Source organism: Miniopterus natalensis, chromosome 9 (genome assembly GCF_054644295.1).
Source record: "Miniopterus natalensis isolate mMinNat1 chromosome 9, mMinNat1.hap1, whole genome shotgun sequence".
In the NCBI taxonomy this organism is placed as follows: Eukaryota; Metazoa; Chordata; class Mammalia; order Chiroptera; family Miniopteridae; genus Miniopterus; species Miniopterus natalensis.
In genome coordinates, this window is record NC_142089.1 from 16722929 (window position 1) to 16867107 (window position 144179).

Genomic DNA, 144179 nt, shown 5'->3' on the forward strand with positions numbered 1-144179 from the left:
TGAATGTGGCTGTCGGTGCCACAGACACTGTAAACTGACGGGCATTTTTAGCACATTCACCTTATCTGCACGCTCTGATCTCCGGGATACATACCAGATGAGGGACCTTTGATGGTTTTCTGTGTATAGAGGATATAAATCTTCCGGGAAGGAATTTGGACACAGGGCGCTGTTTTCACCCTCACTGCGAGGCAGGCTGGTGATTGCACTGCCACAAGCCCTGACAGGGACCAGGGTCCCTTTTTTTGCCAAAGGGACTGAGAAAGGCCTTTTGTCTACAGAGGCATTGGGCTGCCGTGAGGGCCAGGCCAGAGAGCACTTCCCACCATGTCTGGGCAGCGCATTCTGAGAGGAAAGAACTAACTCTTGCTGTCGGTGTTACTACCCCATTTTAAAGAAGAGGAAACTGCCACCCGGATAGGTTTTGCAAGTTGCCTGAGCTCACAGGTACAGCTAGAAGACAGCAGTCCAGTAACTTTTAACCCCTCTCCAGGCTGGCAAGCTCACCTTGAGGGAGTGGATGGAGAAGCCATTCAGAAGCTGCAACTGAGAAACTGTCCACACCCCTCATTGACATCAATCACACCTTCCCAGGGACACTCCTCTTTACGACACCTGAGCGCGTCACTCCCATTCAGTCAGCCTCTGATATTAACTGGATGTGGGCTGATCATCAAGGGACGGATGTAGGCACCGTGTAATTAATTCCAGCAGCACAGGAGGTGAACACGGGATCTTATTAATACAATAACCTCGCAAGCATCACGGGTAGCTCTTCTTTTCACCCCCTGCACTGGGAGCCTTAAAAGCTATTTTCCAGTTCTTATTGATTAGCAAAACATTAAAAATTGATGGGGAAAAATTGATGGAAAATTTAACTTAATAGACCATAGTGAGAGGTGAGTTGGACCCAAGCCAAGGGTTTTGTGCTGTGACTTAGGTGAGCCTGGAACAGGGAAAACTGTAAGGGGGAAACCAGCCACATGGACACCGCTGGGGTCATTGTCCCTCAATGGCTCTCACAGGGCCACCACCCTTGCTTCCCTGCTCACCTGCACTGTGGCCCAGCCTCCCGTCTTTTCAGCTCCAGTCCTCCCTCCAGCCTGGCCACATGACTGGTCATATGGTCATTCTAAAAGGCCAGCCTCACTGAAAAGCTGTCATGGCTCCTTATTTCCTAAAAATGCCTTTGCCGGGCATCCAAGCCCCTCGTGATGTGGGCTGGCCTCTCTCCCTGTCTTATCTCCCTCCACGTCCCGCCCTTGCCTCTGGCCACACTGAGTTACTATCCCGGTTTCCCACACTGGGTTCTGTCAGGCCCACAGCCTTTTGCACATGTCTGCTCTTTCCTTCTCCCTTTGTCCTTCCTCTGACCAGTTCACACCATTAAACCCATCTCGCTTTACCTCCTCCAGGAAGCCTTCCCAGATAACCCCGGACTTCTCCTTCTTATCTATTGCCGCAGTGAGACTGTCTAACAGGAACCATAGGCCCTCATTGGCTAAATCAAAGCACACAGATTGCCTGCTTCTCTAGGCAGCTCTGCTGATCTTGGCTGGTCTCACTCACATCTCTGGGGGGCTCCGTGTTTGTTGGCTGATATAGGCTGACCTTGGTTGGGATGACAGGAGCAACTTGGCTCTTCTCCGTGTGGACACCCGCTGGGGTCATTGTCCCTCTTCCTCTAGAAGGCCAGTCAGGCTTGTTCTCACAGCAACGGCAGAGATGCAAGAGGCGGCCCAGCGCACAGCCTAATCTACATCGCAGTAGATTCACATCTGTTGACATCTCCCTGCCAAGAGCAAGTCATATGGGGGAGCCATATGCTTTCTGTCGAGGGGTGGGACGGCTTCCCGTCCACAGTGGGAGGTGCTGCAAAGTTCCACAGCAAAGGGTGCTGATGTGGAGAGCGGGTGGGAATGGGGGCCGACAGTGCGCTTCGCCACGAGACTGTGCATTCGTCTTTCAAAGCTCCGAGGGTGCTGCAATGTAGAAACCTTTTTAAACATTTTGAACAGCTTTGTTGCATTATAGTTGACATACAATAAACTGTGCATATTTTATGTGTCAATTTTGATAAGTTTGACATATGTATATACCCATGAAATCACCACCACAATCAAGATAATAAACATTCTTGTCTTAGTCTGTTCGGGTTCCTGTAACAAAAATACCATAGACTGAGTAGCTTGAACAACATTTACTTCTCACGGTTCTGGAGGCTGGAAAGTCTCAGATGAAGGGACTGGCAGATTGGGTGTCTGGTGAGAGCCCACTTCGTGGTTCATAGGCAGCCAACTTCTCACTGCTGAGCCCTTCCGTGGCAGAAGGAGGAAGGGATCTCTCCGAAACCTCTTTCATGAGGGCGCTAATCCCATCCATGATGTCTCCACCCTCATGACCTAATCACCTCCCAAAGAACCCACCTCCTAATACTATCATACGGGTAGTTAGGATTTTCACATATGAATTTGAGGGGATGCAAAGCCCATCAGTCTGTTGAACACCCATCACCCTCCCCTCCCCTCTGTGTCCCTCCCTCCCATTTCCCACTGTCACACCTCTCCCCTGTCCTAGGCAACAACCGATGTGTCTTCTGTTACTTTGGAATCATTTCATTTTCTAGAATTTCAGCTAATGGAATCATACAGTGTGTGCTCTCACTTATCCGGCTCCTTTCAGTCAGTAGAATTATACTGACATTCATTGATGCCGTATGCATCAATATTTCACCCCTTACACTGCAGAAGGGTACACCAATCTGTTTATCCATTCACCTGCTGACGGACATTGGGTTTATGGCTATCCCAATAAAGCCGCCGTGAACATTCATGTGCAAGTATTTGCATGGAGAGCACCTGTATGGACACATGCTTTCTTCTCTCGCACGGTGGTATGTGGTAAATAAACATTTTATGAAACTGCCAGACTTTTCCAAAGGATGGGGGAAAGGGAGAGAGAAACATCAGTCGGTTGCCTCCTGTAGGTGTCCTGGCTGGGAATCGAAACCACAGCCTTTTGGTGTCCGGGACGATGCTCTGCCCAATGGAGCCACCCGGCCAGGCCTTTCTTGGCTCTTTCACATCCCCACCAACAGAGCATGACCGCGCCAGGGGCTCCCGATCCTCTCCAGCACTTGGCACTGTCAGCTGCGCCTCCATCCCGGGGTGAGGGGAACTGCGCTGTGGTTTCCTTTGGCGTCTCTGCGATGACTGACGTCAGGCATCTTCGCATGTGCGCACCGCCTATCCTGATCCCTCTGGTGTAGTGTCTGCTCGGAGAAGATCTTTTTAATTGGGGGTTTTTGTTTTCTTATTCCTGAGTTTTGAGAGTCCTTCATATGTTCTGGATAGAGATCGTTAGCAGATATATGTTTAGCAAATATTTTCTCACTGTCTGTGACTTGTCCTGGGTGAGACTTTTAAACACATCGATCCCCCATTTCCCCAGCAATCAGGGGTTGGCCAGAGCTTGGCCAAGAAGTCCAGTGCTGATGGGATGTGTCAGGGTCTGACTCATTTCCTGCATAAAAATAAAGTAATTGCCGAAAGTTCACAAGGAAAGCAGCTGGTGAGGCCTCATCGAATCCATCTTCCTGTCCCAGATCACCCTGACTCTGTGGGGATGTCACCCAGCGAATCACGGCCGCTGTTGGGGAACAAGTGTGGCAGATGAGAGGGGGGATTAGGCCCCTTGTCCAGCATCATTTTGATGATCCAAGATTGCCCCCTAACGGGCCAGGCTCATGAGACGCTGGGCTGGGTCCTCTCAGGGCTCTGGGAGACACTAGGAGACAGATAAATTGAAGCATCTGCTTCGGCTCCCAAGTTTCTGATGAAAACAAGTGTTTTCATTCACTGGGCAAATATCTTAGTGGAGATGGATGGAAATAGAGGTGCAACTGGGGTGAGTCAATTTTTGCTCTTGCAGACAAGGCTGCTGAGGGGGGGAGGACCAGAGAGGGGTGGGGGTGGAGGAAGGGAGAAGCCTGTGCATACAAAAGGCATACACAGGCCTGGGGTTTCCTGAAGACACCCTTTCCTTGAACATGCAAGTAACACAATCCCAGCCAGAGCCCCTGAGCTAGGGGGATGTCCAGCCTTGTCCCCATAGCTCCATCCAAGGATCCCTGGCATTGGGAGTGTACCCGGCCCCACTTGCTCTGAGGTCCAGCTCAAGCCCTTGATCTCCCAAACACTCTCCTCCCTGTCTGGCCACCTGCAGCCACCAGCCTTTCTCTGCCCCAAGTTGCCCAAGCCTGGGAAACCTGTCAGCCTCCTCCGTTTCCTGCAACCACTGTGGGTCAGGTCACAGTGCAGGGGTCACAACGCAGGACAGACAGACTCCTTGCCCCAGGGTTCCAAAAACCTCCCTGCCCAGTCCCTCCCTTCTTGGGTCAATGCCCCTCTGGTTTTAACACCCCCCCCTTAGGATCCCTCTGCCACCTGTCTCCCAAATGCTATATTCCCTCCAATCACTTGCTCTCTATCAGGGTCCCTCCCTGATTCCCTGTCGCTAAGTACTAGATACTGAGTCCTGCCTCTGCACATTCCTGTTGGCCTAGGAACAGCTTTCTTCCCTGCCCTCCCAAAAAATTATCTGATAAAGTCTTAATTTTAAAGAGCAAAGTGACCAGCCCAAGGCTCTCTCAGGATAGTCTCATCCCTGCTGGTGCTGGAATGTCCCTCAGAGATTTAATATTGAGTTTGGATTGGGAGGGCGTGGATCCATCTCTGCACCTTTCCCAGGGTGATTTACGGCCCCATATGGCAGCGGAATCGAGCAGACATGTGCTCGCACCTCCTGGCTCTGAGCACAGACTTCCAGGAAAGCATAGCCAATTTTGTGCCAGTTCATTGACAAATCACACCAATTTTTAAATGCCAGCTTTCCCAGATTGGGTTCAGAAAAACACAGGTTCTGGACGGCGGTAATGGCTTTCAAGCACAGAGATGTATTATAAGCTTGAGGAGCGTTACATACGAAACACATTAGTGGTCTAATGGGCTCGCGGATGCTCAGTCCTGCAGTCGGGAAACTCTCTGACAGTTGCAAAGTAAGTTCCAAAGCAGCAACCACGATTGATTCTCACAGTCCTTTCATAAAAGAAAGAACGGTTTAAGCAAAAGTAAGAATGACACTGTTTCATGGCAAAAGACAGGCCTTTCCAGAAAGAATAGCTGACAACTTTATACCAACAGACTGCATTGACCTGATTTTTCTCGTTTCACTGTGAGCCTGAGACAAGCTCATCCCAGGCTGCCATGACACCAGGTTCAAGTCTGTCCATCAGCCCCAATCAGGACTGGGGACACCCTCATTCACTGTTCCCCCCGGAGCCTGAGGGGCCCCAGCATGAGCATTTACTCCATGGGCTTAATTTCATCACCCTCCACCCTGGTCCACGCCTCCTGCCCAAACTCACCCCTCCCTCATCTGTTCCAGGCTTGAGATTCTAGACCCCGACCCAGGCCTGAGATCCATGTGACCAAGGCAGAGCTGAGAGCATCAACCACAGGGCAGGAGTTCAAGTCCTGGTCTCCGTTCTGTCACCAACTCACCATGTTTCACCATGAAACAGCATCTCCTCACAGTTCTGATGACTCAGACCAGCTCTTGGTGAACTGCTAAGAGTGAGATTAAAAGAAAAAGTGGACAAGGCTGCCCGCATCCCCCAGAAAGGAGAGCCACTCATGAAGGCTCCTACTGCTGTGAGTGGGAGGCTGACCCTTCATGCCACTGAGGCCAAGCGGCATCTTAATGCCCTGAACACAGCTATAAAAGCAGGTGCGTCTGAAAGACCTGGAATAACTACTGGCATGTCCTGTTCTTCTCAGGCACCTCTCAGACCCCTGCAGTGGCAACTGGTCTGTCTCAATCAAGGTCCAGCTGTTTCATGGGGACTTTAAATAACTCTCTCTGCTGCCAAGAAATGTATGTCCTGCAGAGACATATGCGGCTGTGAACAGACGTCCCAGAGAGGGTCAAGACCTGAGGCTGTTGGAAGATGATACTAAGTGCTCTCCCTGTCCTTCCATCTTCTGGGATGTCAGTTTCCAGAGACTGAGCAGATGTCACCACAGAGCGCCTGGCCGTGGGCAGGACTCTGAGCACCAAGACAAAGATCGGACATGTCCTGCGATCCCCTCCCCTGTAAAACAGACAATAACAGCTTCTGACCCAGGCTTGTTTTGAGGATGGAGTAAAGCATAAAGCTGGGAGCATGTGACCAGCATGGTGGGGGCTGAACCTGCTGTTCCCTCCCCAGGAAGCTCCTCCCACCCTGCCGTCCCCTCTTCCCCCCTCCCAAGGCCCCATACAGCCTCCCGAATCTGATGTCTTATCCCCCTATTGCTTTTCCTTCAAATAATTTGTTACAGCATGTAATATTTTGTGGTTACCATTTACTCATTTCCCCCCCAGGGCCTGTGGGTCCCCGTTATGGCTATGTTAGTGCTCAGCACAGAGCCTGACATCGAGAGGAGCCTGCTGGATAAAGGGTTAGATGAGGAGAGGGACTAGGTTGTATCAGTCAGGATGGGTGAGATGCTGTAACAAAGAGCCCCAAATCCCAGTGGCTTCACCCACAAAGAACTGATCTCTCTCCCATGTGAAGCCCAGGGAGATGTTGCTGGTCAGGGGATCCCCTCCAGGGAGGCACCTCCTCTGAGCAGTGATACAAGGATCCAACTCCTTCCATCTATGATGAATTCACCCACACATGCGGCCTCCAGGGTGGTCAGGGAAGGGGAGCCAATGAGGGGAAGGTCACCAGGTAATCAACCAGATCAGCCCAGAGGGGTTCCTGTCATTTCCAACCACATTTCATTGGCCAGAAGGATGCCCAGGGTACTGGGCAATGTCAGCACAGACTGGGCAGCCGCCCCCACACCAGCCCTGCCCTGTGGAAAGGGATGGTGAGTTGTGGGCAGCAGGCCATCTCTGCCCCTCAGCAGTGATGATGGATGACTCCCGTCACTTTGGCCCTCTTTCCGAGCCCCCTGGGCCCTGAGTCCCCCCTCTGCCTCTGGCTGACACGATGCCTGGGTCAGGAGGGCAGGAGGGGAGGGGCCAGGACCTGGGAAAGGGCTCCCAGCTCCACTCCCCACACTTGTCTGGGGAGGGGGAGGTTCTGAGCTGTTTTGAGCTGATTGTGTTTGGAACCTTCTGTGTCGGCTGAGCTGCTAATTCTGGTGCCATCTGCCTGTGTTCCCAGCACCAAGGCCCCATGATAAACAGTTTTCTTCTGTGGTTCTTAAAGGGAGTTTTGGCAGGGGGTGGACAGAGAGATAGGACAGAGCCTCAGAATGTCTTATTCTCTAAAGAGAAGGTGCTGCCCTGGAGAGGGACACTGGAGGGACTGGGATATCATGTAAATCTGCATCCTGCTAAGGGTCCTGAGTGGAGTGCCCAGGGGGCAGAGGAGGGCTGAGTGGCCAGGAAGATGACACCACTGTGAATTTCTACCTCCCCTGCCAGACCAGGGCTGCTTGGGGCTAAGACATCTTGTTCCCAAGGCCCAGCCCCCGCTTCTGGCAGAGAGAAGACATCAGCCAGCACTTGCTGAGTAACTGAGTAAATGAACAGTGATGAAGGCAGGATGGGGGTCAGCCCAGAGGGGTCCAGTGGGATGTGGTGGGAGGCCAAGTGACTGCTGGGTTAAGGGCTTCAATGAACTATCCTGCGGAAGGGGCCCTCTTGGGATGGCCGCATGATCTCTGCCTCCTGGGATGGTCGGGTGGGCAGGACCTGTGACTTGTCACTAACCACAAGAATACAGCAAAGATGTAGGATGTTACTTAAGTGATTTGGTTACAAAAGATCGTGGCTTCCATCTTGCCAGCCGACTGCTTCTCTTGCCTTCTCGGGTCACACGCTTTGATGAAGCAAGCTGCTTTGTGGGAGACACCCCTTGGCAAGAAACACGACACTAACCCCTAGTGTCCCCTCCAGCCAGCCTAGACCTGAGGCCTCGGTTCATCAGTCCTCAAGGAACAGTCCTGCGACCACGGCATGAGCGGGGAGCAGGTCCTTCTCCAGTTAAGCCTTCAGACAACATCCCAACAACTTGACCACAACCTTGTGTGGGCACTAAAGCAAAGGACCAGCCAACACATAAATTTCATCCCCAAACCCACAAGGAACAGGAAAACCTAAAACTTGGAACAATTATTTAAATATGAACAACACATTTCTCTCCATTGCCTATATTTGACTTTGTTTTAAGCTCCACAGGCTCACAATGGGGAAGAAACCAGCTGATAACCTAAATGCAAATCACCTTTGGCAGTGGCACTCCTGTCATTCGGGTTGGGGAGTATCTCAGGCAAGTGTAGATAAATGTTGCTGTGACTGTGTCCAGTGGGAGCAGTTTAGGAAGTGGTGCTGGCATGTTCTTTTTTCCCACTCCCATTTTTAAAGTGAAAGGGACCTCCAAATGCCCACAAATCCAGTTCCAAAGAAGGACTTAGCAAACATGAGGCTCTGGGGTGGGTTGGTGGGGAGGGACTTGGTAGAAGAACCTAGAAAGTTAGAAAAACAGTGAGACTTCAAGGGGACAGCCATATGTGCCCCCTGGGGGACCCCTGCTTGGGCAGATGTCAGGGAAAGACACCTTTGGGTCACCCTGTGGAGAGATGGTGTGCAGCAGCCCTGGCCTGGGGGTCGGGCCTATAGTGCTGTGGCTAGCTCTCGGTGACCCCAGGGCCACCCTGACTCCTCTAACCCCTGGTGTCCCCACCTGCAAACTGCAAGGTGAGCTTTGAGGATTTGTCACTCAGGGAATCCAGGCAGGTGAAAACAGAAGCTCCCAGTTCCATTCCTTACCCATCCTCCCCTCTAGGCACCTTGCAGGGTGAGAGAACATCAGCAGTCACTCCAGGCCCTCCAGGCAGGAGACATGGCCTCACCTCACTGCCTGCCAGGCTCAGATCTGTCCCCACTCTGCAGGGATATTCCCACAGGCCACCACTGAGATGTTCTTGGTCAGCGGGGCCTCCTATGAGCCGGGTCCAGCCCACCTGCATTCATCCTGCATCCTGCACCCTGTATCCTGCCTGTGAGAGACGTCACTCCAGGTGTTGGCCTTGAGCTGGCTGCTGTGCTGTGGGCTGAAGGGCATGGAGGTGGGGACAGGTGCCCCATGCTCTCAGGAGTTTCAGGATCAAGACCTGTAGAGCCCTGCACGTCACCCAGCTGGGCTGATCCCGATCCCGATGCTGATATCGACACGAATTCTAACAGATGGCAGCTGACACGTATCAAGTGCCTGCCATGCTCGGGTACCACGCTCCCATTTTCCGGGCATTATCTCATATCATCGTCAAATTGTTATCCCTGACTGTGACAAGGAAGCTGAGGCCCTGGGTGGGGTGAAGTGCCCCCAAGATGGCACAGCAAGAAAGTGGCTGAGCCAGAGTTTGAACCAAGAGCCCGTGACCTTAACCGCTCTGTCTATATTGCATCCCTCCAATGAGGGCCCCACAACGAACCCAAGTTCTGCTCCTGCCAACGTCAGGGCAGAGCCAGCCTTCCAGGTCACACAGTGGGGCTCCGCGTTAGGTCTAGCTCCCCAGACCTCGGGACCCACCCCCACCTCAGCCCTCTGCTTGTGAGCTGCCGCGACCCCGGTGACCATGTGCCTGCGATGTTAGAAAGATGCTCAGGGTGAGGAAGAGGCGCCTCCAAGAAACCTGGTCAGCTGGGGGCTGAGGGCTGCCTCGGGCGCCACGGGCATAGTGAGAACTATTTTTATTCACCATTGTTTGAGCCGCCCTCCCCCTCCCTCTCTCACCCGAGAGAACAGCTCTGCGAATCAGTCACCCCTGGTTCACACGGAACCTGAAAGCCTCACAGGGTCGATGCGGCGGAGGCCCTGTTCCCAGGGGGGTGGCAGGGGCCGCCTTGTCTGCTGCGGGGCTCGGGCAGGTTTGGACCAGAGCCCTCTCCTGGTGGAGACACTTCAGGGAAGACAAGGGGAGCCCAGCCCTTCAGGCAGCTTCAGGGTGTAGACGGCTTTTAACGTGTCAGCCTCCAGACACTTGCTATTTATCTCAGAAAACTCAAGTGTTTTCCTCCCTTTTCTTTTTTCTTTCCCCTTTTCTCTGCTATAAAACACTCAGGGAGTAGCGCAGTGAGAAAGATGAAGGGTTGTCACGCAGGGAAAACTTGTTTTTAGAGGTTTCAATCAAGTTCCATCAGCCACGCTCCCTGCACGCCGAGCGGAGCCAAGCAGGGCAGTGGGCAGAGCAGCCGAGCCGGAGGCGGCGGGAGGGGGATGGGCAGCTGGCAAGGGGGCGCCCACCAGGTGGGCTTGCGTGGATCTTCAAGCTTGGGGCAGGGGTTGGAGTGGGAGGGGACAAACATTTAGGGCAGAAGCACACTCAAGCCAGATTACAAGAGGGCACTAGGCCAGCAGCTGTAATCTTCACCCTTTCTCCCCTATTAATGGTTTCAGCACCCAAATACCCCCTTAGTGAGGGGAGGGCACTGGGCAGTTCAGGGTGTGAGTGGAGTTGGGGCACACTTCTTGGTGTGAAAGCCAGTAAGTTTGGGTATCTTTTCCCAATCGGTCAGTTTTGTGTGGAAGGGGGGTTAGCTATGGGGCGCTGGGCAAGTCGCTTAACCTCTGTGAGCCTTACTTTCCTCATCTGGGAAATGGGCTAACAGCTGCCTCACAGGGCTGGTGTGAGACCTGAGTGAGATGACACATGTCATCTGTGTCATCTCACTCAGGGACAGTGAAGATTTGGGCAGATGCTCCACACAGGTGAGCCCCAACCCCACTGTGGGGAATTCAGCACAAAAGCTCTCCTAGAACCCAGTCTTTCAACACCCCCATATCTGCCTCTTTTCCCCCATCTGGACGATCAAGGCGTTGGGTGGATGGCGACCATGGCCAGTTTCAGCATGGACAGTGTGGGGCCCTTATTTCTTTACTGAGCAACAGCCTCAGAGCCCGAGCTCTAACCACTGCACCCCAGCCTCATGAGCCTGTGTGGTGCGTTCAGGAGACCCTGCACCCCCATGACCTCCTGAGCGCAGGCAGGAGAGCAGATCCCGCACACTCATACTGATTGAGGACCTGCTGGGTCCAGGCCCTGGGCTCACGGGGAACAGACGCGCCCTGCCCCCTCTGAGGTCGAGCGTCAGCAGGAGGGAGGCAGGAACCATGAGAACAGACACTGGACACGCCAGGCCTCCCCTGGGAGCAGGACACTTACCTGGGAGACCAAGAATAGAGCCCGCTGGGTACACATGAGCGCTGAGCGGGTGGCAGTTAACACGCTTCAGCCTGTCAGCTCTGGGAATAATTAGAATCCTAAAAAAGCCTCATTATTTCTCCCACGGCCACCGCGCCCTTTGGAAAAAGGGACATTTTCTGCCAGATCATTTCCTGGAGATGCATTCGTCACAGGCTATTGTGTAAATCCATGTTTGGCCCATTTTAAAAGATGTGATTTATCCACTTGACTGGCCTTAATGTTCATTCTCCAAACTTCTAAAATGTGGCTGCTGTCAGGGCCCAGGGTGGAGCCATAAACGGGTGAGGCCTGGGCACAGTCTGTGGGCTCTGAGCCCCTCCTGCTGCTGAAGAGAATGGGTGGGGTGGGGACTGGGGCAGGTCATGCTGCTCAGGAGCTGCAAGCACTCAGGACACTGGTCAGTCCTCAAGGACAGAGCCTGGGATGCCGGATAAAGCCAACTTCAAGTTCACTCATTCCACCAGGCTTCTGAGGCCCTACTACGTGCAGGCCTGTGTGGGGCCTGGGGGTACAGCTGTGAATAGATGAGGTCCTTGCCCCAGGATCTAACCTCTGCAGTAAGGAGATGGGGGAGGGGGGACAGGTAAACAATGCAGCAGCAAGACTGTCAGGTGGGAGAGGTGCTGGCTCTGGGGGACCTCAGACTATGGGACAAGGAGGGTCTTTCTGAGAAGGGGACCTTTGAGCTGAGAAGGAGGAACAGGCATTTGAATATCCAGAGGGATGACCTGCCAGCCGGGTGTCCTGGGCCAAGGCCCTGAGGGAAGAGCGAGCTTGCTAAGGGACTGCTGATGCTTGAGCGGGTAGCTCCACCTGGTGGGACCAGAGAAGACTTCTGCCAGGAGGTGACACTTTAGCTTTTCTCTGGTGAGGGCTGAGAATTCCCCCAGGTTGAGAGAGCAGGGGCTTTCCAGATGAGAGACACAAACAGAAAGGTGTGGTCCTGGGCAGGTACACAGCAGGTCAGAACAACCAGCTTCAGAGCCAGAGCAGTTTCCATGCGCAGCTGGGAGTGTCCCGGTGCTGATGTGAAGCAGAGCTGGGGGGACCAGACTCTCCCGAGGCAAGGAGACCCACTGTTTAAGCAGCAAGAAAGTCCCAGATTTCAAAGGCATCAAGCCCTGTAACTTCAAGGGCTCCTCCAGCTCTGAAACGCTCCAAGCCAGCAAAGCCAGCTCGGGGTTTCATGGAATACAATTTAATAGACTTGCTCCATTTGGCCGCATGAGCTTTCGGTTTCTTGTCTTAACCCTAGCTGTCCAGGAGAGGGAGGTGTGTTCGTGCCCAGAATGCTCTGCACACGTGCAAAGGTGTGTGCTGACTGGGCTCAGAGTCCTGGGGAGCGTGGGAGCAGGTCACAGAGACCAGGGCTGGTGGGGGCACCCGAGCCTCAGTGACCAAGGCTCTCTCATGTGGGGACCTCAACAGATGGGCACAGCTAACGGGGGGGATTTCCACCCTCCTCCAAACAGCTTCTGCACTGTGCTCTTCCCACCCACCCAAAGTGCCAGCAGCACCCGGACCTCCATCTGCTCCTTGCCCAGCACCCTTGGGAGCACCTGGGCAGGCCAGCCCCAAATAGCCAGGTAAACCTGCTTCCTTCTGTTTCAGGTCAGCCCAGCCAGGCTTCCCTTCGGGAGCTGCAGACTCGGCTTTCTCTCCAGGGCTCACTAAAATGGTAGGACCCTGCCACTCTCCCAGCAGGCGACAGAGGGAGTTTTTTTGGAATTTCAGGCTTTTTGATGGAGAAAGTCTGCCTAATAAATAATGGAGAAGCCGCTCAGCTTCTTGAGAACTATGTCGAGCATTAGTGTCCCAGTTTCCCCAATGAAGCGGAGCTTCAGAGTGCTTCAGCAGAGGTGTGGAAAAGATTTCACTTAGAGACAAGTCAGGAAAGGCAGGAGGCTGGGAGGAGAGAGGCTGGAGGTGTCCAGGAAGGCCAGGGTGCAGGGCGGGGGCCAGCTTTGGGTAAAGATGCAATGGATGCCACATCCAGAGCCACACTCAGGCGAAGCACCCCAGTGTGGTGGAACTTCTCACTGCAGCCCCATTTGACAGAGGAGAAAACTGAGGTATAGGTAAGCCAAGCCCTTACCTGAGATCTCCATTGGTGAGAGCCTGGACCTTGGCTCTTGGTTATGAAGTTGGTACAGATGCAGAGTTGGCCTCAGGGCCCCTTTGGGATCAGTTTCCTTATCTGTCAAATAAGGCTGCAGTAAGAGGATCCATCATGTGGGTGCATTTGAGGGTGAAGTGAGACCTTTGATGCTTTCATAAGTTGCTTTTCCCATTTCTCTCAGGGTCCTGTCCCTCTGCTGGGAATAGCTGATATAGTCAAGCCATAGTACTTTGGATGATGTTGGTTCCAGGGGTACCTCCTTCCCAGGGGTATTCAAGTATGACAGGAGGTCTGTGAGAGGGAAGATCATCACACAGGTCACTGATGTCAAATCCCTCCCATCAGACAGCTGAGGACAATGACACCTGGAGACAGGATACCTCATAAATACATATAACCCCAGCCCCAGAAATCCCATCTCTAGGATTTTAACCTTTAGAAACTATCAGAGATATACACGGAGAGTTTATCATATAGGATGCTTCATATAATAACTGGAACTGAATATAATTACAGAGTTTGGTAAAGTTACTTATGGTATATCCATTCACTGGAAAACTTGGCAACAATTCCACAATTAAAAATAATTGTGCAGAAGATGTAAAATGACACAGGAAGATTTTTATGACACAGTAAGTGTAAATAAAAATTTTAGAACAGAATGGATAGCATGCTCTCCTTTTTGTGGGAAAAACATAAACATATAAACACACATATATACGTAACTAATGTTTGACAGATTATTTTTGGTGGTGGTATTAAGAGTGGTTCTTCTCTTTTTCTTTTTGTCTATCTGCATTATCTATAATAAACATATACTTTTTCTAGGAGGAAAAAAATATTTTTAAAATGAGGGTTAACATTTTGTCGTCTGTAGGACTAGATGACATCTAAGGACAAGGGGATTCCAACCTTTTGTGACTCTAAGTCTCAGACACTAACAGAACCAGAAAATGAGCTGGGATCACCGGGGGAGGGCAGGACTTATTTTGCCTTAGAGGTCCTTAAGAATCAGTTGCTGATATGGAAATGTTTTAGATCTCAGCTTTCTTATCATTGCAATCCAGTTATCCTTTCCCGAGATAACAAAGACAACCTCTTGATTGATTTGAATACATGTGAAACATTTCCATCCCACTGCATCAGTCAGCTACTGCTGTGAAACAAACATCCACAAACTCTGAGTGACATACCATAAGCATGCATTTCTCACACATCTGCAGGTTGGCTGGGCAGTTCTAAGCTGCAGGTTTGGGATGCAAGCCTATGCCATGTGCCATGTGCCAGTGGCACCTCTGCCCACATTCCATTGGAAGTCATGGGCTGAGCCCAATGTCACGAGGCCCTGAGGTTCACTCTGCCTTCTGTAGGAGGACCTGGACAGTCATGTGGGCAAAGTGCTGGGAAGGTGCAGGGAAGGGTGAAGAATTGGAGTAATTTAATCCACCTCCTAACGTCCACCAATGATTACTGTGGTCAGGTCATAGTGTGAGGTGGCTGGACGAACTGTGTACACTTTTAAAATAACATTGTTCCTCCACTGCTTTTAAAGTAATACTTTTTAAATTATAGTTGCTAACGAAGAGAAAATTTAAATGACATAATCCCGTTATCTACAGACAGTGTTAAGACTTTGCAGCATAGCCTTCAGGATACACATTCATTTGCTCACAAACAAACGTGGGCATGTGTTTGTATAACAAAAGCAGCATCACGCTTCATTTGGTTTGTATCCTGCCTTTTTCACCTAATCGCATTTTGTGAGCTTTTACTTGCATTATTAAATATTCTTTAAAAAGAGGCTTTTCATAGATGTACAATAATTCATTCTAAAGATGTAGTGTAACTTATGTAAGCAATCCCTTTGGTCAGCTATTTAGGCTCTCAGATTTTATTCCATTACAAACAAAATTGTCTTGAACATCATGAAATGCAATAATAGTCAACACATATTGATATTTTTCATACGCCTGGCTGTGCTAAGCATTTTCATGCATGACCTTATGTGAGCCTCATGATTCCCTCTCCAGTAGGTACTATTACTATCCCCATTTACAGCTGAGGAAGCTGGGCTCAGAGACAGTAGAAACTTGCTCAAGGTCACACAGCACCTATTTAATTGGTGGAGCCAAGACAATAACTCGCCCCTGGTCTTAACCACTCTGCTAATCTCCTTTTCTTTGTACCTCCCTGATTATTCCTTTGGGATTAGTTTCTAGAGTGAAATGAACAGATTTGCCTACTTTAAGACTTCAAGGCACATTTTCAATGCACTTTCTAAACAGGAGATATCAATTTAAACTATAAACAAGAATCTATATTGTGTTAACTGTGTGCTGGGCACTGTTGATGGTGCTGAAGGCAGTGATGGACCAGACAGACATGACCCCTACCTTCCTGGGGCTCTTGGAGCCCTTAACCCCCAGATGGAAGAAGCAGATAGGCACTGAAGAAGAACACTATACTTCCAGATAAATATACTTCCAGATAAATAAACAAAGCCAAGGGGTACAGCTGGGACTGGAGTAGGAAGGGTGGGAAGGGGTCTCCATATTAAATGGGATTATCCTGGAGGCCTTCTCCAAGGAGGTGGCCTTGAGCTGGGGCCAATGCCCAAAAGAAAATTCAGGGAAGAGGTTCCAGGCAGGAAATAGATCAAATGCAAAGGTGGGACGGAGCTCAGCAATTCGAGAAGCAGAGAGAAGACCCACCAGTCTGCAGTGTGGTGAGTGAGGGTAGGAGAACTGAAGAGGGGCATCAGAGTGGCCAGGGAAGGGTCAGGGAGGCTTTGCAGATCATGGGGAGGTGATTAAGTTTTATTCCAAGTGCACTAGGAAGTCCCAGAAGGCAGTAGATCCAGGTGTCTTGGGTCTGAAAATTATACTATCTGGAGCATCCTCTTAAAGAAAAAGACATAGAATTAGGAGTATAACTTAGCTATGCAATTTAATATTTATTTAGAATGAGAAAAAAAATCACAATAAATTCCAGATCTCAAAAAGTGGACAGTCATCAAAAACATCACAAAATTAGGGCAATCCCACTATGCTTCAGACTTAATGCCCTGACACACTTTCATAGCTTCCTTTCTCCCCTGAGTTGTGCGGGATGCATTCTCTTTACTCACTTCCTCCTAAAATACTGATTTTGGAGTGTCATTTTCTGTGCAGAGGACAGAAAGTTAAACCAGGGTTGTCTCCAGCAGAGTCTGATTATAAGGGTTTTCTGCATTGATAGAGTTGAAGGGTTTTTTTCACCTGCACAATTCATTACGGATTATATCACGCAGATTTTCAGGATTGCTGTCGAATTTGGGAAAGCTCCTGTCCAAGTTCTTGTATATCTGAGCAGTGAGATTTCAGGGCAGAGCAAGTTTTCCTGGCAGTTACTAATCCTAATTAATCTTTGCATTGACAATGCTCATTAGCCGCATGCTTGAGGCCCAGCTAGAGCCTTGGAAGAGGCTCTAGAGAGTGAGGTTCCCTGAAGCTTAAGCTGCTTTAGCTTCTGGTAAAGACTCCTCTGTCTGGAGGCTTCTCACAGAGGGGGAGATGGACTAACTGCTAGGGCTGCTGGGCAGAGACTAGGGCGTGGGGGCTGCAAGGAAGCAGGGAGCCCATGGGGGGAAGGGTCAGCGCAGGCTACAGGCAAGCAACGGGGGAGGGAGCAGATTCTGGGGTGCTTTGTGATGTGCTGACCAGGGGAAGGAGAAGGGAAGTCTCAAGGATGACCTCATGTAGCTCTGTTGCTTGATTTCTCTTTTACTCCCATGTTCTCTGGGGACTGAGGCCTAGACAGGTTCCCTTCCCCTCACCAACAGTGCCACTCACCCAGAACCTGAGCCTCGCCCACTGCCCCAGCACAGAATAAATACTGCAAGAACATGGCACTAGAGCTGGGAGTGGACGCAGAAACATAATATCCAACAGCGCTTCGAGTCCAGCACTGCGTCCCTTGGTGTTCGTCCAGAGCTCCATTTACTTCGTGGCTGCACTAAGATCTTGATTGTTTCTAATGACCTCTGCCTGCTTTGTCTGGGACGCTGACCTACGTACCCAGGTTCTTCACTTGGGATTTGTTTCTTTGAATTTCAGACACATTCCTAGGCTAAGAAGAAGCTATGGAAAGAAGATCGGGGATTCAGAGTAGACTTGGGGAAGGAGACAGAAACTGGGTGAGCAGGTGGAGAGGGGAAAGCCTGGGAGTAGGGGGCACAGAAGCCAGGGAAGAGGGCCGGGGGAGGGGAGGCATCAAGTTCTAGGAGGCTGTGGGCCAAGGCAAGGATCTGGATATGAGAAGCCATCATTAAGAAGGAAGGCTCAGCAGCTGAACATCAACTAGGATCCAGGAGATGGCGGTCAGGGCACATGCCCGGGTTTCGGGCTCAATCCCCTGTCAGGGGCCTGCAGGAGGCAGCCGATCAATGACTCCCTCATCATTGATGTTTCTATCTCTCTCTCCCTCTTCCTTCCTCTCTCTGAAATCAATAAAGGTATATTTAAAAAAGAAGGCAGGATCAGAAGCCAATTAGCAAGAGATTAAGAAGCAGGTGGAGACTGAACAAATAACAAATATGGCTCCCAGGGAGCCCAGGCCCCCCACCCCATCGCACCTCACCCGCAGGTCTCAGAGCCTCGGAGCAAAGCTGCCCCTCACCCTGCCTTTCCTGCATAGCCCCCATCACACCTCTCTGCTGGGCTTCCTTCTGAAACGCTCGCTCCTCTCACCACCAAACTCTGCACTGGAATCCAGAATCTTAGTATTAGAAGAGACCCTAGAAATCTCTCAGTCATCATCTCCTTCGTGGCGCATTTAAGGAAACTGAGACCCAGAGAACTTGCCATGTGCACGTTCACACAATAAGACAATGACAGCGTGTCATTCAGCTCTTGTCATAATCGGGCTGCTTAACAAACCAACCCAAACCTGCTGGCTTCATACAACCGCCACTAGTGTCACCCGTGTCTGCGGGCCGGCAGCTGCGGTTCTGCTGAGCGTGGCTGGGCTGGGCTGGAGGCTCGGCCCCGGACTGTGGGTTTGGGTCAGCTCAGCTCATGCGTCTCTCAGTCCTCGGAGGCCAGCGTCAGCCGGGGCATCTTCTCTTCACGGGGCCGGCCAAAGAAAGAGGGCAAGCCCGGCCACACACATTTAAAACCACGACCTGGCCTGGCCGGGCCTGGCTCAGCGGTTGAGCGTCAACCTAGGATCCAGGGGATCAGGGTTCGATTCCCGGTCAGGGCACATGCCCAGGTTGCGGGCTGCAGCCGATCAATGACTCTCTCATCATTGATGTTTCTATCTCTCTCTCTCCCTCTCCCTTCCTCTGTCTGAAATCAATAAAGATATATTTTTATAAAAAAATAAAAAATAAATAAAAAAACCATGACCTGCGTGACATCTGCTAACATCCCATTGGCCAAAGCGAGCCACATGGCCAAGCCCAAAGTCAAGGGGCTCTACACAATGTTCCACACAATGTCCATACACAAAGAACTGTGTTAAACCAACCAGATGACTGTAGTACTGAAAAGGCAATCCACAAAAGAAGACCCAAACAGCCAAAAAACAGATGAAAAGATGTTTAATTCGTCTGCTAATCAAAGACATGCATATGCAAAGAGAACTTTGTTTTCCACACACCAGATAGATAACGATTTAGAAAATTGACAGACCCACTTAGCTTATTGGAAAACGTGCACCCTCGTGCCCCTGCGATGGCAGTGCTAATTGATTCAACCTTTTGAGGAAGGCAGTTCGGTGTTAAGTGTCAAAATGTAAAATGAAGGTGCCTTTTATCCTGATAATCTCACTCCCGAGGAATTTATTGATGGAGGTGGTCACATAAATTAACAAGAAGAGGTGTGCTGTCGCAGTTCATCGGAGCATGGTTTATTTTACATGACCAAATAGACACAAATAGGGAATTGATTTGATAAATTAGTGCAGCTCTATAAAATGGAATGTAAAATGTTGTTATTCTGCAACTATTCAGGTGGAAAGATATCCGCAGTACCTTGCTGCGAGAAAACAAAGAGTGGGCATCAACCCAGAAGCCCACGTCTTGGTATCAAGGAATATTAAACAGCATATTGATCAAAATGTTAGCAATGGTGCTACTTCACTGCCATGATCTGAGGAAATTGCAACTTCTTTGTACTTTTCCCTAATGTTTGAAATGTTAATAATAAAACATATACTGTTTTATAAAAACAAATAAAAATTTTTTTTGTTAATCCTCACTCGAGGACATTTTTTCCATTGATTTTTAAGAGAAAATAGAAGGGAGGGAGGGGGGGGGAGAGAAACACTGATGTGAGAGAGACACATGGATTGGTTGCCTCCTACATGAGCCCCGTCTGGGGCCAGGGATGGAACCTGCAACCCAGGCATGTGCCCTTGACCAGGAATCAACCCAAGACCCTTCAGTGCAATGGCCAACGGGCTAACCACTGAGCCACACCAGCTAGGGCAAAACAAATAAAACTTTAAAAGAAATGAAACTAAGCATTTTTGCTTGAAAAAAACCAAATATATATATATGGTACTAAGTCACGCTAGATTTTGAACAGAAAAAAAATCTTTAAAATTAATTTTCTTTTTAAGTTGGTTTTCTGTTAACTGCAAAAGGATAATTTGACAACGTAACAATTACCCCTGCTTTGAGATTCAATAGAAATTTTAGTTTTAACGTATATTTTGAAAGTGCTTTATTTACTTTGGAGGGGGGAAGGCACTGTCTGCCAATTACTTGCAGGTCGGAAGCTGCTGCACCTGACCCGCTTCTGCCTGGGAGCCACATTCAGAGCACAGTCACGGGTGTTCCAGTGCACACACATCGAGAAACACAATTCCAGGGTGAGCTAACATTTATCCAGTATTTACGATGCTCTAAGGGTGTCACATTCTTTGTTGCATTGGCTCTTCGTGCGTGCTCTACGGTGGAGGTATCACTATTTATAGGGAGCTGAGCACTGAGCCCTTTCAGGAACTTGACTAGGGTCCCGTAGTTCCTCAGTGACTGAGCTCGGCAGGATCCACACCTCACCCCAAAGTTCCCATAAACGATAGAAGGTGCCAAGAAATAAATCTAGTAAACTATGTGCAAGACCTTTAAGGAGAAAATTATAAAGCTTTATTGAAGGACATAAAAGAAAAACTGAATAAAGGGAGAGATATAACATGCTTATGGATGGGGAGAGCCGAGAGCCTAAAGATGTCAATCGCCCCCCGAGCTGATCTAGTGCAATAGTTACAGTGTCTAAATCCCAGCAGAGCTCCAGGCCAAACACGACAGGCTGATTCAACAGTTCACGCGGGAAATCATGCTGAGGAACAAGGACAACTCACCCTCCCCAACACCCAGATTCCTGGTTCGATGCTGCCATGGGGGGAACCTGGGTAGAGGGGACACCGGACCATTCTGCCTGATTTTTACAACTTCCTGGGAGTCTATAGTAATTTCAAAGTTAAAAGTTATTTCAAAATAAGGGAAAAGATGAAAGAAATCTGAAGTAAATAAGCAAACTTTCAACTTCCTTTGGTGGATATTTGAGCGTTCACGGTAGTAATAATAAAAGCAATTATGTATTGCCACACGCCAGGAGGAGATTTACATGCATTAACAACACAGAGGGCAGGTCTGCAGAGGCCTTCACCTGGACAGCAGCGACTCCAGTTTCTCCCTCCACTCGGACCTGCTTCCTTCCCTCCTTCCCCTAGGGGTGGATCCCAGGAGCATGTCCTAATACCAGACCTTCACCCTGACCTGCCTCCAAGCCTGCTCCCCAGGGCACCTGCAGGAGCAGGGGTCCCAGAAGGCCTGGGTGGAGGCCAAAGGGTTTCCTGGGGAGACAGGAGGAGGCCAGGCGAAGGGTGAGGCCCCCAAGGCACCCTCCAGGCAGGAGTTCTGGGGACTGTGAGCCGTGGTGAGAAACCTGGGAAGCCACACCACGAGCAGCCTGGAGAGAGAGCTGTCCCGGTGGGTGAACCAAGGCCACGGCAGCGCCCCTTCCCAGGTTGTCTTTTATTTTTTGCCAAGTTGCCTCTGAGACAAAATCACATATCTGAAGCATTTTCACTGCTTTACACTCTGGTCTGCACTGCAGGATTTTTATAAACGGGTTGATTCTGGTTTTCTCTCTTTCTATACATCTAATTCCTTTTCCAACGGTGAGAGCCCTGGCTCCCATTACCCCCATTGCTTGAAATCAATCTTTTATCACAGTCCTCACGGACCCCCTCTCTGCCTCCCCAGCATGGGCTCCCACCTCACCCTCTTAGACTCCCCATGTGGACACCTCCTACCCCACTGGGTAATTTGTTTCCTGTGTGTGGTAGGCACTTAGTAATTGTTCATTGGATAAATGAAAAATGAATGAATGAACACCGGTTACCCCCAACCCCTATCACAGTGCCCATGGTGGTTTATAATAATTATTATTAAATGAACAAGTAGTAAGGGAAAGACAGTAGAACCCAATAACTCACCATTCATCACAAATCAGGCATGAAGTGTATCTTTCATGGATCGGTGAGCAATATTTTGCTGAACCATTTGAAAGATTATGAATGCCGTATCTGTCCTATTTCTATTCATAAATTCATAGCTCCAGAGTTGACTTCAGTGATGATATAAAACTAGGAGGAAAAAGCTTGTGTGTGGTCTTATGCGGTATGAGAAGGTCAAGGTCAGAAGGGGGCCTCTTGGCTCTGTCACTCAGGAGGTGCTCTCACACTGCAGGTGGCCATGAAAATTAGTGGCCCAGCTATAGTGAAGGGCCATCCAAAAACAACAATAATAAAATGATAATAAATGATTGTTTTTCTTTGTGTGGACATGACAACCCTAGGAGGTGAGTGTTATTGTCACCCCTACTTTTCAGAGGAGGAAACTGAGTTTTGTAAACAGGGCTGATTCTATTTTCCCCTTCCTCATATTTGTCACTCCTTTCTCTGATGGTGAGACCCCCGACTCCCATTGTCTTTAGTATACTTGCTCGTGTGATCAGAGAGATGGCATCTTTTGCTCACGGTCACTCAGATTCACGGTGGAGCGGTCGGGCACAGGCACCTAGAGTGTTTGATTTGGAAGTAAGTTCACTTCCAGGCAGGAAATGCTCTGACATGAGTGATCGTGGTCCATGGGATGCCAAGTGTTTAAACTGAATAGCACCTGTCCTGTGGACTGTCTCGTGATGTCATCGGCATGCCTTGCCTCCTGCTGAGCCAGAAGGTCCTAAGTCCCCAGGCCCTTCCTCTCTCTTTGGGCCTGATTGAAGACACTCCTCCAGGACCCCAGGAGGTGGATCTACAGTCCTTGCTTCAGGGTGATGGGGGCCCTCGTCACTGAAAGCTGGGCAGGCCAGTGGCCATGGCTCATGGTTGCGGCTCATAACTGCCCCTCTCCACTTGAAGACTGAGGCCCCACTGGGATTATAGAGAAGGAAGGGGGTTTGTTATTCAAACTGAAGGGACTTGTTCTGCAGGCAGACCAAGGATGACAAGGGGACAGATGGGAAAGCAGCAGGGACCAAAAAGGCAAACAGTGAAGGCTGGCTCATGAGGGAAAAGGAGGGAGATGTGAACCTTGATACCTGTTAGGAAGAGAGGTGTGAGGAGCACATGAGGGCCAAGCCTCCTATCCCCACCCAACCCCAAACAGGGACATGTGGGGGGATCCTGGCTCACTGCCCCACAGGGGCAGGAAGTTGGTCCCAACTTCTAACCTCACCTGGGTTCATTTTTCAGATATGAAGGAGGCACTTACTGCAAGTACCCTCAGATTTCTCCATCCGACAGTTTCCACTGTGAGATGGAAACTGTCCCTATATCATACACCTTTCAGCTTTACATGTTTTTTCTCCTACACTGTCAAATAGCTCTTTTCTGGAAGCACTGAACAGAGATAAGGGGGATTAGAGGATAATTTTATACCATTTAAAGGCAGCCTGGAGCAAATAGGAGTAAACAGACTTACGTGAGGGTTTCACCTCATCCCTTCTCCCTCCTGGCTCCTCCCTCCTGCCCTCTCCCCACTCCTCAAAAGCATCTGGAAGCGCTGACAATGGGAGAATTAACATGTCCACCAAGGCCTTTTCCAAGGCCTGCCTTCCAGAAATCCGGTTCCCACACTCACCTTGTCTGAGGGGAGTTGTCAGTTAAAAGTCTGTTTGTCTGGAAAAATAAAGAAAACAGAAGCCATCAAGACCTGATCTGCAGTGCTCATCACAGCAGCCTTGTAGCAACATCTGAGAAATCCTCTGTACTTTCCAAGCCACTTGAAAGTATACCAGGCTCTGGACAGGTCAGCAGGCATTGGTTAAAATCAGGGACGGCAGATGCATTAGCCTCTGATGCAGAGCAGCCGTGACCTTGTTAAATCAAAAGTGCACGTCATCCCTAGAAGGGCAGTTCAGGACTTGGGGGAGTGGGGTGCTGGCCTCCTTGGATCTTTGTTACCTGGGCTTTAGGTTTCTATAGCATTTATAGGTTAAAAATAGTCAAATGACAAAAGTTTTGTATTTTTTTACCTAATGCATACTTTCTTTCAACTCTACAAGATCTTTGTAAGGTAATCATTATGATCCCTATTTTATAAAAATAAAATTTAAAAAACGCAGAGGGCCACAGAAGCTAAGTAATGTGCCCCAAATCACTCAGAAAGTAAAGAGAGATGCAAAAAGGTGGGCAGCATTTTTTGTGTGTTTCCCCCCATTGTAGCAAGTCCCCCCCATCTCACTGAAGTGAATTCCAGAGGCTTTTAAAAAGCACAGGTGCTCTTTTTAACCTTCCCTTTCATTTTTCTTATTTTCTCCTTTAGGGAGCCAGACATTACAGACTAGGGTATTCAAAGCAACTACATATATGGGGAAAAATAGGAAGTAACCAGGCATACCCAGAAAAGCACTCAGAAAAGATCTGAGGAGACAGTAAGTTTGTACTTATTAATTCAGGCTGATTCTTGGCAGAGAGACAGCCTATAATAATAAAAATAAATAAATAAAACAATAACAAAAACAGCAAATCCTGGGAAAGGGGGAGAATCTAATTTCCAGAGTTATCACATTATTAGATTCATATGTCCAATTTTCAACAAAAAAAAAATCACAAGGCATAGAAAGAAACAGGAAAATGTGGCCCATTCAAAGAAAAAAACAAAACAAACAGAAACTGTACTGAAAAAAAAAACTGATGGCAGATATACTGGACAAAGACTTTAAAACAACTATCTTAAAGGTGACCAAGGAACTAAAGGAAGATGTGGAGAAAGTCAAGAAAATTTTATATGAACAAAATGGAAATGCCAATAAAGAGAAAACCTTAGAAAAATGTTTTTAATTCTGAAGTGAAAAATACAATTAATAAAATAAAAAATTCACTAGAGGGATTCAAAGGCTGATTTGAACAGCAGAAGAAAAAAAGTCAGTGAACTTGAAGATAAAATAATAAAAATTATTCAGCCTGAGGAACAGAAAGAAAAGATTCAATCAAAGTGAAGAGAACCTAAGGGAACTGTGGGACACCATCAAGCCGAACAGCATATGTTCAGAAGGAGAAGAGAGAGAAAGGGGCAGAAGAGAATACTTGAAAAAATAATGGCTGAAAATTTCCCAAATTTAATGAAAGACATGAAGATAAGCATCCGAGAAACTCAATGAACTCCAACTGGGATGAATCAAAGAGACCTACACTGAGACACATTACAATCAAACTTTCAAAAGACAAGGGAAAATCTTGAAAGCAGCAAGAGAGAAACAACTCATCACATATAAGGGGTCCTCAATAAGATTTTTAGCAGATATTTTATCAGAAACTTTGAAGACCAGAAAGCAGCTATCAACATGCTGGGTGACAAAAAGACAAATCAGTTTTTCCTCCCTGCATTTCAAATGCCCCACTTAGAAAGATGAAAATATTGGACTCTCAGAAAATCAGAGCTGGTGACCCAGACTTCCTGAAAACATATGCCACTCACCCTCCCCTGCAAATGGCAGTCCTTTCCTCCTCCCTGAAAATCCCTTCTGCCTGGGCTTTGGGTGCAAAACAATAATCTTTTTTTCTTATTCTGACCATTCTGCCCAGGAATGGCCTGATGCTCTGTAAGACTGGTGCTTGCATTTCCTGGGATCCAGGGCCCTCTGAGAATCCTGCACACCTGTCAGCTTCTTAGCCACTAACCCCAGACAGAGTCCCCTGAGGACAGGAGCACTGAGTAACCCTTGACTAGTTCCCCCTCATGCAAATAGGTGCTAACTCACTACAAGAGGCCAAGGACCCTTGTAAGAGGGAACTTGCACAGTAATTGGAAATATCTTTAACAGACTATTGATGGTTCTCCCCCTACTGCTCTGTGACAAAATGAACCAGTAAAAGATACTGACTTTTTTCTAGCAGGGAAAGGAGGAGGAAGGCTGGGTCTTAAAATAAAATTATGGTTACTGTTCTCCTGGTAGCATTTCTCCTGTGCTGCCATGACAGCTGGCTCTTTAAGTGACAACAGATTTGTATTTCATGAGGACACTTTAGTCAAAAGATCAATGACTCTCTCAGAACCGCTATGCTAGGCCAAGGGGGTGGATGAACAGGGTGAGAAGCCTGCAAAGATCCAGCTAAAATTAGGCAGCTGGAGACAGAGGTTGGATTTGCAATCATAGCCCATCGATTTCCAAAGTGATGTTGAAACTGAGTGAGTTTCACTCGCCTCGGTGTTCTCTCTTTGTGGAGAGGGGCCTTCTCTATAAAGTGGCTCTTTCTCAGGGAAATGGAGCTCTTTAAAGGCAAGATTACTATTTGGCAGAGTTGGAGAGGAGTAGTCAGGGCATCGTGACTGTATGTCTATCCTCAAGTCCTAGCTTAGTTGCCGGGCCTGCATCATCATCATTATTCTTAGTTACCCTTTGTAAATTGATCTCTTCCCTTAGTTACAGTGAGCCAAGAACTGGGGAGGGTTTCAGGAGGCATCACATCCAATGGGTGGACAGACTCTGAGAGGTCAGAGGGAGGAAAGGGCCAATAGGTGCCCAGGCAGAGGTGAGAAGGTCCTGGGAGATGAAGGAGCCATGGAAAGACTGCACTGTTATGCTTTAACCCCTCCTTAGTGACTGGGGTGTCCACCACCCTCAGAGAAAGCTTTCCCACTGTAGGGTCAGTTTTAAAATGATCTTATTTAACATTCTTGTCTATATGGATACATCTTTAAGAATTCATTTTGGGTTAAAATACATGTAAAATTATGCTTACAATATCATATGTTAATTAAAACACTGAACAACACTATTATTTATGGATATTCAAATAATATATATTTTAAGTCTTAAAAGTATAAAAACATGTATGAAAAGGTATAAACAACTTCGTGATCATGGTTTACAACAGTCTTAGGAGGTGTGGTTTTCATGTCACAGACAGGAGACTGTGGCCCAGAAGGTTAGACAAAGTGCAGCGTCCCTGAGAAAGCAGCAGAGCAGGGTTTCAAGTCCAAGGTCAGCCTGATATCAGAGTGCACATGGTTGTGAGCCCATCCTTTCCCTGTCAGCTCCTCCTCCTCTCTCATCTCCTCTTCCCCCTCACTCAGCTGGCTGTGATTTCTTTCCATAGCTCTTCCATCTCTCCTTCTCACCTCTGCCTGGGCACCTGCCAGCTCTTCCTGTCTCTGGCCTCTCGGAGTCTGTCCACCTGTCAGGATAAGGTGCCTCCCGAAACCCTCCCCAGTTCTTAGGCACACAGTGGCCTGTGGCACTGTCTACCCCACAGTCTCTCACCTGGCCTCTCGATCTTTATAAAAAAATTTCTGATAGTTTTGACAGCTATCATAGCTCGGGGAGAGGGTCAATCAGCTTTAGAGCCAGGTAGACCTGGTTTCAAATCTTGCCCTAGCGTTTTCTAAGTTCACTTAACCTCAGAGAGTCACTGGTCTGCCTGAGTGAATTAACAAGCCTCGAGAGGGACAGTATCCCTGAGCAAGGATTTGGGAGCCAGATTGGTTGAGTTTGAATGCTAGCAAATCCATTTACAGACAGGTGCCTGGGACTCAATTATTCTCTCTCTGTGCCTCAGTTTCATCATCTGTGAAATGGGGATAACCATTCACCATAGTGAACACAGGCAATTAGAACAGTAACAGAACCCAATAGATGTTAGCTTCTGTGTGATCAGTTAGTCCTGGGCTCCAACTGACACTCTGCCACTTCCTGGCTGTGCATTCTTGAGCAAGTGACTCAACCCCCCTCACAGAGCATCTGGGGGAGAGGGGAGGTCCCTGCATGTGAAGCTCCTCAGCCAGGGCTCAGTCCAGGTGTGGGTCCGCCTAGAGGAGAGCCAGCCACTCTCTCAGGGCCCGAGGGGCCGACAGGAGGGAGGCATTTATTGGCAAGAGAGATGGTTGGTTATCCCAGAAAGGATGTGGAGGCAGGAAAACTAAATCCCAGCCCTCCCACCCAACTTTGTAAACATCATTGATTTAAGGCGGGAGTCACTTCGGGTCTGCAGATGCATTGATTGATGGGGCCTCTCGTGTGATCCATGCTGCACATGCAATCAGTTCGGAGCCTTCCCTCCTGGCAGGCTTGGAGATGAGAAGCATGGCTGGTGACTGAGAAGCCAGGAATAAAGCTGCAGCATGAAGGCTTCAGGGTAGGCCCCAGGAGGAACATCCTCTCTGCTGCCATTTATCGGTTGCTCTAATATTTAAGGATTCTGGAAATCCAGAAACAGTTCTTTTCTTAGTACCAACTAGCACTTACTAGGGCTCATGATGGCCAGGCCAGGACCTAAGCACTTTCATGCATTGACTCCTGCAATTCTCACTGCAGCTCTGAGGTAGATGCTATTATTACTATTCCCATCTCACAGATGAAGAAACAGGCTCAGAAGAGGAGACTAAATACATAGAGTAATTGGGTCAAGGTCATAGCTGATAACTGACAGAGCCCAGATTTAAACCCAGGGCTGGTTCTAGAATCTGCCCTCCTAACCACCATGTTGCATTCCCTCCCTTGCTCTCTCTCCTGTTCATTCATTCATTAATCCATTCTTCTATTCATTCATTCATTCATCCATTCATTCCTTGGCCATTACAGAGAAGGAGGCCCAGGGCCTGCCACCGGCTGCTGGGCAGGGATGCCTATGACACCTGTCTATGTCATACGGCACCTGCCAGGTGTTTCTCTTCCTTTCTCTCCCTTTGGTCTGTGTTCCTGAGGCAGCTCAGAGAGGTCAGCCCAAGACCCCTGCCCCTGATTCCCAAATCTTCTCTCCTTCGCCAGTTACACAGTAACCTCTGCCATGTACATCAGAGACTCTGAAGCAATCCTGCGGGTGCTGGGGTGCAGCTGGTGATTGGTGCACATCCCTGCTGGAGCCACATCTTCCGGGGAGAGCAGCATCCATTTCACCCACTTCCCAGGACGGTGTAGAGATCCAGTGAGGCGTGTGCACATGGGATCCCTTTGTAGACTGGGCAGTGTGGTTGAGCAGCCTCAGCTCCGGCCCTGGCCAAGTAAACTCTTGAAATTCTTTTTCATCCTTCGTCTGTTCTTAAGGCCTCTTCCAACGGAGGCGGGATCCACAGAGAGTCTATGGGTATGTCCGCTGCTCTGCCAGTCCCTGTGGGTTGGGAATGGGGGAATGTCCCACAGGGAGATGTCACACCTCATCTTCCCATTCTCTGAGCCACAAGCGCCCTGGCTCTGTGGGATCATTTTGCTTCGAATACAACAGTTGTTGCAACATTTGTCATCCCTGCCCCATAGGCCAACTTCCCTAGGAGGCCCCAGCCTAAGGTCTGCCCTCTAAATCCGAAATGAGGTTGTGATTCTCTGGACAGTTTGGGATTTCCCTGTAGAGGGGAAAGGAAGACATATGGTACAGTGTTCAGCTCTGAGCATTCTGTGTCTAATTCTAGATCTGAACCTTGGGACACATATCTCGACCTTCTCTAAGTCTCTCATGGTAGATTCAGTAATGGTTCCCAAAGTTGTCCACATCCGAATCTCCAGAACCATTGAACATGTTGCTTTACATGGCAAAAGAGACTTTGCAGATGTGATTAAGGAGCTTGAGATGGGGAGGTTGTCCTGGCTTATCCAGGTGGGCTCATTGCAATTACAAGGGGCCTTATCAGAGGGTCAGAGTCAGAGAAGACAGCAGAAGCAGGGATAGAGAAGGAGATGTGATGATGCCAGGTGCTGGACCACCCACCAAGGCATCTCCTGCGGGGACAGGTATGTCCAATTCCCACAGGGTATTTGAAGAGAGGGCATACTGAGCCTCTCAGAGCTGGACCAGCCCACCCTCCCTACTTTGCCTGGTAGGAGGCAGTGCTGAGGTTCCATGGAGAGAACACAGGCTTCGAATCTGCAGATCTGAGTTCAAATCCTGCATCTACTCCTTATTCGCTGTGCGCCCTTCACTGGTCTCTCTGCGCCTTACCCTCCTTGTTTGTAAAATGAGGAAAACACTACCTGACTTATGTGGCAGTGTGAGGGCAAATTGAGTTAATGTATGAAGAGCACCTTGGGTAGCCCTTGGCAGTTGGTAGATGCTCAATAAATGTTGTTTTTTAAGTTCCCCTTCCCCATTGCTTAAACTCTCATGGAAAACTGTATTCAAACTACTGGAATGCTCACTATCATGAATTTTCTGGCTGAAATGTGCTCTTCCTGGAGAACTCTTAGTCACCCTTCAAAACCCACCCTCAAATGCCACAGCTCTATGAAGCCTTCTCTGACTGTTTAAGCCCCCTTCTCTGCTGGAATCAGTCTCTCCCTCCTCACTGCTACCATCCTCATCAAGGCTCTTTGGTGTCAAGCGCCTGCTCCAACGGAGGAGCACCTAAAAATGTTTGCTGCTGCCTCTCATAGAAACAGTGCACCACTAAACATCGCGGCATCAGGCGTGGGAAGGCAAAGGAATCAGGACAGAATCTCTCCCCTTCCTCTCTTCTCTCCAAGGGGTTATATGTGCCCTTTTTCCTACTTAACAGAAGATTTTCTATGCTCACTTGTCATTTTTCATGCACCTGGAAATTCATCCTAACCACACATGGCCTTTTGATGTGACTAAAATGAAATGTAGCTGCCAAGATGACCAGGGATCGACCCCTGGGCCAGTCAGTTACGTCACGCCTTCAGTAAGGCGAGTGTGGGGTAGAGCTCAGAGAAGCAGTGCTCGGCAGGCAGGCACCGAGCCGCGTCGCAGTGCTTCCCAGCGAGCTCCACCCTCACCACCCACCCACCCCCACTTATTCGCGACTCCCTTCCCATGTTTCTTCTCACCCATCTTCATAAAGTCCCTCTCATGCATCCCTTCTGCCAGCTGTTCAACTACCCATCCCTCTATCCTTTATATTCTCTTGGACCTTGTCCCATGTGCTTGTGCCTAAAAGAATCCAATTGCCCCCAAGGCATCTGCAGCCCCCCTGAAGAACACCTCATACACCCCCTGGCAGGTCCAGGCAGCTTTCCAGTGATCTATTCAGTAGAATCTACCGTATACTTCCAGTTTTTCTACCCATCACTACGTGCACGCACACGCGCACACACAAACGTATCTGCAGGGATCATGTTTCTACTGGGCACTTAGGGCTTGTCAAGCCCCCAGTGGGCACCGCACTGCCTCCTGCCAGGCCTGCTGCGGAGCCAAAGCCACACGGCCTTTTATGGTAATGTGGGTCCCGACCGGCTATACTTGTGGTTGTGGTTGTAGTTATTTTGTGGAAACACCTTTGCTGCTGACAAATATCAGTGGTGGGTGAGATAAGAAGGACGTCCTGAGGGCGTGGGGCATAGTATCAGTTAAATGAAGGCGTGAATGAGTGGGAAGCTCAGGCCCTGCCACATCCCAGAAATAGATGTGCGTGGCTGCCTCGGGCTGAATTCACCACGTGGCAATTTCTGGAGGGCATTTCCTGGCCGATTGCTCTGCCCTTGTATTTCCCTGGCCTGAGGAGAGATAGGGAGGTGAGGTGGCTATTTTCATACCTCAGAGGGCTGACCTGGGGAGCAGGAGAGCAGCCGGCTGGCTGGCCGCCAGCACCTCGAGTGTCAGGAAGCCTGATTAGGGGAGGAGGGGACAATAAGGCCTGCCACCTCTGTCCCTGCCACTGCCCAGAAAATGCCATTAGCAGCATCATGGGTCACATCCTCAGCTACAGTCACTCAACCCAGACATCAGAATTCACAGAGGAAACAGGGTGAGTGAATTTCATTCCCACTACTATGCATATGTACCGATATATATATGTATATACACACACACACACACATACATTATGCACACACATGTGCACACAAACATAAATATTTTATCTTGGCAGCCACTCAGCAACAGAATTCCCCATGATCCCCACTGTAGAGAGGAGAAAACTGAAGCTCAGGGAGGTAACTGACCCAGAGTCCCACTGCCGGTGGGTGGCAGAGCCTGGTCTCAAGCTGACAGGCCTCTGACCTGGAACCACCTCCCTCAGTGCCCCTGAAACAGAGACCCACTCTCGCCCCACCATGGTGCGAATGAGCCTGCATTACACTTGTCCTCTTGGGCACCTGCCTCCACATCAGCCTGGGAGCCCCTGAGGGTGGACACCGTGTCTGTAACCCTGTACCCCCAGCTCAGGGCTTAAGGCTGCCCACCAGTCCAATGATGAATAGAGAAGAAGAGAAGGGACCGCCTAGGATTCTGGCTCATCAATACTTGTCGGCTGTTAGAGCTCAGTGGTGCCTGGGGTGTTGCTGCACAAAAGGCTGTAGGAGAAATCCAGGCGGGCAAAGAGCTCCCACAAGCCTAGCGCCTGCGGTTCTAGTGGACTCAGTGAGGCCACTGCCCGGTGAGCTGGGCTGCGTGGCTGTCTACGCCGGCAAGACTGTCAGAGGTCTCTGTTCTCTCACACAGATGCACAGCGGTGCCCACATGTCAGAGTCTAAATGCCTCTAGAGCCTCAGCAAAGGGCATGGCAGACACGCTGGCTGTGCTGTCAAAACGATCAGCTCTTTAATGAGGAGCCTGCAGAGCATCCTGTAGACCTGGGCCTGGGACCCAAATCAGGGATTATGAGTCACTAATCCCCTTCAAAGACTTCAGTTCTCCCTAATGTCAGCAGGACAGATCAGAGCCTCTCCATGCCTCTCCCAGATTCCTCTTGAATCAGTAGATTCATAGCTGTGGGGGGAAACAAGTCAGGGAGAGCCGGGCTGCAGGGAGGGCCCAGCTCACGGATACAAATTCATCAGGAGGCCTGTGTATGGGGGTGGCCGCCCTTCCACTCTGATCAATAAGCACCCTGGCGAGGCGGATTTTACCTGTTCTCTGAGTGGTATATGATCTCCAAGGCCACATCCAGGGTAGAAACAGCCTCTGTCAGCTCTGACAAGGCCACTGTGGATGTGTGCTATCCAGAGCCTCCTTCCTGGGAGGCCTGTAGGGCAGGTCAAGCCCCAGGGACTCATCCTGGCAGGCCTGGCTCAGCTGGTCCCAGGAAATGGCAGTCAGTGTCGCAGGCTAAGCACTGTGGCTTCTTTCAGTAGGAAGTAAGGAACTGTTGAATGTTGTTAAGCAGGGAGATGGCACAGTCAGAGCTGTGCCTGCAAAAAAGCAACTGGCAACAGTGTGTGTGCAAGCCTGGGGAAGACAGTGAGGGTCCGGGAGTGGGGGGGAGAGGGGCTGCATGTCACATGCTTATTAATCTCCCCTGGCTTTGCGCTGGTTGAATGAGTGGTGGGCTCAAGGAAGGGGCTTGTTGATAACGATGGCCTGGCTCAGTGGGTGCACCTGGGCTGGTATTTTTTTCCCAGCGAACTCTGTCTTCCCCCAAGCCTGCACACCCTGCACTTTATCTCAGTTCCTGTGGGTCAGGAACCCCTGCATGACGTAAACATATATGTAGTTTTGTTTTCTTGTGCTATCTTTATCTGCTTTTGGCATCAGTGTAACATGTGTAACATGCTCCCTGCGCTACTAAACTGTTCAAGGTCAAGAGGAAGGGGAGGTTCATGTGAGGCTCAGTTTATGTTCAGGACAGAGGATATTTGGGAGATTTTCCAGGTATCTTTGCACCATTGAGTTCTAATTTATTTTTATTTGTAAGCAGACAACATACTTTGACTAGAATTCTTTAAAATTATTGGGACTTGGCTTATGTAAAATCTATCTTGGTAAATGTTCCTTGTGCCGTTGAAAAGAATATGTATCCTGCCATTGTTGAGTAGGGAGTTTTATAAATGTCAATTAGATCAAGTTGTTTGATAGTGTTGTAAAGATCGCCTATATCTTATTTACCTTCTGTCTACTTATTCAGTCAATTATTCGGAGAGTGCTATGGAGCCTTCCACTGTAACCATGAATTTGTCTATTTCTCTTCGCAGTTGTATCCATTTTCGCTTCATTATTTTGAAACTCTACTTTTGGGCGCATAAGTGTTTAGACTGTTATTTTCTCTTGATGAATTGACCCCTTTATCATTATGAAATGACTCTTTTATCTCTGGTGGGATTCTTTGCTCTGACACGTACTCTGATATTAATACAGCCACTCTCGTGTTTCATTGATTATTCTTAGCATGACATACCCTTTTCCATCATTTTACTTCTAACCCATTTGTGTCTTCACACTTACAGTGGGTTTTTTATGAGCAGCATATTGTTCAGTCTTACTTTTTTATCTGATCTGACAATCTCCACATTTAATTTTAGACCATTTACATTTGACACCATTATTAATATGGTTAGTTTGTACACGAAACCGTGCTCTTTGCTTTCCATTTGTCATATCTGGTCTTTGTTCGCTTTTTCTTTTTTTTCTGCCTTCTTTTTGAACAGCTGAATTTTTAAATTCCATTTTATCTTTTTGTTGGCTTATTACCTGTAACTTTTTGTTTTGGTATTTTAGTAGTTGTGTTAGAGTTTATACTATACAGCCTTAACTTATCGCCATGTACCTTCAAGGGATATTATACCTCGTCACCTATGGGAATTCTATAGCCATACGTTTCACTTCCACACATGATATAAACCCAGCACTGCATTGCTGTTACTGGGCTTCAAATGCTCAATGACTTTTTAAGAGATTTAAGTAATAACAAACTATTTTACATCATCCTGTGTGATTATTATTTTCAGTGCTTTTCATTCCTTTGTGAGATTCATATTTTATCTGGTAACATTTCTCTTCTGCCTGAATGACTTCATTTAACATTTCTTGGGGGGGTGACTCTGCTCATAATTAGCTCTTTCAAGATGGAAAAAAGAGATGAGGAAACAAGATGGATGCGCAGGTAACAGCTGCACCCACCGCCTCCCGCAACCATATCAAAACTACAACAAAAATACAGAACCACCGTCACTCAGAGCCTCCTGAGATCTGGCTGAACAGAAGCCCCACAACCAGGGAACTGAAGAAGCACCGAGACCGGGAGGAGGGGCGGAGACGCGGGCGGATCGGGGCAGGATCAGAGACTCGCTGCGGGCCCACAGCTGGTGCCGCAGGTTAAACCCAGGAGGGAATCTCGGCAGTGGAGATTTCCCCTGAGGAGGGAGGAGCGAGGGGTCCCAGTCCCAGGCCCCAGGCCCCCAGGCCCCCAGCCCAGGGCTCCAGGGCCAGGAAGAGACGTCCCCACAACTCCGGACTGTGAAACCAGCAGGGACTGTCGCTGAGGGTCTTGCAGGCCCCAGGAGCCCCAGCAGCTCCTCTAAAGGGCCCTCACACACACTCACTCGGACGCGCTCCCTCTGAGCCCAGTGCCAGGCAGCAGCTTGAAAGGACCTGGGACACTTGGGGAGGAACTAACCTGCCTGAGATCCAGGTGAGAGCTGGAGGGGCGGCTTCCTCCCAGGCAGAAGAGCTGGCAGAGGCCCTGGCTCCTTTGGTGCGTCCTCCCCGCACACAGCCAGCAGGCAGGCACCATATTTGTATCGCCAGCACCTGACTCACCTTTGGCCCCGCCCCTCCCCACCTGCAGCTCATTCAGGCCATTTCCAGGGGCTTTTCTGTGCCAATGGCCTCTAGAGCTTTATGCTTAAGACTTTCCTAAAAATCTCTCAAACAAGCAGCAGCGGGCCCCATACAGCTTGATAAGTGGCCCCAGGCCTGGCACTAGCGGCAGCCTGCATTGGTTCATGGCTTGGCCTCTCCTGGACACCTCCAAGCCCAGCACAAGTAGCAGCCATCTACGGTTTGCTGTGTAGCTCATGCTGGGTGGCCCTGGGCAAGGCACTGGCACAGGCTGACTTTACACCTTCCGGGAGGCCCCAGAGACACTGTACCTAGTGGTCAGACTTGACCACGCTGGATTACAACCCTACCACATCCACGAGTGACACTCAAGGGGCACACTTGGTGAACACCAAAGCTCCACTGAAGTAAATCCTGATCCATAGGGGTGTCTCCAGCACAGCAGCTCTTTGGCTGCAGCTGCAGCTGGTCCTCACAGCTGATTGGCCTGGGGGTCAATTCCTTCCAGGGATGCCAACAGCAGCCAAGGCTCAACTACAACAGGACAGTGCACACAGCCCACACAGGGGAGCACCTAGAAGGCCCAGCTCAGGTAACTGGGGAGGCTGAGCCACTGGACCCTACAGGACACCTACTACACAAAGTCACTCTACAAATTCCAGGAGACATAGCAGCTCTACCTAATACATAGGAACAAACACCTGGAAGCAGCCAAAATGGGGAGGCAAAGAATCGTGTCACAAAGGAAAGAACAGAAGAAATCTCTAGAAGAGGAACTAAATGAAATAGATCCAAGCAAGCTAACAGATACAGAGTTCAGAATTTTGTTTATAAGGATGTTCAAGCATACCATTAGGGAAATAACTGAGAAAATCGATAACATAATAAAGTACCAATTTGAAATGAAGGCTACAGGAACTGAAATGAAGAATAATTTACAGGGAGTCAACAGTAGAGTAGAGGATGCTGAGAATCAAATCAGCAATTTGGAACATGAGGAAGCAAAAACGCCCAACCGGAAGAGCAAAAAGAAAAAAGAATCCAGAAATATGAAGATAGTATAAGGAGCCTCTGGGACAACTTCAAGAGGCCCAACATTCATATTATTGGGGTGCCAGAAGGAGAAGAAAGAGACCAAGAAGCTGAAAACCTATTTGAAAAAATAATTACATTAAACTTCCCCTACCTGGGGGAAGAAATAGACTTACAAGTCCAGGAAGCACAGAGAGTCCCAAACAAGAGGAACCCAAAGAGGCCCACAGCAAGACACGTCATAATTAAAATGCCATAGGTTAAAGACAAAGAGCGAATCTTAAAAGCAGCAAGAGAAAAGCAATTAGTTACCTACAAGGGAGCACCCATACGGCTGTCAGCTGACTTCTCATCTTCATCTTACTCCTGCTGACTTGAACTAGGCACATCCACTCATAGCACAAGGGAAGGGAAAGGAAAGGAAATTGATGGTATAGCTGATGGGGATGATGGTTGTCAACAGCTGACTATCCAGACACCCACCCACCACTCACAAGAGATCCTCCAGACAGGCAGGATCACGGACTGAATCCTCCTTACTGCAAGGCATGCTCTGGGCCTCACCAAAGAAATCCAATATTTAGATAAGGGAATCCAGGGGGTATTTAGCTGACACTTGCTTGAAGTCCAGTAGCAATAAACAACAATAATGGGACACCTTGCTCCACATAACCAGCAGCAGAGCCAGGAAGCCGGTGGCAGAGGCATCTGCCCAGGTTATTCATCAGCCTCACATTTATGAACTAACTCCACGAGAACCCTGTGTACATCTCCTCCCCTCCAGTTTACTTGAGACACTTTTGTTTAGAATTTATCAAGAGTAGTGATTTTCTCTGTCACTTCTTGAAGAGGGGAAAGAGCACCACACTCGTGACAGAATCAAATATTGATTTTCCAGCAACAATTCAGAAAAGATAACCCATTCAAGTGAGCCAATTGTTTCCAACTTCCCAAGACCATAGAAGCCTGGTTTCCCATGCAAATCCTCGAGCTCTTGATATCCCAGTCAAGGCAAGTGGCGACCTCACTGTCACATGGCTAGGGAGTAAGGCTGCAAATATAACAAGGGTTTAAGCCTCAGTTTTCTCGTCAGCAGAATGGTAATAAAGAGGGGGCTGCATAAGTGGTTCCTGAATACATGGATGAATGAAGGTACGGAATCTTGGAGAAAAGAATGGGGTGCTCCCTCCTGCCAGTTAACATGAGAGCTTCCAGCCCAGCAGAACCACCACAGAGATACAGAAGTTGGAGATGGCACTAAGGGGTCTTCCAGCCCATCTCCTTGCTCTCGGGCTGGGAAGAGCACAGTGTTCTGAATTTACTGATGAGTCAGCCAAGGTGTGGAGGTCACAAAGCAAAAATCCTACCAAGACGACATCCCACAGCAGCACCCACAGTCACACAGCCACAATCGCAATGAGACCACAGTGCCTCCACAGCCTGACTGCTCATGTGCCGTGGGCACTGTATTATCTCATTTAATCCTCACAGCAACCCAATGAGGTAAGTACTGTTATCTTCATTTTGTATTGTTTTTATTGTGCCTTGGTTTCTCATTTCAATCTAAATCGATTTTTGTTTTATAAGGTTTTATCATTAGAGAAACTCATTTCAGGCAGGAACAATAAAATAAAAATTCAATACAACTGCAGTCCTGTCCAGGAATTTCAGATTGCTCCCTCGCCCAACATCAGGGATACAGACAAGTTATATATGGGGGGGGGGGGGGTGAAGGACACCTGTGTGTGGGGTCAACTACAGGACTGGTTGGGGAGGATGGGGGACTCAAAGGTCACTCATGGTTTTTCCCTGCCTTCTCTAAGTGTCACTGGGACATGTTTTCACAAGCTGCCTCTAGTTTCTTTTTATCATAGCTTCAAAACTGTCACTCATCAGATTGCAGGCTCCTTTGGTGGGTTCTGCACACCACTGGTGCTAATGGGGAGGCACAGTGGCCGGCCTCCCTTCACCATAACCCCCCTCTGACCGCAGTGGAGCCTCTGGCTGCCCCATCGCCCTGGGAGACCAGAGATGCCTCTTCATGTCTGGGCTCCTGGCAAGGTTTATGGACAATGAAGAGGGACTTGCAAAATCAGCCCTGGCCACAGCTTCTGAGGAGCTTTTCTTCCGCAGCTTCCTCTGTGGAGTAGACAGCTCCAGTGTCCCTTTGAACGCCGCTCTCACCTTTCTTCCCCCACTGTGCCAAGCACAGTGCCCAGCACACGGCTGCAACTTGGGGAATGCTGGATAAATTAGATAGGCCTTGAACCAGAAATCTACCACTTGCTTAAAGGTTGCATCAGAGTGTGAAAGTTTATAAATCCAAATCTTTCCAACAGGCCCCTGGAGAGTGGAGCACTTCAAAGAAGCCTTCGGCAAATCCTTTTGTAAACTGTGGAATCCCTTTCTCCTGTACAGAGCCCTCATCCTGAAGCTGGGACACACACACACACACATTAATACATACACACACATATGCACACACACATATATAAATAATACGTGCACACACATACTCTACAAAAATAATGTATGCTCACTGGTTAAAACAACTCAAACAGCACAGAAGAGAAAATGTAAGACGTTAAGCCTTTTCTTGGTGATCTCTCCACTTCCTCTCATCCAAGACACTATTAAAACTGGGTGTGTCTTAGGAACTGCAGATTAGAGGTGACTCCCTGTTCAGCCTCAGGTATAACTGATTTTTCACAAGCTCACTGTAAGAAATGTCAGAACAAGCAGAGACAGAATCTGCCAAAAGGGTTTCTCTGTCCCCCTATTCTGTGGGAAATGCAGGGCCCCGCTGCTCCTGTCCTCACCCCAGGGCACTGTGTCTTGTGGTTACTAGGAACTGAGTTTCCCTTCAGTGCAGCCTCTGTCTGCAAGATGGGGACTTTGGAGGGGGCGAAGGTGGGCCTGCCTGGGTTCTAATCCTCCTGACATCTTCAGGGTACATCCTGTGGCCATTGGTGATACCCAGTTGCAACTTTCTCACCTCACTCAAGACATAGCCAAAACCTTCCATATTTTAATGAAAACATTAAAAAGCAACAAACACAGTTTCTCATCTAGGTTGGACTTTGGACCATGCGGTTTGCCCTGCCTGCTCTGAGTGAAAGTGAGGCTCATTTTCTAGAGAGTTTACTGTGGTTCGGCAGCAGCTCTGAGTAGCTGGATGCCTGCTGGGATATGTTCTCTCTAAGAAGACCTGAGCCTCCCACTAACGAGCTATGTGGTCCTGATTTAAAGCCTACTTTGTTTTAGTTTGATGCAAGTATAGACATTCTCACTCTCTTTTGACTACTATTTGCATGGAATATCTTTTCCCGTCCTGTCACTTTCAGCCGATTGTGTCTTTGAATCTGAGGCAGTTTCTTGTAAACAGCATACAGCTGGGTCATGTGTTTTTAACTCTTTTGCCAATCTCTGTGTTTTCACCCTCTATTTTGTTTCTGTTAATACGTTTTCTTTTATTTCCCTCCAACCCAAACTCATTAGAGGTGATCTGCAGGTTTCTGAGCCTTAGTTCCATTTCATTCTCTTACTGATGAAGCTGTACCCCTTCCCCACTCTCAGCCCATGGGGCTGGGGGGGGCTAACCTCACCCTGGGTGGCCTAAGCCAGTCACACATTCCAACCCTCTGTGCTTTCTGATGGTGCGGGTGTGGCCTGTGGCTCCTAGAGTCAATGGACCTTGATCAACCGAGAATTTCTCTCTTCTCTGCTAGACTTCAGTCTGAATGAAAGTCACCTGGCCACCAGGAAAGGGGACCTGAGAGTGGTCTTGCATGGGGGAGAGATGCTAAAAGATGAAGAGAGAAGAGACAGGTCCTGGTGTCATCCTTTGAGCCCCTGGATCAAGCTGCTCACAAAGACCAACCTGGTTCTCGGTTTCTCCGTTTGTATAAACCAGTAAAAATCTCTTTTTAGTTCAAATCAGGTTACACCAAGGTTCCTGTCCCAGGAAATGCAGGAGTCTAATGGCTGCCTCCCTTCCAGCATTGAAGTCTCCAGGCCGAGACCAGCACAGACTTTGCTGTCTCAGCTCCCTCCTCGGGCCTGAGTGGGGTTCACCTCCTGCGGCCCCTTCTCTCCACCTCCTCTCCCACAGAGGAAGCTGCAGAAACCGCCCCATAACGGCGTCTCCAAGGGCGAGGGCACATTATCCCCAGACTCTAATGAACCGAGCAATTCTGTCACTGCCGGACCCGGCATCACGCAGTGGCCGTGAGGACAGCTGACTCAGCAGCGCCGGGTCCTGGTGCTGACTTGCCTACTTCTGGCTGAGGGAGGGTTGGAGAGGGGACACTAGTGTCAGATTTAAGGCAAGGCGCTGGGATGCGAGGGCAGCCTGGCTGTTCACTCTGCCACGGCAGCCCTTCCAGAAGCCCAGCCTCCTCCCTTGGAGCCCCTGCTGCCCCCGGGCCATCCCCTCCCCTGGAGGCATGTCTTCCCTCCTGCTTTACCCAGTGTCCCCAGGGCCCCTTCCTCAGCTGCTGGGGTCTGTAAGAAAGGAGGCAGAAGACAGATTGGGAGGGGAGGGAGTAAGGCTGAGAAGAGAGCAGGACTCCTCCCCCTCTTTTTTAAGAAAAGCCATCACCCCCCAGAGACCCGAGAGTCTCCTGTGGGGGCAGAGCTGGGGTGGGGCGTGGGAGCAGGAACACACTGGCTCACGCAGCAGGGAGATGGCCCAAGGTGAGCTCAGCCCACACGAGTCCCTCTCCTCACCCCCGATCAATGCCCAGTGCACAGCAGACCTTTATTTCCCTTGTAGTTCATGCCTCGAGTGCATTGTTACCCTTCTTTTGATGAGAGTAATTCATTTAAGGCTCTTTGATGGTTATTTTATTTCTCCCAAGTATATTCTCTATAAGAAGATCAATTCCAACAAATTAGATCCATTAACAAGTTCTAAGCAGCCAGTGGTTAGAGAAGGTGCCGTGAGATTAGACCAGAAGGAGAGGAAATCTCTGCCTGGGCGGCTCTGCAGGCAGCCCTGGAGCGGAATTCACACCAGGCTTTAGGAGGCCTCGACCCTGAAGTTCAAGTTCATGCTGGAGCCCAAAGGTGATGACTGAGAATCCGTCAGCCAGTAAACCAGGAGTCTCTGAGGCCTCGGCCCTGAAGGTGGATCTGCTCCCAAAGGCTGTGAATGTGATAGCAAAGAGGCCGCTTGTTCCATGAGCCCCTGCGACGTGAATATCAGTCACTCCCCACGTGCTCGGGCAGCGAGGAGGGGAGACACCAAAACACCGCCCATCACCCCTCCGGACCAGGGGCGGGCAGGAGATTCTGGCCCGTTAGAGACCTTCTGGAGGCAGATAGGAAGTGGGAGGGAGGATGGGAGGAGAGGAGAGAGCCATTCCCTGTGTCCTCACCGGAAGCTACAAGGGGGCAAAGGGGTCAGGTAACCACCAGCGAAGTTCCCAACAGGCTCTTCCAGAGAGGCCCCGGGAGCCCGGTGTCCTCCCTGCGGTAGCCTCGGCTACAACCAAAGTGCTCATTCTTGGGAGCGGTCAACTCTGATGCTCAGATGAAGCCCCTGGGGACGCTACCTGCCCTCCCACCCTCTGAATAATTCAGCTTGGTAACCCGGTATTTACACAGGAAATTTAATGATCATTTCTGAAAACAATGGAATTGAAAAATAAATTGAGCATCAAGTACTACATTAGGGGAGGTGATCAAGTGAGGCAAGGACCAAATGCCTGGCCTCCGAGTTGGGCTCTTTTACAGGCCTGAGAAACTAAGCAAGTTTCTGTTTCCATAATTGCAGGATCAAGAACCAAGGATGACCAGGGTAGGGGTGGGGCCCGCGGTGTGCTGGTGGCAGCTCAAACCAGCTCCCGGAGCTGATGTTACATTTTCAGGGATTCTGTCAGTCAGTTGTTAAACACAGCCACAAGTAAAAATTCAATTATGTAATTTTATACTGAAAAAATTACATTAAAAATAAAGGCAATAAACATTCAAAACTCATCAAATCCTAATTACTTTACAATATGTTACTATCATGTAAGTTCTTGAGATTATTCATATTGTATCTGTATTGTGGAAATACTGTATGATGGTATGTTGCTCCGCATCTCTTCCAAATTTTACGTTTAATGACACAACATTCGTCATTTGAAACTGACCATGGTGGCAGTATTTACACCACAGAGATTGGCAAATACCACAAATTGGGGTCAATTCAGAAGACAGAAATCACAAAAGTAATTTGGACTGAGAAAATGTATAAAAATAATTATTATCTAGTCAGAGATTGTTGACTACTAAAAGAAGTGAAATAAAATTTAAAGAATACAGAAATACAAAATGTATACAGAATAGCTACCACTGCCTAGGGCCAAAGAAGAGTGCTCAAGGAAGGAGTAATCTTGGGGGAGGATCACATTGTTCAAGGCCAAGATCCAAGCATAGTTGGAAATGGTGTAACCATGGCCCGGTGGATAAAGAAGTTCACCGGGGTACCATGGTCTTGAAATGGTCCATAGTCAGTGAGCCAAAGCTGGTAAGCAAGAAGCTCCCCACTGGGTGATAACAAAATGTACAGAAAGGTGAGGTCACAGGGTCACTCTCATGGCACAAGAGCAAGAAGAAAGGGAATCAGAGCCTGCATGAGAAATCTCTTCCTTTTAAAAAAAATTTATTATAATAAAATACTCATAACATGAAATTTACCATCTTAACCATATTTAAGTGTACAGTGCAGTGTTATTAAATACATCCATATTACTCTGCAACCAATACCACCATCCATCCTCAAGGCTCTTTTGGTCTTGTAAAACTGATACCCATTAAACAATAACTCTTCATTCCTCCCTCTTCCCAGCCCCTGGCAATTACCATTTACCTTCTGTCTCTAGGAATTTGACAACTCTAAGTACTCATATAAGTGTAATCATACAGTATTTGTCTTTTTGTGACTGGCTTATGTCACTTAGCATGATGTTTTCAAGATTCATCCATGTTGTAGCATGTGTCAGAATTTCCTTCCTTTTTAAGGCTGAATAATATTCCACTGTATGTACGCACCACATGTTTGCTTAGCTTTTCACGCATTAATGGGTTGCTTTCATGTTTTCACTATTATGCATAATGCTGCTCTGAACATGAGTGTACAATTGTTTCTTTGACACCCTGATTTCAATTCTTTTGGGGATCTACCCAGAAGTGAAATTGCTGGATCAAGTAGTAATTCTACTTTTTATTTTTTTGAGGAGCTATCATATTGTTTTCTGTAACAGCTGCACCATTTTGCTTTCCCACAAATGGTGCACAGGGTTCCAATTTCTACACATCCTCACTAACACTTGTAATTTTCTGTTTTGTTTCGTTTTATAGCAGCCATCCTAATGGGTATGAGGTGGTATCTGATTGTAGTTTTTTTTCTTGTTTTAATTTATCTTTATTGTTGAAAATATAACAAATGTCCGCTTCCCCCCCCTCCCCCCATTGATCCACTACACCCCCACTTCCAGGCCTTTACCACACTGTTGTCTGGGTCTGGGTTAAGCATATATCCATATAAGTTCATCTCTCCCCACCCATCCATCCCCGTCTTCCCTCTGAGATTCGTCAGTCTGTCCCATGCTTCTATGTCTCTGGATCTATTTTGTTCAAGGGTTTATCTTGTTCATTAGATTCTACATATAAGTGAGATCATGTGATACTTGTCTTTCTCTGCCTGGCTTATTTCACTTAGCATAATACTCTCCAGGTCCCACCATGCTGTCTCAAGGATAAGGGATCCTTCTTTTTTACAGCTGCATAGTATTCCATGGTGTAAATGTCCTAGAAGATGCTTGATATGATTTCAATCTTCTTGAACTTGTAGAGACTTGTTTTGTGGCCTGACATGTAGTCTTTGAGAATGTCCCAAGTGCACTTGAGGAGAATGTATATTCTGCAGCTTTGGGGTAGAATGTTCTGTAAATGTCAATTAAGTCCATCTGATCTAGTGTGTTACTTAAAGTCACTGTTTCCTTGTTGATTTTTTTGTCTGGAAGATCTATCCAGTGAAGTCAGTGGGGTGTTCAAGTCCCCTACAATGACTGTATTGCTGTCCATCTCTCCCTTAGAGTACTCCAGAAGTTTTTTTTTTCTTTTTCTTTTTTTCAGCCTGTGTGAGTCTTTTGCTCTGAGGTGGGTCTCTTGGAGACAGCATATATTTGGGTCTTGTTTTCTTATCCATTCAGCTACCCTATGTCGTTTGATTAGAGCATTTAACCCATTCATATTTAAGGTTATTATTGATAGGTACTTTCCTATTGCCATTTTATTTCTTTATGCCTATGTTTCTCATTCTCTCTATTTCAACTTCTTATTACAGCAGTCCCTTTAACACTTCTTGCAATGCTGGTTTGGTTGTGATAAACTCCTTTAGCCTTTTTTTGTCTGGGAAGCTCTTTATTTCACCATCTATTTTGAATGATAGCCTTGTTGGATAAAGTATTCTTGGTTTCAGATCCTTGCTTTTCATTACCTTGAATACTTCATGCCATTCCCCTCTGGCTGTAGAGTTTCTGATAAGAAATCAGCTGACAGTCTTATGGGAACTCCTTTGTAGGTAATAGATTGCTTTTCTCTTGCTGTCTTTAAGGTTCTCTCTTTGTCTTGAATTTTTGGCATTTTAATTATGATTTGTCTGGGCAGGGACCTCTTTGGGTTCTTCTTTCTTGGGACTTTCTGTGCCTCCTGAACTTGTGTGACTTTTTTTTTCACCAGGTTAGGGAAGTTTTCTGCCATTATTTCTTCAAACAGATTATCTATCTCTTGCTTATTCTCTTCCTCTACTGTCACTCCTATGATGCAAATATGTTAAGATTTATGTTGTCCCACAGCTCCCTTAAACTGTCCTCTTGGTTTTTAATTGTTTTTTTCTTTTTGGCTCTCTGATTGAGTGATTTTTTCTATCCTGTCTTCTAATTCGCTGATCTGAACCTCAGCTTCCCCTAATCTTCTGTTTATTCCTTACAATTTTTTTAATATTTCTGCTATTTCATCCTTAATTTTCTTCATAGTTTCCATTTCTTTTCTCATGCTGTTGAGCATCCTTATGATCAGTATTCTGAACTATATATCTGAGAGATTGCTTATCGCCATTTCATTTAGCTCTTCGTCTGGAGAATTCTTTTGTTCTGTCGTTTGGGGCTTGTTTTTGTTTATTTTTTGTCTCCCCATTTTGGCTGCCTGTTTGGATTTGTTTCTATGTATTAGGTAGATGTGCTAGGACTCCCAGTATTTTGGATGATCGCTGTTGCAGGACAATGTCAGATGCTGTTTGTGACTCGCCTTGAGTACCCTGTTTGAAGCTTTCTGCACTCCACAGCTTGTGCTTTCCTCTGCTCAGGCTGTGTACATTTGGAAAGGACCAAGATGTGCACCAAGGTCTGCTTTTCCAAGCCCTGGATCCAGAAGCAAATCAGGCAAAGACTCAAAGCACCTAGAGGCTGATTGTTATTCAGTCTCTTAATGAGCCTCAGACTATAGAAACTCCATAGGGTGGGGTGGCTGGTTTTTCCCCTCATCGGTATTATAACGACAGGATGTTGAACAAAACACTGTTATTTCAAGGGCCTGTTGTATTTTGACAGTCTGTCATTAGATGCATAAATGTCTGTAATTGTTATACCTTCTTGCTATATTAAACCTTTTATTAATATATAATGTTCTTCTTTGTCTTGTGTAACCTTTTTTTAATTTAAAATCCATTTTGTCTAATATAAGCATACCACCCCTGCTTTCTTTTGGTTGCTATTTGCATTGATTATGTTTTTCCACCCTTTCACTTTTCAATCCATTTTCTTTTATAGCCTTGCAGTATCTCTCCATTGCCCCCTATTGACAATGTCTGACATTGCACCATTTGTCATAAGAGAAATATTTACAGGGTTTAGCATCAGTATCACAATGCAGAGCGAAGAAGAGTGAAATTTGAGCTAAGAAGCAGTAATTGATAATGGGTATAGTCTCTTAATTTTCAGAGCATTAATAGAGAGATCTTTTCTAAAGATGGTGAGTACTGGAAGTGGGCAAAAGTCCAAGACCTCACTGATGCTGGAATCCACTCAATAAAAATAAAACATTGATAGTAAAACAACATCAGCTCCCAGGCTGGCATTGTGTGTAATGTATTGCATATACCATATTACTTAATCTTCACAATAACCCACAGAGGTAGATAACATTTTACCCCCATTTACAAAGGAGAAAACTGCAAGTAAGAGAGGTGAGCTGATTTGTTTCAAAAAATTGCAACCTGTCATTCAAATGCAGGTGGTCCTGATATCATGCCCTCTAGCAAGAAGCATCTAATTAGTACTTGTGCACTTGTAAGGATGGGGAGCTCATCACCTTTCAAGGTAGCCCCTACTACTTCTGGACAGCTTTGACTGTTGAAACACTCTTCCTTCAGCCCACATCAAGGGCATGTACTCCTTCTACATGGAAGTGCTTCTTGTGTTTCAAGATATTTCTTTTGTCTGTATAGGAAGTTTCCTTCTCCAGGTTCACCAGCTCCTCTCCCTTCAGCATCCTGCATCATGCTCTTCTGACCAAATTCAAGTTTTCTCTCCTCTTTCACACTATGATACAAAGGTGGATACTGTTCTCTATCAATGATCTCCCCAGGGACCTGGTTGCACTGCCTGCCTCTGCCTGTTCCCAGGATCTAACACAGCAAGTCAGAGCATTTCTCTGAGCCTTGGTTTTCCTCTCCTGGGGCAAAAACATGTGTCTAACTTGGTTTCTGTGGGCATTCAATAAAATAACATATGAGAAGGTGCCGAGTACAGTGTTTGACTCGATTAAGATGAGAAGAAACTAGGTCTAGTCCACTGATGTATGAAGAAAAGCTGAGAACTGTCCCCAGTGTGTGGCAGAGCCAGAACTAGAACTAGCACCCAGGTTTCCTAACACCCAAGTCTGATCCCTCCTCACGTTTTAGAGGCAAAACCCAGCTTCTCCCCCTTGGAGTCAACAGTGAATCACATGATGTGAAGGTGGCCACGTGCCCTTCCTCAAGCATCAGAGATCCCAGAATTCATCAGGGCGACACAGAGAGACGGCCGGCCGTGGTGCCAGGATCAGCCCTTTTCCCTCCTCTCCCTCCCTTTCTCTCTGATGATTCCACATCCTCCAAACACTGAGCACATTTGCAGAGAGTTCCTAATGGCTGGTGGGGTCCCTCTGAGGAGTATTGTGCATTCCCTGTAATGACATTCATTAGTCTGTCTGACATCAATACTGTTCTCAGGTTAATATGTTTAATTTAATGAGGCATTTATTTTCCGTTAGAAAACTCCTGATGAAGCATGTTTTCTTCTGATGAGTTCAGCTGATGAATAGATTAATGCTGGCCTTGAAATAGTTGATTAAGAAAATGAATCTAACCAACCAACTTCTTCCTCAGATATAGGCCGTGCTTAAATGAAGTTGTGTTAAGCTGCCTATTTCTTTAGGGAAAGAAACAGGCAGAAAACCCTCACTTGGCTCTGTGACACATTCTTCCTTTGCTTGTTTGTTCCCCCTCCCTCTCCCACAACTCGCACTCCAAAATCCAAGGATATGAAAAGGCCAAGGACCAGTGTGCAATGAGGGGAGGAAAGACTGTCTGCAACTGAGCAGCTCAAGAACGCAGCCCAAGAATGTGTCTGTGTGGCTGGGAGTCACGCTGGCCTGCCTATGTCCCTTGATTTTTAGAGAGAGAGAGAGGGAGGGAGGGAGGGAGGGAGGAAGGAAGGAAGGAAGGAAGGAAGGAAGGAAGGAAGGAAGGAAGGAAGGAAGGAAGGAAGGAAGGAAGGAGGGAGAAAGGAAAGGGGAACATCAACTTGTTCCACTTATTTATGCATCATTGATGGATTCTTCTATGTGCCTTGACTGGGGATCAAACCCACAATCTTGACATGTGGGGACAACACTCTAACTAACTGAGCTACCCAGCCAGGCCTGGGGTTCACTTATAGCACCAGCATCCTGCACCTAGTGGGCACTCAATAGATATTTGTTAAATGAGTGAAAGAGATGCTCAACGAACGGCGGCTTTTATTGTGATTCACAGAATCACATTATGTCAAGAGAGAAAAGATGCCCCATATCCACAACACACTTAGCCAGTGAGCCAGAGTGCGTGGCTCCTGGCTCTAGAGTCGAAGATAAAGGGTTTCTTTATCTAGGAACTCATGAAACTTTGGGAAGCCTTCCAAGTCAAGGAAGCAGCTCCCAGGTTCAGAGAATGTTCCAGATGGAAAGGCTTTCACAATTGCTCCATCTGACTTTTTTTGTTCAACACGAGTGTTATATTTGTTAAACCTGTTGTTTCTTTTTTCCTCTCTTTCTACTTTCGAGTGAATTGACCATTATTATTATTCCATTTTATCTCATCTGTTAGCTTATTATTTATCCCTCTCATTACAATTTCCCTGAGATTGGCGACACCCGTCCTTAATCAGTGTGCCTCTCTTTCCTTGCATAGGTCCAAGATTCTGTTTGATACCATAGTCCTTCTGTTTAACAACCTCCTTTACCACACCTTAGAGTAAGTCAGAAGGCAATGAGTTTCCTCAGTTTTTGTTTGAGAAAGTTTTTATTTCTCCTTCATTTGGAAACATATTTCTTTTGTTATAAAACCCTGGGTTGATGTGTGCATGTTCCATAGAGCCCACGCCTGGGTCTTTGTCTTGAGGGTTCTTATCTGTTTTCTAAAGGTGGGAATTTTAGGGGAGGTCTTGGGGGGGGTCTCAGTAGAATATTCATCAGCTTTATGCTGATGCCCCAAAATGAGATTTATTCTCTGAATTCATCCGTCCTCGGGTGTGGTTGGCACCGATGGCACTAACTGGATTTCTGCTGTCTCCCTGAGTGGGGTGATTTAAGCTATTTACCCTCTGGTTGGGGGAAGTGCAAACCATTTATTCTGAAGTGTCCTCAGTTTAGGGAAGATGGGATGTTGAGATTTACTAGATGGCTGTAAACTGCTTGGGCATTTAACTATCAGTCTCAGTTTCCCTGTTCCACTTGTCCTGGCTCACTAGCCTGTCTCAGGCTCTGTCCATTTCAGGGGTTCAGGAGAGCTCCCTGGGGCCTGGGCACACCTTCCCCGTGGCCTCAGCACCTGCTCCGCAACTCCCCGCCTGCAGGGCCTTGGGGGAGTCATCCCCTCCCTGAACTGTTGTCTGGGCTGTGAAATCCAGGTCTCAGTTCAAATGCCACCTCCTCCAGGAGACTTTCCTGGGCTCCATCTTAAAATAGTCACACAGTCACTTTCTTCATAGCACCTGTCACTGTTAGAGATGACATCATATGGTTTATCTGTGCATGGTTCTGATCCCACACAGCAAATGTGAATCTTTTGTTCATTCATACAGTAAGTATTCATGTCTTATCAATGTCCTAGGAGCTTGGTATTTAGAGGTGAACAAAAAGACCAAAATTACTACCTATGTAGACTTTACATTCTTGTGAAGGCGGCCGATAAACAGGTAAATAAGTAAAGTATGTAGAAGACTTCACATAGTGGCCAATGAAAGGCGATGAATTAGTCAGAAAGGAGGGGTGAGAAGTGGGTTCAGGGAGTGGGTGTGCAGTTTTATGGGGGTGGTCAGGAAGGGCCCTACTGGGAAGCACTCATCTGAGCACAGACTGATGGACGTAAGGGGGGGAGCCCAGGCCATGGGGACCACAGCGCAGAGGCGGGAGGGAGGGGGGAGCGTGCCTGGTGCACCGGACAAGGGGTGTCTGAGGCAGAGAGGGAGGCGTTAGGGGAGGAGAGGCCACCTGGTCCTGGGGGCCCTGGACCCTGGCTCTACCCTGAGAAAGATGGGAGCCAGGGAGGGTGTGAGCAGAGGAGAGATGTGGTTGCACGGACATTTTTAAAGCCTCTCTCCTGTTGCTCAATGGAGAAGAGACCACAGAGGGCAAGAGTGGGGTCCGGTAGACTGTTGGGCAGAATAATCTGGGCTCCGGGTGATGATGGAACTAACCGGAATGAAAACACGAGGGTTAGAAATGAGGAATTTTAAAAACATCAACACAGCACCCGGTGCACAGTAGGCCCTCGGGAGATGGCGGCTGCGGTGATCAGATCATGGAAGGTGCTGAGAAATCTTAAATGAAATCTCTCGCTGCCTGGCCTCACCTGAATTCAGTCTCTCCCCAGGGATTGAAAAGTCAAACCCTCGGGCTACACAGAGACATTGCAGGGAGAAAGTCTCCGGCACTGAAGAAAGACAAGAGGGCAAGATTATATAAGTGATGAACCGCTAACATTTCACATGTTTGACACAAGCTTCAATTACACGCACTCATATATTTAAGGGGAAGGTAACCTTTAAAAACAATTCTTTTTCCTTGGCTAAAAATGTATAGTATATAAAAGCTTGGGAGACAAAATATGTGTGTGGTAGCTTGAATTTTCCCAAATCAAACCCTTTCTTTTTGTAATATATTTGTTTGATGGGTCTTTTAACTTGATGTAACGCTACATTCTCGCAGGGGACAGGTCACGTGTTTTCTTTTGGTGTGAAACTGACAACCATGATAGGTTTTTAAAAATGTGCTTTTTAAGCAGTGGAGGTAATTCTAAGGAGAAAACACACAAAACAGCAGCCCCGGAGGCAAATTAGCCTCCAGCTACGGAAAGCCAAAGCCGGTTTCCCCAACTGTTAGCTTTTGATCTTGGTGAGAGGAACTGCCAAGGAATCTGAGGAGGCGGCAAGTAGGAGGCCCCAGGGAGCTGAGAGTCAGACGGGAGGAGCAGGACACTGTGCTGGGCCTCCTGGGTGGGGCCGGCCTCTGCCTCAGCCAGCCGAGTACCCTCGAGCCCATTTTCTCAGCCTTTATGCCTCGGTTTCCCCAACTGGACTAGTCCTTCTCTGTGGTCCCTTCCAAGCTTAAAATTTTAAAGTTCTCATAGTTGAAGGACAATAAATGAAGGGACAGTGGAAGGAAGCATAGTCCTGGTGAGTTTAGGATTGTTTAAGGAACAAAAGTGAGGAGAGATGCGGGCCTCAGTTTCCTAATCTGTGCACTGTGGGTCACAGGGCAGTCAGAGTGACAATGACTAACTCAGCTATAAACGAAAGCCAGAGTTGGCTAAATGCCTTCACACTCATGGTCACATTTAATACTCCCCACAATCCTAGCAGGTGGATATTATCACCATCAATTCATAAATTCACAGCCTGAGACTCAGAGGGGTAGTGGACCTGCCTGAGGCCACCTGCCAGAACTGGGGCTGTAGGTGTGTTGCTTTCATTCCACATGTTCTTCGGGTGCCTAAGCTTTGAGTCCTTGAAACAGAAGCAAAGGGCCCGAGGTTGGTCTGCCCCTTTCTGAGGTGCCCCCAATGCTGAGGGTGAGAGTGATTGCTGATTGGCCTGCAGAGAGTCGGCATCTCTCGGGGCCCATCACAGGGGCCCTTCCTGGGGAAGACCAAAGGGGAGCATGGAGCTGTCCCATGGATCACTTGGTTGGAGAAGGCCCCTGGGCCTGAGACCCTGGTGAGGCTGCTCGCCCTCCCCTCTAGGTCTCAGCCCCCATGGGGCTGGCAGGGTACTAGGGAGACAGATCATAAGGGTTGAAGGTGTAAACTGTATCAGGTGGTGACATGTGTGAAAGACAGTAACACGGCTGGATGTCAGGTGGCCTCGTTTGTCCTAATGGGAGGCTGGCCTGTGTCCTGCTACCACAAGGCTTCTCAGAGCTGCTTCCTGCTGGGGACGCCTTGGACATGAAGAACATTCTTATGGGAAAAGTGGATGTGTGAGTAGGATCCAAGTTCACTTCATTCATTCATTCATTCATTCATTCATTCATTCATTCATTCACTTATTAACCAGGTAGGCCCTGGATATAAGTCAGTGAAACCAGACAGACAAGGCCTCACTCCCAGGACTCTCACTCCAGCAGGGGCCTGATGCCTACAGATCGGCACATGTCCACCAGCCGCTCCACCAGGCCACTCCAGCTCTTGGCCTAAGCCTCGGGTTCCACCTGTGCAGTGCAGGTGATCACAGCCTTTACTGACCAGTCACCTGTGCTGGGAGTGGTGCTGAGGGTTCACAGGCTTCATCTCTGCCCTGTGACCCACAGGGCACAGATTAGGAAACTGAGGCCCAGAGAGGTGACGTCAGCTGCCCCGAGTCATAGAGTCGGTAAGCAGCTTCAGGGTCAGAGGTCTGCGGTTTGTGTCCAGGCTCGGCCCCCAGCTGTATGACCTCAGCAAGCCTCTCACCTCTGAGCCTGTTTTCTCATCAGTATAGTGACAATGACCCCGGTGCCTGCCTCGTGGGGCTGCAGCGAGGGGTAAGTGAGACAGTGTGTGGGACACACATGGGACTGTGCCTGGCACAGAGACTGAGGAAGATGACAGCCACTGTCTCTGCGCACTTATTCCTCCAGCAGCCCTGGATGGAGCGTGCTGTTAGAGCCCTTGAACAAAACGTGCCATTGTCTCTGGTTTGCAGGTGAGGAAATCCAGGCGGGAGAAGGGATGTCATCACGTCATGGGCCCAAAGTCCCACACGGACGTGGACGGCAGAATCAGGATCCCGCCTTTGTTCTTGGTGCCTCAGCTGCAAGGGTTCTCTGTTCACTTGGCCTTTCGATCCTCTCTGTTCCTTCAGCCCCTTTGCCACCTGTGCACACTGATCAGCTTGTGTTTGTCCCTCTTCCCCACAATTGGTTTGGAAATTCCATATTCTGTTCCCTTCTTTAATTGTTTGGCCTTCAGATCATAATAAGTGTGCAACCTCACACAGTCTAAAGTAAATCAGTCTCCCCCGGCCCCTTCCTCTGAGCAGCACGGCGTGTGTTTCCCCTGATCTTCCTTCTTCCCTTCCAGGCTGGAGGTCGTGCATCCCAGGCTTGCGGGTCCACCTCCCTTTGCATCCTGCATTGGCTGTGACGAATGTGGCTGGTGGTGTCGTGTTTACTCAAGGTGGCCGACCCCAAATTTCCCCATGTCTTTGCTCACTTTTCCTGGTTGGATCATCTCCCTTCTTGGTTCGATGACCACCTTCCTGAGTGATTTTTTTGTTAGTTCTTCAACAAGAGCCTGTGAGCGTGTCTTTGCCTGAAAATGTATTCCTTTCTCTCTCACTTTTGAATGATAATTTAGCTGGGTCTTGAAATCCACGTTGCTCATTTCATTTGGCACGAAACATATTAGCCAGGCTCTCTGGCCTCTAAAGCTGCTGGGGGGCTGCTGCCTGTCATTCCCTGGTAAGGGAATCTTTCTGGCTACTTTTTAAAATCTTCTTTATTATCTTGGTGTTTTGTATTTTCCCTACAGTGTTGCCTAATTGTGGTTTTAATTTTTTATATCTTGCTCAGAATTCATAGAGGTGATTTAAGGGGCAGAGTAGTGGTCTGTGGGTTGGAGAAAAGAAGTTTGCTGAACAATATCAGCATGTTGTTGATATTAGTATTGTTTTAGCTCCTTTGAACTGCTGTAACAGGATCCTGAAGTCTGGGAAGCTTATCAACAACAGAAATGTATTTCTCACAGTTCTGGAGGCTGAGAAGTCTGTCAGGGTGTCTGGTGAGAGCCCTCATCCTGGTTTCTAGATGGTTATCTTCTCTCTCTGTCTTCACAGGGCAGAAAGGGGAAGGGAGCTCTCTGGGGGTCTTATATGGGCACTAATCCCGCTCATGAGGGCTCCACCCTCATGACCCAATCACTCCCCCAGTGCCCCATCTCCTAACACTGTCACACTGTGGATGTGATGGAGTTTCAACATATAATCTGGTGGGAAGAGACACAAACATTCAGTCTATAGAAGTAAAATATTGATAATAATTAATAAGCATTATCACTAACCTGTACTGAGGGTTTACTATGTGGCACGCACTGCTCTAAGAGCTGTGTCAGCTTATTTCTTCTTCAAATGACCTCATAAGCAGAATACTAGTATTATCCCCATTTTACAGGTGAGGAAACTGCAGCACGGAACAGTCGAGTTCATTAGAGAAGGGGAGTTGGAGGTGGGGTGGGGGTCAGAGTTCACATCTCACTGCTGGATGTCAGGTGTGGCCTTGAGCAAATGACTCTGCCTTTCTGAACCTCAGTTTCCTCCTGTGTCAAATGAAGGAAATGCTAAGGCCACTGCAGGGCCCGAGGCATGGAGGGGCTGCAGAGATGAGACTCCCCACCCTCCCTGAAGCTTCGGTCGGTACCAAGTCCCCGCTCTGGTTCCAGGCACATTCAGTGGGGAGGAGGGGATGGGCTGAGGGAGCCCCTTCCTGGGAGTTTTCCCGGAGTCTGTGGAGCCCAGAAAGCCCAGAGACCAGTCCTAGCATCACTTCTGGGGCCCAGATCCCACCTGTCAGGGTGCAGCCAGCCCTCAACGCCCACTGAAGCTGTCAGCAGAGAAGCCGAGCTCCACAGAGGAGACCAGACTCCCCAACACAAGGATCTTTGATTACTTTTTAATGAAAAACATGTTTGCGTCCAAGCTGAAATTATATTGTCGGCAGTTAATTATCACTTGTCAGACAAGTGTGTGCCCAGATTGTGGGTTTAATTTCCACACAGGTTTGCAAAAGCCTCAATCCTCTTATTGGATGAGGTGTCTCTGAGAGAGAGAGAGAGAGAGGCAGACAGAGAGAGAGACACACAGAGAGAGAGGGGCGGGGAGAGAAGGAGAGAGAGAGGTTCATTGCTGGAAAGAGTACCTTTTTAAAATAATTTTTAAATTAATATTCTTTCTTGGTATCTTTGCAAGGACCAGAAAAACCCTCAATGTACTTAGGCAAAGAGAAATAAGCTGGGGTGGGGGGAAGTCCCTGGTCCAGGGATGTGCGACGAAATTTAGGGGCCTCTGGGCTTGGTCAGGGTCTGAACTAGGAAAGAAAAAGTAGTTTGGACTGAGTGAGGTGAAGGCAGGAAGGCACCGAGGCCACCCACCGCAGGTGATCCGAGCCAGGAGGGGCGGACAGAGGGCCGTGAGCTGTCAGAGCATCGCCTGGTCTCCCAGTGTCTGTGTGACCCCAGTATGGGCCACTCAGAGCTGAGAATCAAAAGGAGAAGGCAAGTGGAAATGCACTGAGACACCGTCTCTCCGCCTCACATCAGCGAGTCTCAATGCTGGCAGTGGCGTGGTGAGGTCACCTCACACACTACGGGGCAATCATGCCCTTTCTGGAACACTCTGGACTGTGTCACACTGGCATGAGAGCCCTGTGGGGCGGCGCCCAGGGCCCAGCCCTGGCCCCGACACTGCTGGGGATGGTGGCCTCACCCCTCCTCAGCTGTGAGGAGCCAGGCAAGGTGCTGGGCCGGGCCATGTGTTACTAGAGCTGCTTCTGGGGCTGTCGTGAGAAGCAGGGGGACAGTATCTCATTTAGGCCGCGCCCTACAGGCTGAACGTAGCCAGGGCCCGAGGCTCTCACTTCTTCAGCAACTGTCCCCCGAGCGCCCGCTGTGGACAGACGCTGTCCTAGGCAAAAGGGAGACACCCTGATTCTAGAAAGATTAGACACTCGGAGCAGTGCTGGTGACCTGCAGAGCGTGAAAGCCAGGATAAGAGCAGAAGAAAAAGGAAGCAGGGGAGGGTAATGGGGGGCTTGGGGGTCACAGTGTCAACAGGGGGTCAGGGAAGGCCTGTCAGAGCAGGTGACACTGGGGCAAACCCCTGAATGAGGGGAGGGAGTGGGGCAGCCGTGGGGAGGAGGCTCAGCTGGAGGGAAGGCCTAAGGTGAGGCCTTGAGGCAGGTCCAGGTCCAGGGTGGAGCCCCAGGGCTGGAGGGGGGTGATGGGGGGGGGAGCGGGGGCTGGAGACTACAGGGGCGGGGCCACCATCAGAGTGACAGCCTGAGTGAGGCAGGAGCCACAGGCATGAAGCAGAGCAGGGACTGCTCCTCCCTGAGTCCCACAGGGTCACCTGGCTGCTGCAGAGAGTGACAGGAGCAGAGCCTGGGCAGAGGCAGGACCAGGCAGGAGGTCACCGCACTAGTCCAGGCATGATGATGGTGGGACCAGGGTGAGAGCCGGGAGGGGGGAGGTGATTCCACATCTGGGGTTAAGGCTGAGCAAACAGGACTTGAGGATTAGTCAGCCCATGAATATTAGGCATTATCAGTCTTAAAACATCATAGTCCTTCACCCAGCACCTCCATAGGAGGCTATTCTATTTGTTATTTGAGGGGCCGTTTGTTTCTGTATCGTATCCTAACATGTCCCGAGAGTCATGCCAAGGGGAATGAGTTATGAAAATGTACTTGTATATGAGAAGAAAAATGAAGAGAGAAAAGCGGCTGTCTTCGGGAGGTGAGACAGTGACTTATACACTCTTTTATATTAATGTGTACACTTTCCCAAGCTTCACTGTAAGGATGCATCACTCACGCTAAGGGGAAAGATCACCCTTACTAATGAGGTCCCTGGGCCCCGGCCGAGCCGTCCCCCTCCAGGCGGCACCTCTCTCCCTCGTCTCCACCTCCGGGGGCGCTGGCATCTGTTCTGCCCAATTAGCCCTTTATTATAGACCGTTTTGTTCCCTAATCGTCCGCCCTGCATAATTTAGCACAGCATCTACTGGCTTGTTCTCAGACATTTAATTTAGTGTCTCTTGGCCTCAGTTTCTTCACCTCTAAGCGCGGTGGGGGCGGGAAGGGGGGTCTTAGGGCCTTGCCAACGCCAGCGCTCCTCGGCCTGGAGTAGAAAAGCCAGCGCCGTGCCAGGTGCTGTGCCGAGCCCTCCACATGCATCGGTCCACTTAATCGTTTCAACCTCCTGTGAGGGAGGCTGTTGTTATCCCCCCATTTCACAGAGGACGATGCTGAAGCTCAGAGAGGTTTAGAAACCAGTCCACGTTCACACAGCTCAGAAGTGTGGGAGCTGGGCCTTGAATCCAGGCATCTGCTCTTCCTGCTCCATGAGTGTCAGCCTTTGCTGTGCCCGGACCCTGTGGGGGGCTCGATGCCTAAAGACAAGACGGGGGCCTTTGCCTAAGCTGAATAATAATAATAATAATAATAATAATAATAATAATAATAATGATATCAATGCCAATTTACATGCATTTAGTGCTCACCACGTACAAGACACTTAACACACGTTAGGACATGGAGTTCCCGCAACATTCGACACAGCAGAGACTGTCACAGTCACCATGTTACAGGTGAGGATCCCAGGCACAGAGTGGCCATGGGTTTGCTCAGAGTCCCACCCCCAAGTGCTGCCTGCAACTGTCCTGCAAACCTGTCTCCCCGAGGTGCCTCCATCAGGCCCTCACAGTAACCCTGTGGGCTCAGCATGATTGTGCCCATGTTATAGAGGGAAACCAACGAGGCTCAGAGCTCAGCCGCTTGCCCAAGTCGCACAGTGCATGCTGGAGGCTGAATCTGAACCCAGGTCTGGGAGACCTGAGGCTGTTGCCTGTTTCCTGCTACAGTGGCAAGAGGCCCAGGCAGGATGGCGCCTGGGAGGAGCTACCCACCTGTGGGGACCTGGGGCCAAAGACATCACCAGTCCTGGCACTACATAAGAGTAATAATGACAGAATCCTTCAGTGAGCATGTCATACATGTTACCACATCGAAGTCAAGCCTCTGCCCCATGAGACAGACACTTTTATTATCTTCAGCTCACACGTGAGGGGACTGAGCTCAGAGAGGTTAAGTAACTTTTCCGAGGTCTCACAGTGAGAAAGTGGCAGAATCCAGACTAGAAACCAGCATTAGCCAAAGCCAGGGGCCTAACCACTTGGTAACACTGCCTCCCTTTACCAAGCCTGGGGCTCTGGACCCTTAGCAGGGACTGGAACCATCAGAGATTGGAACCAGAATGCAGTACCACCCTCCGGAGAGGCCCCCAGAAATACACAGTGAGCTGCTGTCCTGAACTCAGGGAGGAGAGAGCAGGAGGCTCAGAGGAAGGGAAGGAGGGGGGAGCAGGAACCCAAACAGCCAAGGAGCCCCAGGCTGGGGGGGCTCCCTACAGGGGCCCAGGTGACACAGGGCAGCACTGCTCCAGAGGGGCAGCGTCACTTTGTGACTGTGGCCATCACTGTCCTCTGCGTGGACGCCTGTCAGGCACAGCTGGGGTGAGTGGTGGCCACCTCAGCTCCAGAAGCCCAGAATCACTGTGAGCCCTAAATCTAGGGCGTCTCTCACTCAGCATAATTGTGCTGATTGTCATTGTCACAGCTAATAACACTTTGTGACAGCCATAAACTCAGAACATCTGAAGTGGGCCCAGGAGAAGGGAGAGGCCTTGGGTGGTGTGAACAGGATTGAAAAGGGGAAAAGGGTATGACTTGAAGCTGTGGGTAGACTCAGGTTGGGGGACTGGCTGCCTGTTTTGGGGAGAAGAGAAGGCATTTTAGTCACAGAATACTACACTCACCAAATATTAAAATCAGAGGACGTTAAAGCAAAGGTGAATAATAAATATTATAGCCTTTAAATTAGAAATGCACACTCTCTCTGCCCACCTTAGGTCCTCCACAGTGCTCGTCCCATGCCTGGAGCAGAGCCTGGCACAGCAGCACTCAGTAAACTCTTGGGTGAAAGATTGGTTGTCTGAACAGGCCTCAGTTTACCATCTGTAAAACAGGGAAGTCAAATCTAGTGTCTCCCCCACGCACCTCCTCCCCTGCTCCCAGTGCCACCTCTCTGGGCAGCCAGGAGGGCCAGAAGGCTGGAAACGGTGGGAGTGGCGGCAGGCCTGAGTGGGGGGCTGGCAGCCGAGCCCCTGCCTCCGCAGCAGGGCTGGGCTACACGCTTCCTTTCACAGTTTGCATCGGAACTCGCAGCGCAGTGCCAGCAGGGAGCTCCATATGCAAACTGTGATGTGCCTGTAGGTGTATGATTGTTGGAATTGGTTTCTGCGTATTTCAATAAAACTATGTTATTAATTACATTGTTTATTCATCAACTTGGAGAAGGGGGGCAGCTGGGACAGTGGGAAAACCTTCCCATGCTGTAGACAGGTTCTGGAGCCCTGGAGCTCCTGGAGGGACAGAGAGCAGGCTCAGGAGAGAGGTGAGCCCCAGCCACCACCTGGACCCAGTGGCAGTCAGCAGGGCAGGAGGGGCTGCCTGAGCACCTGCCCTGAAGCTCCACCCAGGCCCTGCAGGGGTCAGAGCCCCGAGGCTGGAATCTGATGATCCTGGAGCCCCATCTCCCTCACTTGAGCCCTGGGCTGCTGGAGCCTTGGACAACCGGCCCCTCTCTCCCTCCCCCAGCAGGCACTGAGCAGCAACGCTTTGTGCTCTGCCGTTTTCTCTCTAAAAAGCTGCTGTGAGGAACCAAACGGTTATCATCCCACCAGCTGCAGTTCTCTGCTGCGTTATTTTGTAAAGGTGGGAATGGGGAGGACACCAGAAAAGGAGGCAGCAGAGAGGCCTAGAGAGAAACTTGAAGGCAGATGGCCTTCAAGTGCTCAGCTCCTGGTTTTAGAGAGAGACTGGATTAAAGGATCAAATTAAATACATTTTTTTATCAGAGGAAGAGAGCTGTCTCCCCCCAAATAATTGGTTTCAAGTAATTTAACAGATTTCATTTTTTCAAAGACAAGAGAGATCAAGGTGTTAAACAAAACACATTCCACCATGAGAGCTCTGTTAGCTACTTAACTTAATAGAGGTGAGTTTGGGGCAGCACTGGGAAGTCACTTTCCCCCTGGAAAATTGCCTTTGATGGAGAGGGGAGTGGGTGGACAGGCGGGGTGGAGGTGGAAGTGGCCAAAGCTCCTGTCCAGGTCCTCCTGTGTCTGCCCTCCTGCCCTCAGAGTTGCCCTAGGGATGGCGACAGTGGAGAGCGCTGACCTCGTAGGGCTTAAGGCTCAAGGCTCAAGGCTCAAGGCCAGCCATTTGTCTGTTCCCAGTCTTAGTTTCCCCTCCATCACATATAACTGTGCCTTTTCCTTTAAAAGCTGCCGTTTCTTCAGCAGGCATATTTCCTGTGTTATCCCGTTTTTGTCCCCACAACAACCCTCAAGCTCTTAGCCGAGTCTGGGAGGGTCATTAGTCATTCACCCACTCTCTACCTCAGGTTCCTTGTCTGCAAAAACAACAGGCTTGATGAGATTTACCTCCGGGGGCCCTGCAGGTTCACTGAGCCCACAGATGTGAGAGCACACAGTAGGCCTTCAGCTAGCAGTGGCTCCCAGGAGGCTGTTCAGGGGTTGGAGAAGAGCAGGAGTTTTGGAGCTTTGGAGGCACTCTTGGGTGGACGTACAGAGGCATCCAATGAACAGTGGGTCCCATGCCATCACTGGTCGGGATGAATGCACTGGCTCTGAGCAAGACGGCCTGAGTTTAAATCCCAGTTCCCTTACTAGCTTGCTCTGTGCCACTGGGCATGTCCTTTCTCCTCTCTGTGCCGTGGTTTCTCCATCTGTAACCCAGGAATGACAATCACACCAACAGCACAGGCTGGACCAAGACAATGCTCATGAGGGTTGGCTGAGATGGTGACAACTATGATGATGATGATGATGGTGATGATGGCTACAATGATGACGACTATGACATGATACCAATGCTGATGATGCCAATGACTGGGATGGTGATGGCTATAACAATGACAGCAACAACGATGGCGACTACTATAGTGTTGAGGATGACAAGGGTGACAATGATGATAACTATGATGATGACTGTGAGGACAATGATGGCAACAGTGACGGTTATGACAACAACAATGATGATGGTGATACAATGAATATAATGATGAAAACCATGACAACGATGACTATGACAATGATGACAGTGACAACAATGGTGATGACAGTAATGCTGCTGCTGATGCCCAAGATTCTTCCCCCAGGAGTGATGATGATGACAGCAATAACAGCACTAATGATGGCTGGCAGTGATCAGGGTGTGCTGCGCTTTGTCTCAGTCCCTCAGAGAATAGGTGTCGTTATTACCCCACTTTGCTCCCTGTAAGCATTCCTTTACCACCCTGCGAAGTGGGATGTTTTTATTAGTCTTATTTGATGATTCAGAAAATTGACTCAGAGAAGTGATTTGCAAACCACACAGTTGGTAAGGAACAGCGCTGGGCCTGAAACCCAAATCCGTGTGACCACAACACCACGTGATCTTTGTTAAACCAGCTCAGGTGGAGCCCAGGCTGGACCTTTCTTTCCAACAGAGCTGTCTGGGGCCTCGCAGACCCGACCCTGGCTGTCCCTCAGCAGAAGGGTGGCTTCAGGGATGGACAGTGAACTCCTCCCCATATCCACCTACCCCATCATACCTACCTACCCCCTCCTGTCAGCTTGTTCGCCTCCCACCAACCTGATCACCTCTTATCTGCCTCATCACCTCCAACCAGCCTGCAGAGACTGATTCATCCACCCATTCACTCATTCATTTATTCACTCATTCATTTAAAGATTCTTAAAGGACATAAGATGAGGCCTTGGTGACCACGACCTTTTGCCAAACCTGGCTCCTGGGTCCTGACTGTACTTGAGCCTTCACTCTCTACCAGGGCCACCCTACACCCCACTTACAGAGCTTGTTTCAGTCTCACCACTAGATCATGAGCTACTGGAGGTGACAGGAGGTTTGAATCTTCTCTCCCTGATGCCTGGCACACGGCCAGGCACATAGTATCTCTCAAGGTGAATGAATGGTTGAATGGATGAATGAGTGAACTGGTAGATGGATTAACATTACTAGCCTTCATCTAGTCAGGACCCCTGTGGACCAGGCATCATGCTGACATTTTACAAGCACCATTTTATTGAATCCTTCCTACAGCCCCTTGTGCTATATACTGATATATGCCCATATCACGGATGGGGAAACAGGCTCGGTGGGGTTGGGTCACTTGCCCAAGGGCACGCACGAACCCTTCCTGGCAGTAGAACCCTGTCTGCTCACCTCCGCCTGCTGCCTCTCGCTCTCATCCTGAGCTGAGGCCACACTTCACAGTTATGTCCAGGGTGTCATCCCTGCTGATTCCACCACTCACTGGGGACCCATAATGGTTGCTTTGGCTGAAAGTCATGATCATGAACATCCAGCCCCAGTTCCAGAACAATAGAGAAGGAACTGCCTTTTCCTAGTGCCTGTGCAGGGACAAGAGGTCTTCCCAGGAGGGTCTCTGCCTAATTGATAGGTGTGTGTCCACAGGAGACCCTCCCAGTCCTGCCCACAGACACTCTCCATGCCCCTCAACACAGGAGACCCCTCTGCTCTCCCTGCCAGGGGCTGGCAGCCCTCCCAGGCCCACGTAGATGCTGGCAGTGCCCTCTCCTCAGCCCCAGGAACATCATCCATCGATCATAGGTACTCGGGCTGTGAAGTCAGGATTATCTGTGTATCTGTGTATCTGTAATGAGCAGAGGCCCCAGGGCCATTCAAATCCCAGAGATTCTGGGGAGGGGAGAAAAACAGAGAAAAAGCAGAGGGAACAAAGAGGAAATCGGATGTGCCAGGGAGATTAATCCACTGCTCAGACATGAAAGAAATACATTCAATTATATTTTATTGCATTTCATTTGAATGTACATGTTTGTAGTTAGCTGCCTGCAAGCCTCAGATTACCCAGAGAGAAAGCACAAGGAAAGATGAGAAAATAAAAACACAGACAAAAAAAGCTCCTGAAACTGAAATCACTGAGAAATAAAAGCCAGACTCGAGACAAAAGCATCCACTTGGTACTGACACCTTCTCAGCACTGACATCAGGTCCTCAAGGCCACATGGTCCAGGGCCAGCTGCTCACCAGCCTGGCAGCCTTAAACACTGGCATCAGGGGAAGTCCCAGGCCAGCATCAGGAGGCTCCACTGTCCTCCTAGAGCTGTTTCCTACTTTTTGTGTGACCTGGGACAGTCACTGCCCCTCTCCATCTGTGAGAGACAGAGAGAGAGAGAGACAGAGAGAAAGAGTGACAAAGAGACAGAGAGAGACCAGTGCCTCTGTAGTAGTTCACAGCAGGAGGTGGCTCAGGCACCGTTTTAAGCCCCGGCAGAAGCTGTGAAGCTTCCTCAGCTGCCCAGAGCAGGAGTAAGGCCCCCAGCAGCTCTGGACACACAGTCCTCCGGTAGCTGCAGAAGGAACTGGGAACCATGGCAGCACCGGATACACAAAGCAGACCAGAGCAGCACCACAGAGACTCTGATAACTCAGCTGCCACTGGGACCACAGCCCACAATAGTAGGCCGAGAACCCACGTGCTAAACCCCACAGAGTGACTGGCTGCTAAAATGAAAAATTTAAATAGGACCCAGACTGCCCTAACAGAGTAGACAATGTGTTCAGGATGCAATAAAAAAATCATCCATCACACCAAGAACCAAGACAATTACAATTTAAATGAGCAAAGACATTCAACTGATGCCAAACACCAAGATGATCAAATGCTGGAATCATTTGGCAAGGATTTGAAAGCAGCCTTCTTAACACAGTCCAAAAATCAATTATAAATTCTCTTGAGACAAATGAAAAAATAGAAAATCTCAGCAAAGACATAGAAGTTACAAACAAAATGTGAAATGAGCTACAGAGCAAATCTACCCACGATCTAAACAAAACAACCAACATCAGGATCTCACTGACATACAGAACACACCACCTGACAACACTGGCCAAGAAACATTCACCAAGATAGACCTTACCTTGACCGTATGGGCCATAAAACAAGACTCGGTAAGTTTTCAAAAATTATAATAATTCAGTGTCTGTTCTATGACCATGTTGGAATCAATTCGAAATCAATAACAGAAAAACCAGGAACATCTCTAAACATGTGGAAATTAAACAATATACCTCTCAATAATCCATGGGACCAAAGAGGAAGTCTAGAAGGTAATTTTGAAAAAATACAGAGAACACGTGAAAACAAAAATACAATATATCAAAATATATAAGTTGTAGCTAAGTCAGTGCTGAGAATAAAGTTTAAAGCACTAAATTCTTACATTAGAAACGAGGAGAGAGCTTGGGTCAATAACCTAAGCTCTTACCTCAAGAAACCAGAAAAAGACCAAAGCAATAAACCCAAAGCAAGTAGAAGGGGTGGAATTACAAAGATAAGAACAGGAATTAATGTTATTGAAAAATTATAGAGCAAAATCAATGAAACAGAAAACTGCTCTCCAAAGAAAATCAGTAACATTGATAAACCTCTAGCAAGAATGACAAAAATAAAGAGAGAAAAGGCAATATGCCAATTGCAGGAGTGAAATAGACACTATCACTACAAATCCTGCAGTCATTAAAATGATTTACGTAAATACTACTAACAGCTTTACCCTCATAAATTTCACAGCTTAGAAGAAATGGACCAATTCCTTGAAAACCCCAAATTACCAAACTCAACCAAGATGAAACAAGTAATCAGAATAGCCCTAAACCCATTAATAAAACTGAGGTAATAATGTAAAAACTCCCCCAAAGAAATGTCCAGGCTTATATGGTTTCATTAAAGAGCTCCACAAATTTTAAAGAAGAATTAACACCAATTCTACACAATCTCTTCTAGAAAATAGAAGAGGAGGGAACTCTTTCCAATGCAATATATGAAACCAATATTAGCCTGTTACCAAACTAAAGAGAGTAGAAAAAATAAAAAGGACAGACCAATATCTCTCATAAACTTAGACCCAAAAATCCTCAAAAAATACATTAGCAAACCAAATCCAACAATGTGTATAAAGAAGCACATGTCATGCCCAAGTGAGATGTATTACAGGTTTGCAAGGCTGATTTAACATTCAAAAATCTATCAGTATTATCCACAATATTAACAGGCTGAAGAAGAAAAATCATGATTATATCAATTGACCCAAAGAAAACATTTGGCATTATTCAATACCAATTCATGGTAAAGACTCTTAGTAAATAGAAATAGAAGGGAACTTTCTAGACTTGATATAGACCAGCCACAAAATCCCAGAGCTAACATCATACTTAATGGTGAAAGACTAAATGCTTGCTTCCTAAGGTTAGAAACAAGGCAGAATATCTACGCTCCCCACTCATATTACTGTTATTGGTGGGGAGCTCTCCATGTCCCCACCAGTTGCAAGTGGAAGTGGGCTTCTTGAACTGTCACGAGAAAAGGAATTTTCTGAGACTTGCACGGGAAAATGAGTGGCATTTATTTTTGTGAAATTAAATCCCCCAAGTTTCCAAGTTCCCCTCTCCCTCCATCACACCATGGAAAAAGTCCAACTGTGTCCTTAGCAGAGCTAGGATTAAAGCCATTGCCCAAAGTTTTCATTCCATATTTGCATAGTCTAATCCAGCATCAGGTTAACTTAGCTTGTGTTCCCAGCTGCAGTCCATCAGTCCATCACGTGAGGGGTCTGCATGGCCATGGGCCATGTAGCTTCTAGGAACATGGGTGAATACAAGGAAGCAGGAGCAAAACCAGAGGAACAAAAGAGAGAGAATTTCTTTGCCTGGAATTCCTTTAACCTTCTAAGATTTCATGGGCTTGCATTGGCTCCACCCCCTCTAGCCAATCCATGGTTCCCCAGGCTAGACTAACAGGCATCTTCCCTATGTCACTCCTACTTCACTGCCCATGAGCCCATCTCCCCTTTGTTAGACCCTTTCCCCCAGTGATTTGTAGGGAATGGACTGGTGGTTCCCTGGGGATTGTGAAATTGCAGCTTCCTGGTGAAGCTGCCCAAATGACCACAAATATCTGGCTTTCCCTTTGCTTCTTTCCTGTTATTAATATTAGTTAATTACAATAGTAACATTACTATTACTGAATGATATAGCCACTGTAATAAGGCAAGAAAAAGAAATAAAAGATATACCAATTTGAAATAAATAAATAAAATTGTCTCTATTTGGAGATGGTATGAGTCTCTTCATAGAAAATCACACAAAAAATCTGTCAGAAAACAAACAACAACAAAAATTTCCTAGAACTATTGAGTTCACCAAGTTCACAGGATCAACACACAAACGTCAATTGTATTTCTATAAACTAACAATAAACATGTGGAAATTGAAATGTAAAATACCAGGACATTTACAATCTCCAAAAGAAATAAAATATTTAGCTATACGCTTAAGATCTGTATGCCAAAAATTACCATAAAGAGCTTGGAAGTTACATTCCCATCCTAACAATAAAACAAAAAGCTGAACAACTGAAATTGAACAGTCATCTTCAACCCATCAGAGATTTGAGGTTACAGACAAACTTGTGCCCTGAAAACTAGAAAGACAATCAGAGACCTAGAATCCCAGCTTACCAGGACCATAAGCCCATAACTAGAGCCAGCATGTGTAGGAACACTTTAAAGTGAATTGCTGGGGGCTCAGTGTAGATTAGCTTGAGAGTTTAAAAACTCCAGGAGACCAAATCTCAGGGGCACCCCACACTTTTGTGAGTTTTAGTTTCCAGAGCCCCACCAAGTTCTCAATATGAAGACACAGGAAAAATCTCCTTCTGCTTCAAGCAGGAGAAGGGGAAAATAACCATTTTGAAATATGCTCAGAGTGGTCTGCTCTCCTTAACAAGAACTTTTTCAAGGGAAACTATTTTGCCAGAGCCTAACTACCTGTAGGAAGGGAAATACCCAACTCGGGCTCACGGAAAGACTGAGACTTAACCGCAGGACTGTAGACTGTGTCCCCTCCCCCACACCTCACCACCACTTCATCAGGGCTCCCCTGTAATAACAGGGGATCACAGCTAAAAGATCTGTAGCCTCAGACCCTATTTAAGGAAAACCCAAGACAACAAGGGCAACAAAAACAAGGACATGGAAAGAAATTTTAGCCTCTGATATCACAACTCCAGCAAACATAAAAACAGCTTAACTCCTAGCCAGATGAACACAAATCTCACATAAACACTAGTTTACTGAGTTCCTTTGGCCCAATAACTCAGGTCTGGCTATCAACAATAAATTGCATGGCATGCTAAAAGGCAAACACACAGTCTGGAGAGATAATGCAAGCATCCCCAGGGCACACAGGCGTCCTCAGTGAGGTACTGATGTTGTTTTTATAATGAAACAGATTCAAAATGAAAACATGCTGACCTGATGTGAGGACACAAGAAACAGGATTCTTGTTAAAAAAGGGCATCAAGTAATTTTTTCAATATGGAAATCGATGGAAGCTCATGAAAAGAATTACTACCTGAGTAATGAGGAAGGACAGACAAGTCAATAGACCTGCGTTAGCTTAGAGGGGAAAAGCCACAACTCAGCCCCTGATTATAGGGTTGGAGACAACGAGTTGCAAAAACAATGGCATTGAATTATGAGCAAACATGCAACTTCTTAACAGAGACAGAAACCAGCTAATGTGATGACGGGCCACACAGAGGAAACATCGGAGCCTGCAGCTGGCTGAGTCTGAGCATTTTCTAGCCACATAAGTGATTCCTGGAGCCCTACCTGCATCCCAAAGTGAGCACTGGAGCTGGACCCTTGGCCTGGCCCCGCCCTCACTGCACTCTCTGAGCTGTCTCCCCAACACCTTCTCAGGACCAAGGCGAGTCAGTCCTGCCCACCTCTCTACCCTTAATGCATAGTCCACCCCTCCAGGAAGTCTACCCTGATTACTCCAGGCCCCAGTCACCCTGACTCTGACCTCAGCCCATCTTCCCCCTAAACAGCAGGTGGTCTCTGCAGAATGTCCTGATGCATCTGCTAATATTTAGTAATAATGTGGGTATTGGCACTTCCTCGCAGGTAAGAACTTGGACTCTGGAGCCAAAGAGACCTGGGTTCACATCCCAGTTTGCTGCATAATCTGGGCCAAGCTGTTGCCATCTCAGCCTCAGTTTCCTCATCTGTGAGGTGAGGGTCATAATTTCTACCTCATGGCAGATTTAATACAATGCCGAATATAAAGTGTTTTCACAATGCCTGCCACTTAGATAGTGCTCAAGAAATAGTGGTCACAGTTATCACCACACTGAACAGTTTACAGAGCACAGCCACAGCTGTTAGGTTCAAATTCTCCAATAGCAGGTGACCTTACCTGGCATTTCTACAGCACTTTAAAGTTTGCTGAGTCCGTTCACATCCTTTCTTTTAGGAGACACTCAGAAACCCAAGGAACAGCCAAGAGCATGAGCTCTGGAGCCAGAATCCCTGGTTCAAATCCTGCCCCCACCACTTCCCCGTTGACTTTGAACAAGTTATTTCCCCTGTTTGAGCATCAGTTTGCTGACCTATAGAATGGGGCTAACAATGGCTTCTCCCTTGTTGGACTGTTGTAAAGCATGTAAAATAGTACAGAGCCTGTAAAAGTCCTTCATGTCTGAGATCTTTATCATTCACCCTATTTTACAGATGAGCAAACTGAAGGTCAGAAAGGCTAAGGCACACTCCCAGTATCGCACAGACAATGGAGTCAGCTCTTTACCTCGCATCCATCATCCACCATGTCTGGGCCTGTGTCCCGCCCACCGAGTGCCAAGCACTGTGCTATTCCCTTTATACCTCATCTCATCCCACAATTGACCTCAGAGGGAAGTCTCTTCATCTCCCATTTCACAGTTGAAGAAACTGAGGCCCATGGCCAATCCCACAAAATTCGCACCCAGGGCTCCCTGTTCCCTCCCATGTTCTGAGCCTGCAGGGGGACTGACGACCAGGCCATAGCTGAGGGGAGGGGGCTGCAGGGACAGGGGCCCAGCTGGGGCCTGCAGGGAGGGCAGCCGGGACAGCCAGCCCCCAGGTCTCTGATGTCACCCAAGTTCCGACTTCAATCCTTTGCACAGCCAGAGCCTCCTCAGAGAGCCCAGGGCTGGGAGGAGATGAGGCGCAGCTCTCTCCCTGTCCCCTCCCCGAGGCATCTGCAGAGCTGCCCGTGTGCATCAGAAGCTACATCTTCAAGGACCCAGGACAGACCCACACAGATGGATTTTTTTCTTAACCTCATTATCTTTCCCTCTCAGGGTCCCAGGTCACGCCAATAACTTCCTGCCCACTGGCTGGTGCGGGTGGGAGGCAAGGCTGCAAGCTGTTTTAGGGGCTTATGGCTCCATCCCCCCTCCCTTTGGAAATCAATGGAAACCCAGTTGTTAAACCCACTTAAATCCAGCGGTTCATGGATCAAAGGCCTCTTCTGGGCTTGTGCTGGGCTGGACGAAGCTCCGTCTCCCAGATCTGGTTTCTATGCAGCCTGCCCAGGAAAATTCCAGGCGAGCCTTCAGGGAGAGAAGCCACCCAGAGCTTCACCCTCAGGCAGGTCTCTTGCCTCAGAAACAAGCACTGGCTCCAGAGAGCACCCCTGTCCCGGGGTTGCCAGGGACTTTGCCTCAAAGTCCGACCGCTTTGCAAAGCCAGAGGGCTCAAGGCTACTCCTCCTGCAGGCGGGGTGGGGGGGGGGGGGAGACTTGGGGAACGTGCTTGCCCTGCCCGGGGTCACACAGGGAGTGAGGGGCAAAGCTGCACCAGCCCAGTCCATCGGGCCCCTGAGGCAGCAGTCCGCAGAACCCCAGACAGGTCGGGGTGTGCTGCAGATTGGAAGGGCCAGGCCCCAGAGCCCTAAAGTCCTGACGCGCTCTTTGGCCTCCAGGTTGTGGGGGCTGGGGTGGGGGCATGTCTCAAAGCTTCCACTCCTCACAGTGGAAGCTGGAGCCAAGTAAATTACTCCTAGTAATGGAGATGTCTGCTTGGGGAGTGGAGGAGGCAGTAAAGAGAAGCCAGAGTAATTAACCAGGCACTGCGGATGTGCCCAGGCTTTCAATGCCACCAGCCCTGCAGTGGCCTCTTCCCGCGGCGAGGAGATGCTACGGAAACCTGATGTTAGCTTGGTATTAATGTAATTCATCACATTAGGAGATCTTTTAAAAGCATGTGGTCATCTGAATAGTTGCAGAAAAAGCATTTGATAAAAGTTGGCATCTATTCATGATAAAACTCTTAGCAAAGTAGGAATGGAAGGAATAAAAGAGTTCCCACCAAAGAAAGACTACAGCAATCATCATTTTTTTGTGGTGAAACGTTGTACGATTTCCCTTTAAGATCAGCAACAAGACAAGGATGGCTGCCAATATCATTACTATTCAACGTGGGGGGTCTTTTCTAGAGCAGTTAACTGGAAAAGAAATAAAAGGTACGCAGATTGGAAAGGAAGAGGGAAACCGTCATTATTTGCATATGCTGTGTTTGCCTCTTTGGAAACACCCAGAGGGCCCGCAGAAAATAAAAGAGTTTAACACGTTTGCTGGATTCAAAATCAATATCCAGAGATAAAGGTGCTGTTGACAATAGGAGAAATTTTTTACAAACTTTCTAAGATAAATAATAAACCTCACAAAAGTTGTGAAGTTCTTTATGCAAAAAAAAATATATCAATATTTGGATCTGCCTGATAAGAGCTTGGCACATTGTAGCATTCCATTAATCGCGCATTTCTGTTTCCCCCTGCCCTACACCTGAGATGTTTGCATTTTCATTCTAAAGAAACACTATCAGATTTGTCAGAACAATTTATGCACGTTGTGTCTTACAGAACCCCTGTTACTTTAAAGATTAATATTTGCATAATGCATTTGCCAAACAGTCTCATTCATTTTCTTTTCCCCAAGAGAAGTGGGTAATAACATTGCATTTGCACTGGAAGAAAAGTGGCCTACGGGATATTTTTAGTGGGACATCAGGTTTTGGACCCAGGTTCGTCTTATTTCCGCTGCTGTGGGGTGTCACCCTGCCCTGCGCCTGTTGACCTGGCTCATTCATTAACTACAGGGGTACTTACTGAGCCTGTGCCTGAACGAGGGGCGCAGTGATGTGTATGGTGGACACAGGGCTTGCCCTCATGGAGCCCCAGCCTACTGGAGAATCGAGAGCCTCACACAGCTGGTGGTGCTACATACGCTGAGCACAGAGGAGGGAGCAAGAGTGCCTCCTGGAGGAAGGGGCGTTTGCTTCCCTTCCAAGCCTGAAAGATGGGCCATCTAGATAGAGATCAGGGGTGCAAGCGAGGCAGAAAAGAGGAAGAAAGGTGTCCAAGCCGAGGAGACAGCATGTGCCAAAGCTTGGAGGGTAGAACGGCCACATGGAACAGGTAGAAGATTGTTCCAGCCTCCAGGAGCTTCCCAAGCAGAGATCAGGGACAGAAGGATGGGGCACAGAACACCTCTGCCCAGCGACCAGAGCTTTGCTGGGTTGGTTTTTGAGTCCACATGAGACAGCCAAGGTGAGACAGGGCAGTAAGCCAGGACAAGTGGAATAAGGAAACTGAGACAGACAGCTGAACAAGCTGGCAGAGCCATTTACAGCAGATACAGGTCACCTCCCTAGAAATAACATGGAGGCCTCGGTTATATTTCAGCTCCAGACTCAGAGAAGCAGCAAAACCAGGTGGGCGACACCAGGACCAGCTTTAATGACTGATGACCCCCCTGCCTTGACACTGACCAATCAGTGAAGATGAAGACCCTAAAGGAGCACAACTAGGAAACTGATGACTATTCTGTTGACACCCTCCCCTAAGATTCCCACCTAAAAGAGAGAAATAAAAGCCTCAAGACAAAGGACCCAGCATGTGCTCTCCCTCTGGGGAGCAGCCTCCCCCCACCATTCCCTTTCCGCTCTTCTTCCCCCACAGACAGGCATCTCCTAAACTGCAAGGGACCCCACTAGACTTGCAACCAGGGCAGCAATGGGCAGAGGCAGCTCATCCCAGGCTAGTCCCTGACCCCAAGGCCTCCTTTTCTCTGACTTCCCAGAGAGCCAGGGCAGCCCAGTCTAGGCCCTCCTGCTGCTGCTTCTATGCTAGGCCCTTTCTTGTTTTACAACCCAGCTGTAATAAATGTTCCCTCACAGTCATCTGGACTCATGTTGTGAAATTTTTCCTGCACAAAGTCAAGAACCCACACACTACTGGCTGGCCCTAGGCAGACCAACGAAGGCCCAGGTCCCCTTTCCGGTAACAAAGGGACCCTCAGAAGGAGGTGATTATAAGGAACCATAGTTCCCTCAGATGCAGGAGGGACTCAGAGCTGGCAGGATCCAAGTTCACCTTTAGATGCCCCATTTTTCTATCTACAGCTGGCGAGACCCAGGGACATTCAGAGACTGTGGCCACCCAGCCTGGGTGTTCAGTGTCCATAGCATCCCCATGCCCTTCCCCCATTAGGTGGCCTAACACAGAGTCAGGGTCTCCAGGGGCCCACGTTGGTTGAGAGCCCCCAGTGTCTCCAACCCCTGTGTCCACAGCCACATCTCCTGCCCTGGAGCTCTCAGAGCCTGCACTGGGTACGGCGGCACCTGGGTGACTTGGCACATTACACCCACTCAGATCTGTACCCAGAACACGTAGGAAAGCAAGGTGGCATATTTTATTTTCTTTGAACAAATCAACTTTCCACCATAGCCAGGCAGCATTAGATTTCAGTGTGTCCAGACATCAGAGATGGAAAAATGAATATCCGATTGTGCAGGTTTCATTGGTCTCACCCACACCCACCAGCTGTCCCTCCTGGCGCTCGAGGGGCCTGGCCCTGTTCTCCAAGCCCTGTTTCCACCCCAGTGGCTGCCTTCTCTCTGTCCCAGATTGCCCCCGGTCTCTCCCCCCATCCCCACCCCCACCCCACCCCCTTCTCTCTTCTTGCCCTCATTCTCCCCTGCTGCTTGTCATCTCTGAGGACAGGGGGTCCACCTCTGAACGGTGCTGCCTTCCTTTAACCAGGACCCGACTCCTCGTCACAGAGCTGGGTGTTTCAAGAGGACAAGCAAGCGCTGGCGGGAATTAACTCTTCCTTGCCCCCCGGAAAGCAGGAATCACTCCAGGGTGTGGGTCTCCCTTTCAGGAGCTTTAGCAAGGGACACGCTGGGAGGCCAGCCATGGGCCGCAGGTCCCCGGCAGGCAAAGCAAGAGCTCAGAGGAAAGGAGGGTTGCTGAGAGACCAGAGGGTGAGCCCGCGGCAGGGCTAGGATGACCCACGACAGGCTGGAGCCAGCCTGGCCCCACTACCAGGTCAACTGGACGCTCTGGGTCTTGGAGGAGGGGAGGGGCCTCCCTGGTTTTGCAGTTCTCCTGGTCCTGCCTCCTGCCCACATTTTCTAACCACCCCTACTTCGATTAGGTGATCTCTTCCCTCCCAGAGGTGAGCATCCTAGGGGCTGGAGGAGGAGGGCACTTTGGGGGAGCAGCAGAAAATGTGGATGGAGGAGCAATGGAAGTGAACTTGGAAGGACTTCAGAGGCCAAGCGTAGGAGTTTGGGTTTTGACCTAAAGGCAAGAGAGCCATGGAGGGCTGGGGGCCTATTGTCTCTCCGGGTGTTTTTCACAGTGATTGCGAAGGTGGATGCTCAGTAGGCGCGGATGGGAGGAGAGTCCGAGACAGGGGGGTCAGGTACAAGGAGGTGCAGCGGTTGGGTGGGAGGTGACAGTGGCCTGAGCCAGGCCAGCATCCAGGGCTGCAGAGGAGGAGACAGATGCCATCGGGGGGCAGCAGGCGGACTGCACAGGAGTGGTGACCGCAGCAGGAGAAGGGGGGGGAAGAGAAAACCAAGCACCTACCTGTGCTCACACCTGCTCCTCAGGGGAACTTCCAGCCCCTCAGGTGGTCGGTCTGGGCATCTCCAATGGTCAGATGGACAGAGACATGTTCAAGGTCACCAGGTAGTGTGAGGCAGTGCCGTGTCCCAAGCTGGAATAGGTCAAGGGACATTTCTGAGGCAGAGTGACAGTCCTCAGTGAGCTGCAGACTGGAGGCGGGCTGGCTGGAGGAGGGAGACGTGGGCAGCTCACCTTTCACCCTCCTCTCCTGCACCTTCCAGCGGTGCCCCCCCCCCCCCCCCCCATGCAGGCTATGCCGCCTCCAACAGCCCGGGCTGGTCCATCAGCCCCACCCTAGCTGGTTTCCTCCGCCAAGTGGGTTAATGCCCCTCCCCCACACTGTGGGGGCTGCAGGGAAATCAGGGCCGTAAAGGAAGCCAGCAGTGGCCCAGCAATGAAGGCACCAAGGCGACAGCCAGTACCTGTACCTGTCTGTGCGACTGGTCCCTTCCGTGCCCTTAGGTGATGTTGCTATTTGCCAAAGTTGGGGAGTTCCAGGATCCCCACAGCACAGAGTAGGACCTCAGTGAAAGTTTCCCACATGAACCCACTAATTAGTCGATGGGTTTGGATTCTGGCTCTGACAAGGAACAGCTGTGGGACCTTAGCTGGGACCGCCCCCCTGGGGCCTCAGTTCTCCATCTCTGAATCTCTGTGGCACAGAACCATTTGCCCCTGGCTTCCAAGAAAGCAATGCAGCAAACAGCCCTGGCTGCAGGGCCCGGGGAGTCGAGGCACAGCCCTGCTGCAGGGCCGGGGAGTGGAGGCAGAAGTGGAAGGCGGACAGTCTGGGAGCAGCAGCTGCTCCCCCCCCCCCAGGCTCTCCAGGGCAGGAGGCCGCGCTCACCTTACATAAGCCTGGCTCCGGAAGCGCTGCCAAGCACCGGGCGCAGACGGCAGACCTGGGGGCAGTTTTCCATCATGTTTGTCTGAGGCAGGAAGAAGGGGAAGTAGAGGGAGCTCTGTGTGGACAGTGGGTGGGCAGCATGTAAGGGGGGGCTACAAAGGACAGGACCCCCAGCTGACCCAGGAGGCCCCAGCAGGGTGACTCCTCGGGCTTCAGTCATTAAGGTCCCACGGGGGAGGGAAAGGAGGACAAGGGAGAGGAGCAGGAGGAATGTTCAGGTGGAAGAAACAATTGGTTCAAAGACTCCCCCCTCTGAGCTACTTTCAGTCTCTACTCTCGGGGCTGCCCCTCCATCTTTAACCCTCCCCAAGGCAAAGGCAACCACTGGGGTCTGAGAGCAAGGCCTGCTCTGTGTCCCTGGGGAAGTCACTTGCCTCTCTGAGCCTCAGTTTCCCCATCTGTGAAATGAGGGGCTTGGACAAGAGGGGGCTCACACTCGATGAGCCCTACTGTGTGCTGGGCCCTGACCTCCCACCCTTTCCAGAGTCCTGAGCTCTGCCATGAGTCCTGAAACACAGACTCAGGCTCCTGCTCCTCCTCTTTCACTTAGTGACATCAGCAGGCACCGGACAGAACAGCCATCCTCTACATCACATGCATCAGAGCTCTAGGACCTGCTGTGGCTCTTGCTGTCGGCTGCCTCAAGCCATCATGCCTGCCTACTCAGCAGCTTTACCACCTACCACCCCTTCCATCTCTCCCCTTCGGGAAACTCCAGGCAAAGCAGTTCTTCACCCTAACCCACCCTAACCCACCATTACTCTGCCAGGCCTTTGCTCCTCCCTCTGAGGAACTCCTATGCATCCTTCAAAGTCCAGAATTCACCTTTTTGGTGAAGTTCTTTCCAGGCAGAACTAATGGCTCCTTCAACTTTGCCCCAGAACAACTAGCAGAAAGATGCTGTGAGCACATAACATATGCAGACTCATCCTCACCATCATCCCATGAGTCAGAGATCATTATTATCTCTACAGGCGAGGAAACTAGGCTCAGAGAGGCGATGTAACTTACCGGAGGCCACACAGCCAAGAAGCAGCAGAACCCCTACCTCTTCATGTATTGTAAATATCTGTGTGATAGGCAGCTTGTGACATGGCCTGCAATGGCCTCCTGAATTCACATGGCTGCGTAGTCCTCTCCCCTTGAGTGCAGGCAGGACCTAGTAACTTGTTGCTAACGAACAGGACATAATAAAAACAATGGGGTACCACTTCTGAAGTTAGGTTACAAGAAACTCTAATGTTTGTTAACTGGTACTCGCTCTACAGTGTCTTCCTGGCATTCAGGCTTTGATAAAGCAAACTGTCACACTGGAGAGGCCCACATGGCAACGAACTGACGGCAGCCTCTGGCCAAAAGCCAGCAAGGAAACAGGGCCACAGGGCCCTCTGTCTAACAGTCCTGAAGAAATCAAGCTCGGCCAACAACCACATGAGCTTGGACCCAGCTCCCTCCCCGGTCGAGCCTTCAGGTGAGACCACAGTCCTGGATGGTGCTGCTTGCAGCCTGTGCAGGACTGTGAGCCCGTGGGCCCAGTGAAACCATGGCTGGATTCCTGACCCACAGAAACTGAGAGTCAGCGTGGGTTGTCTTAAGCAGCTAAGTTTGGGGGTAACATGTTGCAAGGCAAGAGAGAACTAACACTGTCTGTTTCCTAGTCAGGCTCTCTCACTAGGCCTTGAGGAACTCAGTGCATGAATCGTCTCTGTGTCATCTCAGAAGTCACCTCAGGTGAAGTCACCCCTTCACCCATCAGTGCTGCATGTCCCCACCATGCAGACGGGATGATAACACTCCTGACCGTGTAGGGCTGGGGACCCAAGGAAACAGGTGCTCGATACAAAACACTCACATTATTCCTGTAAGAAGCTGTTAGAAGCAAAGAGCTAAAACAGAGTCTGTAATATGAATAAGCACAGGTTCTCACTCCCGTGCCTTTGCTCACGTCAGTCCCCTTCCTGGTACCTCACACTCCTTTCTGCTCAATGCCGCCCGCATCCACAGCCTGCCTCTGCGGGGAAGCCTTACTGAGGGTGCGTGTTCCCAGAACATCTCTGTGCCTCTGTTCAGTGCCTGCCTCCCTGGAGTCCCCACCACCAGCACCACACACTGACGGGCACACAGGCACATGCGCACAGATGGGAGGCACATCCCAAGGACCTGCCTCACCTACCTACCCCCAAGGTACCAGCCTGTGCTTCACAGGAAAATGCTCCCTGTCAGCTGAATGGAATGAGGGCTCAGCCCATTTGTGTCAGTGACAAGTCCCACCACCAGTGTCTGGAATCCCAGCTCCCCTGATGTGCAAATCCCCATATCTCTCCTGCACAGACCCAGGGACAGAGTAGGGACTCCAGGTCCACAAGGTCTGGGCTCACCTCCTCTCCTGCCACTGACAAGCTCAGTGACCTGGAACAAGTCACTGCATCCCTCGGAGCCCCAGACTCCCCTCCAGAAAAGTGGGAGCAGCAATGCCCACCTGGGGCAAAGTGAGGGTTGCCAGGGCTCAGCATGAACTCAGCTCTGCACACAGTAGGCGCTCAGTAAATGACAGCCCCTCCCCTGCAAAGGCAGGCACACTCTGTGAGCTGCATCCAATTCAGAGCTGAGTCTAAGAAGCTTTTGAATGAATCTTTGTCCAACAGCCTCCAAACCCCCAGCCCACCTCCCTCCGAGGCCCCAGCCGAACCTCAAGTCCACCTCAGCCCCTTTCAGACATAATTTGTGAAGAATTTGGCAAATTTTTGCAGTCACGCTTTATATTCATTATATAGAATAAAATTCCCAGGCCTTTCAAATTTCATATTTTATTATCCCTCAGGGCAATGGCTGTGTTCAGCAAAGGTCACACATAAAACACCCCTATCAGACAGGAAGAGGAGGCGGGGACTCAAGTGAGGAGCAGCTGCCATTGATTAGGGGACATCGGAGTTCCCTGTTCAAGGAGCACAGGCTCTGCTGGGGCTGCAAAGCCCTGAGAGACGCCCTGTTCTACGCCCCCCCTCAGAAATGCCTGATTTAGGCGCTTCCAGCGGGACTGCTCCTTACAGCAAGGACGTGAGTCTTGTTTATTGAGCATCTGCTTTCTCATCTCCCACCCCAGCCCTGCACAGTCGAGAGAATTATCATCCCTGCTGCACAGTGGGGGGCACATAGCACAGAGAGGGGAAAGGACTCCCCAAGAACACACACAGCAGTAAGAGGAGGGGCTGGGATTTGAACCCAGGTCTGACTGGTGCTAAGGCCCCTGCTCCTCTCTCCCACCCTCCTGCTCTCCTTCTCCACGGGAAAGGTGAGCAGAGAAATCAGCCCAGTCCAAGTGGATGCTCACCAGGCTTTGGGTTCAGCCTTGGTTCCAGAGGCCTTAAGTACAGGCCTAAAAAACAAAAACACTAAAACATTATTTAATTAGTGCAACCAACTGTGTTTAGCTACAGAATGCCCTAGAGCACAGTAACTCAGAGAATGGATCTGAAGTGGTCCTCTCGTCAGCTCCAGGGCAGCACGGCCCACTGGCTGAGACTAGCTACCCCCTCGATGCCTCCCTCCCCCCGACCTCTCTGCTGGTCAGAAGGAGGGACTCGGGACAGGAGTCCATCTAGCTTTACCCTCTCTGTTTCCGTACTTCGGTCATCAGAACACCCCGGGTTCTGATACCATAAAGCCGGGGCTACAAGTAACAGGATGGACAACAGCCTCTGTTCTCGGCAAATGCCCCGGAGGCGGAGCCTCCTCCCAGCCCAGGGTTCGTGGGGGCTCAGACGCCCTCCCCGGAGGTGAAAGGACTGCCTGGGACGGAGCGAGGGCAGGTGGGCTGGCCCAGGTCTCACAGAAACCCTGAGGGGCAGCAGGCACCCCCGCCCCACGTGGTTGCTCTGACCTGCCCTCCAGAGTCCACTCATTAATGCCCAGTCCCTGAGTGACCAGGGGGGAGAGGCAAGCAGGGACCTGGGGGACATGAGACCCAAATGAGTCACACTCATGCTCTTTAAGCTGCCCGCCCCCTGCACTGAAGAGGGAGGGGCCCTGGCTGTTCACAGCCGAGGCGGAGTCATGCACAGGGCCAGGGCGTCTGTCCACAGGCCAGGGAAGGCTGGGACAGCCAGGTGGAGCCACGAATGAATGAGCGAATGAATGAATGCACCGGAGAGGAGCAGGGAACTGAGAGGAGAGCAAGTCCGCGCCTGAGTGGACGATGCACGGATCCCGAGTGAACCGGGTGCATGAGAGAGCAGGAATGAATGGACCCTCAGGAGTGGAAGACAGAGGGACGCCTGCGGCCCAAGGAAGCAGAGGCCTTCCCGCACTGTCTCCTTCAGCCTGTGCTGCTGCCCACAGGAGAGCTCCACCACCAACCTCACTGCATCCAGGAGGGACATGAGGCACAGAGAGGTTAGGTAACTTGCCCACATCACACAGCTCATGGGGCAGAACTGAGATCCCAGCCCAGACACTTGGCCCCCACAAGGTGCCTCAGGCTGCTTTCCCAGATCTGCCATGGCCTGTGTCTTGGCCCAGGCTCATCAGGAGACTTGGCCTCCTTTACTCCCCAGTTGACGTTTGAAGCAAACTTAATGAAATCCAGTTCTTTATGTCAGAATAAAACCTTGCCAGATCCTTCTAAATTGCTCGTGTTCCGGTGCTGGGTTTCAGCATCAAATCAACCCATGTGGTCAGGGCTGAGTGTTGGCTGGGAGGGAGCAGATCTCGTCTTTTCTGATGATTATTCCTGACATGTCTTAGTTTGTTTGACTTTCCTGCCCCTTCATGGCCGATGGAGTCCCAGGAGGCCAGGAGGCTGCACTCTGTCCCCAGGCTGAGGCCAGATGCCAAAGGACAGGGTGAGTGAAGGGTCTTCACAGGAGGCTGCCTCTGCCTGTGATGGCTCCCAGCCCCCTCACCTCATCCTCCTGGACAGTGATCCAGTACCCACTGGCCCCCAGACCATGCCCACGCCATTGCTGAGTGTCCTTTCCAAGTGGCCATTTCCTGTCTGTCTGCCACCCCTGCAGGTCTCTCCTCAAGGAGAGCAGGTAGAATTCTCCTCTTGCTCACTTTGGTGCACAGAAGTGGTTCGAGGTGAGGCAAATGGCCCCATCCCATTCCCAAGCGCTGGTGCCCAATTCTGCCCCAGAGGGAGACAGACCGAGAGGGATCAAGCTGTGCTTGCTGAGGTTAAGCCTCTGTGTTGTGTCTAGTTCACACCATCACATGTTCAGCCCTCAGGAGGGGCCGAGAAAGGGGTTGACATGGGAGTAGATTTAGACTCAGCATCAGCAGCTGGATGTGCCCAATGGTGGGGCAGATTCCCCTGACAGGTGGTGAGCTCCCCATCCCTACAAGAATTCAAGTTATTACTGGACAGGGAAAGGGTGCTTCCTGCATAACTGGGGGGAGGTGAACTGAGGTCACTTCCTGTGCTAAGGTTCTGACTCCAGGATGCCTATTTCAACTCCACGTTTCTCTGGCTGATTCTGTGATTCCACAGGTCCCGTGAGCTGTGGGAGAGGTTCCAGGTCTTCTCCAGAGATTGCTTCATTCTGAGACTCTCGGACCTGTGAGTGTAGGATGATTCTGCAATTCTAGGATTCTGTGAAAGGGACCAGATGCCGTGCCCACACTCTGCACCCATCAGTGCCTCTCTTCCAGGCTACTCTCTCACCTCTCACCTGTCTATTTACATCCCCCCTCACCCACTCCCATTAGAATGAGCTCCTCACAGAGGGACCACCCTCCTGGAGCCCTGTACCACCAGCACCTCATTAATCTAATAAAACATCTTCAATTGTGCCCAGCCAGGCTCATGTGATGCACACGGCAGGTACTCAAAAAGTGCCACTGAGTAAATGCAGGTGCAGCAGACGCAGAGGGGGAAAGGACATAAGCAATCATGGGTGTGGAAACATGGCTATCGCTGTGTGAGAGCAGGTCAGCTGCGCCCCGCCTGTGCCATGCCCGGCAGTGGGAAGTATGGCTGAGAGTCAGGCCCTCCTACCTCCCATCCCTGCTGCTAGGTGGAAAGGTGTGTCCAGGTGTGCACAGGGAAGGGAGAGGGTGCCAAAGAGAAAAGAGTGGAGGTCACTGACGTCGCCCCTGCAGTGAGGGCCAGGCCCTGCACTAGGGAATATATGTGTTCACTCAATAAGCAGTTGCCTGCTGTGTGCAGGGCACTGTGCTGGCATGTGGGATACACGGGAAAACAAAGCAAAGATACCTGCCCTCATGGAGCTGACATTCCTGTGGGGCGGTCAGATGATAAAGAGTGAACACAATGTATAAATAAGTTATATAGATACTTACGGGGCAGGGGAGAGTGGGGCCCAGGGTTTAGAATTAAATAAGGTGGCTGAGGAAGATTCTTTGAGAAGGGGAGGTTTGAGCAAAGACCTGTCCTCTTGGTTCACCTTCATAACATGATGAGAAAACAGGCTCAGAGAGGTTGAACATGTGCCCAAGGTCACACAGCATGAGATAGAAGCAGGACTTCTGTCCATTCTGCTGCATTCTGAGCCCTCACAGGCATCACCTAGCAGGTGGCTCTTCGCATCAACACTGAGACAAGGTCATTGTCATCCCCACTTAACCAGTGAGGAGATGGAGCCAGGTGACCAGGGCCACAGTGTGAAGCAGCAGAGTCAGGACTCGAACCTGGGCTCCCCAAAATGAAAAGCCTCGGTCCTCCATGAGCTGCCTCTTGAAAGGAAGCCACGAGCCCCAAGTGGGGTCTCAGGCAGCCCTGTGGGCGCTGTTTGGGGCACAGGCCCTTCTCGGGGACCTTTGCTCAATGCCAATCCAGACGACAGTGACACCCTCAGGAAACAAGTCAATGCTGGCGCCCGTGCTAGCATGACACACTGTGAGGATCAAGGCGCACCTCCTGAGGCCTGAGCCAGGCCCTGTGTCCGGGTCCAGAGGCAGCTGGCCTTTGATCCAGCGCCCAGACACGGGGCTGCCTCCGATGTGAGAAGACAGACACCCTGTGAAGCCAAGTGAGTCATCAGGGGACAGATCGGACCGTGCTGCCTCATTAGTCCGCCGGCCAGATTTCCTCTCCCCTTCACCTGGAGCTAAGGTGGCTGCCATAGTAACCACGCAGGCAACTGAGGTTCCACAGGCAGCTCCGGGGACAGTTTTCCCACCTGAAGGAGAAAAGGCTGCCTCCTCCTTGAAGCCCTGGTGGGAGACCTGTGACTGAGGTGGCACTTGGGTGCAAACTCCCCGGCAAAGGTGCTGTCTGGTCTTGGGCACCCACAGGCACTCGCCCTGCTCAGCACTGACAGTCTCAGTCTCCACACCTCAGTGAGGAGGGAACTGTTCTCCCCATTTTCTAGGTGAGCAAACTGAAACCCATGGGGGGGGTCTCATGCCCGCAGTCACAGGGCACGTCAGGGACAATGCCAGGACTCGCCCCAGCTCTTTGGATTATAGTTTGTCTTCTTTTCATGACACATTTTTGGGGGCCCATCCAACATATACTTGGGCCTCCCAACACCCCCCAGCCCCGCCCAGGCTGTAGCTTATCTGAGGCTCTGGGCATCCCTGCCTGTCCTTGCCCAGTGGGCCAGACTGCAGGACCTAACCATCCCCCCAGGCTAAGCAGTTCTGCTGGCCAGTCACACCCCCGAAGTTGGTAAGGCGACCACAGTGTGACTGCTAGGTGACTGCTTACTCCCCAGGGGAGAGGCCTGGCTGCCTCACAGCTTGCTACAAAGGGGCTGATCCCGTGGCCCTGGGATCCTCAGCGGCAAGGCAACCCACTGGGGATGCAGCCCCCGCCTGGACTCAGCGCTTCTCCCAGCGCAACTTGCGGCAGGCGGCTGGCCCTGCAGTGCCCTCGCTGTGAGTCATCTACTCCAGTCTCACCTATCAGCACCGATGGAGTGGCACCAAGTCGACCAGCTGTCCCCCTCGGTCATCTCTCCTTTGCAGTCCTTCCCATCCCTATGAGGTTGGAGTTCCTCCCTGATAACTTGGCTTAGAGACATTTACTACCTAATTTGGGGATGAAAACATGGCCATTTGAAAATAGGGACAAGAGAGAGTGGGGAATAAAACATACTTCCTTGGAATTCTCCCGCTCAGCCCCCACCTCACCCCTAACAGTTAGTCTGGGCCAACGCCACCCCCACCCCCCCACCCCCCCCACCCCCCGGTGGCCTCTGGACAGCTTGAAGCCAAGGAGAGCACAGATGGTTCCAGGGGACCTTGACACAGACATTTCAGAGCCAGGGGTTGGGAGGGTGACCCAGCTGCAGGAAGGAGCCACCACCCACTCCAGACTCTTCGACAAGGGGTATCTAAAGGGATGCTTTGGTCTGCCCACATGGCTCAAGTGACAGGGGTGAAACCGGTCCTCTCTGATCAGGCCTGTGCCCTACTCCCAGGGCCAGAGACTGGGGCCCTCCTTCCCAGACCCCTTCATGCCGGCCACTCCAAGCACCCTACCTTTAGAACACAGCACACCAAAGCCCAAGATAGCCTTCAAGCTCACCTTAGCCACTCTCCAGAGCCCATTTCACAGATGGGTAAACTGAGTCTCAGGTTCACCAGATGGCAGCAAAGTGGGAGTAGAAATAGCAAAAACTTAGAGGCAAAGGGCCTCTCTTCCAATTCCAGCCCAGCTCAAGTCCCTTGAAGACCTGCACGTCTCTGAGCCTCCTTTGTCACCTATGAAATGGTCACAACCTGCCATCTCTGCACCCAGCCCAGTGCCCTTCACACATCTGTCTGCCTTAGTTCCTCTCTCTGCCAAGTGGGTCCATAAAATAATCACTGTGAAGTTTAAGTTAGAAAATCCATGTAAAGCCCCCAGCACACAGTAGGCGCCCAAGAAATGGTAGCTCAATAGAGGACCAAGGCTGCCCTGACCCAAATCCCCAGATATTTCCTCCCGGTGAGTAGAGTGGTCCCTCCCCAGGCTCACACGCCTGATGCCTGCTGGGCTCAGGTGGCTGAGCCTCCCAGCTCAAAAAGGGAGGGAGATTTGTCCTTCTAGCACAGAAATCACACCCCCACCCCAAGCCCATCTTCTCCCATATCAGCTGCATTTATATATGGAATAGATGGAGCAATTGGGTCTCCCTCCAGGAAATAAACACACAATTAGAAGAGTAGAAATGCAAAAACAATCCTCCTATGAGGACAGCAATCCCTGCCCCCATCTTCCCTCCCTTGTAAATCCACTAATGAACTGTAAGTGCAAACACAGGTCCCTCATTGAAACCTGGTAACCAATTCACTGTGGATCAAGAGACTCCCATTGTCATCTACAACCTGAGGAAAGAAAGAAAGAAAAAAAATCCTAATTAGTTTAGTCTTGTTTATCTATTCAAAAATAAAAAAACAAAAAATATTTTGGTTGCAAAGCAATTTGCCGTCTGCCAATAGACCATGGCTGCCTGGGGAGAGGCCGGATTCCTTTTCCTGGGACTTGTTTATAACCTTCTGTTAATCAAACCCAGATCTGAGAGAGACGTGGGAATTACACAGAGAGGGTGAACTGCAGGGGGACCTGGAGCAGATGCGGGAGAATTGTGATGAGTTAGCAGCAGCAGTTTGGGTTTGAATACCCCCAGACACCAGCCTCTGCCTTTCTCAGAGCCTGGCAACATGGTTCTTTTAGACCGGGTCCCTCACAAGAATGACATGGTCCCAAGGGATCCAGGCAGAGATCCAGGGCATGTTGGGTTCCCTAGAAGCAGAGTGAGATGGGACCCGTGGGCATGTGGCCTACATAGGGCACCCTCTCAGGAGGGGGGATGGAGGGATGCAGGGAAGAGAGGACAGGAGAGGAGCCAGGTAAGGGTGTGGCCTCAGCCTGAGCCCTGGAGAGCCCTGGATCCACTAGGCATCACCCGGCTGTACCCCTGGGGCAGTGAGCCGGGCCTTTTGTACCTGTGTCAGCTGGTCATTGATTTCAGTTTGCCTCAGTGGGAGTGTAACCTTCTAGGCATTTCCAGCTAGTGAGCAGTCAGCTCCCTTCAGCTGAGGACAATACTCTGAAAAGAGTCCCACTGGGAGCTGTTACAGCCAGAGGATGGGTGCGCTGACCTGGCGAAGGGCGTCTGGATGGGGGCCAAACTCTACCACTCCCATCGCTGACTCCACTAGTGACCATCTGATGTTTCTACTCACCCAGCTGTGGATCCGGCCTTGGCAGCGGTCTCCTTCCTTTTCCTTGGGTGGCCACCGCTCACCCTTGCCAGTCCGGGAGTCCTGCAGAAGTCACTCCACCCCCAGATAGAGGGGTGGGCTGAGCCACAGGCCTAGCCAATCAGAATCTTGCATCCCCCTCACACCGTGATGGACTCAAGGAAGACCCAATCAGACCCAACGGGACTGAACTACGGGAATGTCCCCACACTTGGAGCTGAGTGGTGTGAGTATGGAGCTGTGGGCAGCCTAGAGCAAGGGGCCTGCCTGGACCTGGGCCACCGTGGCAGAGACCAGTAGACCATTGGGATGGAGACCAGAGCCAAGAGCACTGAAACACCGAGGCCTGATGGCAATGCTGAGCCGGCACCTTCAGTCATGGGGTCCCTTCAACTCCCTTCTTGTGCCGGAGCTGGTTGGGTGGAGTTTGTCACTTGCAACCAAGAGCTCTAACTCACCCTGTTCTGACCCATGTGCCTGTGGTCCAGTCTCCCGGGCTGCTTCTCCCTCCAGCTGTCTCCTCTGTGCCGTGGAATTCTTCTAAGAGGGGCCAGGAACCCCCACCTGCCTCTCCAGCTCCCTCACCACCCCCCACCCCCGCAAATGACTGAGTCCTGGAAATATGCACCTGCCCCCAGCCACCCCCACCATTTGTTGCTTTCATGGAAAATCCTGAGGCTCGGCCCCATAGGCCCTCTATGGGGTCCAGTCTCGTCCCTCTGCCCTCAGGACTGGCCTGGCACAGCTCCAAGCTCAATGTTGCCCATGGCCAGGATCTCTGCTGAATTCTGAGCCTGCTAACTGCCTGGAAGAGGGTGGGGGAGAGGGAGGCACAACTCTGAGCCTAGAGCTTGGCATTCATTATCCCAGGCACAGGCCCACTGGACTTGCTAATAACTACCTTGGCATTCAGTTGACTCAGGATCCAGACTCCACTGCTCAAGGCTAGTTGATTCCACAGGTCAGCTGGTGACGCTCTGAAGCGGATTCCAACTTCCATAGCCACCTTCCTGCCAGGGCCTCTGGGGGGAGAGATGCAGGGGAGCCCCTCTCCTCCTCTATGGAGCACTGTAGACCAGACAGGATTCTGTGGGCAGCCGCTGGCACCCTCCCCTGCCTTTCCCTCCCCCCATCCCATCCCCTCTCCCTCTGAGGCTGTTCCAGCGCATTACTTGATGAAGCAGCCTCATTACTGAAGCCTCCGGCTCATTAGCAGGCAGCTGAAGGGGCTGGGGGACCACTGAGGAGAGTGGGGGTGGGACGTGGTGGGGGGTGGGGAGGAGCAGCCGAGCCCCAGCGGTAATAACAGCTGCACAGCGCTTTGTGCTGAGTTTGGTGTATACGGGTCAGTGTGTAGACATCCTGGGCTCTTTCTCTTTTTTAATCACTCATGATCCCATTTGAGCTTCACAATGACCTGTGGCACTGTGCTGTCATTAGAAGGGTCCCCGTTTTAGGCTGTGGATATGGCGCAGAGAGGGGGAATGACTTCTTCTTCGAGGTCAGACAGCTGGAGGCAGCAAAGCAGGTCCTAACAGCAGCCCACATTGCCTGAGCCCCTCCTGTGTGCCGGGACTGTTACCTGCAGAACTGGGCGCTTACAACAGCCCTACCACAGAGGGACCATGAGTGTCTCATTTCATACAACTAGAGGTGCAGAGAGGTCAAGGTACTTATCCAAGGTCACACAGCTCCATTTTCTTCCCCTCAGATCCCACTCCGTCCACACCGAGATGGATTTGGGCTCTTCTGGGGAAAGGCCCGAGCCTCACAGGAGTGTATCCCTGAAGCTGATCTCCTCTCCTCACCCAAGGAGCCCTGGAGTGGGAATGAGGGCAGGGTCGATGGTGTGGAGGAGACAGGTTTCTGGCCACGAAGCAGGCCAATGAGATCAAGGCCCAGCTCAGGCGAAATTCTAGTCCTGGCTCTGCCACTCACTTGCTGTGTGACCAGGGGAAACCGCGCCCCCCTCACTGGGCCCTCATTTGAAATGTTCTAGAACTTGGAGGACTGCATAGATGCCCTCTGAGTCCTGCTTTTCTCCCTGTAATTCTACTGTGCTCACGGCCAGAGAGGAGGCAGAGGCCGGTCTCTCCCCCGTCTCCTGTCCCCAGAATGGGCAGCCTGTCATGCAGTTTCACCTCCTCCATGATCCTTTCTCTCATCTCTCCACCATCCTCCAGCCTCCACTCCAGCTGGAGATGAATTGAATTGGAAACTTACTGAACACGTGGTATATGCTGGGGCACTGAGGACCCCTTGTGCCATTCAGTGCTCCCATCCCCTGGTAAGGGAGGGGTTATCAGCATCCTCATTTCACAGATGAGGAAACCGAGGCTCAGAGAGGTCGAGCAGCTGAAGCATAGCAGCTAGGAAACAGCAAGGCTGGAATTTGGACCCAAGTATCTGGTTCCAAAGCCTACTTTCCACTTCCCCATGTGTCCCTTTCCTCCAAACACTTGGCGGGATCACGGCCAAGTCCTTGACCTTCACTCCCCTGGAGGATGTGATCTTCAAGTGGGAGGAGCCGCAGGAGCCCAATGGAACGTCACTCAGGACAGTTGTGTGTGTGTGTGCACTGGGGGGAGGGGGGTGCAAGATGTGTGAGCATCTGTGTACAAGCCTAGGCCTGGCCAAGCCGTGGTCCCAGTTGACACTGAAGAGTCTCATTGCCACTGTGGGTTAATGGCAAATATCTTATGTTGAGGACCCTGTGACCTGGCCTTATGCCTGGGCTTCACATGTGTGGAGTCATTTCAGGTTCGCGGAGCCTTCTGGAGTATCTCCCACTCCAGGACACCAAGGCCATGTTCGGTGTCCCTCCCAGGTTCTGTCCCCTGCCAACCTGTTTGGTTGGTGTTGGTAGTTCTTCCAGGTGTGCCAGGGGGGCGGGCACAGAGCCCAGGTCCACCGCTGGAGGCTGCCTTCTAGGCCGGGCCCACTCGGGACAGGCCTCCTTGGGCACCGCTGTTCAGCCAGGTTGACCAGCTGTCCTCTGTCCACCATCCTCTGTCTGTCTTCCCTGTGGTCTGCTGGTGTCTGACCTGTCCCTCCCTCTCTCTGTCCCCTTCCCTCTCTCCTCGTCATTTCCCTTTACTCTCTCCTCCTCCCTGTCCCTTCCTCCTAATTCTCTCACCCCTTTCCCCTCCTCACCTCCCTTCCCTTCCCGTCTTCCTCCTCCACCTTCTCTCTTAGGTTGATGGTCAAGGTCACAGCCACAGAGGCTTCCCTTTACCTCCCCCCAAAAGGGTCTTTGCCTGTGCCCTGGGCCACAGAGCAGCCTCACCATTTATTGAGCACCTGCTGTGTGAGAGGTGGGGACCCAGTGACCGACAGGGACTGATCCAGAGTCACACAGATCTTAGCCATGTTACCTGGGCGAGTACCCTCTCTGGGTGTCCACCTCCTGTAAAATGGGGTAAATATATAGGGCTGCTGTGAAGACTGAATGAGACGTGTAGGTCCCCTGGTCCTGTGTCCAACTCGAGCAAGTGCGCGGACAGCCCTGGCTGGCATTATTTGTTTGTGCTGGGCCCCGTGCCAGGAGCTTTTCATATACCACTTCCTTAAATCTCTTCTATTTATGATGTAATTTTCCATATGCACAACAGCATCTGTATTGCACAGCTCTCTGGCTGCCTCTCCATCCATCTGCATGTGTTATGAACCTTCAGCACACAACAAACACCAGAGAACCGCAGCCTGCGATTTACAGCGTCACAAAGAGCACGGAAGCCCGCAGGGCCCTCGCCAGCCACATCCCCGCGCCCCTGGAGAGGCAACCACTGTCTGGCGGTTTGTGGTTTTCATTTGTATGCTCTTGGAAGAAAATTAGACTATTTTTATGGCTTTGGGTAGAAAAGGAAGTATTTACCAAAAGATAAGAAGTGCCAGACACAAAGGAAATGACTGATGCATTTGATTCCGTTTAAGTGCGGAGCTTCCATTCCTCCAATGTCACTGTAAATAAACAAACTGGAAAATAGGCCACATGTGAGACCAAACATTATAACACAGAAGCAACACATGATTCTATCATAAATGTAAAAACACTTCCTCAGGAGACTAAGACACCAATAAAAATGTGATAGAAAATTAGGTAAAAGACATGAACAGGTATTTCAAGGAGAAACCTGAATGGCTAATGAGCATTTGAATATGTGTGCAGTCTCCTTAGTAATCGGAGAAATGCAAATTCTAGAACCCTGAGAATTCTCATCTTACGCGTGCTGGTTGGACAAAAGTGAAGTTGCAGTCTAGGTGAGGACAATGCAAGCCTCCCACGCTGCAGAGGGTATGGGAAGGATGCAGGCTCTTTGCAAATCAATTGTAAAGTTGAACGTGCACATACCCCCTAATTCAGCAGTTCTGCCTGGAGAGTGTGCCCCAGAGGGTTCCTCTGTACATGAGCGTTGCAGACTTGTACAAGAATGTTCACAGCAGCTTCGTTTGCAGTAACAAAAACCTAGAAACAACTCAATCGATATGTTTGAATAAGTGAATGAGTCTCTGAAGTCCCTTCCAACTCCCAGACAGAAATGTCTGAGACCTCACACCAGGCCCTGTGGTCAGTGAAGGAGACTGAATGTGCTCCTGCTCCCATCAATCAATGGGGCTCCCCGCAGGCTTGACCACTCAGAACAGACCTAGCTGGCCCCTCCCAGACGAGTTCATTGTGAGGCAACAGAACCCACGTGGCTGGGATCAGGTCTCAAAGACCCTCGGAGGGGGCAGAGCTCCCCCAGCAGCTTCTCCACCTGAGGAGCCCATTCCCAATCAGGGCCAGGGAGCCCCAATGTGACCCTCCCCAGCTCATAGACTCACAGGACCCTTAGAGAGCCTACTGTCCAGCCTCCCAGTGTGCAGATGGGCACACTGAGGCCACAAGCGGACTGGGAAGGAGGTCCCAGAATCATTAGGTTTAGTCCAATTGTCTTCCCAGCATCCCATGCCACCCCTCCAGGAGCCCCAACACCCCTCAGCAGGCCCAGATACCTCCAGGAGAGAATTCACACCCCCTACAAACTAACACACACACTGACACACACACTGACACACACACTGACACACACACTGACACACACGTCTCACAGACACACCACCAGTTACGGTGACAGATGGGCGCCTCCCACCACCCCACAGTATCTCCTCTTCTCTCTTCAGTAACTGAGGAGGCTGCTCCTCCTCCCTTTCCCCTCCCCCAGCTCATATCAGGAAGCCCCTTGGGAACAGGACTTGGAGTCCTTCCTCTAGAGTGACCACCATGTTCTTCCACCTGAGCCTCCAAAGGGCTTTTGGCCAGCAGCCAGGCCAACCACCTTCAACAGAGTAAAGAGGCAGACTTTCCAGGCTGGAGGCAGGTAGAGGGGCTTCTAAAGGGCCCCTGAGCCCTCAGACTACAGTCAGGGTGGGGCCAGGGAGCAAGTCACCATCCTGAGCCATGTCATAGGGCAGGCTCCAGATCAATCACCCCAGGACAAGCTGTCCTGGCCCCAAACGTCAGGTCTCAAATCCAACCCTAAACCCTGCCATCCTCCCAGCCAAGGCCCCCAAATTACTCATCCTTCCCCAGGCTCTGCTGGGCGTGAAGCTGGAGAGGTTTTGCCTGAACCCCACCACCCAGACCCTCAGTCAGGCCAAGAGTAACACCTGAGGGGGTGACCTGGCTTTGATGCCACTGGGGACAGATCACCCAAGGCCCGGGTATCACAATGGAGCATACTTCCTGGTGGGGACTGTGACCTCTGCCGCTGGAGGTGCACAGCTGAGGTCAACTCTCAGAGCTACAAGGTGCAATGGACAGAGATTAGCCTTTGTGATCACATAGACCCGGGTTCAAATTCTCCTTTCTCTGCTAATTATGTGTTGCTTTGGGTACGTCACCTTTCTGAGCTGGGTTTCCTCATCTCTAAATTTCTACCTAATTGGATTTGTCCTGAAAATTTAGCGCAATCAAGCACATAAAGCACCCAGGACTGAGCCTGGTGCTCAGTAAACATCAGTGATAATGATAATGATGAAGATAGTGATGATCATGGTGATGATGATGATAGTGATGGTGGGATGATGGGGATGGGATGCGATGATAGTGACAGTGATTATGGTGATGACAATGGTAATGATGGCGACTGATGATAATTAATGATTGTGGTGATGACGATGATGAAAGTGATGATGGTGATGATGGTGGTGACTAATAAGATGGTGATGGTGATGACTGAGACAGTGATGATGATGATGATGGTGATGATGGTGATGACAGTGGTGATGGTGTTAACAATGACAATGATGATGAAGATGTTATCAATCATGAGAGTGCTTTTGTGTGGCTTGGTGGTGGTTCTTGAAGAAAGAATTCAAGCATCAGGGAAGGGGATAGACTAGAAGAACACTAAGGTATCTTCCACTTCTAAAATTTGATAAGAAAATGCTCTATAAGGTGGCTCATCACTGTCAGGCAATAGTCACTCTGTCCACTGACATCATCACTTGCTTTAGTGATGCCTCCCTGGGAACTCATCGGCCCAGAGGAGCAGTAGTAGCACCACTTGGCTCAGCTTCTGGACCAGGGAGGTTTGACCCAATTCATACTCAACCCTGTGCCTCCCACATTCTGGGCATCTCTGGGAACCGGAGAGGAGGCTGAAGGCAGGTGGGGGTGGGGTGTGTATGGGGAGGGGCAAAGACCCTCGCCTCTGTTGACCTTTCCCACTCTCTGATATGTGTAATCATCCGGCTCAGGTTATGATCAGAGATCCTCGGAGTCATAAAAACAGCTACCGTGGTCTAACCACCCCTTCCCATTAATAGATGAGAAATGGTCAGAAAGGGAAAATGACTTTCTTAAGGTCACAAACAAAGTCCTGGTCTCCTGACTTCCAGCCTGACTCTCTGCTTCGCCATACTTTATCTATTGACTATTTCCTCGTAAGTAATCACACCCACTCTTTTCACCCCCTTGTTCTAACAATAATACCCCTTCTTGCTACATGAGTCTGACCTACATGTACAGGCAAAGAGTCCAGCAACCTAGGCCAGCTTGACCTAAGTAAGCATTATTTTATAAGTATTATTCCTATTTACAGATTTCTCTGCTCAGCTCGTCTTAGTCCGTGCCTGCTACTCCTCGCTCCAGTACATGTTGCTGCTTTTCTTGTCAATCTCACTGAGATTCTGCGGGTCACTAGGGTTTGCCACCTCTCTGCCATCCTTGACTGTCCCCCAGCGTATCTTTCAGGGATTGCACTCAGCTGCTAATAGGAATCTGAGCAATAATGGCTTAAACAACTTGAAAAGCGTTCTTTTTCTCTTGTTTTCGGGAATTTGGGACGCAGGAGTCCTAGTATGCTGTTAGCTCCACGCAGTTTGTCAGTTCCCCGTCTCCTCCTTTGTTTTCACTTTACTGTCCGCAGCGCAGGGCCTCATCCTAAAGGTTGCCTATCGGTCGTATGCTGGCTGGGGGAGCCCCAGAAATTCCTGGAGCCCCTAGACAGGAAGGAAGAGGAAAGGAGAGGGCAAGGGAGCAAAGACGTTTCCTCCAGCAGCAAAGTTCCCATCACAGAAATTTCCTGGAAGCCACACTCAACACGGCCTCTCATATGCCACTGGCCACCCCTACCTGAGAGGGGAGGGCCGAGGCTAGTAAATATAGCTTTGAAGCAGGACACACATACACCCCCAACAGCTTTGGTGTCTGCTACTAAAGAAGGGACAGTGGAATCTAATGAACAAAATAAACTGACGAACAAAATAGAACCAGAGGCATGGATGCGTGGAACAGGCTGCCAGGTGCCAGAGGGGAGGGCTGGGGGACACTGGATGAAAGAAGGTGACAAGATTAGCCGGAGGACATATATGGGTAGCCCATGGACACAGACAGCAATGTGGTGAGGGTGGGGGCAGTGTGGGGGGCTGGGTGGAGGTGGGCAAAGGGGGAGAAAATGGGGAACCTCTGTAATAGTGTCAATAATAAAAGAAATAGAGGAGACAGGATTCTGAATGCCAATCTGCAGCCTGGGCCCCACCCAGCAACTATAAATTTTAAATAAGGACCTAGAGATTCAGAGACTGGAGTTCTGGGCCCAGAGCTGAATCCAGGAATTCTCTTGTGGGAAAGGGGGTGGAGAGATCCTTTCATACCTACCTCCATTTAAAAACAAATTAATAATAATAATTTATCAATAGATGCACAGCACAGAAAATTTTCAAGCATGAAAAAATTTTAAATATTAAAATCCTTTACAATCCCCTATACAGAGACAACATCTGTTGGTATTTTGCCTACGTCCTCTTGGGTTTTATTTTTCCTTTGCTTATATTAGCAAAATTAGGGATTTACTTTATGTTCAGTTTTATATGCTGCCTTTATTTCCTGCCGCTGTTTTTGTAAGCACTTTCCCAGCCAAATTACTGGTTAAAAGTCTTGTTTTTAACAGCCACACAACAGTGGGTTGCTCTGTAGCTGACTAGCTAACCCACGGCGGGGCATTCACATGGTTCCCAGCATTGGGCTGTTATCGGCGCCAGCTCTGCACGCAGATCTTTGTCTCCATCTCTGATTATTTCCTTGTGACAGATTTCGGGTCTCACCGAGTCAAGAGGTATGGACATTTTAAAGGCTTTTGCTAAATGTTGCAAAATTGCCCTCCTGGGAAGCTGGCCTGGGTTCCACTTCCCACGAGGGGTCTAGGTGTGTCCTCAGATGTGTTCTCACGCCTCCCTCCCACCTCACTCAGCATCTTCCCAATTCAGCCTCCCGTCTCCCTTGAAAACCATGGGAAAAGTTAACATCCTGAAATGTCTAAGCATGTAGTTATCTTTAAACACTTTTAAAAGTCAATATAATTATTCTAGTCCCATTACGTTCAATTTGCAGCAAATTATGCCTTTAGCGTGAAGTGGGGGGTGCTTTGCTGGCTGGGGTGGGGACAGGGCTCGGCTGTTTCTAAGGGAGCGTGGCTGACACACAGGCTGGGGGGGCTGCATCGGGTCCTTCCAGAGGGGGTGGTCCCCGTGGGAGCCTGGGTGCCTTGAAGCTCTGGAATTGCGCCCACGCCCCAGCCAGGCAGGTGTCCCAGGGGGCTGGGGGGGTGGGAGGGGGGCAGTGGCCATCTGGTTTCCTGGATGTACCAGGTTCTGAATCCCCAGGTACCTGCAGAGCTGAAAGGCAGCCTGTGTGGCTGCTCTACAGGTGGGCCTGCGGCACCTGCGACACCAGGTCCAGCCCCGAGGCAGGGAGGAGGGTCTTGGTTCTTCTCGCACAGTCGAGAGGAGCAAATGAAGGGATTTAGGCAGGAGCTGCCTCTTAGGGAGCCCTCTGACCGCCTTGGGGGTGGATGGGAGGGACACGAGGGATAACAGGGAAATGGAAGGAGGGCGTGCACTCCCCCAGTGAGGGGTGACAGCTGTGGCAGAAGCTCTGAATCCCCATCTCATGTCCCCTGGGACCCCCCACTCGGGCTCTGCGCCCCTCTGTGTCTCTACCTGGGAGCTCTCAGGGTGCTGGGGGCTGGACCAGCCTTGAGCAGGACAGCCCGAAGGTGCCAAAGACTTAATGGCCCACGCAGGGCACCTCTCAGCCAGTGAGGGGTGGAAGTAAGTGGGTAAGTGCCCGGCTTCCCTCTGAGGCTCGTCCCACAGCTTCCTCGGAGGGTCCCAGCAGGCCTGAGCCCACAGCTCTCCGATTCCGTCTTTAGGGCTCTCCTCCCTCCCCTCTGTCCTCTCCTCGCTGAGCCTCCTGACATCACCTCCCACATAAACCGGCTCCACTTTTAGAGGGACCCAAATCAGCGCTGGGCCACTGCAGGGCAGAGGGATGGACAGAGCGCAGGGCCTGAGAGGCGCTCAGGGGACAGAGCGCAGGGCCTGAGGGGCGCTCAGGGGACAGAGCGCAGGGCTGTGATGGCAGAAGGCGGGGGTCAGGAGGAGGGACAGGCCAACGTGGCTTAGACGGACCAGCTAGAGGAAGGTGCTCCTTTCCTAATTTGTGTGTGTGCACAAATTTGTATACATCCATCTAACCAACACTTGCTTAGGATACCCCATTTCCATTACCCCAATAATATCTCCTGTGCTCAGTGGCAACCAGCCCCTTCCTGTCCTTGTCCCTTAGTTTTGCTTGCTCCAGAATGTCATGCAAACGGAATCCCAGGGTGGATACCTGGGGTCTTTGCTCAGCATGATATTTGAGATTTAGTAGGTTTATGTTCATCAGCAGTCTATTCTTGTGTGTTGCCCAATGTTAGTCTATTATACAAAATATATATATAATTTGTTTAACCATTAACCTGTTGATGGACAATTGAGTTAATTCCAGTTAGGGGCTATGAGAAATAAAGTTGCTATTAAAATACGTATGCAGTCTATTATTTATAGCCCAAAGTTTTCATTACTTTGGGATACTTAAAAGTGGAATTCCCAGCTCATAGAGTGGCTGTGTATTTTACATTATAACCGACTAACCATCTGTTTTCCAAAATGACTGTATTTTTCCACAATCCCTCCAGAAATGTATAGCATTTTTATTTGCCTCACATTTCTCACCAACAGCAGATACTGTCAGTCTTATTAATTTTGCCCATAATGCAGATCCCTGATAGCTAATAATATTGAGCATTTTTCATGTGCGTCTGGCCATTAGTATCTATTCTAATGTGTGTTTAAGTCTTTTGCCCTTTATTCTGAGTTTTCTTTTCATGATTGATTTCTGGGGTTCTTTATATATCCTGAGTGCACGTCCTTTGTCAGATACACGTATTGTGATTATTTCCCCCAACCTACGGTTTGCATGTTCTTAGTCTTAATGACACCTTTTGAAGAACAGAAGGTTCTTACACTGAACCTCCAATTCATCACTTTCATGCCTGTTATGGACAGTGCGCCTGTGTGTGTGTCTTGAGAAATCTTGGTCTACACCCAAGATCAAAATGATATTTTCTGAAGATTTTTCTCTTATCTTGTTTTTTAGTTTTTATGTCTACATCTGGCTCGTCTGAAATTCATTTCTATATAAGGTGTGATTAAGGGGCCAGGTTCCTAATTTTTCATATGGATACAGTTTTTACAGCACTATTTGTTAAAAAGACGGTACTTTCCCACACTGAAATATCTCTGTCCTCACAGTAGATGGATGTGTGGGTTTATTTTAGGCCTCTCTGTTCTGTTTTATCGATCCATTTCTATTCTTGCTTTGTCTTCATTATTGTAGTTTCATAATCTCGAAATCAGAGCTTAGCCTCCAAGTTATTTTTAAAGGTTGTTTTGGCTAGTCCGGTTTTATCACATTTGTGTATAATTTTAGAAGCAGCTTGTTGATTTCTACAAAAATACACAACAAACAAACTTGCCACAGACGAGGGATAAATTCTCTTTGGCTGCATTCCAATAAAAGGTTATTTATAGACACTGACATTTGATTTTTATATAATTTTATGAATGGATTGTCTTCTAATGGGTCCATTTGTCCTTGGTTTTTTTGTTCTTCCATTCCTGTCTTCTTTTGGGTTAACTGAGTATTTTTTAGCATTCCAATTTATCTCCTTTATTGGCATTTTAATTATATTTGTTTGTGTTATTACCAGTACTTGCTCTAGTGACTACAATATGCCGTTTTCCCCTCGGGCTCATTGAAGTCTCACTTGCATATGCCAGCTCCGTGGTCAGGAGCATCCTCAGCTTATCTCAGTCTGACTTAAATTAATGCCACGGTGCTCTGTGCATATCCGGGCCTCACAGCGATGCAAGTCCATTTACACTCGCTCTTATTCATTGGCTATTACTGTCATATATTTTATTTCTGCCTTTGTTGTAAACTCCACAATACCTTGCTATAATATATTCTCTAAGCCATTAACTAACTTTTACAGATCTGAAGAGAAAATGGTTTTATGCTTACCACTTACAGTGCTTCTTATTTTCAGCAGCCCTGAAATCTCATCTCAGATTATTTCCCTTTAGACTGAAGGATTCATTTAGGATAGTCTGTCACGTGGGTCTGCTGACAATAAATATTATCATCTTTTATTTATCTGATAATTTTTAATTCATCTTAATGTATTCAAAATGTTTCTGCTGGATAAAAAATTCTAGGTTAGAAGTTGGTGGGTTTTTTCTTCCAGAACTTTAAAGATGTTGCATTGTCTTGAGACCTCCATTAGTCTGATATAAAGTCAGCGTTTCATTGTTATCTTTGTTCCATTATTAACGGTCCCTCCCCTCTGGCCGCCGTTGCGATCTTTTCTTAATCTTTGTATTGCGGCAGTCTGATTGTGATGTGCCTAGATGTGATTTTCTTTGTAATTATCCTTCTTGGAATTCATGAGCTTGCTGATCTGTGGGTTGCTGTCTTTTATCAATTTGTGAAATTATTTATCTAATATTTCCTCAAATGTTCTCTTTTCTGTCCCATTCTTTCTCTCCTCTCAAAGGTCACTAAAGGCTCTGTTTGTTTATTTGCAACATTTTTTACACACACACTTTCCCCTATTATTCACATCTTAAATTAATATGGTACATTTGTTATAACTAATAAGCTAATATTGATACATAAGTATTAACGAGGCTTTTTCGTTTATTCAGGTTGCCTTACTTTTACCTGGTGGCCTTTTTCTGCTCCAGGGTCCCATCCAGTCCCATCCATTTGGCAGTCATGTCTTTAGGCCCCTCTTGGCTCTGACAGCTCCTCGGACGTCCCTTGCTGTGATGAGCTTCACAACTTTGACGAGCACTGTCAAGTGTATCATTGGATGGCCTTCTGCTGGAATTCGTCTGACATTATTCTCATGGTGAGACTGGGGTATTCAAACATGTGGGGGTATTTATGGGAGGTACAGTGTCACTCATATCATATCAAGGGTCCGACTGCAGACCCATTTATCATGTTGACGTTGACCTTCAGCACCCGGCGGAGGCCGTTTGTCAGGTTTCTCGCTGTGAAGTCACTCTTTGCCCCCTTTCCACTCTATACTCTTTGGAGGGAAATCACCAGGAGCAGCCCCCACTTAAGCAGGGGGAGTTCTGGTCTCTCTCCTTGAGTTGGAGAGTATAGACACAACTTATGTGGAATTCTCTGACCCAGAGGTTTGCATCTTCTCCTCCACAGTTTATTAATTTATTCAGTCACTTGTTTATATCATTATAGACTCATAGGCATTTATCTTATACTTTGGGCTATAATCCGATATGACTTTATTTATTTTGTTCAGATTTTTCAAGCTCTGACCACCTTGTTCAAGCTTTGGCCACCTTTCCACACCAGCCATCTCTGTAAGTGAGCATGTTTGTTATAGTTATTACAAGCCCTTCTCTGTTAATTCCAACATCTGAGTCATCTGTGAATTTTTTTCATTGGATGATTTTTCTCTTGACTATGTCGCATTTCCCCCTTTTTCACATGTCTAGCTATTTTTTATTGTGTACTAGACACTGAAGACACTTTCTAGAGATCTTATTTTATTATCCCCACGGAGAGTGAAAATTAGTTTTGGCCATCAGTTAAATTATTGTTGGATAATCTTTAACTTATGATTTCTTCGTGTTATGCTTTGTTTGGGCAGGTCTAGCTCTGCTTTGTTCCTGATCTATGGATGAACACCTCTATCATGAGGTGCGGTCCTTACTGCCGGTGTGTGGCCCTTCTGGGGATTTAGCGGAACGCCCTGCACTTGGTTGAACTCATGCTCCGCATTCTGTTTCCCCTGCATTGGGCAGATTCTGAAATCTCTTCTCAGCTTTTCCATCTTGCCAGCCATTGTTTTCCCTTTGGGTTCTTGGAAGTCTTGCCTACAAAACCATCAGGAAGAAATGTCTGGTGGCCTAAAGATTGGAAAAGGCTGGAAAGTAGATGAGAGAGCAGGCTGGGCCCTGAGTGTGGGGCGAAGGGCCTCTTGAGACACCCTGGGGTTAAAACATGTAGGGTGATGGTGGTGACTCAAGGCACAGAGCAAAACTTAAATTATGCTCCACAGCCCCCAATCTAGAAAGAGAGGAATGTGAGGTACATTTTATTCATTTGTTTTAATAATAGATTGATTGAATTTAGGGAACTAAGCAGAACAAATAGAACTCACCCATCATCTTAGAGAAATGCCTCCTTGGGGATTGTGTGGCCTGTGCAGGTGTTGGTCGTGCTTTTTCACTCCCGGGTCATGAAATGTGCTTCACAACTGTGATTTTTGTTGGCTGCATAATATTCCATCACATGGACAAAAACTATTTCACAAAACTATTCCCCTATTGGATAATGTTTCTGAACATCGCTGTTATCAGTGTCCTATAGTGAACCCCTTTGTGTGTGAGCCTGCATGCTCAGCCATGACTGTATTTCCTGATGGCTGAATTGCTGGCACAAAAGTATGGGCATTTTAAGTTTTTTTTTTAAATATGCACTGTGAAATTTATACACGCACAAGTTGAGTATTAGGGTGTTTTAGGTGCAAAATTAATCAGAGCTCAGTGAATAGAGAAATAAAGCTCGCGCTAGAACAGCCCCTTGTGTCACTTTGCATCTTTGGATGGTAACTGTGTCTCCTGGGTAGACAACTGAGCTTGTGTGTGTGAGGGAACATTTTCCACTCATCATTTCACTTGTACTAGTCAACTACCCTGGGAGCTATGCCGGATGAGTGCTGTCACTCCCATTTTATGGATGAAGAACCTGAGGCTCAGGGGCGTGTACAGTATAGTAAAAGGAATGTGAGCAGACATTTCTGGGTTTGAATCCCAGCTCTGGTGCTGGGCAAGCTTTACCAGCCTCTTAAGCCCCAGTCCTCTCGTATATGGAATGAGGGTAGAGACACCTGCCTCACAGGAAGATGAAATGAGAGGACAGAAGGCAAGTGTCTGGTACAAGCTAGGCACATGGTAGGTGCTGAAGCAATGGCATTTGTGGTCATCGTTAGGAAAGTCACACGTCAAGGTTACAGAGGCAGAACAGCACCCACATCTAAGCGCAAGCCAAGCACATATTCTGGGCACCGCCTGCCTTTGAACCACATGCCCAAACTGAGGAGGGAAGATTTGGAATGAATCTCCATGTGGGTTATCATTGCTACGTCCCCAGAGTCCTGCCCTGCTGCGACTCCAAAAGGGACAGAGGTCCCCAGCTGAGCCAATTTTAAGAAGAGCGTAACCTGTAGAGTGAATGGCTATCAGCCTGTGGTCCAGTGGGACTGGGAGGTCTTTCTCATGTTGAACTAATCCCCAGCCTGTGCCAATGTCTTCTCAGCCTGATATCTGGGCATCTACCCTCACCCCCTAGATCCCTGGCCAATTTAACCAGGCCAGGTTTGCTGACAACAGGCTTTAAAACTCCCTTTCTCACCCGGTCATGTCTCTGGAAAGTTATTCCAGCTGCCAGGACAGACCATTTTGGGTAATGAATGGGCTCTCTCTGCTGCTATCTGGGAGATTGACCCTTCCTTAATCTGCTGCAGTGTCACTGAGAGATAAAATGTTTGCTCTATGAGCTCCTAATGGCCTTTAGAAACTGCAAGTTCAACACGAACCAGGAAGAGCCACCTAAAGTTTACCCCTCCCCTTCCCAGGATGGGCCAAGGTCTCAGCGAGATGGGTCTACAGACCACTGGCCTGGTCCCCTTTCCAGGCTCTTTTCAGCCCAGGGAGCGAGTGGGTGTGAGGGCAGAGGGGAGACAAGAGGAGGAGAGGAATCTTGAGGCTCTCTGTTCTGGGATTTGTAGGCAGAAGACCCCTCCCCAGGCTGGATAGAGAGCAGGGAGCTGGGTGGCTAGCCCACTCTCTTAAGTTCTTTGTGCCAGGTTACTGCAGGGTGGAGGGGCTGGAGGGGTCTCCCAACTCCAAGGTTCTAGGGTCTGTGTTGCATGGCAAGAAGAGCTTGGTGGTCTTCTCCAAGAGGGGTGACATGTCCAGCGTCTCCCCAGGTTCCTGCACTGAACCTGCTCCCCTCTGGGACCACATGTGACCAGGTCAGGAGGCCACCTTTAGTGACAGAAGGGGTCAGGTGACCTGAATGAGCTGACATTAGGGAGGGAGCCCCTGTTACCAAGTGTCCCTGGGAGCCCAGCACTGTGCTGGGACCACCCCCACTACACACACACACACACACACACACATGCACACGCACACACCAGCCTCACAACACAAGAAAAAAGTTTCACTGTGACCCCTCCCCACCTCCCTGCTTTTATAGATTTCGTCTCCCATCCTAGCACACCTTCCCGTCCTCTATCCAAATCCTACCCAGCACAACACGGCCTGACTCCTCCAAGAAGTCCTCCCTGATGTCTGGCAGCCAAACCCCCAATGGCTCTACCCAGCTGGCCCTCTGGTTGGTTGATTTCCCAACAGTTCTAGATTTTGCTGCCATGAGGCCCAGACATAAGCATGAGCTCATTTCATTATCTCACCAGGTTAATCAATATTTACTGGGCACTGGCTTGGAGCCAGGCACTGTGGGGCTGTGAAGGGGACAGTACAAATGTCCAGGGGTCATCTGCAGATAGCCCCACCCCCATGCCCAGTGGGAATCCACGTGGGGTCCCAGCAGGCTCCTCGCCCTGTTGGGAAGATGATGAACCCGAGACCCAGCCTCGGGAGGAGCTGCTCACAGCTCCAGCAGTGAGTCAGGGGCTGGAACTCAAAACCAGGCGGGGCTCTAAGACCCGCCCGTGCCCCCTGCCAGCCCTGGAACTCCTGAATCCCCCACCTCCCCCCTGCTGGAGCAGGGTTTGTCCACTAGCCTGGGGCTCTCTGGCCACACAGGCCGGGCTCAGGTGGCCACAGCTGCGTCGAGAAAAGGGGTGGGAAGGGAGCAACAAGGCAGAGCCATTATACCACCCCTCAGTGACATGCAGGACCCTGTCACCCCTCAGTGACATGCTCACCACCTTCTTTACTCTCAGCCTGGCCTCCGGGCTGTGCTTCCACCTGGGGACTCTGTCTGCCCCTTCCTCCAAACTGTCCCCAGGGCCCTGCTCTAGCTGAGAAGTCACGGGGCATAAATTAATCCACCTTTAGGCTTCTGGCTCCAGATCCTCTTCCCCTGCCTTCTGGAGATGGTCCCTCACCAGCTAAATGCTCAGGGAAATATTCAAGGGACAGATGGTGCTGCTGGTCCTGGGCTGTGAGAGGGCGAGGCCTGGGCCTGGGACTGGTGCTGGGTGATACATCCCATCCTTGGAGCTGATAACGCAGCATGAAAGGATTGTGCTTGGGTCTGTGCGTGGGGACAGGAGAGCCCTCTGTGCCCCAGGACCCTGGACTGGAGCTGGGGCTGTGCAAGTGGCTGGGGTGGGCTCCTGATCTGCTGACAGAGGCCTCGCTTGGTAAGGAATGTCCCCTTATGGGCATCCCCGGGTGACCTCCCAGACTTTATGTTCTCAGTCAGCCTCATTTGGAAAGAAGAAGGGAGAGGCTGAGAGAGAGAAAATTGAATTCCAACCTATCACAATTGCAAGTGGCTCAAGAAACGGAGTGTCTCTCACTTGCTACAGATGGAGAAACTGAGGCTCTGAGAAGGAGCCCAGCATTCACACAGCCAGTTAGTAGCAGAGCTGGGACTAATTTGGGATTAACCCAGGACCATCAGTGCACCTGTGTGAGATGGGGGGTGTGTGTGCCTGTGTGTGTGTGTGCATGCCTGCCCTGTGGGTGTGTACGCAGGCTTTATTAGGGTATGTTTGTGACTGCCCTAAGTTGTGTGTTCAACAGTTTCAGGGCATGCATGTGAAGGTCACCTTTGTTCCAGGTTGTGGGTGTGTATCAGTGTGATCAGGTGTGTGAGAGAGGACATGGGAAGGGTGGTGATCTCAGGTCCTGCTGGAGGATGTGGGTATCTGTCTCAGCAGGGCCACTGTGCTCCAGCCCACCCCAGTTGAAGTGTGGTCCCCTCTCCTAGCTGATGCCTCCACCCCAGAGCATCCCTGGCTCTGAGAATTCCTGGGCCAGAGGCAGTAAGGAACCTAATTGTTTCTATTTGGTCTTCAGATTATGAAAATTAAATTTAAACTCTTTTCAGGGAGGTAATTTTTCCTAATCATTCATCCTGCTGCACAGATCTCCACAACTTGATTACGCCTAATTTGATTTAATTGGATGGAGTCATTTCTTTTCTCAGAGAAGACGAACCACAGAGAAGGGGGCCACTTGAGGCCCACTGACTCCCTACTCCCAACAAGCCCCCCACCAGGGCTCCAGAGCCTGGGCCTGCTGAGGAGGGGCCAGGGGAACAAGGGTGGCTGAGGCTCCCCTCCCTCTGCTTCTCTCCTTGTCACTTGCTCTTTCTGTCATCGAGTCCTTCTCCATGTCTCTGTCTCCCATTGTCGCCAAATCTCTCCTTGTTTGGGCTCCTGTGGCCCCTGATGTGAATCCTGACTATGCCAGAGGAGTTCACCCTCCCTGCGCTGCTTCACTCTGCTGAAGGGTGAGCGGGGCCTTTCCCCGCATTACCGAGAGGCTACACTCGCATGGTCTTTCCTCTGCGTACGTCTGTCCTAATCTTCTTTTTTTATAAGGACACCAATCCTATTGGATTAGGATCCACCCATAAGAACCCTTTTAACTTAATTACCTCTTTAAAGATCCTCTCTTCAAATACAGTCACATTCTGAGGCCCTGGGGGTTAAGACTTCAACATATGAATTTGGAAAGGGCACACAATTCAGCCCATAACAGTAGATAGCCAAGAGAATTGAGTGTATATATCTACAGACCACTTACATGTCAGGGATCATAGAAGTTTTATTTAAAACTGCCCCAAAAGAAAACAACCCAAATGCCCATCTATGAGAGCATGGGTAAGTCCTTGTAGCTGGAATAGTTATTGAAGTTTCTTTGGTAAAATCTATACCCTTTTTTCACCTTCTTATTTAAATATTGATTGTCTGCTCTCTCTATATATAAACCTTCACACATCTATAATGTCTATATGATACTGTGATAGCAGAATGTATTGTTTTAGGTTTCCCTACTTTCCAACTTATTTTAAAATGGTAGCTTTGAATGTAAGCATTTAGAATACATGACTAATAGTCTATATTTCACAGGCGGTTTAGATCTGGTTGGGGAAAGTCTACAGATGCTTGAGGTAGTTTCCTGTTCTAGAAAGGGCTGTTGTTATGGATTGTGCCTAGAGGAGTAATGTACTCTCCAGGCACGCAATATTATCTGATGAATCTGAAAGAAGTGAACAAGAAATGGCTTCGTGTTCCCCTTGTTACTCCCTTGCACTAATGTTAAGTCTGGGTGGGACATCACTGAGTAGGCTCATAAAGTATATGACAGAAGTAACCTTTATGTGGTTGTTCACCTTCATTTAGCTTTGGAAGTTTGGCCTTTACTTTAGTTTTGGAATTAAATTCTAGTATTTTAGTTGTCACTTGTCATGCACACATAAAAGACTACATTGAAAAAAATGAACAAACTGCCTTTATAAACAAAACATGTATAAATATCCCAGACATGTTCAGGGGGAAAAAAAACAGGCAAAAAATACATACTTTATGATTCCACTAATATGAACTAAGCTGTCTTGATAGAGGTCAGAATCATGGCTCTCTCTCGGGGTTGGGCATGTTATTAGAAAGGGACACAAAGAAACTTCCTGGGGTTCTATAATGCTCTCTATCCTGATCTGGGTGGTGGTTACATGGGCGTACACCCAGGCTGAAGGGATGGAGGAACAGAGTTCCATTCCTGACAGGAGAATCTGAAATGACGCATCACAAAAGCGCAGAATGGAAAGAGTGTGGTTATTTTTTACAATCTCCCATGTGTACACTTAAGGTTGTGTGCCTTTCACCCTATGAAGGTTACATCTTCATATAAAGGCCGGGTCAGATGATTACAAAAGGTAAGTTTGGCCCCAGTGTGTATGTATTCTGTATTCTAACTAGCCCCCTCCTTAGGGAGCCAGCATCCGGTAGAGGCCGCCACGAGATGCGTGTGTGGCGGGGGCAGTTAATGTGGCTTCACTGCGGCAGCCTCGGTCAGGGTTTTCTCGGGTGGGATGGAGTGAGCAGAGAAGATTATTAATGGACTAAACTGTGAGGAGCTGGGCTGGGGAAACAGACTGACAAATGGGCTGAGGCAGGGCAACATCTTGGATCAGCCGGTGGAGCAGATGAGTGATTGGCTTTCAGCACCACGGAGAGTTCAGGGGCAGATGGAAGGCTTTCCTCTCTCCGCGTCCTGGGACCACTCATGTCCCTTTGTCTTATAGGTAGAATTATCTGGTTATTAAATAAAATTTACTCTTACAAACTGCCAGAAGTGAGTGCCTAGACTGTGGAAAACAGAATGAGGTTAAGTCTTGGCTGCAGCACACAATGTGTGTGACCTTGGGGACATTACTTAAATTAACCTCTGTGCCACGGCTACTTGTCTGTCAAATGAAGAAAATAATGGTAGCTGCCTCATAGGACTCTGGTAGGGATGGGATCAAAATAAGGAAAGGAAGGAGCTTAACACAGTAGCCTGTCCATGGCAGGAGTTAAACGTTAGCTTCTATTACTGTTCTCAGTATTATCCCCAAGAGCCCCCCCCCCCATAAGATGGAAAGGATTCAGAAGGCTTCCATGAATTCAAACAAAATAATAAAATAAAATAGAAAAAACTTTACATTCAGTGGCATTTGTGGTCCCTGTAAGCCCTATCTGTTCTGGGTCTTGGGTTCAGGACTTGGGAATGAACAAAATTCGGTGTGGGGGCTAAATGAGAAGTGAGGACAATGTTGGGCAGGCTGAGCAAGAATTCCAACTCCGAAGAATGGTCAAAAAGAATGCATTGAGCATGTCAAGACTTTTAGCTCTTACATTATCACACACACGCACACACATACACACTTGCCCAGCTTAGGCCCGGGCTTTTGGCCTGCCTGAGCCCTTACACACATGCCTCACCCTTTCGCATTGCTTTGGCCGTGCTGGTCTTGTATTAGTTCCTTGACTTGCCCACTTACATTTCTCCTCTCCTCAGAGCCTTCTCACACGCTGTGCCCTTTGCCAGGATGGTACAAGATGATTCAGAGTCTTACAAAAGAAGCAACAAAAAACAACTGAAACCAGTTGAAACAAAATAAATAAAAAGGGGAATCAGTTGGTTCGTTCACCTGACAAGTCCAGGAGTTGAGAGCTTCAGGCATGGCTGGATCCCCAAATGACATCGTTTCAGAACATGGCCTTCCCATCTCTTCTGTCTCAGCATCGTCCACAGCCTCACTCTCCCCGGGTGGGAAATAGGTGCTGGTGGTGTCGGGCGTATGTCCCACTGGCTGTATACCCCTCTTTCCTGATAGCTTTAGCAAAGCCCCTGGTACGATTCTCACTGGGCTGGACTGAGTCATCTGCCCACTCCTGAAACAATCATTGTGACCAGCAGGTGAAGTGACCTGAACGGCCAGGCCTGGGTGGCAGGAGCCAGGGGACGGGCTCACCCACCTGGATGGACTGAGAGTGGTCAGAGGGTTGTTTTCGAAGGGAAATTGGGAGCGGTCTTGCAGGAGGAAGAGCAGCGGGTGTGGGGTAGGGAAACAGAGGCCCACTACACATTCTCCTTGGCTCCTTCTTGGTCTCGGCATCGGCGGCGCTTCTTCAAAGAAGAGTCCCCTGACCCCTTTTATGTCAGCACCCACTCTCCTTTCCTTTGCTTTTTGGCTCTCACTATTTGAGGCTGTGCTAAATATGCGCACGGTCATACACATATGCACTCATACACCTGCACCTACATGCACTCGTATACTCATCCACAAACACTCCTACATGCATACACTCGCACACACATGCACTCACATGAATACTTTCATGTACACACATTCACACATGTACATGTTGACACACAGCAAATGCATACATGTGCACACATACTCATACAAGCACATGCTCACACGCGTTCGCATACACATATGCAAAGTCACATATATGCACACACAAGCACAAACATGTGAATAGTTGCTCGATGCCCACCTTCTGCACTTGACCATGAACCCACAGAGGCAGGATCCATCTGTCTCGTGCATTGTGGGATCCCAGCCCCCATCACACCACACCATCACTTGGTGTCCTGACTTTTCCAGTGGGAAGAATGAAGCTGCCCAGCTCTGTCTTCCATACAAGGGAGCTTTGGAAAGTCAAATACAAACCAATGGTGGCATCTTTCCTCTTCCCTCTCCCTTGCTCACTCCCTCTGTCCTTCCCTCCCCCTGCCCCTCCTTCCAGCCCTCCCCCTCTCTGTGCCCCTCCCCTCCCCCCTGTATTCCTTACCCTCTCCTGTTTCTCTGCCTCTCTCCCATGACATCACCCCCTCCCCCGTCCCTCTCTGTCTTCTGAAGCTAATTGAGTGATACCATGGGATGATTCATTTGCATGTGATTCTAAAAGGCCACAGAGCACCCGTGTGCGCTCATTAACTCACCCCAGGTAGAGGGCTGTAATGAACCGGTTTTATTACAACCATCATCTCGGCCTATCCTGTGAGGCTATTACGTGTTCGTTGGGAGGAAAGATAGCCACAAACCTGAGTGCGTGGGGTTGGAGGGGTGAGTGGGGTGTTCTCCTAGATTTGGGGAAGGTCCTCGGCTGCCCTGAACCCTGGCTGGGCTGTTACTGAGCTGCCACCATAACTGTGAACAGCAGAAATGCCTTGTGGCTCTGACTAGAGCCCAGCCTCAGCCTCCAGAACTCCTGGAGGTGCTTGGCGCAAGGGGTCGCTGAATTTACCTCTGTACAAGCACCATCTCCAGCTGGAATCATTGGCCCCATTTGATTCTGTGTGCTACTCTGATTCCCATGTCATGGAAGCTCACTGAGGAGCATTTCTGCATCCCGGAGCCTCTGTCCAGTGTGTATTCCTCTGGTGTGGTGTCTAACAGCAATAGTGGGGCAGTGACATAATAGCAGCAGCCACCATCTATTGAGCACCTGCTGGGCTTAGTGGTTTACCTGGAGTATCTCCTTCAACCTTCACAAGCCCCCCGCCCCCCAGGAGGTAGATGCTGTCATTGTCCCCATCCTATGGGTGAGGAAACTGAAGCTCAGAGACGAATCCTGAAAGTGGTGCATTGAGGATTCGACCCTAGGTCCTCCCAGTACCACAGCCTCGCCACTGCTCTCCGCCACCCGTCATTTAAAAGGCCAGCTCTCAGCCTGCAAGGCTCCCCATACTTGCATTAAAAACATCTGTCCTTACATTCCAAATATTCTGACCTTATGGGTTTTCTGTGTGCCCAGCTCTATTCTAAAGCTTTACACATATTATCTCATGTAATCCTCACAACAAACCTACGAGGGAAGTACTAGTATCACCCCTTTTTCCAGATGAGAAAACTGATGCACAAAAAGATTAGGTCACTTCCTCAATCCACAGTGCTGGGACAGGCCAGGCAGGGATGGAATCTGCAGTTGGGCTCCCATGTGCACACCTGACCCAACTCTACCTCTCCTAGAGCCAGAATATGGTTCCACTTATGTATTCGTTTCATGTTGCTGCTGTAACAAATCACCACAAACTTAGTGGCTTACAAATACACATGCATTATTCCACAGTTCTGGACATCAGATATCCACAATGGATCTCACTGGGCTAAAGTTTAAATGCCCACAAGGCTGTTTCCCTTCTGGAGGTTGGTTCTATGGGATAATCATTTCTTTGCCTTTTCCAGCTTCTAGAAGCTCCCTGCATTCCTCAGATTGTGGTCCTCCCTCCATCTTCAAACCCAGCAACAGCAGGTCAAATCCTTCTCATTGCTCTGACCTCCTTCTCTGCCCCCTTCCTCCACTTTAAGGTCCCCTGTGATTAATGATAACATAGCCTACCCAAATAATCCAGAATAATCCCTGTATTTTAAGATCAGCTAATTAGCAACCTTCATTCCATGTGCAGCCTTCATTCCCCTTTGCCATATGAGGTAAAGTACATGTCCATGGGTCCCAAGGATTAGGACAGGGACATCTTGGGGTTCACTATTCTGCCTACCCCAGTGTAGTCACAGATATCCTCTGTGGAGTACCCACTGTGTGTTGGGCACCACATGAGCAAGTGAGGGAAAGATCACCATTCCCACTTTACAGGTGAGAAAACTGAGGCTCAGGAGACAGAAGGGCTGCCAGGGTTTCTCAAGGGCCAGCCACTGGCCTTGAGCCCTCTGGGGTCTGATGGGTCTGACTACAGAGCCCCCTCTTTCCTGCATTGTACTTTGAGATGGAGTAGGGATTTATTTTTGTTTCTTATCAGATTTGGGGATGCTAAAGATGCCTTCAGGGGAGATTGGAGCTGGCTGGAGCCCTTCGGCTCAGTCGAGATATCTCCCACTCCCTCCCACCCTGGTGGTCAGGCCCCAGGCTAACTAGGCCAGCATCCCTCCCCACCCCCAGTTCCTCCTTGCTTAATTAGAAATTAGGTGCATTAAAGAATTCTAATAGAGTCAACAATAAAAATTAATAATAATTTTTTTAAAAGAATTCTGCTGACCCCTTGTATCACAGCAGAACTTTGGGCCTCAGAGGCCCTTACTCTGCCAAGGGCCTTTTCCAGAGGTGAAATTTGTTAACTCATTAGCAGGGAAGCAGCCACACTGCTAGAAATCCCTGGGCATGTAAACCACCTGTGCCTGGCATCTTGGTACAGGCAGCTGGGCCGTCATGCCAACAGGGCCTCCTCATTAGCCTTCCTGAGCCACAGGAAGGTGGAACCTGCCAGACCAAGGTCTACTCTCCCTGAGGATAGAGAGACGGGTACAGGTAGTTCTTGGAGGAAAGCTAGGGGAGAGACCTGGAGGAGGTGATCTGGGGCTCAGGGAAGAGGCCGGAGAGGGGGCTTGAGAGTTGGCAGCAGCTCTGAACTAAGCCCTGGGTGAGGGCAACTGGTGGGAAGAGGGGGCTGGAGGACAGGCCCAGAGTGGGGGTGCCTACAGGGGCCTTGGGCCAGGGAAGCTGGGAGACAGCCAGAGGGGCAGGGCTCCCTGGGTGACAGTCAAGGACCGGGTCACTTCTGGTTCTGGTGCTGTGTGACCTTGGTCTAGTCTTGTGGCCTCTCTCGCCTCATCTGCCTCATCTGCACGGGGGAGATTCTTGCTCCTGCGCCGGATGCAGGGCTGTTGGGAGGACTAACAAAGGCGAAGGTAGAAGCCATTGAGGTGGGCGGTCCTGGTCCTGAGCACAGCGGGCAGCACCTGGCCACTCACCTGGGCCGGCCTCGCCCCTTCCACCCAACACGCCCAACCTCCAGCAACTGACCAGTCACTGGAGTCCCAAAGCTGAGAGGCCAGCTGATTGGAGGAAGCAAGGTCTATATGCAAATGAGGCTGCTCCCGCCCCGCCTTCTCCTCCAGGGTCACCATCACTGGGGCCTCCTACTTGCTGGCTTGAGTTTCCCCAGGAGTAGCCGGAGCCTGGAACACATTGGACTTACTGTCTAAACGCACATCGGCTCTGCCTGTCTCTCCCCAGCACCCAAGCTGCTCCCCAGCCCTACCAGTGACCCTCCCCTTCCCAATCCCTGCCCCCTCGCCAGCTGTGTGACCCTGGGCAAGCACTTCACCTCTCTGAGGCTTAGCGTCCTCTCCTGTTATTTACACATTACTTACACTGTGTATTTACACATTCTCGAAGTCCTTAAACAAACATTTCCTGGGAGCCTCCTGGCATGCAGGTGGCAGTGAAGACAGGGCCCCGCTCCTTGGAGTTTCCATCGTAGTGGGCTGTCCAGTGGGGGGGGGGGGGGGGCTGGCTGGGAAAGTGTTTGTAAGTAGCCAAGAGTTGAGGCAATGCAGAGTAGGTGACACCCTGAGTCACAGGGTGGGTCATCAGCAGAGCCCAGGCCAGGCTGGCCATAGAGCAGACACATGACAAATCCCGTGAGGGGAGCCATCAGGTGTGTTTCCAGACCCACAACCCATCGAGATCACTTCCTACTGCAGGGAAGTCCCGGTCCTGGGGCAGGCCTCAGCTCCTGGTAGAAGCCCAGACCTCCTGGGTCCCCTTGTCTTCTCAGGCCCACCCAAGGGCTCACAGGTAAGGGTCACCTGGTCATATGTGTCTCCCTGGAAGAGTAGTTCTTGGCTCCCTCTTTCTGAGCTCATTGTCCTCCCCCTCCAGTTTCAGAACATCAAGCAGAATCACCTTGGGACAGGGTTGGAGCAGGGAGGCTGGAGCTGGTTTTCGTTATCAGAACATTCTGCCTGTTCACCATCCCAAAGCCACTGCGGGGCAGTGCCTTCCCCCACCAGAGCTGATAACAGAATTTTTAATGATTAAGATTATCACCTGAACATTGGGTCGTGCCACAGATAATTAAAATGAGGTTTGGCTCCTCCTTGCACATTTCTCCTCTCAGCCTTAAATCTGATGGTAATTTCATAGCTCACCTGGAAACGAGTTACTGGGAAGGACATTCTTGCAGAAGGGAGGCTGTAAGGCGAACGCACAACTGGGGACGAGAGGCACGCATGTGTGCACACGAGGGTGCATGAGCTGGTGTGTGCGTGTGTGTGAGCGTGTGAGCATGTGCTTGTGCAGTGTGGGATGATTGGGGAGAAGGGCACAGCAGGTGGGGTCCAGTGACAGATGATGGCATGAGGGCGCTGGAGAGTGGGTTACAGGGGCGCAGGTGCAGGCCTGTCACTGGAGGTAATGGCCAGGGGCCTAGAGGCTGGCAGGCCCTCCACTTTCTGGTTGTTTATTTCCCTTTTCTGAGCTTCTTTTTTCTCACCTGCAAACTGGGCACAGTGACCAGCCCTCCAGCATAGGATCTTTAGCAGTGAGAGAGAAGTGTGATGGGCGGTGCATTCAGTGCGGCACAGGGTGAGGCTCAAGGAGGGTTAGTTATTAGAATCCATTCACCCCAAGGTGGCAGGGTAAGGAACAGTGTGGTGACCACACAGGTGGCAAGGCATGACCGTGGGTGGCAAGGACTCAGGTCCTGAAGTTCAGGGAGCAGGGAGCAGCCCTTAGGCCTCTGCTACTTGACCCTCCCCAGAGACCCGCCCATCCTCCAGGGGTGGCCTGTGGGTTGCAGCTTGAACAGATGGTCCTCATCTGGCCCCAGTGGCGCCATCATGGGATCGACCACATGTCGTGAGCATTCACTGTGGACCATCCACAAGGCTGCTCTGCCCCAGGCACCTGAAACAGTCCTAAGCCCGCTGATGCCACCCTCTTGTGTGATGGCTGGGCAGTGATGGAGGAAGCCACAGGGAGGCACTGAGGTCCCTTATGGGCCAAGCAAGAAAGAGTGTGCTCTGTCCAGAGCTAGCCCAGAACAACCAGCCTCTTCTCCCACCCTCCCAGTGTCACCCAGCAGGAAATTAGGACCCCACAGAGGGGACCATCAGGCCCCAATGCAGAGCCCAGCCTACAAAGCCTCAGCCCCAAAGGGGATGGGAAGGCACAGCCTTTCCTGAACAATCACTATGCTCCAAACACCATGCCTGCCTCAGCTCCCATCCTCCCAATGAGATGCCACTGCCCCATTTTACAGAGGAGAAAACTGAGGCTCAGAGCAGTTGAGTGACTGGCCCAGGACCACAAACCACTGACTGGCAGGGTGGGAACATGAGCCTGAGTCTCTGGGAGAACAGGGCCTGCTCCTGTTCCAGGGTCCCTCTACTGGCCACTCACTCAGAGTCCTGGGGTGAGCCTGAGAGCCCCTCCCTCTAAAGAGTCAGGGTAATAGAGACAGTGCAAAGAGGGCAGGCACCCCCTCCCCACTCAGGATGCAGATTCCACCACAGGGCTTTCCAGTGTGACCTTGGGCAGGTCCCTTCCCTCCTCTTAGCCTCAGTCTCCTCATCTGTCAAGTGAGGACAAGGGCGCCCCAAGGGGACAGCATGGTCTACGTGGAGAGGTGCAGGGCACTGGTTAGGCACAGCCCCCCACACCCCATGGCCTAGGTTCAGATCCAGCCTTCAGCACCTGTGAGCTGCATGACCTTGAGCTAGTTCCTTTACCTCCCAGTTTTCTCATCTACCAAACAGAGAGGATCAAGTGTCCCTGCTGTGAGGTGTGCGGAGGGCCAGCTGTTAGCAGACATAGACCAGGGCCTGGTGCAAGAAGCAATGGTCCTCATTTATCACAATGATGAGCTCTGTTGAAAAGTAAACTTGCTAAGGAGAGTAGCACCTATATAGCACTTGAAATGAGAAGTAATGAGCTTATTCAGGAGCAGCTCAGGGAATGTCACTGTTCCCATTGCTCCTGCCCACCGGAGCTGGCTGTCCCTGGACCTGGGTGCTTCTTGTTGACCCCCCTCCCTCCACAACACCCTTCTGTTCCACCCAGGGCTCAGAACCCTGCCCTGCCCTCCCTGGACCCCACACCCTAAGTTCGAGAAACAAGGGACAACTGTCAGTCCCACCTCCCTTCCAGCCTCCGCGCTAATTAGCTCTCACCTCCACCTGCAGCAACCCCGAGCTCACCTGTCCAGCAGCTGCGAGGCGGCAGCTTCCCACCTGGGCTGGCTCCTTGGGGCAGAGACAGCAGGTGAGGGTGGGGAGGGGTGGACACAGGGAAGCCAGGCCAGGCTGGAAGTGAGGCAGCAGCCTGACTCCAAGATGCAGGGCACAGTATTTGCATCAGAAGGAAGCATTTAGATAATCAATCCACGCCCCCATTTTATTCATTGGGAAAACTGAGGCCTGAAGAGGGCAAGGGACTCCCCCAGGCTCACACTACATATCAGCCACAGAGTGGGCTCTTTAGGCCACCCTGGGCGGGGAAATGAAAAGATTTGTTTGAAGGAGAACAAGTTGACAAGTTTCCTGCGGCATGAGAGAGGGCTGGGAGGGGACGTGGTAAGTAGAGCTTGTAGTCCCCAAATATTTGCCAGATGGAGTTTTATTATGAAGGTAACTGGGATCTTTGGATGTGTCCAGGCTCCATCTGCTTCTCTCCACCTGCACTGCCTACACCTGGTGCAGGCCCCCAGCTCTCACCTGCACACCTGCAGCGGCCCCTGCCAGGTCCCCCAGCTCCTTCTTGCCCCTCCACATGCCATCCCCCATAGCAGCAAGCATGGCCTTGTGAAAACATACATGACTGTGTCACTCTCCTGCTTAAAATCATTCAGGGACTCTGCTGCTCCCAGAGTCAACTTCAGAGTCCTCACATGGCTGCGAGATTGTTCAGGCCCCTCTCGCAGGTGGGCACCCCCTCCCTGAACTCTGGGCATGGGCCACAGGGGCAGACTGCAGGTGAAGAGGCAGTGCCCGGGGCCCAAGCAGAGCTCCCTCCAAGGACACAGACCCGTCAGTATCCTCCCCTGGCCTGGTGGGGGAAGGGCAGGGCCTGGATCTGAGCCGCGCTGTGCCCTCAGCATCCTGTGTCATTGTGGACAGACCCCTGCCCCTGTCCAGGCCCATCTCCTCATCTGTGGCTTGGGGCTGGGCAGGTGACAGTTACTGCTACCTCTGCCTCCACTCTGGAATCTCCTCTTGTCTCTCCACCCCCTTGCCCCTCCCCCTTACCCCTGGCTCATTATCTTACAATTTTAGAAACAAACTTGGCTAATTTCTTGGCTAATTTCACCCAATGGGGAGGCCAGGTGGGTGCCCACTTCCACTCCATCACCCACCCTAATGCATCGTCTGACACTTTCAATTTATTTTTCAATTCCTCTACCATCAGAAATGACGATTAAATTTCCAGCGTAAATACAGCTTTACCAAACTGAATTAATCACGGGTGAGGAGGGGCAGCAGGCAGGGCTCAGAACATCCCAGGCATTAACCCTTCCGTTCCCAGAGGCCCCACAGGGAGGCTGGAGGCTCTGGGGCATCTCTGGAATCTGTCGCTGAGAGCCTCACTGGAGTCGCCAACCCAGTCCCCTAGCCCTCTTGCAGTCTTTCTCCTGTGGGGAGTCCACAAAAATTCTTCTCCCAGGTCACCTTCCCCATCAGAGCAGAGTCAGGGGACAACAGCCCCTTGTCCCCTAGCCTGGCTCCTTCCTGACCCTTCTCCAACCATTCCAGGGTGGGTGCTCCATGCTGAGAGAGGATGTAGGGGGGATCCAGGGTTGGACATTTTCCAGGCCACACCTGTGTGCAGGCGTGAGGGCAGGGGACCCTGTGATCACAGAACCTGGGTTGACGGGGAAGGCTTGCCGTCCTCTCACACACAACCATCTCTACTCCCGTCTGCCATGGCCGTTCACATCAGTCCAACCAACACCTGCCTTTGACCTTGCTGCCCGCCTCCTCCATCCCATCCACCTGGCCACCGCCCACCCTCTCCCCCCACCGGCTGACTCCCCCAGTCTCCCCTAAGACCGCCCCACTTCAACACCTGCCCCCACCCATCAGCATCAGAATGCAAGTGTTGCCCCGCTATTTCCTGGCTCAGGACCCGTAAGTGCTTCCCTCTGCTCTCAGATCAGGTCCCTGCCCTTCCAGGCCAGGAGGACTGGACGGGCCCTCGGCCTCCCTCCCCCTGGCTGGGCTGACTCATCCTTAGTTCTGTTTCAACCTCCCCTCATCAGAGAACCTTCTCTGATCACTGATTCCCAGTCTAAATTAGTTAAATTAGTTTCTCCCTCTCAAGATTCTCTCACAAATCCATTTCCTTTCCTTTAGAGCACTTAACACAAGTTATAATTACACACTAATTTGTAGGTTTGTTTAATAGAATCCTCCAGGGAGGAACCTGAGCTGACTGGCTCGATGCGGCAGCCTCCAGAACACTGCCTGGAGTGTAGGGGATGCTCAGTGTGGGCTTATGAATGAATGAATGAATGTGCCCACATGTGCCAGGCCGAGGCTGGACCCTGAATCTGGAGTGATGAGTGGACATGGCCTCAGCTAGCTGAGCTCTTAGGGAAAACGGGTTGATACAGCTGGGTCTGAGAAGCACACCTGTCTCTGGATGACTCCTTGCCAACCACCCGGAGAGGAAGCCCTTGCCCTTCTCAATGACTGATTTAGCGTCAGTTCAATGGGTGTTACTGTAAATAGGTAAGAGCCCAAGCCTCAGGGTCAGCCCAGCCTGGGTTGAAGCCTGATTCTGCTCTTGGCACTGTGTGACGCTGGGCAGGTCACTCTGACTCTCTGAGCTTCCATCTCCCCTTCTGTGAACAGATGACTCCTTCATTGGTGCTCACTCAAAGTTCCATCAACCATGAAGGAGGTGGGCATGCCACAGCGCCTCCCCTCCTGGAGGGGCAGATGCACCCAGGGAGAGCCAGCCAGGTAGGAGCAAAGGTATCCCAACGGGAGTAGGGGGTTGTGGGAGGTCAGAGTAAGGGCTCCAGGAACCCGCCTAAGGTGAGGTCAGGAGAGGCTTCCTGGAGGAGGCAGCCAGTCAGAGTTCCCTGCCCCTCACTGCTAGTCCTCTGCATGCATGTGTGTGTGTGTGTGTGTGTGTGTGTGTGTGTGTGTGTGTGTAACTTCCCCCTCCTCCCCTTGTTCTCTCTCTCTCCAAGGTCCTGTTCTTCCCACACCCTCACCTCAGTCTCTCTCTGCCCTGACAGGAGGCCTGTTCTAAGGGATGCAGCTCTGAGTCATGCAAGCAGGTCCATGGCACCCTCTCTAAATGCATGCACACACACACACACACACACACACACACACATGCACTGGCCTCCCAGAACCCCACCCTCCAGCCCAGGACAGCAGCTGGGCAGTGAGGAGGAAAAGCTAGAGCTGGGGATTACCTGCAGGAGTTAAAGCCACTCCTGTGCAGCAGCCTGGAAAGCAGGAGGGATCCTGCAGAAACACACCAGCCCCTCCCTGCCTGCAGCCCCTCCCTGCCTGCAGCCCCTCCCTGCCTGGCGGGTCCTTGCCTTCATTGTCGTCAAAGCAGCCCTGGGGCAGGCTGCTGTTTACACAAGAAGAAGAGGCCCAAGGACCAGCTGACGGTTGGAGAGGGGGGCAGGACACTCCAAAGGTCACCAGTTGTTTGGTGGTAGAGCTGGAACCCGCATTCCCTCCTCTGATTCAATCTGCCTCCTTCACCCTCCTGCCCAGTTCTGCGGGTGGTTGATCACAACTAGGCTTTCAAAGTTCCTGAGTGCTCCCCACCTTCCCTGCCAGTCTGCAGGGTGCTGGCTGACTGGGTGGCAGGGAAGTCACTGGAATGTCCTACAGGTGGAACTTGCCAGAAATCTGCTCTTTGGATGCCAGGGAAAGCTGTTTATAGGGAGGCAAATTCCTGGGTGCACTGCTATGAAACCGCTTTAGGGGGGTTGCTGGGGAAATTGCTGGCTGCTGGGTGCTGCCGAGCACTGTGCAGGGTAGGAGCAGGGTGCTGGGGAGACTTGGTTTGCAGCAAATGCATGCTGGAGAAGCCGCCTTTGCCCTAGGAGCTGCCTCTCACTACAACACCCTTGTGCACAAAGGGACCTGGCCTCCCAAAGCTTTTGCAATAGGCTGCTGAGCTGGGGAGCACCCCAGCGCTGGGAAAGAAACTGCCCTCCTCCTGCAGTGTGTCTCCACTGCCCCCTACTGACTAAATTTAACATTACGCCAACTGGGAAAGGGGGAAAAATATTTAGAATGGGGCCCATTTCCCCTTCCACAGATCAGTCAACAAAGGGTGAATTGGACCTGACAGGCAATAAATGGTCACCGGCACAGCGCACACCTCCGGATCCTCCTCTTCCGTATGCACATTCATACACATCTTTAAATTCCCATACGACAGCAAAAGAACTCTGTCTCTACCTAACAAGAGCAAATATGTGTCTTACAAGTAAATGAGATCTTGCTCCAAAATAAGGAGACCCACAGTCCCAAGGCTCATTGCTTCCAGCGCCAGCTATAACTTACGCCTCAAATTCATTCACAGTTCACTGACTGCTCTGTTACCAAAAACTAAATTGCCAAGTTAACTTGCCACCCCCGTATATAAAATTAAAATGGGGAAAGGAAAGAGAAGAAGAGAGTGGCCAGCATGCATAAGTAAGCAGGAGCACGCAGGAAGCGCCGCGTTGGTGGTGGGCCTGCGTGCCTGTGGGTTTACTGCCCACGCTCTGCTTTGGGTGGGCCTGGCTAGTGCATCTAAAGGGATGGCTACTTCCTGCGCCTCAGATCCAGCCAGCGTGTGGGGGCCCAATGTGTCACTTTGTGAAGACAATCAAGTTCTCTGTAAGACCATCTGTGGACATCAGGGGACTCATTCACACTAGGGAGCTGGTCCCCCCAACCCCAACTGCCCCGTCCCCAGGCCAGCAAAGTGACAGAGGTTACAGAAGTTTCCCCAGGAGAGCTTTTGCCGCAGCGAGCCTATAGAGAGAAGATGAGAGCTTATATCGCAGTTCCTCTATTTCACAACTTTTCATTCACTCGCCACCCATCCTCCCATCTCCCACCATTTGATGAGCAGCCTCTTGGCCCAGCGCTGCTCTAGGCGCCGGGTGCAGCAAAGGACGGAAGAGACCCGGCCCCTCCCCTCGTGGGCCCACTCAGAAATGGGGAGAGGTGACACACACAGACACAGAGGTGGTGACACGGGCGTAAAGATAACCCCAACCACAGAAAACATGAGACCCATGGGTAGGATGGGGGCACAGAATAGTGTGGAGCCAAGTGTGTGACTGGAGGTGGGGCCAAGACTTCAGAGAGTGGTCAGGAGGGGCTCAGGGGAGGTGACATCTGAAGTGGGAGAGTCAATCTATTCAGAGGTGGGGGGGGGTCACCATTACAGGGTATTCTTCACTCTCCCAGTGAGACAATAAATCACGTGGTCGCCTTTGTCATTAGGGTTGAACAAGCTCCTGTATATCGAACTTAGTTGGGGCCTGGCACACAGGAGGGCTCAGTGCACGCAGACTCGGCAGGCAGCACCTGCCGACAGACCGACAGACCGTCCTGTCAGGAGCCTGGGGAAGGTCTAATTAATTACGGTAACTGACACCCTCGCCAGATGTCTGCCGTGGGAAGCCCACTCTGGTGATAAAAGGTTCAGGTAATTCTGTTTGAACAGCACTTTCCAAACAATACATTTTTCATTTGGGTCACCAGGAAAATGGTTTCTTTTCGAGGACACCACCTGGGGTGGGCTGGCTGACCCTTGCCCTGCCTCCTGCAGGGTCTGAGAGGGCGGTGGGTGGGCAGGGCTGGGCATTAGGTCCTCTCGCTCAGGGCACAGGACACGTCTGCTGGGAGAGCCACGTTCTCCCAGGACCTCAGGGCAGTTCGCCTTGGTAACTGCCTCGCCTCTGCCCTGTTTTCCTTGTGGTCTGCAAAGGCACATACCTGCACGGGGGTCTTCACCAGTTCACAGTCCCACCCACTCCCTTTCATCCTGCCCCTTGCTCCCCAAATCTTCGTTTGTTTTGTTCCTGATGTGCCCCAAGCTCCTAGAGCAGTGCCTGGCACATAGTAGGTGCTCAATCAATGTGTGCATCCCAATAACACCAGCATGCACACAGGAAGGCTCACCAGGGGCCCGGTTGACACAGACTCTCATTTAACCCCCACTACAGTCCTAGGGGTGACAATGGGGTGATGACCATAGCTGGCATGTATTAGAGCCGTGCGCCAGCAGGGCTTCAAGTAAACCGACCACTTAATCCTCACAAAGCCCCACAAGGTGGCCACTATTATTAGCTCCCTCTTACAGGTGGCTTAAGTCCCTTGACCGAGGCAGCATGGTTGCAGGGTGGCAGAGCCGAACCTTGACCTGGCAGTGGCCTCTAGGCACACTGGAGTCTGACTCTGTGCCCACCGGGCTGCCCTCCGCCCTGCCTGCCCGGTGCCATCCTCCCATCAGCGCTGCGGCCAGAACCCCCACTGGCCTCTGCGGGGCGCCAGGTGAGGCTCAGAGTGGAACGACTTGTCCAGTCTCTGCCCTCTGCTCTGGCCGCATCTCCACCCCTTTGTCGAACCCCAGCACCCCCACCGGAGAGCGCAGCTGGGCGCGGCCTCTGGGGTGTGCAGACCCTCACCCGGCTCCCCAGGGGAACTGAGGGGCTGGACCGCAGGCCCTGAGCCTGGGCCTTCAGCTTCAGTCCTGCAGCCACAAGGAGAATCTGGACACCCCTCAGGTGTCTGTCACTCAGCTGCCCCCACAGTGATGACTCACCTGCAGCCCCTCCCTGTCCAGCCCCAGCCCCTGCGGCCCCAGCAGACCTGCGGGAGCCCCTTAGTCAGGACCAGACTAGGAGGGGGGGCTCTTCCTGCCAGGACACTTCCCCACCTCACCTCAGGCGCCAGGTCTGGTTTGGGGTTCAGTGGGAGACAAAATTACCTGCCATCATTCGCCTCCTCACTTTCCATTACCAGGGGACTGGGGTCTGATGGAAAGTTCTGGAACCCCTGAGTTCATGGTCCCTGAGAGCTGACTTTGTCCCAGGCACACAGACTTCATCTGTGTCACCTCCCTGCACCCTCACAGCAACCACACGGGGTCCTGTCACTCACCCTAGGTGCGGATGAGGGAACTGAGGGACTGAGAGTCCGGGTCTTGGCCACAACCACCCGCGGCCGCCCCGGGTGCAAAGCAGGCAGTGGCCTCACCCCGAGGCCTGTCCTCTGGCGCCCGCTCTGCCAGGCCCGGGAGCCACCGCAGCTCCTGGGCGATCGCGGGACACCTGGGGAAGAGGAGCCACGTCCCCCTGCGCGGTGCAGACGGATCTGCGGCCTGGGCCGGCTGCTGGCCGAGCCCCGTGACAGGCGCTTCAGAGCCGCCAGATGGGACCCGGCCGCCTGACCCGACCTTACCCTGAAGGCCGCGCTGGGCCCAAAACAATAAAACTCTGACTAGAAAGTGAAAAGGACCTTGAAGGTATGAGCCCGGGCGCCCGCAGTGTCTGGTGCGAGCAGAGGACCGCGGAGCAGGAGGAAAGAGAGAGAACATTCCAGCAGTGTCCCCTGCTCGCGCCTTCCCGCTTCCCACTAACCTCCCAGCCCAGAGCCCGCCCTGACCTGCGAGGGGACAAGGAAGGGGGACAGGAGCGCTCCCAGCACGGGAGGGGCACTCGCAGGGTCACTTTGCCCTTGAGGACCCCCAGCCCCCTCCAGCCGGGGAGGCCGGGCCGCCCTGAGCAGAGGAGCGAAGGGGCGGCTGCCCACCTTCCAAGGTCACCCTGGGTGCGATCACCCCGCGGGTCTCCTTGGGGGTGACTGCCCCTGCCCTGGGGGTCTTTCTGGGTCTCGGAACTCCAAGCAAGGGGTTTTGGAGAAACTGGTCGCATCTCAGGCATTGAACTTTAAGGAAACTGGCTTGAGGAGGCTCGTATGAGGCCTCAGCTCCCCGTTTGTTCTGGTCTGGACTCCGCAGCACCCGGCAGAAAAGCTCCCGAGCTTATGGATGGAGACGGAGCCAACGCCTGGTCTAAGTAATGACAAAAACACACAGTCCCCTGTCCGTTTTTCACTGCGCGCCGTGTCCCACTCGTTCTGAGAGCGGAGCTGTGTTTAAGGGCCGCCCTCCATCATCTCCCGGGGCGCCGGGTGCTTTCTCTCCATGAGCTCTTGCGGCCCAGCGCCAACCCAGGCTAGTGGCACAGCGGTGTCCCCTTGGAGAAGGTGACCTAGAGCCAGGCAGTAGAACAAGATCGCAGGGCCATCACAGACAAGAGCAGGAAGCACTCACAGGCCCCTGTCCCACCACAGGGACAAATCCTACCGTGTTACGCAGGGGGCCTGGGCCCGCGCGGGGCTTCAGCACGATGGCAGACGCAGGGCACTCATTCTACCCGGGCACTCCTGCGGCAGGCATCACTGACCCGTCACAGCACTCCTTTCTGACCTTGAACTCAGCCCCAAACTTCTTTTGGAGGCTGCATATCAAGCAGATACAACCAGCCAATGAGCATAGCTTGACCAGCACTATAAACTCTCCAACACGGAGCGTTGGGTAGGGAGTCAGAGTCTTGCGTTTGAATTCTAGCTCTGTGGATGCCCAGCTGGGCAGCTTTGAGCAAACATTGTCGTCACTCTGAACCTCAGTTTTCCCATCTGTAAACTGGGATGATTGGCATCAAGTAGAGCTGCTGAGAGGACTACATGTGAAAACCATGACGCAGCACATGGCACATGGCAGATATTCAACAACTAGATTAGACTGAAGCTACAGGTCCTTCTTTCACCACATGGATGTTTCTCAGTCACTTGATGACCATCTATCTGGCGACCACTTTTATTATTGAAGCTGAGGGGAACCAGGATTCGCTGGTGTGATGGGAAGGTCACCGGAGGGAGTGTCAGAGGCCGGTGTTCTAGTCCTAGGTCTTCAGTGGACCAGCTGTGTGTCTGGGGCAGGTCCCCTCTACCCTGGAGGGCAGGAGGAGGCGAGGGGAGTGGTGGTTGTGGTGGAGGAATGTTGTCCCACCTGGAAAATGAGATCACCCTAGATCCCCAATGTTCTATTCAGACATTGAATTAATCAGTTTGTTGAAGTGTGTGCCACCAAATCACACACTTGATCTTACCCCTGCTTCCCCCCTTCCCAGGTTCCTGATCAAATCCTAGAAGGTCACTGTCAGTCCCCATGGAGTTAATGGGCATGGACCTGACTCTAATTTAATGCAAATCCCAGCCAGCCTTAGTGAGGGAGTTCTGTTCATTTGCACTTTCTTGGTGACACACTCTGTCCCCATCTCCAGTTGAGTCTCTAATCCCTGCAATTTCCATGGTGCTAGTAATTACTAAAAAACGTCTGAAGCAAGAAATTCTGCACCCTGTCTATGAGATTGCACACTCTAATGGAGTTTATTAAATTTATTTTGCAGTTACTGAGGAGATTAAACTCACTGTGTGGCTCCAGGGGGCAGAACAAGGACCAGTGGCAGAAACCTGCAGGAGGCAGGTTGGGACTCAAAGGGAAGAGGCCCCTTCTGAGGGCCAGAGCCGGCTGGCACCGGCACCCAGTGAGCGAGCCCCAGGAGGCTGGAGGGCGAGGCCAGCAGGGTCCAGGCCTGGTGGGTCACTGTGGACGTGTGGAGAGCAGGGGCCGTGGCTGATTTGGGCCCATTCCCCGAGCCCCGCTTCCCAGGGGTCTGGATGAGTGAGTGGGTTTTCTAAACCTCCGGTGGTGAGAGCCGTGCCTTGGGCACAGAATGATGCTCAGTGAGCTGTCTCACTATTATTTTGTTATTTAGAGTTGGGGGAAGCTTCCTTCAACTCCTAGTGCCCCTGGGAAGGGGTGCCCCCAGACACCCTGGCCTCCTCCTCCCACAGAGCTGGGTGAGTTTGAGGAGGGGGACCCACTGTCTCAGTGCCGCCCTTCTTGCTCTCTCTATGGCAGCCTCATTAAAGAGGATGGGAGGGCAACAACCCCTAACACTCTGAATCGGAGAGGCCTGTGGGAGTCCAGTGCTGCCTCTGATGCTGGAGTCACCCCTGTCTAATCCTGGGGTCTGCAGTAGGGGCCCACATGCCTGTAGGTATGACCCCCATCCTCCAGCAACAGCTTCATCAGGGATAACGACAGGCTCCTGCTCTATCCGCCACATGCTAGATCCTCTGGTTCATTCCGAATCAGGGCAGCAGATGTTTCCATCAGGCCCTCTGAAGCCCCAGCATTATTATCTGAGAACGTAGGACACCACAGGCAAAGCAGCTGACATCAGGTCTCTGTTTCTAGAACATCCGCTTCCCAAAAGCAAGAACCACATTTTCACCCCTGGAATTCTAGCCCCAGCACAGTGCCCAGTACCTAGTAAATATTCAGTAAATAATATGGGGAAAGCTGATTTTGCCACCACGACAGGGATATGGATAGGGCTCTGGGAACAGAGAAAGGAGGCACGGAACTTGTATGAGAGGACGGGTAAAGCTGGGGAGGGCTTCCAGGGAGGCCGGCTCCTGAGCAGAATTTTCAAGGAGAAGCAGAAGAAACCAGTCAAGTCAGGGGTGAGAGTGAGATCAGGTTCTCAGGAACTAAAGGACAGCTGCAGGTCAGGTATAACTTCAGAAGTAAGAGGAATGAAGCTGGAGAGTCTGCAGGAGCCACATGATGAGGGACTAGGAGAGGGTCTGGCATGTTCCTGAGGCCAACAGAGTGTGTCTCCCTAATATTTATGGAACATCTACTGTGCACCAGACACAGTTCTAGGTACCTTACCTACATGAATTCATTCAACAAGAAGCCTTGGAGGGGCCACCCCTCTTCACTGGCAGATGTGAAGAATGAGGCAGAGAGGTTAGGTAACTTACCAAAGGCCACACAGTCCATTAGGTGGTGGAACCAGGATTTGAACCTGGGTTCATAGGTTCTGGAACCCAAGCTGTCAGCCACTACACTGCTCTTCAGCAGGAGTAAAACAAGGGCCAGGATTGCAGTCAGAAAGCATACTATGAAGGCTGGTCTAGGGACCTGATTTGTGGGTCAGAAGAACTGGACCCATTGAGCCGTTCAGAAGTGAATGATTTTTATCAGGAGAGAGAAGACATGTGGCTCGGCTCTGACCAGTGTGGTAGCCTCCCTGATATCAGAACTCTTTAGAGATTCTCAACGTCCCACTGAATCCAAATCTCATGTCAAGCCTCTCTGACCCTGAGGGTCAGAGACTCTCCCCTCCAGGTCAGAGGCACCAATAGGGGGCTCCCACCCCCTCCCTCCCCCACCGAGAGACACCTAGCAGTCCACCCTTGTGCCCTCAGTCAACCCCAGCAGAGAACCATGGAGGCACCAGATAAACAATTTTATACTCAAAATAGAAGAATTGGACCAATTATTCAAAAACCCCAAACTACTTGAGCTAAAACCAAAATGAAATAAATAATCTGAATAACTCTATAGTCACCAAACAAAATAAATTCATAATCTTAAAAATTCCTGGGGGGAAAAAAGGGTTTCAGGAGAGTTCTACCAAAATTTTTAAGAATTAACACTAACTTTATCCAATCTTTTCAAGAAAATAAATAACGTCTTTACAAAACCTACAGCTCACTTAGTAGTGAAACACTGAATGTTTTCTGCCTGAGATTAGAAACAAGACAAGAATGTCTGCTCTCATCTCTTTTATTCAATATAGTAATGCTGGAATTTATAGCCAGTGTAATAAGGCAAGAAAAAGAAAAAGGCATACAGTTTGGAAAAGAAGAAATAAAACTCTCTATTTTCAGATATGTATGCAAATTGAGATACATATCTACAAAATATCTCCCAGAACTATATATTTCACAAAGTCTCAGGATACCAAAAAAAAAAAAATCATATTTTCATATTTCTATAAGCTAACAAACCATTCAGAAACCAAAATTAAAAACACAATACTATTTACAATTATATCAAAGAAAGTGAAATACTTAGCTTAACTATGCCCTTTACAAAACATGTACAGAATCTATATATTGAAAATTATAAATTACTGATAAAAGAAAATTTTAAAGACCTAAATAAATGGAGAAACGAACTGTGTTCATGGATTTGAATACTCAACATGATAAAAATGTCAATTCTCACCAAAATGATATACAGTTTAACACAGTTCTTATCAAAATCCCAGCAAGTTCTTTTGTTATTATAGACAGGCTTATTCGAAAATGTATATGAAAAACCACAGACACTAGAACTGCTAAAACAATCTTGACAAAGAAGAAAGTGAGAGGAATCACTCCACCTGGCATTAAGGCTTACTATATAGCTACATTAATCAAGAAACTGGGGTGTTAGTAGAGAGATGGGCACATAGATCAATGGAACAGAAGAGACTCCAGAAATAGACTCACATAGATATGCTCAATTGATTTTTGACAAAGGTGCAAAAGCAATTTAATGGAGGAAGGATAGCCTATTCAACAAGCCTTGCTGAGGCAATTTCACATCCATAGGCAAAAAAAATTAACCTTGACACATTCATATATAACTCAAGTTGTATCATATACATAAATGTAAAGCCTAAAACTTTTAGAAGAAAATATAGGAGAAAAATCTTCACGATCTAAGTCTAGCCAAAGTTCTTAGACTTGACACCAAAAGCACGATCTATTAAAAATGATGAATTAGACCTCATTGGAATTAAAACTTGGCTTTTGTGAAAGCCCATGTGAGGATTCTCTGACAGTGTAAAAAAAGCCTTTGTCATACGGAAGCAAATTCAGGAGACGTAAGGGTGCGAGCAAAGACAGCAGGACTCCTCAGGAAAGGGTTCGTGGTTCTTGAACCAATCAAGACAGAGGAAGACAGAAAACTTTTCAAGACACACCAGATGAAGGGTTTTTTTCTCTGTTGCATAATGAAGAAACATTGAAAATTCATATAGAAACTTCATTCATTCATTCATTCATTCAGTTTGTTCATGTGTTATATATTTATTGGGCACCTTTTATGTGCCTCCTATTTTTCTATGTGCCGGGACCAGAAATGGACAAGGTAGGTAGACAATATCTGCCTCTCCCATCTGGGACACGTGGCCCTGTAGTCACCACTGCAGAGGGACAGGAATGGAGGCATCACACCCACTCTTAACGGCCTTGGGCCAGAAATGATTCATGTTACTGCCCTCAGCCCATTAGCCAGAACTAGTCACAAGGTTACAACTTAACAGCAAGGGATGCTGGGAAATACAGGGCTATTTGGCGTGTTCTGTCTTGGGCACAAACTCTGTTGAGTATTGTTCAAAGTCTATTGTATTAAATTACCCGTATGGTGAATTGCCTATAGTTTTCTTCTCATGGGTTGACTTGTCATCTCTCTGAAGGGATTCTTCAATCACTGCTTAAATCTATGACTCAGGGAGCCATTGTGGGTAATGCCACACACAGCCATACGGATGGGCAAGGTGCCACACGATGACCACGGATAAGGATCCTTCGGAAAGACAGCCCCTTAGAGCATCTCGCCTCAGCAAGGCTTAACTTTTCTTCCGGCTGCCAGACTCCTTGAATACCTCTTTCTCCTGGATGTGACAGGAAGGACAAAGAGAGACAAGATCGCAGTGAGAACTGGAGTCTCCGAGAAGAGCCTCATTAGTGGGAAGGATCCCGGTGCCAGCTCTGGGCGTGGTGTTTGATGACAGTGACCGAGTGGCCAGGCTTGTAACCTACATTCAATACAACAGCAAGCAAACCAGGAGATACGGCCAATTTATCACGTCGCCCCACCTGAGGGGTGTTAACGTTTCTGAGTGAGCAGGGCCACCTTCCTGGGGGGCTGCAGAGACCAGGAAATCACAGGGCACAGAGTCATGGGCTGGCAGGGACACCAGAACAATAACCTGTCCAGGCTCTTCATCTCAACAATGGCCCACAGTTGTGCTGTGCTCTCATGTTCACTACCTAATTATCTCAAAAACTCAAGTGAGGTGTGTTATGGGTCAAATTGTGTCCCTCAAAAAGATATAGTGAAGCCCTAACACCAATACCTAGAAATGAGACCTTATTTGGAAATTTTGCAGATGTAATCGAAGTAAGATTTAGGTCATTAGGGTGGGCCCTAATCCAATTGGACTAGTGTCCTTGTAAGACAAGGGAAAATTGGACACAACAGATGCATAAGAATACCATGGGAAGGTGTTCAGAGACTGGAGTGATGCATCCATGAGCCAAGGAATGCCCAGGCTACAGAAACTGGAAGGGGCAAGAACAAAACCTCCCCTGGAGACATCAGAGGGAGCACAGCCCTCCTGGCCCTTTGATTTTGGACTTCTAGCCTCCAGAACTCTGAGACAATACATTTCCTTTGTTTAAAGTCTCCTGGTTTGTAGTACTTTGTTACAGCAGCCACAGGAACCGCAGAGAGGGCAATGGCTGGCCCAAGATCACACAGCCATGAGTGGAGGAACTGGCTGTAGAACCAGGGCTCTGGTCACCCTCTGTCTAGGGCTGCTCAGCACAAGTGTGGGCTCCTCTAAGGACACGGATGAGATTTTGTCCCTGTCAGAGCTCTCCTCACCATCAGGAATGGATCTGTTTCCAGATACAAAAGAGAATTCTAGCCCAGTTTTGAGGCTGATGTCTCATTGACTCCTCAAGTACGGATGGCAGGTGGGTGACTGAGAATTCAAGGTTGAGGGAGAGAGGCCACCTGGAAATTCCTCAGATTCCTGGAGCAGAACCTGGAGCATGCAGGGAGGGGAAGGGAAGGCTGACCACAGGTCTCCTGCTGAATATGTCACATGTCAGGGCCCCTCTTCCCCACGCCACTGCCCAGTGCAGACCCTAATCCTCTGCCTTCTGAACATGTGCCAGAACCTCCCAGTTTCTCCTAACCATTTCCCCCTTCAGCCAACATTTTCTGAGCACCTACCATATACGTGAGCATGTGCTTGGTGCTGAGGGGCCAGTGGTAGGCAGCACTGAGCCGGGTGGGGTGAGCACCTGCAACGGGGGGAGCTGAACTCGGTTTTGATGCTTAGGAGATACAGATCAGACGATGAAAGAGAAAGGAGAGTTCCAGGTGGCAGGAACAGCATGTGAAAACATGCGGAGTCCTGACCAGTATGCTGTGTTGTGGGAACCAGGCCACAATAATTGGTTCAGGGGTGGACACATGACTCAGGCCTGACCAATGAGACTTCATCCTGGGACTTTGTTGAAATATTGGGCAAGCAAAGCGCTCTTTTCTGATGAAGTTGCTGGGGGGCTCTGGGAGGAGAGGGGCTGTCCACTCAAAGGAAAGCAAAGCCAAGAAATGGGTGTGATGGATGCCTGACAACCTCATATAAGCACCTGGATCCAGCCATACATGAATTCCCATGAGCTTCTCAGCTGCATGAGCCTATAAATTCTTTTTTCTGGCTTAAGATAATTTGAATGTCTGTCCCTTGTAACAGAAACAGACCCAATTAAGACAGTTAGTATCCCCATTTTCCCATACCTCCACACAGTAACCTGCTGGCAGTCACCCGCCAGCCAGTTACTGCCCAGGGATGCAAGCCCAGATCCAGCTGTCTCTAATGGTGTTGGTCTTGGAGCAAGTTTTAGGAGATGGAGTCTGAGAGAAGCACAGTGACAGGTCCTGCTGAGGGCCAGGGGAAGAAGAGTTGAAGATGCAGTTTGCAGAATCTGAAATCACTCACCGAGACAATCTAATTTGAGATGGCGCACGCTGCAGACAATCTCCACAATTTCCTGGAATCCTCACCGCTCACCTCCTAGGGACAGCCTGACCGTGACAGTTTTGTTATCAGGTTTGGCAAGACTGACATGTCGCTTTGCCCACCTGCTAGATCAAACAAGGGGAATAGGGAGAAGTAATGTGTCTCCCAGCACCCCTGGGTCAGCAGCTCCTCAGCTGCCATCGGGACTGTTGATGGGGGGTGGGGGCCTGAGCCTTGACAGATACTCAGTTCCCAAAGCAGCAGGTGAGCGGTGATCAGCACTCCCCGCTGGCTGGAGAAGGAAGTGGCCTTGTGTCCACCATCCCCCTAGGACTCCCCCTTGGAAATTGTTTGAAACAATGCGGTTGAGGTGAGGCTGAGTGCTGTGGGATCCTCCCTCTGTTACAGCCCAGGATCCTGCACCAAAAGGTGCTTCTAGATTGGTCTCTGTTCACTGCTGGACAATGACAGTTGTGTCTGGTGAGGACCCAGTGACATGAGGCAGGTGGATGCTGACCACAGTGCCTCGCGGAGAGACAGCCCTGGAAAAGTCATAGCTAGCTATCTTTGACTTTTCCAGAGCAGTCAGGAAAAGTCCTGCTTTAAGCTTGAACGGCAGGGGCCAGGCCCAGCCAAGGAAGCGATGTAGATGCTGAAATAACCCAGAGTGGGTCCGGCTCCTGGTGTGGCAGACCACAATCTCATCTGCTGCTTAGATGCCCACAAGCCTGTGCTTTGAAACTCTAACCCTGCCTCCGGGGTCCAGGGCAGCCCCTCCCACTGGCCCTGGCTTCCTGCGCCCCCTCCCCATGCGGGGGCTCCCGCCGGCCTCCTTCCCGCACACCCCGGAGCCCACGCTGAGGGGCTGCTGCCGGGGCTGCGCCAGGCCTCTGAGGCTGCAGGAGGGAGCCGGGCCAGGGGCCAGGGGCCGGGAAGGGGGTGCCACCCCATGGCTAAAAGCAAGTACAAGAGGAGATGAGGGGACAGAGGGGGGCAGAGAGAAAGACAGCCAGCACAGAGAAAAGTGGGGAGAGGAAAAAGAAAGAGACTCGCACAGAGTGGGGGGAACCAAAAACAACAACAAAGAAAAAGAAACATCTAGAAGGAGGCAAAGGCAGAAAAATACATAAAAAAGAAATATACAGGAACATACACGCATGGAGCTTACGCCCACAGATAAAGAAAGGGGGCCTTTGGGAGAGTATCAGGTGGGACTGAGCCAGAGGGAAAAGGGCGTGAGCAGTGGCCTCGAACCCCGCGCTGCCCAGCACACACCTCCAGGTGGGGACGGAGGCAGGGGGGTGCCGCTCAGACAGGCCGTGGGAAAATGGAGCGGGGAGCACAGAAGGAAAGAAGGGCGCAGACAGATACCCGGACAGAAAAAAGAGGGAGAGATTAATATGCATGAGAGAGGCAGAGAAATCTGGAGATGAGGGAGCTGGAGAGAGGGAGGAGCTGGCAGCCCCAAGCATCGCAGGCGGGAGCTCACACCCCTCTCCTCCCCCACCCCCTAACTTGGCTCACAGGAGCCCTGAGTGGAGAAGTTAATTCTCCCAGATCCAGTGGCCAGATTTCCGCCCATGAGCCCTTACCGCCAAGGGGCTGATGGGAGTCCATCTGCGCGGAACAGGGGTTCCTCTCCTCCATCTTCACCTTGAACCAGACACCCTGATGGAAGGAGAGAGACCTGCCCAACATAGACATGAACCCACATCCCCTGAGCAAGCCTCGGAAGGGTGCCCACCATGGGCAAGACAGCCCCTGCCCAGGGAGCCCCCACGTGGGAGGGAGGCAGCTCCAGCTCAAATGCCCCTGGCTGGCTGTGAGACTGGTTGGCCAGTGATCTCTCTAGGCCTCAACGTCCACCTCTGTGGAATGGGGACAATTGTGCCTACCTCTCACAAATGCTCCTGCTCCTGGGTAAGCAGAATGGGAGGAGAGTTGCTGACTCCCCTCCTCTTCTGGGATTAAAGAAAAAAAAGAGACAAATGTCCCACCCAGACTTCTCCAAACCGCATCCCCAGAGGGCCTGCCTGCCTGGTATTTTCCAGGGCGGAGGGCCTTTCAGATGCAGGGAGCCAAGGCTGGAAGCACATCTAACACCCCCATTGTGGCTGATTCCCTCTTGCCACTGTTGTTTAACTCCTTCTTGAGAACAAAGATTGGAAAGACAGTGCTAATTTAATTTGCCAGAATGGATAAAGATAGGACAGTAACAGAGGGTGATGAAGCGCTGGGAACACATAATTCACATCCCGATACCCCACTCCGAAGCTGATGAAGCCAGAACCATCTCCAGCTATTTTCTCCCTCTGATAAGCAAGGCTGGCTCCCGGCCAGGTGGTGGGTGTGAGGCGGGTTTGCAAATAAGCAAATGAGACCAAAAGGAGGGAGGAGCAGAGGTCAGTGGGTCCTCTGGTGCAGTGGTCACCCTGGTATGGGTGGGGCACTCAGGGAACATGTTGATTACTGATCATTTCACCAAACAGCCCCCTGGGCTTGGAGTGGGGCAGGTGGAGGGTGTTATTGGGTGTACTTGCCCGCAGGTCCATCACTAAATCTAAAGGCTGCCTGGAAGGGATGTGCTGGCCCCTCCCGTCAGCCCTGCAGCAGGTCATCTCAGACCAGACATCACACCACCAGTGATCAGTGGGCAATCACAGCAAGCCTGGAGGCAGACTGGCAGCAGCCCACAAGGTGGTGCCCAAGGGCTGGGGGTCCCAGGAAGGAGACAGATGTAGGTCCCTGGTGGGCCTGTGTCCCAGGAGCCACTCTCCTGCTGGATGAGCTCTTGGGTATGGACTGCACATGGGATTGACGGCAGCCTGCTCCAGGCACACTTCTCTGTGACCCAGGCTGGTGGCCTGGATGCTCTGGATGCTCTGAGCCAAAAAAGGGACAATAACACTCCCTCCCAAGGACTGCAGTGGGGAGTAATGTGCCCTGATATGCAAAACACACCCAGCCCTGCACCTGGTGGATGGAAGATCCCTTGCCCCTGCCAGGTCACACAAACCAGGGACATGGGCTCTGTAGTAAAGCTCTGGGACCTGTGTCCTGCTTCACTGCCTCCTAGCAGTGTGACCCAGAGCCAGCCCCTCCCCTCCCCTGAGCCTCAGTTTCCTCATCAGCAAAATAAGAATAATAACAGCCCCTTCGTCCAAGTGGAGGTGAGACCCAGGGAGATAATCCTCCTGAAGTGCCTGGCACAGACGCTGGCACAGAAGAGGCGCTGGATTGGAGGCAGCAGGTGTCACCCCGAGATGGGGCTCTGCAGGGCCTTTTAGACAAGGGAGCCCTGACCCCACGGGAGGGCTGTTATTCCTACACTATCATTAGTCCGGTGTCCTTTTGGAATCCCACGTGGGGCTGTCCGTCTCCTGCCCTCGGCCATCTCGTGTCTCTCTGTCCAGCTTTGACAGGGCTCTCTGGCCTGAACTCAGTCTGCAGAAGCGGGTTCTCTGGGCTCCTGAAACTGTCCATATACCCGAGAATCTCACTGAAAGCATTGTCCCCTCTACCTGCTTAATGACGGGACCCCAGCCTCAGGGTTCTTCCCTCTGCTTTTATGGGCGAATAGTGGGAAGAAACTCGTCGCCAGCTATTTGGCAAAATGCAGCACTTCCTCTGAAGCCACATTATGTTAAAATCAGGATTTCCTCTCTTCTGCTGATAACCTGTCCTCTTTCTTCTCATTTAAGTGAGAGCATCTTTTGTTCATTCCCGCGGACAAGCCATTAAGGGAGATGAATTGAGAGAAGTCATGAACTCCTGAGAAGATGGGGCTCTTTCCAACGTATTTATTTGCGAAATGAGTGCGAGTGTATAAAGCACTGTCCTTAAGGGCAGGTAGAGTTGTAGATCCGTCTGCAGTGCGAGCACCTGCTCCTCACTGGCGCTCAAGCTTGTTTCAAACCGAGACATCAAGGGAGCGGTGCAGGTCTCCTGAGCTGCCAGCCCTGCCCTGGCCCTGCCAGGCAGCCAGCTAAACAGGTCCACCCGGACCCTCTCCCCTGTTCGGGTGGGAGGTTGATGGAGGCTTCAGTTCTGGATGCTCCTCCCTGATTCCCATCTGTTTAAGCTCAGAGCCCTTTCTGACCAATTCTGTCCTTAGTCTGGTGACCAACTGTCCCGAATTGCCCAGGGCTAAGGGCATTGAGGGAAAGTTGGGGGAAACCAGGATGAGTTGTTCACCCTGTTCCTTAGGGCTCTGGGCCCTAAGCCTGGTACTGGACTTTTGTCCGTGGCCTCAGCAATTGGTCTGTGAGTCTCACTCTCGCTAGTGGCTTGCTCCAGCCTCTGGGGTCCTTCCCACTGCAGAACCGGGCAGACAGCCTGGCAGGTGGGACAGGGCTGGATTTATACCACCCTCAGACCTGAGCAAAACGCTGCACCCTGGGCCCGCACTCCAGAGGCCCCCCCTGGCCCTCCTCCTTCCACACTACTCCCCCGGGAAGAGAAGTCTGCACAGATGGAGAGCTGTGCCCATCCGCTTTGAGCTCCGTCATTCCAGACAACGGTCCAGGTACCAGGACCCCACAATCCCCACCTCAATGGCCTGGGACCCACCTCCCAAGCCCAGAGGGGGAGTCTCTTCCCTGGCTCGTGCTCCTGGGTGTATCCTGGGTGCCCATGCGAGCACCTGGGCCCATGGGCAACAGCTGGCAGAGGTTGGGGCGTGTGTGTGAGGCCTCCGGAGGTGCCGGGCACGCAGGGGTGGAAGGAGCTGAGGCTGCCTCTCCCACACCTCTGCATCCTAGAGGTGAGGAGCTCTGGAGCTCTGGAGTGATGCAAGCTTTAAAATCAAATCTGGCTTTCTAGGCAGTTATAAATTATATTCATCAAAGTCACAGGACAGGATATATTCTATTTATCAATGTGGTTATAATTTTTAGGTATTTTTATGGCATATGGGCATTGATAGTGCTCCTGTCCTGGGTCCAACCAATGCCTGGAATGGCCTGAAGCACCTACTGTGCGTGAACCATGTGCTCGGCCTGGAGTCAGAGGGAAGAAGCCAAGGTCGGGCAATGACAGCCTGGCATGGACACCAGCGACCAGGACCTCTGAGGAGAGGTAGGCAAGTCTTCACCTCAGTTGCCACCATGCTCTTCCTGCAGGACAGCCTGGTGTCAGCGCTCAGTGCTGTGCTCTTGAGGAAGACCAGGGCCCAGTGGGCGGTGTGGCAGGAGCCTCGTAGCTGGGTTATGGGGCCTGCCCTCCTCCTGCACTGTCTCATTCATTCCTCACAACCAGGTGACAACACAGAGGCTCAGAGAGGTGAAGGCACCTAGCCCAGGTCACACAGTCAGCATACGCGTCCCACCCTCTGGATCCTCCTGAGGCAGGTTCTTATTCATTGCATGGGTGCCCACAATATTTGTGGTGCACAGTGAACTCCCACCGGGCAGGCACTGGCCTTGGTCCAAGTGTCTTCATTAATTCAGTGCATACTGTGAGTTATTGAGGAGCAGTAGGAAGTGGGGAGCCCAGAGCATCTTGGGGAATAGAGAGAAGGAGCATCTGAAGGAGCAGCAAGGGCAGCTATGACTCGAAGGGAAGGGTGGGGCTTCTTCAGAAGCAAGAAGGTCCTCCAAGGTCACAGCTTTGCACAAAGCCCCAGCCAATTGGAGTCCAATTTGTGGAATTTGTTTGTATGTTGGGGGTAGATCTGGCTGCTGGATGTGGGGGCTCTCAAGCTAGCAGGCAAATAAGGCTCCAGAAAACCAGATATTGGGAGCAGCCTCAGGCCTGTGACCTGTGGCTGGGAAGGTAGAGCTCAAGATTGGGCAGAGAAAGACTAGAAACACAACATTTGGGAGAGGTGCTCATGGGTGGAAAGGGGGCCTGCTCTGGGGTCCTGGCCACAGGATTGGCTCAGGAGCAGGGGCTGAATCCTGGAAGATCGGTGAACAGAACTAGGCAGGTCCCAGACCTGAAGGAGCAGAGGGCTTCACAGAGAAGGGGATGTTGGGGCTGGGTCTTGAGGAGTGAGTAGGAGCTCACCAGGCTGACAGTGAGAGGAAAGCATTCCCACAGAGGGAAGGACAGGTGCAAAAGCAGGGACAGGTGCTTGCCTGGTGTGCAACTGGCTAATGTCCGTGCCTCTGTGTGGCTGCTGCAGGGCTGAGGAGTTTGGGCTGTGACCCGAGGACACCGTGGAGCCTGGGAAGGGTTCCCAGCGTGGAGGGACCCAGTCAGCTTCGTGCTGCAGAGGGGTGGGCTGTGGGGACAGGCTTGAGAGCGAAGGGCTCAGCAGGAGGACCAAGGTGGGGCCCAGTGATGAAGATGGGCCCCAAATTAGCTTGGGAGGAGCAGTCAGGCCAGTGGTTTGAGGTGGAAATATCTCGGCTGCAGGACAGGGTCTCCCCCACAGGCAGGGCTGTGCTGACCGTGCAGCTTGGTGGCTGTGGGGTCCGAGAGCAGGAATAGAGGGAAGGTCAGCCAGGGCACTGCCCTTGGAAGGGGGTGGAGGCGGCCTGAGGCTGGAACCTGTTGTCAAACTGAACCAGCCCAGTGAAGATGACAGGACAGAGAAGGTTCCTCCCACCAGAAAGTCAAAGGGAAACACATTTGTTTTCGTGACACATTCCTATTTTTCAGGAGACCGGGTGATTGCTTTTTGCACTGGAAAGAAGTGTGTGGAAAATTCCACCTGCCTCCTCCAGACACTAAACCATAGGGGAAGCTCTGGCCTCAGATTCCCAGTGCCTGAAATCCCGCCCTTGGAGCTTTGTCCCTGTGGCCTGAGGCTCTGTTCTTTGTTAAAATACAAACACCTTCAGAGTCATGCCTTCAACACAGACTTGTTTTCATTAATTCAACAGATATTTGTTGACTTGTAGGTAGCAGGCAGTGCCTAGAAGCTGGGAGCAAAGAGATTAATTAAGACCTGGCCATGCCTTCAAGGAACTGGCAAGCTCTGTGCTCGGGGGCGATGCTGGGGTCAGGGCTCTGTGGGAGCCCCCAGCAGGGCAACACATGCCACAGTTGCAGAAGGTTCAACAGTCAGAGTTATGGGGCCTAACGAGATTGCAACTGTGAGTGCTGTGCCTTCCATTTCTTGGTTCTCTTCTCAAAAACTTATTCTACAAAATGTGCCTTGTGCCGTCCATCCTCCCAGACGGCTTTCTCGGTGAAGCTGCTTGAGAGAGAGAAGAAAGGGAGGGGTCGGGAGGAGGTGGAGCCGCTGCAGACCTGGAGCAGGAGACAGTGAAAACAGGGAGTGGAGGGTGGGACAGCGATGGCCTCCCAGGATGGGACCACAGGCTCAGCTGCTCCAGGGACAGTTGTCTACTGTGTCTGGGCCCCACTGGGTGCTCAACTCTGGGGTGAGCACAACCTGTGCAATAGGTCCTGTGACTGTCATTCCACAGAGGAGGAGCTTAGAGAGGTGCAGACACCTGCCCAATGTCACGCAGCTGGTGGCAGGCAGACTCAAATTCGAGCCCAGGGCCGGGGAATTCCAGAGCCCCAGCCTTGCCCAGGATATCACACAGCCCTCCCAGACTGCCAGCTGCAGGGGCCTTAGAGATCAGCTCCACGGAGGCGCTCAGGCTCCCAGGCCTCAGTTTCTCCCTCTGTACAGTGAGGTGGTTGATGTGGCTTAGTGATTTTCCACATCAGAATCTCCTGGGAGTTTTTAGCAATACTGAGGCCTGGGCCCCACCTAGGTTTTTTGGTTTTTTTATTGAGTATCTAGATTTTTTTTAAGTCCCACCCCATTCCATGACAGCCTAAGTCTCAGCCCACTTGCAGAGGGTCACACTGCCATCAAAGGGCCTAGAACCCGTGCCCACTGTCCTGTGAAATCTCAAGGTAAGCATTTACAGAGCCCATCACCCGAGACGGACAGGAGACAGAACCAGCCATTCTGTCAGCGGCAGCGCAGAGGGAGCCCCTGAGGGCTTTTCCACGTCTCCACCTGCGTAGCTCAAGGCCTCCTTTGTGGCCTCTTCCTTCCTCGGTGAGGCCCACCCCCATCTAAGCCAGCCTGGAGGGACATGATGGGTGACCGCTGTCCCTGGCTGCAGATGGCTCGTTCACCACCCTGTGCCAGCCACCCCATTCCTTTTGAGCGGGCAGAAGCAGGGAGTGCCTGGGCAGGGGTGCTCCAGCTTAGGGATGCCACAGGACAAATGCCACCCAGCTTCCCCCTCCGGCGCTTTGCAGGTCTGGTCTACGTTTTCCTAATCATTAAATGAAAAGCACACACACCCACACACAAGCACACACACACCTTTGTTACCCTTTCTTCCCTAAGGACAAAGTGGATTTGTCAGAAAGGAATTTCACACCCTGAACCCACAGGCCTCGGACCCGGACTCAGGAAAAAATCTCCTGCCCTGTGACCCTCCTGGCCTCTGACTCCTTGTTCCCCCAGTGCTGGACCCCGTGGCCTCCCTGGACCAGGACTACGGAACTGGCTGCGGTCAGAGCACAGGAGCATACTCCAGACCCCTGGAGCCCCGCAGAAAACTGAGGGGACAGAAAGGATGGGCGCAGCGGAGGGAGCATGGCTTCAGTCAGACCCACGTCCCCTCTGATGTTAGCCCTGGCTCTGCCTCTGGCCCTGGATGTGGTCAGGCCAGTAAGTCTGGGAAAACTACTGAGGCTGGGGACGGAAGAGATTCAGACAGTCCTGGGGCACCTAATAATGATGACACTGCTGATGTGACGACAATGTGTGCCAGGCACTGTACCAATTCCACATTCTCTATCTCCCCAATCTTCACAACAGCCCTGGAAGGAAGGGTCCTGTTTTAGATAAGAAGACTGGGACAGGAAGGAGCTGTCACTTGCCTGTCCCCAGTGTGGGTCCCTCTTAGCTCTGGAGGTGCCTGCAACTTCTTGCAGTTCACATCATTTCATCTATAAAATGTAAAATCTGCCTCGTCCGAGGTGCCCGTCAAACGTGGCCTGGCTGCGCACTGGCTCAGGGCATGCAGGGTGAAGGGCGGATCCTCAGCCTGGCAGGGCCGGGCTGCCCAATCCCACAGCGCTGCTTACAGGGGTGAGGGGGGAAGGGGGGACTGGGCCCCACAGGGGGTCTTCCTAAGACAGGAGCTGCTGGGTTCAGAAGTATCTCCTGACTCCAATTTGTCCCATGAGATCTGTGTCTACTTCCAAATGGAGTACTTTCCTGGCCTATCCGTCTGGGCTGCTGGGCTGCTCCGTACAGCTGGAGAAAGGCCATCACCTCCTCCGCATCCTGCTTCCTTTTTGGGGGCCTGGGGCATTTCACGCATGCCTGGCCTTAGAAGGACCTCCAGGCCTCATCAGGGCCCCCACCCTGGGTCAAGGAGCAGAGGTGTGACTTCCTCTATCCTAAAGGGTCCAAGGAGGGTCACGGAGGGGCAGTGACTCGCCCAAGGTGCACAGCGAGGTAGCTGGGGCAGAGGAAAAAGTCCATTCCCAGGCCCCTCGGGCTCCCGGCCCCACTGCTCTTCCCGTCCTACCACACGGTGCTGTCCCTCAAACACTCCGAGCGTGTTCCTACCTCAGCGCCTCTGTTCCCTCTGTCTGGAAACTTTTTTCTCTTAATGGCTAGCTCCTTTTCTCACTCAGGTCCTGCTCAAAGGTCTTCTTAATAGGGTAATGGGGGAATCATGGCGGGCTGCCCTGAGGAGGTGGCCCTGGGGAGGTCAAAAGCCTGGAGGCCACTGTTGGACCTTGGTGGATGGGACTCAGGTGCTGGTCAAGGGTCTGACCAAGATAATTAAATCTTAAAATCCTGAGATTCTGACTTGAAATATTATGGTTTTAAGATTCTATTAAGGGGTGGTTTTAAGATTGAGGGGTCTAAGACTAGGATTTTAGGGCAGTTGAGTGCTAAGGTACCAGATTCTCACGTTACTGGAGAAAGGGCCCACCAGAACCTCCCTTTGGCTGAGGCAGGCTTCCCTCTTCCTGTACCCCCTCCCCCTAGTGCTGTGTGAATGCAGCTCTTTGTGGCTTAGAGAATGCAATTTATTCAGGTTCCAGCATCAGGCACTGCCTTATCTGCATGTTCCAGTTTCCAGAATAAATGTTAGAAGACGAGTCTGCGGGAGATTTTCTCTATGTGCACACGAATTAATTCCTCCAGCCAGGGGCTCATCCAGACGCGGATTTCAGCACAGGCACCATTTCCGCACTCCCTGCGGGGCAGGGCTGCTGATGGGGCTGCAGGGAGCCCAGCAGAGAGACCAAGGCTCCTGTCTCCCACCCCACCCATCCCTGCACCCTCCTTTATTGCACAGAGGGCTGGGGTGCAGGATTCCATCCTCAGGACCTGCTGCCCTCTCTGTTCACTCATCCCTTCCTTTCAGCAACATCCACCGAGTTTGGCCCCCTACCTAAGTCTCACATTCCAGGAGGGACCAACCCCATGAATGTTGGTATTATTACCCTATTTTAAAACCTCCCAATCACAAAGATTTTGTCATTTCCTGAGGCCACAGGTCCTAGTGGCAGGTGGCAGTCTGGGAGAAGCCATCCTTTTAAGAGGCTGTAGGTCCCCCTCCCCTCCTGGATGCCAGTCACTCCCTCCTCCAGCCCTGAGTGCGGGAAACCCACTCCTTCTACACAAACCACGGCACTGCTGTTGAGTCATGTTAATTACCATGAGTGGACTCTGAGAGCGTCACTTGAGATACACAAGGTAATTAAGTCAAAACTGGCAGTGACCATGGGCCGTGTGAATACACTAACCTGCAGGCAGCATTTCAATTCTTTTACCCTTCACTTTGAAACCAGTGGAGAACTGCCCAGTCCATATTGATTAGCAAACAGTTAAAAATTTATGACAAATTGAAATTAATTGGTGGCAGTGAGGGGTGTTTGACCCAGGCCAAGGCTCCTTGGCCTAGCTGAGTGAGAGCAGAAAGGGGAAAACTCTGGAAAATAAGCACCGGCCACAGGGACACCTAGGGTCATCATCCCTCTAATGCCCTCAAGGGTCTGTCCCAGTTGGGTTCAGGACCCCACATCTTCACTCACCTGTAAGGGGGCTGTAGCCACTTGTCCTGCAGGCTCCCCCGCCTTCCTCCCCTCAGGGGCAAACCTGGCTGGAAAATTGCCGTGGCTCCCTGACACCCATGCTGTATCAGGCCACACTGGTCCGGACTGAGCCGGGTTGGCCACACCCTGAGCAAAGGCCTGTCTGCAGAGCTGCTAGTCCCTAGAACTCCCTACCAGGCCTGGGGCAGGCACCCTGGGGTCTGGAACCTCCATAGCAGTGAGGGAAGTGGCTACAGCCTCACAGTTCATGAGTCGGAGTCCCCTCCTGGCTTCATGCCTCGTGCCCTTTCCTCTACCCCAGGGTGGGGAGAGCCTAGATAGTGTCTGTCCCCTGGTTCCAAAGCTGTCCCACCTCCAATGTCAGATACATCATCTGGGACCATGGAGACCCAGGCCTGTCTGCACAGCCATTCAGTTATTCAGGCTTGGGCCAGACTCAGGAGCCAGTGCAGACTTCTCAGGCCTAAAATTTGTTCCTTTCCCTTCTCTGTCCCCCCATATGAGCCTCCACTGCCCACATCAACATGGTCTATGTGTCACCTGCAAGCCCCTCAACGCCAGGTGTGGACAGGTCTGCACCTCACAGGATGAGGCTCCAGAAAGGGCTCCGGCTCCACCCCAGCCCTTGGAAAGCTCCCACCTCTATCTGGGCCTTGGCTTCCTCACAGTTGGATGAAAGGCATTTAGCCAGGTGATGTCTCAGCATCCTAACATTCTGTGAGTCTCCGAGTCAGGTGACAGATGATAGCATTGTTACTAGTACTTTGACGGTGAGGACGGTACTGGGTGTTGGTGGAGCAGTCTCCTGGCAGTGTACAGGGTGCCTCTCACACACTCCCTCTCACTGCAAGAGAAGCACTCTTCCTCCCATCCACCAGATGAGGAAACTGAGGCACAGGGAATGCAAGTGTCCTGAAAGGTCACACAGTCTCACTCAGGAAGGCTCAGAGCTCCTGAGGCCTGTGCCTCACCTGTTCCTGGCCAGACTGTCCGGCAGAGAATGAAGGGCTCACCGTTGACTTTCTTGAAACTGATCCACTTGGCAACTTGGCCTGCAGGCCCATCTTTCTCTCAGCCTCAAATGCCTTTCATGTCACATCCATTCTTGTTGGTAACATTTGTCACGTTTAGTTAAGCATCCAAACCATGGACCCAGACAGGTAACTTGGAGATCCTGAGGGCTCTCCTGGTGCCTTCTTCACAACTGCATGGTGGTTTGGGGGGTGGCCAGACTGCTTTGGGGCCTGAGCCCATGCGGGGTGCAATGAGAGAGCCCCCCAGCCCCATCTTGTCCCTGCCTGAGGCTCCTGGGCCTCCTCTGACCAGCAGCCAGCCCATCCTCTGCTCCCAGTCAGTGCCCAGAGCAGAAGGTTACTTAGTAAAAAAAAACTACATATATATATATGGCATTAATAATGAATAAATCCTTCCATTAAAATGAAGTTAAAAGTAATAGCAAGAAAGGAATCCTTTCAAAGATAAGCTCCTGGACTCTAAATGGCCAACTCCAAATTTAAACTGCCTACCAGTCACTTTTCCTTAGAGGCCTCAAGGACGCCTTTGACGTTACTGTCCAAACAGGACTCTTACTGTCTGCCTTTTACTGGCTCCCCCTCCAGCTCTGCCAGCTCAGTGCGCAGCCTCACCCCATCCCCACTGACTCAGGCCCCAAGCCCTGGAGTCCCCTGCCCTCTGTCCCCACACCTCACCCGTCAGTCCTGGGGTTCTCCCTCCAAAATACATCCTACTCTGGCCATGGCTCTTCATCTCCCACCAACTGCTCTGGCCCAGGCCTCTCATCTTCCACAGACCCCTGCTCACCTGGCCCCATGCCTCCAGCCCTTCCTGGTTCCAAGCTGCGCCCCCCACAGAGTGGTTGGATCCCATCACCCCTCTGCTTAAAGCCCACCCATTGTCCCCCCCCCAAACTTAAAATAAAACTCAGCTCCCACCACATGGCCTATGGGATATGGCACCTGCCTGCCTCTCCTCCACTTTGTCCCTGCTGTTTCCCCTTCTCATTCAGACATCAATCCCCATGTCACCTCCTCCAAGTTATCTGTCCCAAGCACAGTGCTAAGTTAACACTTCTCCCTGTGCTGGCGGTGCCCCCAGTGCCCCTCCAGATCCTCACTCCACCCTTGTCCCCTTGCTCTGTGCTCGGGAGGGGCTGACCATACAGGCCGCACCAAGGGGCCCTGTGCCCCTGTGCCTTCCAGGTGGGTTTAGACAAACGGAGCCCCAGCAGGAGACAGGGAAAGCAGGGGAGGAAGGTCAGGGCGTTTATCCCCCTGGGTCCCTCCCTGCAGAGCCCCGGGGCTGGTTCTGCCCCAGGTGGGCGGGTTTCAGCTCCTGTCGGGTAAGCCCTCCTCCCAGGTCCCTCCACCCCGCTCTTCCCCTCCCCCTGCTGAGACGGAGAGGCGATGCAGCTCCTGTTCTGGGATTTCCTTACTCCCTGCCTGCCCTTCCTGAACAAGCTCCCTTTCAAACTCTCCCCAGATGCCTGATTTGACCGTGATGTCGTCTGTCTCCTGCAGGGACCCCAGCCGATACATGGACACTCTCCTCACTTCTGCTTTACCGCCCTGTTCGACTTCCCTACAGAACCTCTCACTGCCTGAAATTATTGCTCGTTCATCATCTGTGTCCCCTCCATCTGAGACTCTGAGACGGGAGGGGGGGGGTATTTCATTATATGTCAGAGGAAAGAGCAGACACAGCTCACACCACCTAACATCACACTCACACTCTCAAGGAAGTCCAGCCAGCTCTGCGAAAGCTCCTCGTTAAATCACACTGACTTTTAAATGCCTTCACATGACATTTCCCAAACTGGGATCAGGTGACACCCTTTTAGAGGTGTTAACGGTTGGCAACCTTGTACCCACAGTCAATTTGGGCCTGATTTTTCTCATTTCACTATGAGCCTGAGACAATCTCATCCCAGGCTGCCATGATATCAGGTTCAAGTCTGTCCACCGGCCCCAATCAGGACTGGGGAGACCCTCATGCACTGTTCCCTCTGCAGCCCTAGGGGCTCCATTATGAGCATTTACTCCACGGGCTTAATTTCATCACCCTCCACCCTGGTCCACGCTTCCTGCCCGAGCTTGAGATCCTGGACCCCGACCCAGGCCTGAGATCCATGTGACCAAGGCAGAGCTGAGAGCATCAATCACAGGCCAGGAGTTCAAATCCTGACCTTCATTCTGTCACCAACTCACTGTGTCCCTTGGGCAAGTTGCCTCCCCACTCTCGGCCTCAGTTTCCCCGTATGCTCCTGCTGTTCCTTCTACCGGGGATCCCTTACCTGCGAGCAGGGTGAACCTGCTTGCACCCTCCCTACTCTGGGGCTGAGGTCTTGCCCATTGACACAGGTCCTATTGATAGTCATCTCTCTCTGGGAGGGAAGGAGGGAGGGAAAAAATGTCAGCCTGACTATGATATGTAATCACCCAAAGCCCCGCGCCTCCCCTGGATCTCATTTCACTCCAAACCAAGCCCTACTCTGGGGAATTCCTCTGTTCACTTATGTGAGTCACAAATTTTATTTCACATCTATTAGTACTTGTGTGTCATCTGTCCCAAGACGCCTCAGTTCCTGCGTCGGGGCATCCAGGATGGCAGGCTGAGTGCCCAAACGAAGCAGGATTTTATTCAACCTATGGATTAACTTAGGGACATTTTAACACGATGGAGTTCTGACCCATATCACGAACATGATATTTCTCTCCGTTTATTTAGTTCTTCGATTTCTCTCAGCAAACTTTATAGTTTTAAATGTACACATCTTTCACATCTTTGACCAGATTTCTCTCTAAGGAATTCATATTTTTATGCTATTGAAAATAGTCATTTTAATTTCAGTTTCCAATTGCTCACTGCTAGTATATGAAAATACATTTTTTTTTTTTTTTTTTTTTGTATATCAGCCTTATATCCTGCAACCTTGCTTAAGTCACTAATTATCATAATTTTTTACAGATTCCATGGGATTTTCAACACAGACAATCATTTTGTCTGTGAATAAAGACAATTTTATCTCTTCTTTTCTAATCTAAACATCTTTTTTTTTCTTGCCCCATTGTACGGTCTAGAATCTCCAGGGCAATGCTGAGTGGAGGCTGTGAGAACATTCGTCTCACGTTCCTGATCATGAGTGGAGCACATTCAACCATTCACTGTTCGATATGATGGTAGTTGTAGGTTACTGGCAGATGCCCTGCGTCAGATGAGAAAATACCTTTCTACTCCTACTTTGCTGGGAGTCTTTCTCCGAAATGAATGTTGGATTTTGTCAAATGCTACTTCTGTATCTATTGAGATGATTATATGTTTTTTTCTTTTTCAGTTTGTTTTAAAAACTGACTCATTTTCGAAGGGTAACATAACCATGCATTCCTTATATAAGCCACACT